The sequence below is a fragment of the Microtus oregoni genome, unplaced genomic scaffold, assembly GCF_018167655.1.
Source record: "Microtus oregoni isolate MIOR12 unplaced genomic scaffold, Mior012 000036F_ref0000092, whole genome shotgun sequence".
NCBI lineage: Eukaryota > Metazoa > Chordata > Mammalia > Rodentia > Cricetidae > Microtus > Microtus oregoni.
The window spans coordinates 9,671,389-9,815,567 of record NW_024543095.1 but is presented as its reverse complement, the minus strand read 5'-3'; the positions used below and the strand labels follow the sequence as shown (position 1 = coordinate 9,815,567).

General features: G+C 40.6%; 2 protein-coding genes and 1 pseudogene across 4 annotated transcripts; 1 reads left to right on the top strand and 2 right to left on the bottom strand.

The window, feature by feature from the left end:
- Positions 1-24,959: 24,959 nt before the first annotated feature.
- Qpct (glutaminyl-peptide cyclotransferase) lies at positions 24,960-54,793 on the bottom strand. Its single transcript, XM_041631232.1, has 7 exons — positions 54,599-54,793; positions 42,431-42,577; positions 37,251-37,529; positions 31,788-31,964; positions 29,866-29,965; positions 28,359-28,475; positions 24,960-25,670 (listed from the first exon to the last, which is right to left on the bottom strand). Exons 1-7 carry the CDS (start codon positions 54,716-54,718, stop codon positions 25,525-25,527), a joined length of 1,086 nt encoding a protein of 361 aa, XP_041487166.1. The 5' UTR covers positions 54,719-54,793; the 3' UTR covers positions 24,960-25,524.
- Positions 54,794-57,962: 3,169 nt separating this feature from the next.
- On the bottom strand, positions 57,963-58,884 carry LOC121432828 (annotated as a pseudogene).
- A 17,980-nt stretch (positions 58,885-76,864) lies between these two features.
- Prkd3 (protein kinase D3) lies at positions 76,865-143,439 on the top strand. 3 transcript variants are annotated; one of them, XR_005972258.1, is made up of 20 exons: positions 76,865-76,969; positions 84,205-85,118; positions 108,299-108,437; positions 109,936-110,067; positions 111,892-112,049; positions 116,019-116,211; positions 116,779-116,856; positions 119,206-119,389; positions 120,322-120,445; positions 123,846-123,923; positions 125,117-125,393; positions 128,441-128,493; positions 130,343-130,415; positions 132,526-132,632; positions 135,186-135,347; positions 135,905-136,003; positions 137,708-137,975; positions 139,994-140,079; positions 140,857-141,173; positions 142,466-143,439. XR_005972258.1 is itself a non-coding variant. In XM_041631132.1 (19 exons), exons 2-19 carry the CDS (start codon positions 84,831-84,833, stop codon positions 141,028-141,030), a joined length of 2,670 nt encoding a protein of 889 aa, XP_041487066.1. In that variant the 5' UTR covers positions 76,865-76,969; positions 84,205-84,830; the 3' UTR covers positions 141,031-143,439. The 3 variants fall into 3 exon arrangements, 2 of the variants coding, with proteins under 2 accessions (XP_041487066.1, XP_041487065.1); XM_041631132.1 differs by having other exon boundaries at positions 128,444-128,493; positions 140,857-143,439; XM_041631131.1 differs by having other exon boundaries at positions 140,857-143,439.
- Positions 143,440-144,179: the final 740 nt, after the last annotated feature.

Below are 144,179 nucleotides of genomic sequence, written 5' to 3'. Positions count from 1 at the left end.
CAGGAATGTTCCCTAAGCTTTAATGGGGCTGATATAGGTATCCCATTTGGGCTGAATATTCACTCAGTCTCTTCTCTGTAATTTAACCAGTTTTGCATCTATGCGTTGGTCTCTGCCCACTGCAAAGAGAAACCTCTCTAACGGAGATTGAGAACATACTAGTTCTGTAAGTGGTGTAGGAGGTTCTTCTGTCTATGTGTTGCTTTCATTGGTTGAATAAAGAAACTGCCTTGGCCTTTTGATAGGGCAGCACTTAGGTAGGCAAAGTAGACAGAACAGAATGCTGGGAAGAAGAGTCAGAGAGAGCCGCCATGGAGATGCCAGGTCAGACATGCTGAATCTTTCCCAGTAAGCCACGACCTCATGATGACATACAGATTATTAGAAATGGGTTGAATCAAGATGTAAGAGTTAGCCAATAAGAGGCTAAAACTAATGGGTCAGGCAGTGTTAAAATGAATAGAGTTTCTGTGTGATTATTTCGGGTGTAAGCTAGAGGGGTGACTGGGACAACAAGCAGCTTGCTCGTTCCTGTTACATTTAAGTATAAATGTAAAATATTAAGATGGCAATTTAACAACATAGCTGTTTAGGAAAATGAGAATACTAGGTTCTACTCTGGGACCTATGAGCCAAGGACTCATGCCCAGGATTTCAATACCAGAAATGAAATTCTTTCTCAAGAAGAAGCCCCAAATCCAATCAGAAAGTGGTTAGTTACCCCTTGTGGTATTTTGAATGAGAAAGGTCCCTCATACTAGTAGGCATTTGAACAATTGGTTCCCAGTTAGCAGTGCTGTCTGGTGATGTTTAGATGGTGCAGCCTGGGGGGAGGAGGGCTGCAGATGTCACATGGTTTGAAAGCTAAAATTCTCCCACTACCTGCAGTTGGCTCTCTCTGCTTCACATTCCATGCTCCGGATGTGAGCTCTCAGCTTCCTGCTCCAGCCACCATGATTGGCTGCCTGCTGCCTGCTGTCCTTTCTCTGTCATTGTGACCTCTAACCCTCTGGAACAGTAAGATAAAATAAAGTCTTTCTTATGTTCATTGCTTGGCCATGTTTTATCACAGAAACAGAAAAGAAACCAGTATACTCCATAACAGACATGCCCCTGTTGTGCTGCTAGGTTGTGGGATAATCTTTTTGTACACTGTGAAGATATGTTGCTCTCATTTGGTTTAATAAAGAGCTAAAAGGCCAATAGCTAGGCAGGAGAAGGTATTGGCAGGAGAGCCAGACAGCAAGAACTCTGGGAAGAAAGGCAGAGTCACCAGCCAGATGGAGAGGGAACAATACATATAAGAGGACAGGCAAATGCCACAAATCATGTGACAACATGTAGAAAGATAAAAATGGGTTAAGTTTTAAGAACTAGTTAGTAACAAGCCTAAGCTATTGGCTGAATTTTATAATTAAGAGGTTTCCATGTGGTTATTTGGAAGCTGGCTGGCAAGATAGAGAATAATCTGCCTACACTGATGGACATATCTTACCTGGCAGGTGAGTTCTAGGAAAGCACAGTCAAACTCTGGGTGGAACCATTGTTGTATTTTGTTCCCAGCACCCTACATAGAACCTTTCAGCACTATGAAAGCTAGTCAGAGGGAGAAAGTTTCCCAATCAGGTGGAGGTTGATTTCTCTGTCTCCTGCAGACAGACTATAGTGTCTTCAGAAACAAGATCATGTAGCTATAGTGAGTAACCAAGTAAGCTCCCTATATCATTTTTATGTAAAGAAAACATTAACAAATTCCCAAAATTCCATATATATTCTACATGTTGACATCCAGTTATGCCAGCACCATTTGGTGAAGATGTTTCCTTTTTCTTTTCTTTTCTTTTTTTTTTTCATTGTATGGTTTTAGCTTCTTTGTCAAAACTCAGGTGTTCATAGGTATATGGATCAGTATCAGGGTCTTCCTTTCAATTCTATTGATCCACATGTCTTTAACAAGCATTTCTTAAAAGAATGTTCTAATGAGACTGCTGGATTAGATGCAAAAATCATGAATGGCCTATAGAATGACAAAACTATAACTTTCTTGATTTCCTTTGCTGCTGGATAAATATATATAAATTAGCATATAATAATGATATCTGTGCTTTTGACCAAGAGAAAACAGAAAGTAACATGCAGATGTATTTCTCTAGATTAGTGATTCTCAACCTTCCTAATGCTGAGACCTTTTAATACAGTCCCTCATGTTGTAGTGACCTTCAACCATAAACTTATTTTTGTTGTTACTTCATAGCTGTAATTTCACTGCTATTATGAATCATAATGTAAATATCTTTGTTTTCTGATGATCCTAGGTGAGTACTATGAAAGGGTCATTTGACCCAAAGGAATCGTGACTCTGAGGTTGAGAGCCACTGCTCTAGATAACCAGGTATTCCCTGACCAGTTAGATAATGCTGTGCTTTAATATAAAGAGAATATGCTTTCTTTGCTTGCCTTATTGTTAAGTTTCAGATAATTTTCCTTGACATGTGTTAGCTTTGTTGGTTTATACGGAATTTCTTTTCGGCAAGAGAACTCACAGTAGCGGGAATAAAATTATAGCCTTTGGTAAAGAAGAAAGGCCTTCAGTTTCACTGTGGGGCTGGAAACCCTGTAGTTTAAACATTTTTAAATAAACTATGGAGAATCTCCACTGTGAAATAAGCCACTAGGCTTCCATGGTTCTTGGTTAGTAGACGGTTACACCCAAGCCCCCGTTACATCATCCTCATCCCACTGACCCACACACTCTACATCTGGAGCCAGCCAAGCCTTAATTAAAGACTTGCCAAGATTTTCATCCTTTCTTATCATATTCTCTTCTATCTCCTTTGTCAGCTTGCCTGACCAGACCAAATTATCTCCCCGGGTACCAGCTATTGGTTGTGTTAAGCACACTGCAGAAAGTTGCCTAAGGATTGAGAGATATACCCTGAACACATTTTTCTCATACTGTGTCATGTTTATGGTATTCAAGGCTTTCAGGAGCATGCATCATACCAAAGAAAAAAAGCCTTTACTATATGAGGTGCTAGAAAATAGCAGAAGACATTTTTAAGGTTGTGACAAAAATTGTGCAGTGTCCCCAACACTTGAGGAACATTGCAGAAGAGTGGACAGAAAAAAATGGAAGAGCCAAAGGAGAGGAGCATGCGCAGTGAGACACTGTCTTCTAAACACAACACGGCCACTGGACTCATGAACTCACAGCAGCGATGGCTACCTGCACAGGAGCTGATAAAGACTGGATCTGCTAACATCCCAGCAAGGCTGGTGAAGGGGCTCCCAAGACCCTATCACTAGCTGAAGAATTATTGGCAAGTGATGGGTTGCTGAGGGAGAAGTCCTTTTTCATACATTAGTGTGGCCACTGGCAGGTTACCTATGCTCTGATGGCCCCACACCCAGGTGCACTTTTGGGTAATAAGAACTCCTTAAAAGAAAAAGGCATTCATGGTGTAATGGTACACACCTTTAATTCCAGAGGTAAGTGGATCCTTGTGAGTTTGGGGTCAGCATGGTCTACATAGCAAATTCCAGAATAGCCAGAACTACGTAGTAAAACCCTATCTCAGAAAGAAAGAAAGAAAGAAAGAAAGAAAGAAAGAAAGAAAGAAAGGAAGGAAAAAGAGAGAGAAGGACATGAAGATGTGAGGGAAATGTGTTGTGGGGGTCTAGGTAAGGTGGGAAGAAAGAATGATAGGCGTGAATATTATTGCTATATGGCGTATTCATGCTTGAAATTGTTAAAGAAACACAAAGTCGTCCTTTTTACAATGATGAGAGCTAAGGGATGCACCTGAGGAGAAATGACAGGCATTGCAAAGAACTGGTCTGCTATTGCAGAAAAGACAGTGGCATCGCAGGTAAGGTTGTGGTAAGAATCCCTAAGACTATAACTTAGAATAGATTATTTATTTCCTTAATGGGGTTGGAAACACATTAGGCAAGAAGCTCCTTTGAGAACTGAGAACTGCACATAAATGTGGTTAAAAGGTTACGCATTTGTAATGCAGTTAGTGGGTGCATTCATTTATGAAAGTAGCGGTTTCTAAAGCCTCTGACCTCGCCAACCACAGTACTAGGCATGATCCTGCCTATTAAGCAGATCTTAACTCTAATTAGATACCTATTAGTTACCCCTAGATATAAGAGCCGCTATTTCATCATTGGGGACACCTTGATATCTTGTCACTGTTATGGTTTTATGCTTTTCAGTTAGGTAGAATAATGGATTGCTTTTCTTAGGTATCTTCTTCCAGTACTATGAGAGCTAGCCCTCAGGGAGAAGGCTTCTGAGTCTGATATAGCCAGATTCCTCCAGGTTCTGTTTCCTACGTGTACACTGCCTTAAGCAATAGGATCTCAGTTCAAGTTCTAGAAGGCAAGCAAAGGCAATAGTAATAACCTGTATTATTTTGGAGGTGTCTTAGATCCTCTCAAGCAACAACTTATGGGAGGTTCTTTTTCCTGTTGTGGGGGGAGTGACAGGAAAGTATATTTTATATCTAGAAAGTGTTCGGGAACTATTAACAATTTGAGTTTGAAGTGTTCCTTACATAGTCTTATTTTGAGCAGTCGTTCCCCAGCTTGTGGCAATATTCTGAAGCCTGTGGAGCCTTTAGGAGATGTTGTCTAGGTGATAGAAGGAGCTCCCTTAAAAGGCTATGCCTCTGCACAAACTCCTTTTGCCAGAGACTGAGTATTGCCATGTCTTCCTCACTGTAATGGCTGAGATCCCTCTGAAACCATGAGTTCTGATCAATCTTTCCTCCGTTCTTGCTGGGTCCTAACGGCTCCCTTGGGGGACGGGGTGAGAAGCCATGGAGTCAACAGCACAGACACCAGACACAGAGAGTCAGGTAAAAGGTAAACAGCAGACTCGTTTATTCAGCAATGGGGAGAGCCTCAAGGGGAGGTGACTCAGTTGGTAAAGTGCTTCGTGTCCAAGCACAGAAGCCTGAGTTCGGTTCCCATCACCCACAGCAAAAAAGCTGGGCACAGTAGCACATGCCTATAATATAATCTCAATTCTGGGAAAGCAGAAACAGGAAGACCCTGGGAGCTTGTTGACCAGAGAGTCTATCCAAATCACAGGTTCCAGGTTCAGTGAGAGATCCTACCTCAGAAAAGACAGTGAAAATGATAAAGGAAGGCATACCCATCGGCCTCTGGGTGTATGTGCCTTTTACATGACACATACATGCACCCCCATACCACATGACAACACACCCACACACCACATGGTACATATGCCCACACACCACACAAAAACTATTCATTGTAACTGGGTAAAAAAAAAAAATTCAAAGATGGGGGGAAATATTTGTAACTCATACCAGCTTTAGAAAATATATTCCGAGTAAGTAAGGAACATTGAACCCTAAAAAGACATGTAGCCTAATTAAAACACGGGCAAATAGGGCATGGTGCTGCCCACCTTTAATCCCAGCACTTGGGAGGCAGAGGCAGGAGATCTCTGTGAGTCTGAGCATGAGTATACATAGAAAGTGCCAGGACAGTCAGGGCTACATAACAAGACCCTGTATCAAAAATGAAGAAGAAGAAGTAGGAAAGAAAAAGAAGGAGAAGAAGAGGAGGTGGGAAAGGAGGAAGAGGAACAAGAAGGGAAAAATGAAAGAAAAATAGGCAAATAGAATTGACAGTTCTACAGAGAAGACATGAACATATGAAGATGCCCAAGATCACAGGGACATACTATTCCTGATCAATTAGGACAGCTGTCCCTAAAATGATAGATAATAAAGGTTAGTAAAAGTGTGGAGAAGCTAAAACGAGATGTGCTTGAAAAACAGTTCGGTAATTTCTCGAAAACTCTCAACTATTAACCACATTATCCAGCAGTTTGGCTTCTAGGTATATTCAAGAAAACTGAAAGCATGTATTATGGAGAAACTCAGAACAAATGTTCAAGACAATATTATTCCTAATGGACAAAGAATAAAAATAATCTAATGCCCATCAACTGGGGAGTGGATAGACAAGGTATTATATTCATACAATGGGATATTGTTCAACAATAAAAAGCGGGAACCTCTGATACATACTATAAAATGAATAAACCTTACAACTATAAAAAAACAGATATTAAAGATTGTATGTTTACCATCTTGTATGTATTACATGAATATCTTTGGAAACAGAAAAATAGATCTGTTGTGTAAGGCATGACCATACGTGATGATTGACAGCAAACAGGCAAAAGAGAACTCTTTGGGGTGGTTGAAATACCCTAAAACAGGAATTGAGCTGCTTCTAGTGGCCTTTTTCCATCAGTCAGGCCCTACTGCCTACTTCACAGCCTTCAAAACATGAGCCTATAAGGTCATTTTAGAATCAAACCACAACATTCCACCCCAGAGCCCCAAACCTCATGACTACCTCCTAATGGAAAATACCCTCAGTCTAACTCTAAAGCTACTAACAGTGCCAACATTGTTCGAAAAGTCCAACTCTCATTTGAGATTCAAGGCAATCTCCTAGTCCCTGTAAGAGCTAGGAAACCTTATAAAATCAAAACGAAAGTCCCATGCTTCAAATCTACACCAGCATAGAGTAAGCTCCCCCATCCTAACAGCAGGAATGGAAGACTCGCAAGGAAAGGTCTGGTTACACAGATGAGAAATATAGGGCTATATATGTAAATAGATTTGTTTTGTTTTGTTTTTTTTTTAACTCTTTACTCTTTGGAGGCCTGCCACCCAAATAAATACATGAAAATTTATTCTTCCTTTCTTTCTTTCTTTTTTTTTTTTTTTTTTTTTTTTGGATTTTTCGAGACAGGGTTTCTTTGTAGCTTTTTGGTTCCTGTCCTGGAACTAGCTCTTGTAGACCAGGCTGGCCTCGAACTCCCAGAGATCTGCCTGCCTCGAACTCCCAAGTGCTGGGATTAAAGGCATGCGCCACCACTGCCCAGCAAACTTATTGTTTCTTATGAACACCCAGCCTTAGCTTGGCTTGTTTCAAGCCAGCTTTTCTTAACTTACATTATCCTGTATACTTTTTGCCTCTGGGCTTTTACCTTTCTCTATTCTATATGCCTTTCTTTACTTCTAAGGCTGTGGCTGACTGTATTGGCTTGTCACTCAGATCATACAGGTCAACTACCCTCTCTAGCCATGGCTTCCAGTTGATCCAGTTGGTCCCAGTGCAAATGAAATGGAAATTGTCTGCAATGAGTATTGTCCATACTAATCTCCCAGGAAGGTCTTATAAACACAGTTCTTGGGACCCATGCCCAGGTGGTTAGCAGTCTTTGAACAAAGCCTTGGTATTATATTTTTTAAAACAAAACTGGGGAAATTGTTCAAGTCAGACTTTCAAGGTCAATGTGCCTGGATCTGAGTTCTGCTTCAGCATCATAGTGTGTGCTTGTTAGCGGTCCCATTGCTGTGACAAGATGCCATGAAGAAACAACTGAAAAGAGAGAAGATGTGTTGGACTCGGGGTTTCAGAGGTGGAGATTCACCATGGCAGGGAGGGCATGCTTGGGAAAAGCTGAGCAGACACGCCGTGACAGGCCAGGAATGTCAGCTATAGCTTGGCTGTCTTTTTCTTTCTTCCTCTTTTATTCCCAGGCTATGGGATGATGTCACCCAAATTCAAGGTACACTATTCCTTCCTCATTAAGCCATCCTAGAAATGGCTTTACTGACACTCTCAGAGATGTGCCTCGGTTTCCCTGGTGACTAAATCTAGTCAGATTGACATGATGGCTGTCTCGCATGTTGTACCACCTTAATTTAGCCTCTCCGAGTCTCCGTTTTCTTATCTAGAAAGGGGGTGTCTGAAATAAATATTTTAGGATTAATATGAATTTTAAATTATAGGATGCTTCGAGAACTCACCTGGTAAACAAGAGCTTGTGCCTCCCTCCAGTCCCTGTGGAGGGTAGGGAGGGCAGGGAGAGAGAGAGATGCATGTTTCCTAAAGAATCTACAATGATGCAGTCTTGCCACCAGTGCTGACTGGCTGCCTTTCTCTCGGTAGTATCAGGTCAGCAGCAAACATGCTGCTGGGCCACATTAAATCAACAACACATAGGAAAGAAAAATACCCAGGCCCTCGGGTACTGCAAGTTGTGACCCTTGGGAGGGACATTAAACACGTGGACGTGAACTATTAACTCACTAGCGTATTCTATCCCAGGCCTTCAAAGACAATCCTGAGAGTAAAGGGGTAAGAAGCTGCGAGAAGAAATATGAAACAAAGATGCCACCTGCTGGCCACCTGAGGTGCCACGGAGAAAGCCTTCCCCCTCATAGCTCAGTGACCCTCACCCAGTAAAATGCCCCCCAAGTCAACTGTCACCCTCTTACATATGAAATTCTACTGTCAAGGAAAGAGAGGTCTGGACAAGGGTTTTTATGCAACATTTTTTTAATCAGGTATTGCTTATTTATAAAAGTATAATCTTAGAAATGCAGTGAGATAGAATAAATACATTTTGATATATTCATACAATGGACTATCATGGAGTCACAAAAGGTTGTTTTCAAATCACTTTATTAACATAAAATGTTTTTTTAAAACAAACAAAGCATATTATGATTTCTATGAATAATAAAAAATGATGTGTGTACATATTCCCAGAAAGAAGTCTAAGAAGGCCGGAAGCTCAGCAGTAGACTGCTTGCTTAGCATGGATAAGGCCTGGGTCCAACATCTAGCACTACAAAAAGAGAAGGAAAAGAAGGAAGGGAACAAGGAGGGGGAGGAAAGGAGGAAGGAAATAGTGATCATCTCTAATATTACTGTTTTCTTGTTTATGCACTTCTATGCTTCTTAACTTTGCTCTGGTAAGTATGCATTGCTTTAGAAAAACTTTAAAAAGCAATAAATATGAGCTTTCTGTGAAGCAAACTATTCCAATGACCTAAAAAAAAAAGAATAGTAGTTATAAAATGCTGACTAAGGATCAGGGGTTGTCTGTTGGAGATCAGGGTGGAACCATATCAGAGAGGCCAGAGAAAAGCAGAATCTGGTCCTCAGGGTGATGTTACCAGCATCGGCACCCATAGCTGCAGAACAGAACAAGAGAAGAGCAGCAACAGCAGAAGGATGAGGTGATATCATTCCTGGGAAGCAGGCAGCTGTGTCTATCGCCCGCCCGGTGATATCCTCAGATGCACAAAACCGACTCTCTACTTGCGTTACCTGTGTGGAGGGTTTTCTTCTGTACCTGGCTGTTATAGAAAAGCCTGCCCCACTGAGTAGATGCCTCGTCAGTGAATGGCTGAGTGACAACTTGTCTAGGCCCTGGTTCTTTCCGCACACCAGGAAATTGCTGACTCCTCTGAGCTTTCCTCTTCTCATTGTTAAACCGGACAAGAGCCTTGCAGCCGATCTGCTGCAGCTGCCAACTGTACATGAAATACTGTCCCTTGAAAGTAACCCCATCCAAAGTGCAAACCAAAACTACACTGAGATTCTATGGCACCCTTGTCTGAATGGTTATCATTAAAATAACAACTACAAAAACTGGGGGGCATGGCAGACAGGGAACTCTTGTACACTAGTAGTGGGATTGTTAAGTGGTGTGGCTGCTGTAGAAATCAGGAATTCCTCAATAATTCCTAATACAGAATTCTGTATGATCCCAGCTATGCTTTTCCTTGGGATATACCCAAAGAAATCTAAATTCGCATACTACAGAGACATTCATCAGTGTTTATTGCAATACTATTTACTACAGTAAATTCTTGTTCACCAATAGGTGAAGGGTGAAGAAAATGGGTGTCACACAAATACACCGTTTTATTCAGCCAGAAAGAATCAAACCATGTCATTTTCAGGAAAATGGATGGAACCAGAGATCATTATGTTAAGTGAAATTAGTCAGTTGCAGAATCGTGATAAATATCACATGTTCTCTCTCATATTCAATGTGTGTGTGTGTGTGTGTGTGTGAGAGAGAGAGAGAGAGAGAGACAGAGACAGAGACAGAGACAGAGACAGAGAGACAGAGAGAGAGAGAGTTGTAGTTGGACTTTTCTGTCCCACCAGCCAATCCCAAATAACTACACAGAGACTTGATATTAATTATAAATGTTTGACCAGTAGCTTAGATTTGTTTTGAGCTGCCTCTTGTAAGTTAAATTAACCAATTTCTATTAACCTCTGAGCTGCTCCAAGGCTCATCCACCTTACTCATCTATGAACCTCTCATGTTGCTTCTTCCACATCTGGCTCCCGACTCTTGTGGCTCTGCCCTTCTTCTTCCCAGCATTCTCTCTGCCCTGAAAACTCTGCCCAGCTATTGGGCAGTCAGCTTTTTATTAATAATGAGAGAAACACATTTTCACAGTGTGCAGAAGGATTATTCCACAGCAGAGAAAGAGGAAGAGCGATATGGAGGACTAGGAGAGGGAAGGGGAGGGGCAAACAAGAAAGGACAAAGGAATATAAGTGCCATGGACGAGAAAAGGGGGGGAACACAGTGGTGGATGAATATGAACAAAGGTCATGATATACTTACAAAATTCATACAGAAACCCATCACTTTGTCATCGCATGAAAAGGAACAAAAAGAAAAGAAAGGAACCTCAGGCAAGGTCATAGACACAAGTATCCTCCATCAAGGACCAGGTGGAGGATGCCTAGACAAGCTGTTCTTAAAGGTGTTGCTTTACTTAACTAATTAGAATCTTGAGAGTAAAATCCCCCCAATAGTCACGTAAGAAAAATAAAATACAGTCTGCTCAAATCTGAGCGTGGCTGGTTTTGGGGTTTTTTGGTTTTTAGTTTAGTTTTGTTTGGGTGTGTGTGTGTATGTGTGTGTGTTTGGTTTTTTGATGATGGTGGTTTTGGTTTCAGTTTTTGGTGTTTGAGACAGGCTTTCTCTGTGTAACAGCCCTAGCTGTCCTAGAACTCAATTTGTAGACCAGGCTGGTCTCAAACTCACAGAGATCCACCTGCCTCTGCTTCCTGAGTGCTGTGATTGGAGGCATGTACCACCATACCCAGCCCTTGAATGTGTTTTATATTTCAGGATTCAGATTTGAGTTCAACCCCAAGTCCAAAGGTAAAGCCCTTGAACAACACTCTGAGTGGCTACCCGACTCTTAAGTTCAAAGGATCCCAGAAAATCCTGAGATTGAGTCTATGCTGTTTGTGCCTGAGTCTACCAAGACCCAGAAAACACTGCAATTGACCCAGAAATCTAACAAGAAATGCCACAGACTTCACTTCCAAGGACAGTGAGATCCAAGCAAATGAGGTTCCTGGTTCCAGAGACTACCCTGCGTTTCTGTTCCTCTTAGCACCACTTCCCTTTCCCTGGTACCCAGAAACTTGAAGTCCACCCTGCTATATGGCCAGATTACATATTCTGAACCATACTTGGTGAACCTTTGAACTTCTGGGGAAAGTGAATGTCCACACAATCTTGTTTCCACCCCTGCAGGGAGCAGAGATGTGGGAGGCAGAGACACCTCATGTAGAATGAAACCAAGATCATGAGATAAATCTAAGTCAGAGGAAGTCCCCGCTTCATCGTCATAATGAGAACTTCTGACCCCCTTTTCTTTGTAGCCACCATACCCACAGGCACAGCTTTACCTGAAACACCAAGTTGGGTGTTCAGATAGAGAGGCCAGAATTTAAGCCAAAGGGTCTGAGACAAGAAGCAGAAAGATGAAGGCCACTTTGAGCGTTCCTGAGATTATGGTCTTGAAATCATCCACTGATATGCTCTTTATCAATATCTAAAGGCCACGTCTCTGCTGCTGGCTCGGCCCATTGGTAGGCGTGCCTGTGTCTATAGAACAAGCAAACACCAGAATGAATTCACCAACACATTTTTTTTTCCATTTGACTCATGCTAAATCCACCTCCCACCCAGCAAAACTAAAACATTTCTCCTGGAACTTTTTACTTTTCCTTCAACTTTTTTTATAAATGTCTGCATAGGAGAAAAAAATCAAGTATCTTTCATTACGAAATATGATTGTCCTCTTAATAACTAAAGCAAGGAAAAACAAAACACTCTAAGTAATACTTAGTTACATGGTCTATGTAAGAGGGTTTCTGACTGTCATTCAATTAAATTGCCTTTTTAATCAATGGCAACACAACAGACACCAGAAGGCCACTGAACTGGCTGTTATAGCCTACAGTGTCAGTTCTAGTCCCAAATGCCCATATGACTCTATTGTCCTCCTTTCATCTGGACCCCTTGTAAGAATGTCCCTGATCCAATTGCAAAACTCAATTATAAGTAAAGCAAAGACCTCAGCCTTAGTAGTGTTTTTTTTTTTTTTCGAGACAGGGTTTCTCTGTGGCTTTGGAGCCTGTCCTGGAACTAGCTCTGTAGACCAGGCTGGTCTCGAACTCACAGAGATCCGCCTGCCTCTGCCTCCCGAGTGCTCGGATTAAAGGCGTGTGCCACCATCGTCCGGCTGCCTTAGTCATGTTTACATTTTGAAGAAGGAAAGCAGATAATAAAAATGAAAAATAATTAAATAAACCATGCAGTATTTAGAGGGTGATTAAAGAAATGATACAATGCAACAACATCAAGATTTTAATTTTAAATAGAGGGCTCAAGGAAGATTTCACAGCAAGATTATATCTTAATAAAATCAGAAGAAAATAAATAAATAAATTAGTCAGTCAAGAGACTATCTTGCTGCGGAGGGGCCTTCTCAAGGCAGAAGAAGTAGCTGGTGCAGTGTTAGGGCATGAGGAATGGAATCATTGTTAGAGGATGGTCTGGCAAAGGTTTTCAAGGCACCCCTTTGATGGTCTGAATAAATACCTAAAACTGTGAGTTTGATGACACTATCATCGTGGAACATGGGTGTTCAGGGTATGGACGCTGATATTAGGTTTTGCTAAGAGATAACATTGAAGGTATGTTAAAGGACATGACCAGCTGAACTAGCTTGTAGCCAGTCAGGCGGTAGGTAGGTTTGGGCACAAATTGTCCCAGTTCACAGCATCCTCCTGTGTCACTCTGGATGGCATGAAGGGCAGAGTAACTGCTATTCGCCTCTCTGGTGTTGGAGACATTTCAGATGTGGGTGTAGACTCTAAGATCCTCTACTCAGCAAGAGAATCTATCCTCCTATCATGTGAGACACTAGGAATAATTTATCTTCCCTAGAGATAAGGAAGACGGTTTTGTTTTATTTATTTATTTTATTTTTTTTTTTGGGTTTTCTGTTTGTTTATTTTTCCTTCATTTGCCTATAGAGCCAGAGCTAGTCAGGCCTATATGGACAGAGCTGGTCAGGCCTATAGACAGAGACAGGAACAGCAGTCTTTGGCAGGTCTTATTTTCCCATGCATCCTTATGAGTGAGTACATATAATATTTGTCTTTCAGGGTCTGGGTTACCTCACTCAATCATCAATGATGATTTCTAGATCCATCTACTTGCTTGCAAATTTCAAGATGTCATTGATATTTTTTTCTGCTGTGTAGTACTCCATTGTATAAACGTACCACATTTTCCTTATCCATTCTTCAGTCGAGGGGCATTTAGGTTGTTTCCAGGTTCTGGCTATGACAAACAAATGCTGCTAAGAACATAGCTGAGCACATGTCCTAGTGGTACGATTGAGCATCCTTTGGGTATATACCCAAAAGTAATATTGCTGGGTCTTGAGGTCTGTGAAGAATTTTGCTGGACATTGCATTGAATCTGTAGATTGCATTGCTTTTGGTAAGATTGCTATTTTTTCTATGTTAATTCTACCTACTCAAGAGCATGGGAGATCTTTCCATTTTCTGATGTCTTCTTCAATTTCTTTCTTCAAAGTCTTAAAGTTTTTGTCATACAGGTCTTCCACTTGTTTGGTTACAGTTACTCTGAGATATTTTATGCTATTTGTGGCTATTGTGGAGGGTGATGTTTCTCTGATTTCTTTCTCAGCCCATTTATCATCTGTGTATACTTTTATAAAATATTAAAGATATATATATATATATCTTAGTTTTTTAAGTAGCTAAAGTTAAACAAAGTTAAAGATATACAAGATTAGACCTACATCTGTAAAGCAGGTTTTGCTAACGTGAATGGACCATTACAACTTTAGAAATTTACACATGGCATATTGCAGCCAACTAAGATGATCTACATATGGATTTTTCACTATTCACTTTTTTGTTGTATGTTTTAAGTTAACAAGTATTTAGAGGTAGACACCCATAATTATATGTAGGCGTTTTAACCTCTCTCTTGATTTAAACATTTTTAATACCATGAGACATAAAGTAACAAATAAACATTATTTTTTGTAAGAAATTTTTCTAAAGGGGGATGTTAGGCAATATTTGGAACCTTTACTCATATACATAACAACTTTTATTGTTATATAAACATCTCTTATAATTAAGGCCCAATAGCATACAGGGAGTGACGGGACACTCAAGTGAAGGTCCAATGACCTTGACGATCTCCTTGTTTGATGGAGTATTGCCATTTAACAAGTCCAGCTGCAATTTTCTTAATGTAGTACAATTGGAGTTTTGATGATGGCAATTGTGCTCAGAAGAAATTGTGCAACAACTCTTTAGGGAGGGAGGGTTGAATCCAAATTGCACACATAAAGTGACTCACAATTACAAACACCTGTGTACAATGTTCACACTGTAAAACCGCTAGGCCTTGTAAGTTTCCAGGTAAAACTTAAAGAAAATGTAAGACAGCTTTTTATATCATAATCATCTTTAAATTTATGCTCACATCATCTAACAGAACTTGATTGGGGGAATCCCTGTTAAAACTGTGATGTTGGCGTTCTTATTGAAAGATTTGGACAGAGAATCCTTTTTCTCCTTTCCACGTATTAGCATCCTGTTATCTGGTTTTATTATCGACGCCTTGATAGCAGGAGATAAATAATAGTCTCTGTGGGAAAAGTTTACCTTTGGCTGGTGTCCTTTCTCCTGGACTTTCCAGTGAATTAAAACAGACAAATTTTCAATGTTATCCACACCCAAAAAGACATCTGAATCTCTGTAAGACTGAAGCCAGTGTCCCACACATCAATAGCCATTTTGTGGGTATCAGCAGATGGGGACAGACAACCCAAAAACCCTAAGAGGAAACTGAAATTCGAAATAGAACCAAGAATCGGGGCTTGGTGGGCAGAAACAAAGGCAGACCAAAGGCATGAGGTAAAGAAGTCCCCAAAACAAAAAGACTAGCCTATCTTATCTCAGGGGAAGCAGTCTTGGGGACCTAGTAGAAGCAGTAGGCACCAAGCTTAAGGTATGTAAGTAATGACAAACAGTCCAGTGTAGCTAATGGAGAATGAGAACCAAGGAAGACTTAAAGTCAGAGCACCTGAAGGGATAGATCTCAGAGGGTCACGGAGGTCACTGTAAGGACACTGGCAATTACTATGAGTATATATGGGAGAGCTACTACTGTCCTGTGAACACATGGTACTGTCTCAAGACTTGAAGCCAGGGAGTCTGATCAGATTGTACCCCCATGCAACACACCAAAACACAGAAGGACAGAAGGCTTCAGCATGTTACTATGACAAAATATAAGGGTGTCATCGGTGTTGAGAAGCTGAACCACATGTCAAAGATGGCGCACTCCAGTCAGTGAAGAGACCTACAAACCACAGTCTAGAGCATCCACCAACTTGAGATGAGAAGCCTGCTGCCCCTAGACAGGGCCTGTACTACATCCTTCGGGAGTTTCTCTAGCAATACATAGGAATCAAGAACACAGAAATATCTCCAAAGTCTCATCTCTACAATTAGACTTGTAACCTGGAATTTTAACATTATCCAACTTTAATCTCTTGAATAGAAAGTGGTTTTTAATTGGGCGGGATAGTATGTGCCTGGAATCCTGGCATCGTAGACACTGAAACAGGGCTGTACGAGGGTACAGTGGAGTCCAGAGGGTGCTGCAAGCCTAGTCTGGGTTACACCGTGAGGTCCTGGGTCTTTGGTTTTTGAGTTGGGAATATTCTTTTCACATGTGTGGATGTTTTGCCTGTATGTATGGTATGGCTGTGTACCACATACATTTCTGGTGCCCACAGAGGCCAGAGGAGGTCATCAGCTTCCCTGGAACTGGAGTTCTAAAGGGTTGTGGCCCATCATGTGGGTACTAGGAGCTGAACTTAAGTCCCCAAGAAGAGCAACAAGTACTCTGACCTGCAGAGTTATCCCTCCAGCCTCAAGACCCTGCGTTTGAAAGATGTTTTGAATAGGATCTGTTATGCTTCCCTTTAACTCCAAAATAGAGCTTGCTGGAAAAGGGAAGGGGGGACGTGAAAGGAGATGATGAAGACAGAGAAAACCCACTTCCACTTCCATCCCACTCACAGGAAAGAAAATGGCCCAGAACAAGGAGGCAGACAGTGTAGTTCCCACCCCAGGAGTTTCCTGACTGCGAGCTAGCTGTGGGAGGGAGGCCTGAGGATGAGTCAGAAAGCCTCCACTTGAGGTTTAACAGATGCCTACACAAGTTTCTTAGACTGAGCTCTTTGCTACCAGAGGAAACAGCCTAAACCCAAAGACTTTGGGGATACACAGAAGCCACAGGAGGTCAAGTGCTCCTGTGATGAGCTGAGGGCTGGTATCTTGCTCCAAGTCTGAAGGTGCTTCAACCTCCCCTCCCACCTCCTCTCTCCTCCATGAACGTTTGACCTTTTTGCTCCTATCCAAGTGTGTCTATCATTCAGAAACTTCTCCAATGCTAAGTAGTACTCAGAGCTGCACTTTTCTTTACACGTCGTCATTGGTTTGTTGTCTCTTCATTTTAAAACAGGGTCTTATGTAGCCCAAACGAGCCACAAACTCAGTATGGAGTTAAGAACAACTTTGAACCCCCAGTTAATCCTTATCTCCACTTCCCAAGTTTGGAGCTTACAGGTATGTGCTACCATGCCCAATTCCACATTATTTCTTCACACCAATATTTTTCATATCTCTTCCTTGATATTTCTTTTTAAAAGTTAATTTCTTTCTTAATTTTTATTTTGTGTGCACTGGTGTTTTGCCTGCACGTAAGTCTGTGTGAGGGTGCCAGATCCTTTAGAGCTGGAATTACAGTCAGTTGTGAGCTATCATGTGGGCGCTGGGATATAACCTGGGTCCTCTGGAAGAGAAGCCAATGCTCTTAACCTCTGAGCCATCTCTTTAGCCCCCCTGGAATTTCTTAAACGGTCATCCTCCTGAACGAGTGAGGTGAGAAGTGGCAAGAGGAAAACCTAGGGAATCCTCCACCTACTGAACCTTGTGGCCACTACTGTATATCAGATACATTTCTGCTGTGAACTCCCAAACTCAACTGGAGACTGAAGGCCAGATCCGAAGCCTGGAACTTGGAGTCAAAAGGTCAGGCAGAGTCACCTGGCAACCCAACACTCCCTTCTGGGTAGCCTCGCCCTGTGACTGCATCTGTTTCCTGGCACCTCATTTTAACCACGCTGGTGGATTTGGCCTCAGTAATTGTCAGATCCTTCACATTTGGTTTGTCTAGCCAGAAGTCAAAATCTTGTTTCTTTTTATTCTAATAACTAATACCTCTCTGGAGCCCCAGAGTGACTCGGTTTGACATGAAATGGAGATGTAAGATACAGTGAAAAGGTACTGGCCTGGATGCAGTTCTCCAGGTCTGATGTATGGTCCCACATCAACATAGTATAGAAATTTACTTGAGTTTTCATGGCGCAATCATGGCACAGGACAAGCCTCCATTGAGGACAAGGGCTATAACTGGAGCCAGGTTGGGTAACTGCCCAAGGCAGCTAGTAAACAAAAATCACAGAGAACCAGACATCTTCTAATAGAACATCAAAGACCCAGACTAAGGATTGTGAATTTCTCAACAAGAACTCAAAACCAGGAAAAATAATTGCTATATTTTTAACAAGGTGACTTCTGATTATGGGCTGGGCCATTAAAAAAACCCAAGGGCAAAAAATTGGAAACTGGATGAATAAATAAATAGTTGTTCAATCACCAAATATTTATTAAACATCTGCTATATTCTAATATTTCTATAAGTCACAGGAAATAAAATAATGAATGTAAGAATGATATTGTCCAAAGCTGGAGAGAGGGCTCAGCCGTGAAAAATTAGGCTCACAACCAAAACTATAAAAAATGACCTTGTCTTCCTTGCTCCTATAATATGATGATTCTTAAGGAAGATTTCCCCAAAAGAGTGATGACAACTTGAAATAAATATAAGAAAGGAAATAAGCTAAATGTCAAGAGATGCACATAAATATGTACATATATGTATGTGTGTATATATATATATATATGATAAGGACATATGAAGGAAGACTTCTTTGAAAATACAAAGAAGCTGAGCTGGGAGTAAAGGATAATTGTGTGTACAGAAAAACAATATCCATAAACCTTTTTTCATCAGGTAAGAGCTGAGTAAGTTCAAGAACAGCCAAGAAGCATATGGAGCAATAACAGAGGATGGGAGAAAGTGACTTTTGAGTGAAACAATATGAGAAAAGCCCTATTAATTCTTAGTGCAGCTTAATGGCACCAAAAATATCAAGCAAAATAGGGATGAGGTTCTACGGCATTCGTGACTTTAAAATATTTCTCTGACTACTGCATGGAGTGCAGATGAAGGAGGGCAGATTGTCACAAGTTCAACTGGGAGGATGCTCTTGCTGCAGGTGACAGGTGAGGGAAAAGAAAACAAGATCAAGGGCAGATCAAAAGCAAGACATGCCAAGATGATTATTAGGCACTGATGAGACCAAAGATTAGTTTGTTTTGCTTGGGCCACTTACAAATGCTGGCTGAAGGTCCAGGATTGGGAAAGACATATTTCCTCACATGTAAAATTCATCCAACAAGTATTTAATAATTATCTATTATGTGCCAAGTGCTGAGCTGCTCACCAAGGCTTCAGAAGGCAATTGAATAAAGTCCCATCTCTTCATGTGAGCTCACATTCTAGGGGAGAAAGAAATATTATACTAACCAACAAAGAGACAACTTCCATCAGTGCTATTTTTAAAAGAACAAGAAATAAATCACTTGGCATGAGAAACCTCCATTTCAGTTGTAGATTAGGGTAGTCCAAATGACTCCCAAAACAATACAGCCGATTGCTGTTACCCTTAGTTGCCTCTCAGAGGCTAAAGATAAGGCCTTATTGATGGAGACACAATACACTTCAGGCATAGGACTCCCAAGATTCAAGCTGGATTTATCCTGATAGCCTCCCTATCTGCATTCTAGCTTTCATAGAGCAGAACATACAGTGTAGGCTGCCAAGGATTGATAGTCCTGTCCAGCTGCATAGCAGCACAATCCTGAATTACAACAATGACCAGCATAGCAAGTTATCCCAAAGAGTGCCATAGTGGCACCCATAGCTTGGTAGTAACCAACAGCTATCTAATTGGACTTATAACCCACTCAAAGGTAGGGAAATCCATCCAGATACTAGAAATTTTACTAACTACATGGGATTAGTGAAGTGGTGGATCTTAGAGGAGGATAAAAACTACCTCTTTAGTGGGCCAGCATCATTCCTAATTGCATTCTAAAATTTAACCTTAAACCCACAGATAAGTGTAACTCACTCCCCACCCAAGAAGTTACTCTTTACAGCAAACAGAGATCACTACAGAAAACCACAACTGATCATAATGCAAACATCAGTGGCCTGTAGGGACAGCTACGACACAACTGGATCGAAGGCTCTACGTCCTCACAGAATATGAGCTGGGATGGTAGAACGTTTATAAGAGCTAGAAGACCAGCAAATCTGTTGTGAGTTCTTGTCTCCCAGAAATGAAAAGGAAGATATATCCATGACACTTCAATATGACATAGGTCTCATGATGAAACCAATAAACTGGATATTTTTCCTAATGCCTTTATAACCAACCTGAAAGTAGCTGTGCCATATATTGGCAATTAAAGTCCTTAGAATCCAATCTTAGCATCAACAAAGAATAATTTGATTTCTATGTTCCTTTCTTTAGAAAATGAGGATAATAATATATCAATCATGGATAAGTCTATCAAAAAAGTATGACAATAAATTACTTGACATGATATATCTCTAACATAAATAAAATGGATCACTAACATTCTAAATAATATATATACTTACCCATCTTTGTTTTATATATTTGCCCCCATTAAAAAGAGAAATAAAATCTAAAGTTTTAAAGTGATTTTTAAAACTTTTAATTCTTGCAGGTTGGTAATAGTGGCGCACACCTTTAATCCCTGCACTCTCGGGAGGCAGAGGCAGGTGGATCTCTGTGAATCTGAGGCCAGCCTGGTCTACAGAGAGCATTCCAGGACAGGTTCCAAAGCTACAGAAAAACCCTGTTTTGGAGAATTGGGATAAAGGAAAGGTGGATAGGGGAGCACGGAACCACAATTCTTAGTTAAGGGAACCACTTTAGGGTGAGCAAGAGATTTGACCCTAGAGGGGCTCCCTAGTGCCCAACATGAGGTTCCCAGTTAGTTCCTTGGGTAGCTGAGGATTGGGAACCTGAAATGAGCCTATCCGAGAGCAATACTGACGAATATCTTGCATATCATCATAGAACCTTCATCTGGTGATGGATGGAGACAGAGACAGAGACCCACAATGGAGCACTGGACTGAGCTCCCAAGGTCCCAATGAGGAGCAGAAGGAGGGAGAACATGAGCAAAGAAGTCGGGACCACGAGGCGTGCACCCACCCACTGAGACAGTGGAGCTGATCTACTGGGAGCTCACCAAGGCCAGCTGGACTGTGACCGAAAAAGCATGGGATAAAACCGGACTCTCTGAACATGGCGAACAATGAGGGCTGATGAGACGCCAAGGACAATGGCACGGGGTTTTGATCCTACTTAATGTGCTGGCTTTGTGGAAGACTAGCCAGTTTGGATGTTCACCTTCCTAGATATGGACGGAGGGGGGAGGACCTAGGACTTACCACAGGGCAGGGAACCTGGACTGCTCTGTGGACTGGAGAGGGAGGGGGAGAGGAGTGGGGGGAGGGGTAGAAGGGTGGGAGGAGGGGGAGGGAAATGGGAGGCTGGGAGGAGGTGGAAACTTGTTTTTTGTTTATGTTTTTTTTCTTCTTTTCTTAATTAAAAAAAATTATTAAAACAAAAAAAAACCCTGTTTTGAAAAAACAAAACACAACAAAAAAAACTTTAATTCTTCTCTCAATAAAAGGAGAAAATGTGTTACATATCTAATGCATGCACCCATCATTTTTCAAGACTGCTGTAACTAAGTCTCCAGCAAAAGCAGTTAGCTTGGAGGAGAGGTGTAGAATTTATTTTAACCTGCAAGCCTCACGAGAACAGCAGTGATGGCTGGGAGTCGGCTCCTCTCATTCACATCTCTGCCTTGATGGCTCCAGCAACATAATTCACTACGTGTCAGTCTTGCTTAGCCAAATCTACAATTATTAAGTCCATGCACACCAATGACCTTTTGTACCCACAGTCCTAAGTAGGTGAGAGACAGAAACATTTCCAGGGTTATTTATATGTAATGTTATTTATACTTTAGTGGTTTTAAATTTACCTTGGTAGTGTTTGTGGTGTTGAGTATTTTGTTGTAAGCCACTTAGCTTTCTCTTCTGGGCAAGTGTGTGCTCTTAATATAAATTCTCAAATAGTCCAAACTCTCCACTGGCAAATTTGGATATGCTGGGAGATTGGGCCACGCTCCATGCATTGCCTTTGAAATATGAGCACAATACAATGACTTCACATTGCGTGAGCATGCCAGCCAAGTTGAGGCTGAGGGATCCAGTCACACGGACAGTCAGTCCTTTCATCCAACTTGCTTCAAGACTGTCATAAGTTATTGCTGTTGGGTGTATTTTCGGGACTCTGGAGCCAATTTTCGGGGGTAAGAGGATTTGAGGAGTACACGCCACCACCCCGCTACTCCTAGCTAACCAGTATCATTCCGCTCTATGACAGTGGTTTTAGACACAGCTTCCGCCCCATGCAGCAGAAGTCTTTACTTTTTGAGGACTGAAAAAGATAAACTGTAGGTGTCAGAGAAGCAGTACGAAGGGCGGAAGGAAGTCAAACCACTTCAAAACTCCTTCTAGAGTTTCAGGCTGCGTGTACAGTAGCCCTGAAACTGAGAGAAACCTCAATTTTCTTACATTCGTCTTTGAAAGTTAAAGTAGGCAGGAAGAATGCCTATGAAGACTATCCAGAGCTTTCGCGGTTAGAAAACTGAAGGAACGCCCCACGTTAGCTGGGTTAGTGAAGAGTCTACCTCGCCTCCTCTTTACTTCCACGATCTCCACTCCCTCATTCATCAAGTTTGCATCTTCCCAAGATCCTGGGATGTTATATTCATCAGAGCGGAGTCTTACAGAATGGGGTAATCTAGAGTCCTAGCCGTACTTCCTTGAAGGAAAATCTTCAGCAGGGCTGGTGGGATGAGGCCAATGTTCAGCTTTTCACATGATTTTTTTCTGGGACACCATAGTCAATGTGTTTCTTTGATGAACGAAAGAGGCTTCGCAAAACAGTGTTTGAGGAGCTGGAACTGGGGCTGCTAACACGGTCTGCCTTGTTCTTCTGGGAACTGGAAACACTTCTCCATTGTAAGGATCTGTCTTTTCTCCTGCAGCCACAGCCCTCAAGCTACAATAACAGGCTCATGATATTTTTTTTTAGATACCAAAGTTATGAATATCCTTTTATGAGCATTTTCCTTTGAACTCACTTCTTGAAGAAGAAAAATTTCTGGGTTGACCCTTGTAGGCAAAACATTCGAATTGTTCTCTTAGGGGCTGTAAAATACTTCAAAATGCACAACGAAAAATTCCCCAATGCAGGATAACATGAATGGTGCACTACCTCTGCAGCTATAATTCTCAAAAAGTAATGTTTCTGAGCGGCATGAATTACACAAAATGCATTTCAGAGATTACTATCAAAATTCATGCCCCAGAGTGTCTCCCCTTATAACACAGACCCTTATGATATAGAACAGTGCTCTGCTGGAAAGTGGGAAGCCTTCGCTGCATTACGCCGCATGTGTTTTCCCTTTCTCCCGTACCCTGCCCCCACACATCCTCCAAACTCCCCTAAAACTCATCCTACGGGTGCCGACTGGGCAGATTATAGTGATCTCCTATTAATTCCACTCTCCCTCCAAAGGAGCTTATCATTTCAGGGTTTATAATTCTGTCCGCAGCACTGTCAACTAGAGTTCAGATTCCTGACTGGAACTATTTTTATGCTGCCTAATATCACTTAAACCATGCGTCATCAATACGGTAACTTATTTTCTAGGGTTAAAAGGAATGTATCTTCCACAAACTCCCTTACTGTTTCCTGTGTGTGTGTTTGTATGTGTGTGTGTGTGTGTGTGTGTGTGTATACATATACATTTTCTGTATATATACATATGTTTGTGGGTGTGGGTGTGTGCGTGTGTGTATTTATATATAAATTAATATATATTATATATAATATATATAAATTAATCTGGAAAACTCAGATCCCTTTAATCCCACTTTGTGGCTTAGATTCTTGAGCCCTGGAACCACTTGTGTTGATTTGTGTTGTGCGCAAGCTGGTGCAAAAATAACCTTCAGTATGGCAGAGAAATAAATCTGCATAGAAGTGACGTGCTTTTGATCCCTAACACTGTGAAGTGAATCTTAGCAACGAAGGTTCAAGAATGTGACCCAGACTGAGGGAATGACCTGGGAAATGTTCAATATGCAACTGTCACTTTGCTTAACATTAACAATAGCATGGAAAGTTCTGGACCACAGAGTACTTGTGAGCTTTAAGGCCAGATTCTAAAATTCTGGATTCAGCTTCCACTTTTATCATATGTTAGTTGCATGATTTTAAAGGATGAGCTTAACTCTTCTGTACACCGCAGAGTAACAGTGGTAATGCCACCTGCCTCCTGAGGTCTGAGGACAGCACTAGCAGAAAATATACAAGAGTACAAGGCAATAGTAGAGTAACAGTGGTAATGCCACCTGCCTCCTGAGGTCTGAGGACGGTACTTGCAAAAAATATACAAGCCTACAAGGCAATAGTAGTGACTGATACTCAGTCACTATTTGTTCCTGATGGAGAGGTAGCTCAGCTGATGGAGTACTTGCCTAGCGTACACAAAGCCCTGATGTTCCTTCCCCAGAACCTTGGAAACTGCATGCAATAATAGCACATGTCTATAATCTCTGATGAAAAGAGAATAACCAGAGGTTCAAAGTCATTTCACCTACGCAATGAGTTCAAGGCTAAAATGGCATAAATGAGACTATGTCTCAAAAAGAAAGAAAGAAAGAAAGAAAGAAAGAAAGAAAGGAAAAAGGAAGAAGGAAAGGAAGGAAGGAAGGAAAGAAAGAAAAAGAAAAAGGGAGGAAGGAAGGAAGAAAGAAAAAGAGAGAGGAGAGAAAGAAAGAAAGAAAGAAAGAAAGAAGAGAGAGAAAGAGGAAGGAAAGAAAGAAAAAGAAAAAGGAAAGAAGGAAGGAAGGAAGGAAGGAAGGAAGGAAGGAAGGAAAGCGAAGTGGGGCTGGTGAGACAACTCAGTGGTTAAGGACACTTGTTCTTGCAGAGGACCAAGGTTTGGTTCCCAGCATCCACATAGTACCTCTGTGACAGTTCCTGAGGGTATGACATCTTCTTTTGGTCTCCCAGGGCATCAGGCACGTATGTGGTACACATGTACATGCAGGTAAAACAGTCATATGGATAAAAAATAAATAAACTTTAAAGTTTTAAAGTTAGATCACAAAAATATCTTGAGGAAACACTTGGTGGTCTTTTCTGTCTTTATCTAACCCAAGATCCAAACGGAGGAAGCCCTTCAAATTAGAGATGTGGTTTGATTATATAAGAAATATGTGCAATAAAAACTGAGACCAATTAAAGAGGCCATAGTGATTCTGTTAATGCAATTGGATTTATCTTTTTATCCTTTCCCAACTGTTTTGTTACCCACTATATATCATTTTTACAAAAAAAATAAGCTATAAAATACTAGAAAACTGGAATATTCATTTAAAAACTCACTTTCTCATTTATGGATGTGGAAAACAAACCCACTGTATAACATTTAATTCAGACTTTAATTTCCAAGAAATATACTCCACAAAGCTTTCTTGAAGAAATGTAAGAGCTGTCAAAATACATATCTGTATTGTATTACATAACACATTATATAAGACACTATAACATAGCATATAAAACTACAGTTATATATTGTACACCATCGTCATATTTAAGAAGTGTTTAGAAGTACGATATTGATAAGTAATCTAGAGTCATTTTAAAGTTTTCATTTAAAGAGTTTCAAAAGTTATTTATTTTTGATTTCTTTACATGTTCCTTTCTTGTCTCTAGATGAAAATTAATGAGCAATCAAAGGCATCGTAGAATTCTATGGTTCACTGATCACATACTCATTCACCTACAGAATGGATCTGTAGGATGGAAGTTTTAGTACAACATTTGCCTGGAATCAGATTATTTAAATAACACCTGGACTTCTGAATCTGAAACAAAAGCAATTACCACAAACTAAATTCAAACACTACAAGTGAAGATATTCCAACACGAAGACCTGAATAATTTTGTTTAGATTGTCAATGGTTGACTCATTCAGATTTTCTTCATTGTCATCCATGGTGTGCCAGACTTCCGGGAAGGGAGAAGCTATCAAGTGAAGAACCGGAACACCTGGTACGAGAGAAGCAACTTGTAAGTTAGTACCAATTTCCAGGGGGTCATCTAGAAAGTAATACTTGTGAGCAAAGCAAGTGCCATATCTTATAAGACACTTGATAATTCATTGTCTTACATAGACATCTTTATGTCTTACTTCAAGATAGCTTTATGTCTTGAAGTAGGAGTACTTTGGGGCTTGCCAAACAAACATCAATTGATCCTGTAAGGGATGCTAAGGCACCTATTGTCTGCAAGCTCCTGCTCTAGGAGTGAAAAGGCAAGACCTGGCTGATGTGGAGTTTACATCCTAGTGGAGAAATAAGCAGGCACATGCAAGATACAGTCATAGGCAGTGTTAAAGCGTTTCAAAAGTAACTAAATGAGGGTTGGGGATAAGGATGGAGGGTGGGCAGGGGGACTGAATGAAGAGCTGTTTAAAGCCAGGGAAGGCCTCTCCCAGAAGCCAACATTTAAATCAAGGGACAAACCCAGGAGAAAGCAAGCCAGGCAAAGATCTAGGAATGAACACCGTGGGCAACAATCTTCCCTAGTGCAAAGGTCGTAAGGCTTGTCCTGCTTAGGGAACAGCAAGAATCACAGGAAGAAGTGGGAAGAGAAGTGGGAGATGGTTTTGAAACAGAATCAGAAAATGGAAGTCCTTTTAGGTCACGGTAAACTTTCCATCTTACTCGATAAGGCAGAAAACCACTGGAGCTTTAAAATGGTATTAGCATAATTTGATTTACATTTTAAAAAGATGATTCTATTTTATGTGCAAAAAAAAAATTGAGAGGCAATAGTAAAATTCAGAGACCAGTGGGGAGGCGACTTAAGGGTCACTGAGTTAATTTAGATTTTCACATCAAGACACAGAATATCTTGCTTATCAACCAGGCCACATCAAAGTTGTGCAAAGGACAAGAATATAACTTAACTTTATGAAAGCCAAGGAAGGATGTCAGTGGTTCTAGGATTTCCTAAATCTATTATGAGTAGAAAGAAATAAAGACCTCATCAAGAATTTAGAACATCTTTCACAAGAAAAAAAAAGAAGCCATGAATGATGATATAATGGCTGAATTAATCGGTTTATTATGCTTAATAACTCATCACTTATAGATTGTCTCAAATCAAGGGAAATGGGAATTATTGTGTAAGTTTGGAGCTGTATATAAGGTTCAGCTTAGATATTGTCTTGAAGACTTGAATACACATGCAAGATGTAGTAGTTGAATTCAGAGAAAGGGCAGAATTAAGGACAGCTCCAGTACTCTGACTTGGGCAGCTGAATAAATGTAGATTGTTTACCAAAAAGGGCAAGACTAGGAAAGGAACATTCCATGCCACTTATTCTTCCATGTCAATGAACAATAATGTGCTCTTTGATTTCATCTGATATCCAAAGAGAGAGGGTTGGTAAAGGGGAGGGGCTCTCTTTTTGTTTCGTTTTGTTTTGTCTGTGTTTACTGTCTTTAATATTTTTCATACAATGTATTTTGATCATATTCTTTCCCCTTCCCTGGTATCCCCACCTCCTTACCCTCCCAATTTCATGTTCTTTCCCTCTCTCTAAAAAAAAGAATCGCAACAAACAAACAAACAAACAAACAAAAAGGCTAAAAATACCAAAACAAAACAAGCAAACAAAAGCACTCACACACAAAAACATGGAGTCCATTTTTGTGTTGACCAATAGGGCCGGCCCTGGAGTGCAGTTAATATATTCACTGTTACTGTTGGGGGAAAAAAAAGATTTTCCCTTGCCCAGCAGGTATGAATTGCAAACAGCTTCTCGGTTATGGGTGGGACTGTGTATCTAATTATCTGGTAAGGGGGCATTAGCTTATTACAAGCTGCATCTGAATAGTATCCGATCAATAGAGGCCAGGTAAAGGTGTGTCTAGATGTCTCCGCATTATTTAATTTGGTTCAATTATCTAATGTCTATCTCGTAGCTATATAACCAAAAGACACATGTTGGGCAAAAATCTCTTATAGCATAATATACATATTTCCTTTTAAAGATAAGCTCTCATTCAAATTAATTTAATGACTATTTTACATCTTTATCATCTAAAGCTCAGCGAATATCAAAGATGAGGGGTGAGAAGGATGGAAGAAACAGGGAGAGGATGGGGAGAACGGTGGGAAATGCAAGCATGGCATAGTCACTGGCAGTCCTGAAATCACATCTGTGACCTGTACAAGATCTTCATAAGATCGGGCCCACAACATCATGTCATGGAGGATGGAAGGTCTCATGAGGTCTCACCCCCTCTGAGAACTTACACGTACTTATAATGGTTGCCGGAGGAGGGAAAGACATCTATATCAATGGTGTAGGCACTGGTAAGATGTCTGTGAATAACCTTTTGTCTGCTCTCTTGTTAGCAACCCTAATGAAACCCACTGGGTCATTAAAATACATGAAAGGGGAAGGAAGATTACTTGGGAAAAGGGAAGAGGGTAACAAAAGAGGGAGGGGACAAGAGAGGGCAAAGGGAAATGAATATGATCAAACTCCACTGAATACACATATGAAAATATCACAACGAGACGCACTATGTACAATTAACATGTCGTAATAAAAATAAAAAGGAATATGTAAATGACACTGTTTAAAAATTCCAAAATGCACATAAAAGATACAATAGGCACAGAAGGGAAAATGAACGTGGACAATAATACACACACAGTTACCTTTTCTTAAAAATGGAATATGGTCATCTTGAATAATATTTCCATAACCAAAATTCTGGAAATACTTTCTCTCCAAAGAATGATCCTTGAGCAAACCCAATTCATAGAGTTCTTGTTCTGCAGGCAACAATCAGACAGTAGGTGAACATCTAGTTTTATCTGATCAAGACTTAGAATGCATCCTCACTTAGGGAGCTAGACTTCTTATCACACAAGGAATTCTTCTGTAGACACATATCAGTGAACACAGCCACATCTGTGACAATAAGTGTCTAGACTTCACCTAAGTATATTATAGAGGAGATCAGAGACAAAGAGTCACACATGGCTCTGGCTTTGCTGGTGAGAACCTCTTTAAGGGTAAAATCTCAAACAGAACAAGGGAGAGATTGAGAAGGAGAAAATAAGAGTCAAAAATGTTGCACAAACTCAGGTGCAGATGTCAATTGGTCCAGACGGTGCATGGGGAATGCTTACAGAGGGATACTGGGTTTAAAAGTGGGATATCAGAACGGAGTAGGATGAAGAATATTGACTGGTCACTCTGAGGAAGAGAAATCTAACTGTGACCTCTGTCAGGGATTTCCAAAGTGTGGTTCCTGATCAGTGGCCTCAGCATCACCTGGGAATGACTTAGAGATGCAAATTAGCCGGTACAACATCAGGTTTAACGAATCCGAAATTCTGGGGCACAGCCCTGTAATCTAGGCCTCAGCAAGCACTGGGGGATTCTGGTCCACTCTAACGTGTGAGAACCACTGACCTACACAACCCATGGCTCTTGTCATCTTGTAACATACAGCTCGTGTTGTACATCACCCGTATGCCATCTGTTACAAGATGGTAAGAGACCATGAGATTAGGATGAAAGAACTCCCTAGCACAGCTCTTCATTTCTGTGATGTTAAATTACAAGGGGAAAACTGTACCCACTAGGAAGCAAGCATGTGTAGTGGGATTTTTAAGAACATTGAGAAAGCCCCAACTACCAACCAAAATAATATTCCTGTTTGTCAATATTTATATCTCCTTAACCATGGGGTACATTTTTTTCTTATACAATTAAAGACATAGTTAAAGAGAATCCCGTGAAGGAGAATAGCACAATTGATTTTAATCTCAATAAAGTAAATGTATTGTTATGTGCATTTTGGGAGCAGAAATAAGGGAACACGTGGAGTTCTTGAAAAGGGAAAGGAAGAAAACGGGAGACCAAAAAGAGATGGGAAATTAAGTTAAATTCAAGAGATTCTTCTGGCATAATTTCTAAGATTCTGTAAATGTAATGTTTTGATGTTCACATTTTGAAATAGAATTCCATGCAGGAAAATAAATCGGGCCTGTTGACAAATTAGGAATAATGAACTAATTGGTAGGGTAAGTCAGAAGTCAGCCAAGTGTTTTAAGCATTTAAAGAGTGCACTTAAATCACAAATTTTGAGTTTTAAAGAGTAGTGCTTGTCAATAGGAAGACACAATATTTTGCTCTTTCATAACTGGTGCTTACCAATCGCTTGGAGTCTACTAAACCATCTGGTAGTCTTGAGGAAAAAATTGTGAAATGTTGGATTTGCAGCTCCAATTAAATCTAGTAAGACCAACAGATCCTAAGGGAGAAAAATATTACTTAATCATTGTTGCTACAGAAACATGTTTCAGGTCCATTAATAGAGAAAAACAGTCAAAACTAAATACCTTTAACTACTTGAGAATCACACCAAGAGCTATATGAATGGACAATGGGTTTAATAATATTTTCTAACCACTGTAGAGAACTCTTTAGGTCTTGCTTATGTAACATGGAAAAATGGCGATGTATCATACACCAAATGAGCATAACCAAGGATAGATTAGGAAGGCAGATTTGATGTATATTTCACGAACTGAAAAAGAATACATTTGCTTTGCTTTCGGATGGGAGTTCAAGCACGTCTGATCTTCTATGTCATTATAATTAGGCGTTTAACTTTAATCTGTAATGATAGGGGTGCATGTGGACGGAAGCTATGACTCACGCAGCACGCAAGAAAAATTCCTCTAAAGGAAACTGTATACATCATGCTGCTGGATCGCCTTCTCCTTGTGTGGCAAGCCAGGAGCTCAGTTTAGCTAGTCTCTAAAGTCTCCCGGTTATAGCCTTCCATATTAAGCCAATGTTCCTTAGCTTATTTGACTCATAAAACCAGCAAGCTTGACGACTCCCCGAAGGCCACATCCTAGATTAAGTCTTCCCGATTTAGGTAATTGAAATAATGTTCAGTTAACTACCTAGAGTGAAACCTGCCACATGCTGAATAAATATTTTCAGACTTCACGATCCCTACGACAGCATATACACAACTTAGTGACACATACATATACACATATATAATTGATACACATATTCATTCATTTGGGGAAATGCTTGTTTGAAATGGGACATATTCATGAGACTAGGTAAGTTTCTGTCTGGGAAATAAATGGTCTTTTCCATCACTGTGGATTATATATCTGGACTGATAAATAACTACTAATTATCTAGGTCTCCCCTCCTTTTCCTGCCCCCTGCTGAGCCACTCAGGAACAAGTGAATGAGTGAGGTACTGACTACATGTCTTTGACCCATGGCAAGCTGCCAGTGTACCTGAGAAAGTCATGTTCACACGAGGCGTGTTAGCGAAATGCTTAGATGACACTGTTTGTTCATGTGATCCCTAGGGTGAAGGCCAGCACCATGAGAAAGACCGGGGATGTGTACAGCAGAGTGGAAGGGTCAGGGAGAATGTGGAGAACACTGGGAGGAAGGAAATCCCAAGCATAGCACAAAGTTCTAAGCTGGGGTTGGTGGGTACTTATAACAAAATGAAGATCAAGTATGGGAAAAGAGTCTCATGAAGAGGATTTGCTGGCAGGGCACAGAATGAGGATGAATTGAGGTTGGAGCTGGACCCACTGCTTAGTAATAGCAGCAGAATTTTTAGGCATCCTTCAAATGTCTCTACCCTCCCATCAAAAACGCCAAATCGGCCCACCCCATCAAGGTGACCATTCCTGCTGCAGTCACCTTACTGCTTTAAGCGCATGGGGAGTTTTTCACTCTGTCCTTCTTGCTCCATCCCCTGCAATGCTCATTCTCCTCTGCCTGAGAAAGGCTTTCTCTCTCCACACCACACAGTACTTGGGGTGGGGTTGTGCTCGCAAACAGAATCTAATGATTCTTCAATCTGATTTTCACATCATTTTAATTAAGCTCAGCCAAACACAGCTTCTAACACAGAATCATTCTTTTTAGCTCTGGGATTCCTCAAAAATCCAGTGCTTGCCAAGGAATGTTCTACAATAAACAGTGCTCTGAAGATTTCGTGGCACTTCTAAGTCTTTACTTGGTCTTAGAAGCCTTTTCTCTGGAGACACGGACAGAGTTATAGAGCCAAGGTAACTCAGACTAACCATGCCATGCAGTTGGTTGGTGCCTCTCGATCCAGGAGGGTGTGGGGTTGATGCCATCTTCTGGGCTAAGTGCCGAGACCCATACAGAGAATCTCGAGGAGACCAGTGAAGAAAAGCCTCTTCTCCATCAAAGAAAATTAGCTGGAGCGAGAGATCTGGCTTGGAACCAGAGACATCCTGGTAAAAAGTACAATTTGAAAAATAAAACAAAACCAATGGAAACTCTAACGCCAACCAATCCCAGACTCCCAAACTATATTTAAAAAGCACTTAGTGAGGACATATTGACCTGGGGTTTCTTCAGAGGTATCTATGAACACTGTATCTTCAGGGTGGGTTCATGGTGATCATCAGTGGGGGGGAAAAAGGAGCAAACATGCTACAGTCAATTAAAAACTCACATTCTTTCCTACTAACTGAGCAAAAAGATGTTCCATGAAACGAAGATGTCCAAGCAAGTGAAGATGTGCCAAAAGTTACTTCACACCACTTCCGTTCCAAACACCATCAGACCATGCAAATTCCACTCCTTCTAGAACTAAATGTCTTACATTTGGTCTTACTCCATAGCGAACAGTTAGACTGTGGGGCTGCTGTATGCACATGGCGGCATGCCACAGAACTCCTCTTCAGGTACATGGGTGGCTCCAGCTGCAGCCTCTCCAGGGCTGCACCTCTTGGGAGTGTCCTACATCCTGTGACCAGGAACTGGGAACTCTCTACAGGGCCACCACCTCCACAGCTCCCCAGAGGTTGGCTGAGGCTGCTGTAAAACCTGCACCACAGCTCCACAGCTCACTCCTCCTAATCCCTGTTCACTCCTCTCCCAGCGGCCAATGTTGATCCAAGGCCACTCCCTACTCGCTGACCTGAATGCTCATCAGATGAGGATCCACCTCGGAATGTGCTTCCTGGGTACCCAACCTAGAACAACTGGGTACCTTCTTCTCACCTTACCAAAGTCTAGAATGCGTTACTGGATTTTAGTTCAAGAGTCTGTTGGTGTAGGGACACAAACAGAATAATTATAGTGTTTTTCTTCAGAGCCTATACATTTGGTGAGTTAGGAGAGATAAACACATAAGCGTGATATGTAATATGCCAAGAGCTCGAGCATAAAACATTCATCCGCTAAAGATGGGGAGGAAGGAGAGATGAAGTCCTTGGGGCATCAAGCAAGGCTTTGTGAGATAGTATTTGAGCAAATTAAAAAGATTTACATATTTTTATTGTCTGGCCATGACTCTCCTGTGCAGATCAGTCCTTTGGGTATTCAAATTCCCAAGTTCATTCTCACCAGAATCTCTAAATCTAATTAATCTCACCTCTTCACAGCTACACTCCTAGAAGGACCCTATTTAGTCCCATGTTTGGTCAAATTCTTGGTAATCATTCCAGTCCTTCCCTTATACATACTTCAATATTTCTCTCTCCATAGCCACATTTTCATGGAATAATAATAATAACATGGAGTACCATTCTCTACCTATTCTGTGCTTATTCTCAAGAGGCCGAACCTGGCCTGGACAAAATAAACAACCATGCCATTTGCTAGCTTGGAATCTGTGAGCAGAAGCCAGGCAGTGGTGGCACATTCCTTTCATCCCAGCACTTGGGAGACAGAGGCAGGTGGAGCTCCGTGAGTTCGAAGCTAGTCTGGTTTACAAAGCGAGTTCCAAGACAGCTAGGACTGTTATACAGTGGAACCTTGTCTCAAAGGAAAAAAACCATCATCAGAAATTTCGATGCAGCCTCTTGTGTTAACTGTAAGTTGTGTGTATTTTCTGGGTCCATCCACTCTCAACCCCAGTGTTTCACACTCTCCCTAGCCTACAGTCCTTACAACACCCATCCTCACTGTCAAGTGCTGGCCTTGATTTCTTCTTGCCAGTCCCATTAGACTCCAATCTCTCCACATAAGCAGTAAATTCCAACTGCTAGAGGGCACTGCTTTAGCAAACACTACTTTTCCTACATCAAGTTTTCTGTCTTTGCTGGATATTGCTACGGGCATACTACCTCCACTAACTGTTGACCTGTTCCCCTATTCATAGAAAAACTTGCCAGAAGAGTTCCGTGTTTACACTGTCAGAATCCTATTGTTGAGTTCCACTTACTTTTTTTTAATCTCGTAATGCTGGGGATTGAACCAAGGCCCCCACGCATGCAAGGCAAGTGTTTTACCAACTGAATCACACTCCCCAGGCTTTCCATATGTTCTGTTCTTCTTACATCTGTCCCTTCAGGCTTCCTATCCTCCAGCTACTAAAGCTGAACTTGTCAAGAACACCTACGACCTGTACAACCCAAAGGTCAACTCTCAGTCTTCACCATTCTTGACCACATCCAGCATAACTACTGCTCCACCCTGGGTATAATTCTTCCATTTGCCTCCCAGGACACCACTTTACTCATCCCTCAATCAGGAGATGAAATTTAGTGCCTAAGCAGAGAGACTGGCATCTAATGAGACTGCCAAGAGGAAATCAGGGCCACTACTTGGGGGTGAGCCTGGGCGCAGTAAGGAACTACAGGTTAGGGAACGGAAGAGTGGGAAATACCAGGGTTGAGGGCGAGTGGACCCAGACAACACAAACTTTATTTTGTACAGACGCACACTTCTCAGAACCTTTCTCTCTCCTTGGTACAGCCTAAACTGGCTGCTCGCTTGCCCAGCCGCTCATCTCTCTCACCTTTCACACCACCCTGGCACCCACCTCTTCTTCTCCAGTACCTAGAACCCCAGGACTTCATCTTCTCTGGCTTCCCAGATTTTTTTTCTCCCTTACTTTTGCTGGAGCAAATTTTGATAACATGTTTAAAATGAAACAATGCGTAAGAGCAAATATTTTAAACACCAAAAAAAAAGTCTTTGTATTGTGATTTCATGTGGCAAATGATTTTTTAAAAAAAAAATTTAAGGCATAACGCCACTGTTTCCTAGCTTCCAAGATTCCTACTGAGAAGTCCAGCATCATTTTCATTCTTGCTACTATTATATGACCTGGGATGACCCCACAAAAGAACTCAATATTATTTTACTTTGGTTCTTTTTCTTCTTTCTAGAAAAGATAGTTCATCTACTTCAGAATTCTATGTTCTTAGTGACTTTTTTGAATAATATTTTTAATTTCAAATTTCCTAGAGCGCTTTGCTATGATGTGATTATTCTGTTATTAAATACTCTTGTTTTGTTTCATGAATATAAACTCTCTTGTTTCTAAGGATTTTCAAGTAGTGTCAAGCTATCTTCTGCCCCTTGCACTATTCTGTTTCCTCCGACTTCATGTTTCAATTTGCATAATTAGCTTTTCTTGCTTTCTTCCACAGTGGAAACTGTTCGCCAATATCTGGCCACACCTGCTGTTCATTTGTATTGAAGAACACGGTACTAAAACGTTCACTGAAGACACAAATTGGTTGGTTTTACCGCGGTCACTTCAGAGCAAGCTTGTGTCTATTCAATGTTCTCATTTAAGATCGCCAAATATTCCCCCTTGGCATCCCTTTCTGTGGCCTCTGCATTCTCTGGAGAAGGAGCCTCCAGTCCTCTGTCTGCTGCTGGCTTTCTGATTCTAGAAATGGAAGACAGGCTGAAGACCTCGCTGCTCAGCATGCTGGTCACCTGATCTCCTTGACTTCCCTGGGGATGGCACACACATACCCACCTCACATCCCTACCATCTCATTGCTGGAGACAAGTCAATAAAGGCATCAACAGTCAAGGGACAAGGATGTGTCCCTGACAACAATGGGAGGCCACAGCAAAGGCGCAAGGTACAAGATGTCAATATGTGATTGCTGTCCTATTACAGGAGGTCGGTGGGAAGGGCTGCAGAGAGCTGGGACAATAATACCATCTGCCATCCGGACCACTTCCCACCACCACTTGCCCAATTCATGATAGCAAAAGAATGTACATCCCACAAATTCAGTCAGAATCAGCTGTAAACAGAGCTGATAGTTTGCATTCGAAATTAGCCCATTCTAACGATTGCTCCCATCACCCCTTACCTGTAATAGAGACAGTAGTTCAGAGTCAGCATACAGCGCCTAAAATAATTTCCTGAGGATCCCCATTCAACAATTCAGACATTTCTACTTCTTTTCTTTTTGCTATTACTGGTACTACTATTATAATGATCATTGCCTTTGTGGGGCAGCGTCTCTCTATGTAGCCCTAGCTCACCTGTAACTTGCTTTGTAGTCCAGAATGGCCTCCAAGTGATGCCAGCCCTCTTCCCTCAGCCTCACAAGAGCTGGAATTACAGGAATATACCACAACGCCCACCTTGGCCCTCCCTATTTCTCATACTAACTGCAGGTGTGTGTTATGTGGAAAGAAGGCGAAGTGGGTCAGCTAAGCAGAACTGTGTGCCAAGCAGAACTATGCCTTCAAGTTGCATCTTGTTCACTCCGTGTCTTTTTGTTAGAATCGTAAGCATGAAAACTTAAAATGGCATGTCTGGTTATGGATTCCCTCATCCCCTGCTGTGATGGTTGCAGTTCAAAGCAGGGCAGGGCAGTACAAAGGCATCATAGAAGGCTCAGAAAACAAAATAAAATGTGAAACAAGTATTGAAAGGGTATAAACAATCCTTGCTTTCTTCAAGTTCTGAATATCCAGCAAAAACAGAACCAAATATCTCTATTACTTCCATTACAAGATAAACCTTTTATTTCTATACTCTCATTGTATCAAAGGCTGGACCCGTCATAAAGCCCAGGGTAGCATTGGCTGCTCGTGAACAAAGCTTTTGTATTCACTTCGTCATGTTTACTGTTATGAGCAGTATCAGAGTAAAACGTCTCGTTTAGCACTTTCCCCCAATACACCCTTTAGGAACACAGAGAAATAATTCTGAAATAAAATCTGAGAGTCCCAGAAGCGTTCTGAGCTTCAGGCATAACAAAAGCTCTGCTATGCTATGAAGAGCTAAACCCTGATCCGCAGGTACAGCGAAAACACATTTCTGCCTTGGGCTTTGCATCTCGGTATGTCTGAATTACTCACAGGCTGGAGATCTCCCACCGCCCTCCCCCAACTCCAGAGCCACCCTCTCCCAGCAGAAGGTTGTGATGTTTTACGGCTGTGTAAACAAAGAAGAATAAGCATAGTCCTCTATGAAACATAACCCGCATACTTAAGCCTGCTCCATCCTTCCTTCTACGTCATTATTTGCAAAGAAACAGTTGTGTTCAATTGCATTTGAGCTGTCAGCTAATGGACACACTGTCATCTGTCTGTGAATTACTGCCCATGGTAATATGGGCAGTATTACCATGCATGCGATCTTCCAAATACCACTCCTTCGATCTCTTATTTTTTTTTAACAAATTATTTTAAAATGTACCCCAAAGCTTTGATTTCCAAATGACTTTTCCTCCAAAGATTCTAAAATTCACAGAGTCGCTGCTAATTTTTTTTTTCATCCTAGGAGTCAACAGAAAGAAAGCAGTTACCTTCAAGGAATGGAGTTTCTTGTCTAAGGCACGAGCAAGTTCCAACATCATTGCGCACGGCACAGCGGAATCAGTGGCTCCCACAAACACTCTGTTGTTCCATCGAGGGAAATATTTGGAGTCATAGTGGCAGGCAAGGACCAAGTGTCGTTTAGCTTCCGGGTTAAGAGTGCTGATGATATTCGAGAAGGACCGTTGCCCATAGGGTGTCTCGCTCAAGAAGGTGTCGACTTCCACGACCCACTCAGCCTGAAGTCTCTGAATTCGCTTTATGATGTGCTGACGGAAACAGTAGTTTTCATTTGTTAGCTATGTCTCTAAAATGGTAGGTGATGCCTCCTTTGGTTACTGTCAGAAACAGAGTCTTACTCTATAGTCCTACAGGCTGGAATGAAGCTAAGTACCCTGGGCTAGCATGGAGTTCGTGCTTCTTCCTCATCATTCCAAACTGGGATTATGGACATAAGTGCTCTGCATGCTTACTGGCAGAAATAACATTACTACTGGTTGTTATTTGAGTTCATAGCAATTGAAAGGAAGAAGCCAATCTCCCTCACTCCTGACCTTTCGTCTACTTATCCATCCCACTCAGTTGTCAATACTTACCAACACTAGCAATCTGCTGTAGATCTTTTTACAACCCTCTCCTGGATTACACAAACTTCATCAGCATACAGGTACACATACATATTTAAAAGAGGGAACGGGTGTTCTTTTGTAGGAAAAGTGGCCCGCTTTACATAATATTCTACCCTTGCTTTATCCCCTTAGCAATCTATCATGGTCGAGGGACAAATCCAGGTCAGCACTCCTAGAGACTACTTTGAACATTTGTAAGAATCAGCGTAGTCTGAGAAGTTAAGCATATCAAATCTCTAAGCCTCCGCCCTAAGCTCTCAAAACATCACAAATGGCAGCTCTGTGTGCATGTGTGTGCACATGTGCCAAATACATAGAATTTGTGCTCCGAGTCCTACAGATGTTCATGTGGAGTGAACACTAGTGGAAGATACAAGCACCCACCTGATGAGGGTTGTACAGAAAGTTTCCACAGCAACAGATGGATGGGGATACGGTCAGGCTCTGCCTAACGTAAGAATCAATAAGTAACTCTGACCCAAGTCTTTCTTCTGTATCCAAGCTATGTCCAGACCTGATTCTCTCTGCACTGTCTCCCGCCCACTCTGGGCCTTCTGAGCAGCACAGTAACTGAGGCAGGAAGCAGGAAGTGGAGAAAGGAACAGCATGCCAGGGACTGGAAGTGTCTTCCTTAAGAATCTAGTCTTATGGTGTGAGACGTGAGGGAGGAACTCATCACTATTGCATTTTGCTTTTTCCCATCCTTATTTTTCCTTGGCCTCATTTCTCTCTTTATATTTCTTTACTCCCCCTCTAGTATTGTGTTTGTCTTTGCAAGATACCTTATTAAAAACATTTCTCAACCTCAGTCACAAATCAGACATTATAATAACTGACAATTTGTCCCACAGCTAACATCTAGGAAGGAGGGACATTGAGCTGATGAACAAACAGTTCACAATCGCTGGAAACAAATGGAGGGATTTTCTTTTCCTTTCAAAGAAACACAGGATTTTCTTTATTTTTTATTTATTTACTAAAGATTTCTGCCTCCTCCCCGCCACCGCCTCCCATTTCCCTCCCCCTCCCCCGATCAAGTCCCCCTCCCTCATCAGCTCGAAGAGCAATCAGGGTTCCCTGACATGTGGGAAGCCCAAGGACCACCCACCTCCATCCAGGCCTAGTAAGGTGAGCATCCAAACTGCCTAGGTTCCCCCAAAGCCAGTACGTGCAGTAGGATCAAAAACCCATTGCCATTGTTCTTGAGTTCTCAGTAGTCCTCATTGTCCCCTATGTTCAGCAAGTCCGGTTTTATCCCATGCTTTTTCAGACCCAGGCCAGCTGGCCTTAGTGAGTTCCCGATAGAACATCCCCATTGTCTCAATGGAAACACAGGAATTTCTATTCCAGCCAAGTCTTGTGTGGCCTACAGCCTGCTGATGTAACACGACACACAGGCAGAAAGGGCTTTGGACAAACTAAAACAGGAAGCTTCCAAGGAGAGAGGAACTTACACAGAGGGCTGGAGGCTCTGAGACTCACCATCAATCTTGAAGAAGCCAAATAAACAGAGGGATCCCTTTAGTCTGTGCAGCTGCTAAGTTAGTCTTTACCTTAAACAGTGTTTTGCATTCCTCCCCTTCCTTTCTGCTACGACTCTACTTGCTGTCCTTTCCCAAGTCATCAAAAGGAGCATTTAAAGCCTTTCACTTCGCATTTACTTTACTATTCCCCACAACTCCTATGCTATGCTCTGCTGGCAGAGATCTGTTCCGCGAGCAGCTGGTTGTAACAGTAAATGTGGGCTAGTGTAGCGAGAATGTGTGAAAGTCACATGACCTAGAACATCAGTTATTGGACTAGAGAGAGAAATCACTGTGCATCTAAGATGAGTTTTTCCAAAGATGAAAACGAGTTATCCCTAGACTTTGTACAACTCCAGAACATCTGGTGTCCAGATGACAAACCGTTCCCTAAAATGACTTCTTGCTACCAATAGTAGCCTGAGAAGTGAACTGGGATTTTAAAGTATCTGTCAAAGGTTATCTGTTAGCACTGTTTAGAAGCCTCACCCAGAACCTCACTTCTCATCTCAGTAAAAACCTCAGTAAGATCCCTGGAGGAACCTTTCTGTATGTAACATACATATTTTTAGTTCTCTTAGTAACTAAGGTGAAATTAGGATACTGATACTCATGATGTTTTTCAACTTTCAGATTTATTTAGTCTCTATGTCTCCGCCAGAAGGCTGAAGGGAGTTCCCCCAACCACTGCTTTTATCACAATATTCCTAAGGTTTAAGCATCATTGTCTCCCTGACTCAAAGGGATCAAAGACTTGCCCTCCAGGAATGATGAAGAGAGAGGGCTAGTAGACTATTATCCAGCATTCTGATTCTGTTGAGCCTGCTCTCTAGTGGTGTGGGCCGTCCTTCTGAATATGTGTTGTTTTTATTGGTTAATAAATAAAGAAGCTGCTTTCAGCCAATGGCTTAACAGAACACAGCCAGGCTGGAAAAGCTATATAGAGAGAGTAGGCAGAGTCAGTGAGAAGTCATGTAGCTCCACTGGAGACAGATACACGCCGCCAGCTGGAACCTTGCTGGTAGGCCATGAGCCTCATGGTAAAATATAAAATAATGAAAATGGATTAAATTAAGATGTAAGAGCTAGCCAATAAGAAGCTAGAGTTAATAGGCCAAGCAGTGATTTAATTAATATAGTTTCTGTGTGGTTATTTCGGGGTTGAACAGCCAGGAATAAACAAGTGGCCTCATACAAACTCCAGTGACTGAATGTATATCTTTTAAATCATAACAATACCTGTGTATGCTGTTTATGCTGTATGTTCCATAAATGACAAAGCTTCAACAATGTTCACTATTTTATGGCCTTCCAGAGTCCATAAACAAGGAACTTGGGCTTCAAGTATGCATATATGTACCTGAGCATAGACAGACTTCTGAACCAGCAGAGTGAGAAGATGCAGAAGGTGAAATCAAGAGAGTATCATAACCGTGGATTATTTTCTGATGAGGAGCTGGGGACTTTGGCAAACAAGAATTCGGAGCATTTAAGAAAATTCTTGTGGGGCAGAAGTTCATTTACCATTGATCTGATTTTCCCCAAACCTCCAGTGATAGAAAATCAAGCAGATCTGAGTTCAAATTGCTAGTACACACTTAACTGTAAATAATACATCCTGGGAGAGTAAGGCAGGAGGATTGTCTCAAGTTTAAGTCCATCCTGGGCTATATGGTAAGTTCTAGGCCAGCCTGGATTGAAGACAGATACTGTGTATCAAAAAATATATATGAATAAAAAGAAAGGAAAGGAGGAAGTGAGGAAGGGAAGAATGAAATCTTAGTATCATCATCATCCTGCCACTGCCCGGCATCATCCATGGCTCTAATACTCACTTGATTCAACTTTTACATTTTCTTACTCCATTGGTTCAGAAGGCCATCTATTCTCAGATACACATATATTCCTTAAGGCTGAAAGTTCGTTAGGGTCTCAGTAGAGAAGCTATTAAAAAAAAAAAACAGGAGACTAAAAAGCCAACAAACATGGTTGCCAAGGTTACAATTGGGGGACAGAAGCTACACCGTAGATAAAGAAGAGCTATGATTTAGGTAAAAGAAACATGCAGGCACAGCGGTCGTTGCCAAGGTTTTTGTCTAAGAAGTTGAGCAAGTAGAATATTCAGTAAGGGGCTTTGAGAGGCCAGTTTCGTTCCTTCCCAAGCTCTCCCCCTGAATGGGATTAGTTCAAAAAAGCAGACATGGAGAGGTAGAATATCACGTTGCTCAGGCACATTGACACAGCACAGAGAAGTTCAAGGTTTAGCCCCGTTTACGGCTTATTCTACCCTTTACGGCAGTGTCATCTGAACCGCAGCAATAAAATCAGTGAACCTAGAAACTAGTTTAGTGGGTCACCATGAGCATTTCCTTCAATTCACAAAATAGAATTTACAATATCCAAGTAAATTACAGATAATGAGTAGTTTTCCAAAAACTTAGGTTACAGCTAAATATATTGTTATACATCCTCGTCTGTGAAATACACAATAGGTTTCTACTGTGGGTCAAAACAAATGTTTGAGAAGCTCATCCCTAGACAGAAGCTGATCGCTGTGCATAGCCACACACACACACACACACACACACACACACACACACACACACACTTCCCACAAGAGGAAAGAAAGCTAGCAGCTCAGTGACCCCCTCTTGCCTCGAAACTGCTAAGCAAGCACTATAAAAATCTGTTAAACTTTGGACTCTAGGGTGGACAAAAGTTGGTTAGCAAGCTAGGAATGTGTTATTGAAGTGACCAAGAGTGGAGGAGTTAGTATCCTGTATTGTTGCTGCTATAGCCAAGACAGTGATTTCACACAGACACTGATTTTCAGTGCATGGGTATTGCTCTACCCAGAACAGACATTTACACTCCGATGTTCGACTTCCTTGACTACCTCTGCTAGTGAGTAATGAGATGTTGTATCCAGATATTACACAACTGAGAACTTTAGCCATCTTATCCCCCATGGTAAAGCAAAACATTTAAAGCCTTTAGGTGAGTGAGCTATGTTCTTACCTGACGGGCAGAATAGCTTCCGGGTGATCCTGGATAGCGTTCTATCAGCAATGGTCTCAAGTCATTTTGCCACATTTCAGAAATACTGGTGCCTTCTGCAACTTGGCGAAGAGATGAATAATTCAAATGTACTGGCTGATGGTGGTTCTGCAATTAAATAAAATGATTTAGTTCTAATTGCATATGATAAGACAACATGGTACATCTGTGATTTGTAGCCCTAAAATCACAAAATCAAAGGAATAAGGGTTATGTCACATAAAATAAAGGACTCAACTTAAAATTAGCTCCTTGATTCTTCCAGATTTGACAAGTTGTTTTAAAAACAAAATTGACAGTATGCTTTTATTATGAGAATTTTTCACACACTTAAAACCTGTGCAACTTAAATGGTTTTTCTGGATAATTGCATTATAAAACTAAGGTGTAAAAATAACAGTTATGGGCTGGTGAGATGACTCAGCGGATAAGCACTTGCCAACAGGCATGAAGACCTGATTCTGTCTCCGGGACTCACATGGTGGAAGAAGAGAATCGACGCCAGCAAGGTGTCCTCTGATCTACACATACACACCATGGTACACACACACACACATGCACACACACACACATGCACATATATACACACATGCACACATGCTCGCGCACACATAGGCACACACGCGCACATGTACACACACACCATGGTTGACATGTACATACACACATGATGGTATACATGTACATATACACACATCATGGTTTACATGTACACGTACACATCACGTTATACACATACACACACCATGGTACACACACACATGCACACACATGCATATACACACACATGTACGTACACATGCACACTCACACATATGCACATATACGCACACACCATGGTTGACATGTACATACACACATGATGGTATACATGTACATATACACACATCATGGTTTGCATGTACATGATGTTATACACATACATGCACGCACACACCATGGTATACATGTGCATATACACACACATCAAGGTTTTACATGTACACATCATGTTATACACACACACACCCCATTGTTTACATATACACATTCCATGGTATACATGCACATACACACATCATGGGACACATACATACACACATCGTGATATACATGTACATACACGCATACACATAAATAATTGTAATTTAAAAATTTTAGTAACAACTATATGTAGTACCAACACTTAGGAGTCAGAAACATGAAGATCACAAGTTCAAGACCAGCCTAGCCTGTACAGAGGAACCCTATGTTAAAACACCAACATGACAAAAACAAAAAAGAACTATTATGAGACTATTACCTGAAGAAAGTTTAATACTTAAAAAGCTGTTGACAGCAAAGAAATGAACTTTGCTAGTATGGCTCTTTTATGAAAGGCAGTGCATTGTGGGTATTTCAAAACTGCCTGTCAGAGAAGTTGGAGGCCATCTATACAAACTTTATGGCATCAGCCAATTCTCCTAATGTATCACTCCCCAGAAAACACTAGTCAAAAGGTTTGTTCTAGAGCTACACTACCCACTACAGGAAGCCACTAGCCACGCATGACTAAAGACTTGAAATGTAGCTTGTGAACTGAGATGTGCTTTACATGCAATAGACATACCAGGTTTGGGGCTTTGGGGTTTTTCTTGGTGGTGGCGTGATGTAGGAAGTCCTTCTGTATATGTGTTACTTTTATTGATTAATGAATAAAGAAACTCTCCTGGCCTGTTATAGGGCAAAAGAGTAGAACTAGGCAGGGAAAACTAAACTGAATGCTGGGAGAAGGAAGGTGGAGGTGGAGAAGCCATGTAGCCCCATCAGAGACAGACGTCGGAACTTTACCCGGTAAGCCACAGACTTGTGGTAAACATAGATTAATGGAGGTGGGTTAATTTAAGATGTGAGTTAGCCAGAAATATGCTTAAGTTATTGGCCAAACAGCATTGTGAATACTATGGTTTCTGTATGATTATTTCAGGGCTAAGCAGCCAGGAACAAACAAGCAGGTTCCTACTACAACACTGGTGGTGATTTGTTTTGTTGTTGTTGGTGGTGGTAGTGGTTTTCTTGTTTTCTTTTGTTTTGCTTTTGTTTTGATAGAGTGTCTCACTATGTATCCTTGGCTGATCAGGAACTTATTATATAGACCAGGCTGGCCTCCAATCCTTGGATTAAAGGTGTGCACTACCACACCTAACAAACATACCAGTTTTGAAGACATTTTGATTTTTAAAAAAGTTATCTCATTCATATTTTTTAGTTATGTACTGAAACAACTTTAACATACTGTAAATGAAATAACAGTTAAAATTAATTTCACCTTTTACCTTTTAACATAGTTGCTAGAACATTTTAAATTATATTCCTGGGGATTAAAGAGATAGTGGTTAAGGGCACTGGCTGCTCTTCCACAGAACCTGGTTTTAATTCCCAGCGCCTATATGGTGACTCACTAATACCCATATAAAACTTTACTCCTAAAGAAATTCAATGCCCTCTTCCTGTGTCTGTAGGCATAAGGCATGCACGTGGTACCCAGACATACATGTGTCTGTAGGCATATGGCACATATATGATACACAGACATACATGCAGACAAAATGCACATAAACATTGTGCTCACTAATTCTGTGTCCACTTGACACAGGCTATAGTTACCTGAGAGATGGGAACCTCAAGTGAGAAAATACCTATAGGTAAATTTCATAGTGATTGATGGGTGGGCAGCCCATGGTAGGTGGCGCCATCCCTGACCTGGTGGTCCTGAGTTCTATAAGAAAACAGGCTGAGCAAGCCATAGAAAGCAAGCCAGTAAGCAGCTCCCTCCAAGTTCCTGCATCAGCTCCTGCCTCCAAGTTCCTGCCCTGTGTGAGTTCCTCTCCTGACCTTCCTCAGTGATGGACTGTTTGTTACCTGGAAGTGTAAGCTGAAGTTAGCCTGTTCCTCCCCAAGTTACTTTGGTCATGGCGTTTCATCAGAGCAGTGGTCACCCTAACTATAAAATAAAATAAAAAAGACTAGTCTTAAAAAAAAAAAAACAATAGTGGGGTGGGGGGACTGGGAGGAGAGAAGGGAGGGGAAAGGCCAGGATTAAAATAAATAAATAAATTTATAAAATATAAAACTATATGCCTGCAGTCTATTAGTTCATTTTAAATTTATGTGTGTGTGTGTGTGCGCGCACACGCACGTGCACATGTATAGTGTATATATGGAGTTCAGAAGACGACCTCAGATGTTGATTCCCACCTTCACCTTGTTTAAGACAGGGTCTCTTTGCTGTTTTGTTTACTACATAGACCAGGCTTGCTGGCCAAAAGCTTCATGGCTTTCCTGTCCCAGTCTCTCATCTCCCCATAGGAATATTAGGATAACAGGCCCTCACGCTACCCAGCTAGCTTTTACAGGGGTTTTGGGGATTCCAACTCATGACCTCATGCTTGCACAGTGAGCACCACTGGGCCTTCTTCCTAGTCCTCAATATCTATTTCTATCAACCTGGACTCAGGGGATAGATGAAATTCCTCTCAACCTGAGTTTATAACTGGATAACTGGATAAATAGGAGCTCCTTTAAATCATCAGCTAAATTACCTTAATATTCTAATAAGGTTTATAATACCATTAAGGTTTATAATACTCCTTATTGCACTTATATATTAAAATGAAACTTAAAAGCTAAATAAACCTGATGTTGAAATATATATCCTGAATATGACTTACACACGCTGTATTTTCTTATGACATCAAAGCTGATGAATCCTTCACTCATTACAAGTTTATCAGGTGCACAGAGGAAAATGGCACTCCTCCTCAAAGGGAAGTGAATGGTTGATCGAATTACTTCTTCCCTAACGAGAATGATGAGGGTGACATAAGGACATTGAGTCCTCTGGAATTCCACACAGAAATTGAGAGTGTTCTGGCCATCTCTCGGTGCCTTCCAGGATTAGTGTTAGCTGGATATGTCCAAATAATCACGCAGGTAAGTCACTTCATATGGACCACCCGTGCAGCTAGTGAGACCCTGTGGAATTAGAGACCTTGGCTGTCTCATTGCTTATATCCCTCTGCACTTGTAGATGGTCTGATATTACTCTCCAGTGTTTATCATGCAGAGAGCAAGGCTGTTTGAGCAGATATAATCTTTTAACTCAGCACCCACCACTAACTGTAACTCTGGCTGGGGTACTTAACCTTAATGAGGCTCCATTTCTTAGTCTGCAAAATGGAGTTAATACCTACATCCAAAGGGAATTGGAACTAGATGAGTGTATACATATATACACATACATACATATATACACACACATATCCTAGTAAATAGTCAATGTGCTTGTTTTCTCTGTCATATAGTAAAGAAGTATAGGATGTTAGAATGGGATAAGACACTTGGAGCTAATCTAGTCCAACCTCCTTGACATCTACCAGTGGACACTTAGGTTTGGAGAAGCCAACTGGAGGCAGAGCTGCAGGTAAATCCACAGAAAGCATCCTGGTGGGTGGGTTCCCAACCCAGTGCTCATTCTTCTACCTCATCTCTGCTCTTCCACCTTACTCTTGAATGTTGACACTGTCCCTGGATATATTAAGGTTTTTGGTTTTTTAATTGGGAATAATACGTTTTAAAGTATATTTCTGGAGGGCAGGGAGATAATTCAGTGGGTAAAGGCACCTGCTGCCACGACTCAGGAACCTGAGTTCATGCTCCTGAACCACATGGTGGAAGAAGAAAACCATCTCTTGCGTGTGGTCCTCTGACCTCCACACATATGTGTGAACACAATCACACACAGAGACACACACGTTTAAAAGTATATTTCTTTCATATATCACTCGCAGGGATAAAAGATTCAACTAGAGACTTTACATACATCTAAACTCATATGATGGCATAAAAGTAGAAACAAAACTGGGGAACAAAGGGAAGTAACAGATGGGTACAGAAGGAAAGGTTGCAGAGTGTGGGAGGGAGAATATGTTCAAAATGCCCTTAAGTAGCCCTACACACCAGACAAGTATATTTCCTAAACAAATTTGTTATTGAAGCCTTTAAACTCCTTAGTACCTCCAGGATCTAAGCCCTCATGTTAAACAGCTCTTAAAGAAGAAAGCTGAAGCTAAGAGACAAAACAACTGAAATGTGAAGTGGGAACCAAAGAAACGGGGGAGAAGGGGAAATCCCCATGGTTGTTCCTTAACCATCCAAGAAAACATGGCTGCGTCTCGGTCTGCCGTGCAAGCCCCATGGTGTGCTGTTGGCTCCCATTCATTGCTTTGACTATCTAGCACTCGGTACCTAGCATCCAGTACCAAGCATCTAGTACTTAGCATCTAGTCCCAAGCATCCAGGTACTTTGAGGTTCTATATTTAGGATCTTGGCATCCCAGCAATGCAATCTGCCCTTCACACTGTTTCCCTTCCTCTTCACCTTCAAAACTCTTGTCTTCTTCAGGCTTCAGCCTGAAGGCCACTTCTCAGGTGGTGTGCTCAATGTCTTTACTTCATATAAGTTACAAGCTCTAGGAGGACTAGAACTGTCTCCACCTAGAATTAAAAGGGCATGGTTCATATTGAGGGCGCAGTAGTTACTGGGTAATTTCAAGTAATGAACAGATAAACGAAGCGTTTTTCTAAAACTGTCTTGGCTATGAATGTGTGTTTCCATAGTAGAAAAGTAAAAATCACATCTCTGTCTTTATAAATGCTAATCCAGCTGATTGCATAAGCAGGTAGAAAAGCCAGAAGACACATGTGGCTGCCTGTTGCAAGGGGACAGGAGATGTCCTGCTTCCGGGTGATTACCTGTTTTGACCGGACAAGACATGTCCTGATTCCAAGTCTACCTGTTGCAAGGGGACAAGACATAGCCTAGTTCCATGTTTGGGAGCTTTATTTTAGTTTCTGCTTAATGTTCCCAACAACTCAGATCTCATTGGCCCGGGGCAGTCACAGTGACAAATAAGAACTCCATGTCAAACTCTGTTTCCTGGAGCAGCGAGAAGTCTTAGTGGCTAAAGGGGTCTGCTGCCAAGTCTGATGAGCCGAGTCCAACTCCCAGATTCTATACTGTAGGAGAGACCTGATTCCAGCCATGTCCTTTGACATTTCCTCCACATCACATAAATAAATGACTAGACATTCTTATTCACACCCCTATTTCTATTCATTATCTATCGCTCCACCCTTTTGCACTCATTACAGATGGTTGTGAGCCACCATATGGGTGCTGGGAATTGAACTCTGGACCAGTGCTCTTAACTGCTGAGCATCCACCCTAGAGCCAACCAAATCACTGTGGCCAGAGTTCTTCAACTCATGTCCACAGTGAAAAGAAATCAAAGTTATGTTTAATTACATACTTCATAGACGCTCAAAAAAAATCTCAAAAGACGTAAGAAAAGCAAGAATAAAATAAATATCCCTCCAGCATCTCTATATTGGTTCCTTCTCACATTGGTGTGGCACAGTACCAAACAAAACAATTTAAGAAATGAAGGGTTCCATTTCCTCAGTTTGAAGGCCTTTGATGCATAGAAAGCATGGTGCCAGGAGCACATGAAACAGCAGGTCACAGTATAGCCACAGTCAGGAAGGAGAGGGAGGTAAACATTGTTACTTTGTTTGTTTGTTTGTTTGAGACAGGGTTTCTCTGTGTAGCCCTAGCTGTCTGTCCTGGAACTTGCTGTGTTGGCCTTGAACTCACAAAGATCCCCCCTGCCTCTGCCTCCTGAGTGCTGGGTACATTGCTTGTTTTTATCTTTTTGTCCAGTCTAGGACTCTAGTGTGTGGAATGGTACTACCCACACTTAGGAAATGTCTTCCCACCTCAGTTAGCCCAATCTAGGAAGTCCCTGACAGACAGGCACGGAGATTTGTCTTCCAGGTGCTCCTACATCCTGTCAAATTGAGGATCCGTGTTTAAGCATCACACCCTTGAACTGCAAAAGATGCTGTATATGAAAGCAGAATGACCATTCTTAGTAGCCGATAGTGAGTTCAGCAGACAGACCCACGGATGCTCCTGAATCAATTACTCTCTTGCTCTTCAACCTCCTGAGCTAAACCACAAAAAATGGTTGATTTTATAAGTGTTTTCAATATAGAGACTCTTCCCCCTTCTTTCTGGGAGCAGAAACATCTGCAAAATCACAGAAATAACAAACTTCCTCACTCTTGGAGAACACTGAAAGCAAAACAACCACAGTCAGTTACGTAGGTCCCTTGATTCACCAAAAGCTCCCGCAGGAAAGCTTACGGCTCGCACGTGCTAAACAGCATCCTTTCAACTAACATTCTCAACCTTCGGGGCTTGAACGACCTTTTTTTTCACAGGGGTTGCCTAAGACCATCAGAAAGCACAGATACTTACAATATGATTCATAATAGTAGCAAAAATACAGTTATGAGGTTAAAATAACAAAAATAATTTCTATGGTTGGGGGTCACCACGACATGAGGAACTGTATTAAAAGGTCGCAACCTTGGGAAGGTTGAGGACCACTGAACTAAAGGAATCTTAGTCTGAAAATTCACTAGCTACAAAAACTTATTTCGTTACATAATTTGGACAGGCGGCCTAGCTTGTGAGGTGGTGCACGCCTTTAATCCCAGCACTCGGGAGGCAGAGGCAAGCGGATCTCTGTGAGTTTGAGACCAGCCTGGTCTACAGAGCTAGTTCCAGGACAGGCTCCAAAGCCACAGAGAAACCCTGTCTCGAAAAAAAAAAAAAAAAAAAAAAAACAAAAAACAAAAAACCTTGTTTCAAAACAAGAATGAGTAAGAAGACAAAAATGAGAAGAATGGGTAGGCTCAGAGGACAGGGGCTGCACCCAACACAATATTGAAGCTGGGTGTGGAGGTGCACACCTGTGACCCCAGCACTCGAGTGCCAAGGGCAGGAGAATCAGTACAAGCTTGAAGCCAGCCTGGTCAACACAGTGAGGTCCAGCCCTATGACAGAGCTTCACAGTGATACTCTGTCCACAAACAAACAAAACAAAACAAAACAAAACCGCATTAAACCCAATGGCAAATGTAAACCCCAAGCTTATTCATGGTTTATTTCAACTGAAAGGTACTTTGACAATTTCTATTGGTGCCAACATTCTCAGAGGAACAAGGCTCTGTTACAGCCCTGGCCTTGTCTTTTCATCCAGGCAGAAAGGACAATGAAGTCTGCTCTAGGTGACAAGAATCTTTCAGCTAAAACAAACCTGTGAACCAGAGATCCTGAAACATCTCCCATCTAATCACATGGTCCCAGGCCAGAGAGTTTCATTACATAATTTGGACAGGCGGCCTAGCTTGTGAGGGAGTGGAAGTTCCAAAACACTGAATGTAAGGGGGATCTTTACAGAAAAACAGCCAGTTCAAGCTTCTATCTTTTGTGAGCCTTCCAGACTAAACGTTTGCTACCTGTAAGTTCCACTCGGCCAGCACTTGGGAAACGTGTGGGAGCAACAGGCAGTAGAAACACAGGGGAAAGGAGCTGGAAACTGCTTTTTTTGTCCAGTGGGAACAGGCTTGCTTCTTAAAATCAGAACAGCAAGGAAACACAGCAACTGAGGGGCCAATCTCAGCTGCTCATTTAGTAGTTATGTCTAAGAAAGGCAACCGAATGTGTAAAACGGACGCCGTGACTCTTACCCACCAGACAGATTCCCAAACCAGACAGATTCCCAGATGAGAGTTGGCTTTCTCGTCTACTAACACCCAGGTCCTCGCTGGCCTCTCGGTCCCTGCCTTGAAGTCTCCTGCTTCCAGACAAGTCACAGGGGTGGAAAAGTGGATGGGTAAGAACTGAGAGGATGGGGAAGGGGGAACCCTAAGGACTTGAAGAATGAGATGCGGTCCAAAAGCACACACAATGCTGCAGAGAACAGCTAACAGTTTCTGACGGCCTACTTACGTTCTCATCTCCGCTTTATTGATAGAGATTTGCGAGCAACCTCAACGCTCAAGGTGAAGAATGACCAACTGATGATGGTTTCGCAATCTACGCTTTCAGCAAATTTGATCAGCTTCAGTAAGATTCAGGACTCGCTATCAATCATATTAAACTGTATGGATAATACAATATGAAGCAAAAATACTTACGTATATTTATTTTTAAAATGTATTGAGCTTTAAGGTAAGACAGCCACTGTTCTGTTGTGCATGCTCATTCTGTCCTTATAATAACCTGAAATATAACCATTGTCACTCATCCCTATAAATATACATCTGTGTGCGTGTCTGTGTGCGTGTGCGCGTGCACACACATAGAGGGGCAATAAAACACCCGAAAGATTAAAAGGAACTGTCTAAAGAATGAAAATGTTTGTTTCCTTTTTAGAATACTTTTTTGTGTATTTTTGGAGATTTTTAGAATGAGTACATGTTACATTCACAACCGGAACACTTCAAGTGAAGCTGCACCCATTAATTAGTTCGTTGAACTCAACATTCCTCTTAAAACACAGGAAGCTTTTCAATAGCCAGCAGCTCTCATCTAAAGGAGAATTAATTTGATGAGATTATCCTTCAAACAATTAAACCAAAAGAATGGATCTGTAGTAAAGAACCAGGGCTGGCGTGGGGGAGGGTGGAATATGGGAACAGTCCTTCTAGATATACACCAACCTTCAGCCTCACAGTGACTTTAAAACTGGAGGAGGGAGGTCAAGGAACCAGAGTCTAGGGGTGGGGGAAGAAACAATGCCCCAAACACGCTTCCTGATTCAGAATGCCAATGAGGGTCTTCTTGGCCCAGAGAGATAAAAATAGGGTTCAGGTTAGGATTAAGAAAGTTCTTTCTCTGTCCTCCAAACTACACATCAGCACACACACACACACACACACACACACACACACACTGTTCCTTGGTCAGCCAATATTTGTCTACCTTTAAAAAGAAAGAGTGAAAAAAATAGAAAGAATGAGAAGAAACAGATAGAAGAGAGCTTAAGCCAAATTCTAGCTCCTTAATTCACTAGTTCACTAATCCTGTTTCCTGGTCTCTAAATGGAGATAAACTCACTCTTCCACAGGGTACTGTGAAATTCAAGTGAGGTGGTTTTATATATCTGACTAAGGTACCTACATGTCAATACCCTTCAATATACATACATTGGCGGACCCAGCTGGGAGTGTAATCATCTGTAATGTTTCTAGGCTTCAAACCATTAAATCATGCTTCTAAACACAGCCATAAAGCAGGGTTGATCTGCTTTTGCCCATTAGATGCCACTAAAAGAGACACACCTTTATTTCCAAACAAAGGCAATGGATTTCAAAACCGATGCTTTCGCTATCACACTTCTCCTGTGGGCAGGCCTGTGCATCAAGAGCACACCTACCGCATCTGATTAAACCAGCCAGGCATCGTAAAAGGCAGGAAGGCGTGTGTATCTCAGTGTGGACTGATTCACCTCCCGGGCTACGAAGTAGAGCTGGCTGCCCAGCAGACTTTTATGAAAAGAAGCAGGAGGGGCTATTCACTGAGAAATGTCATGGCTGACTGTCACTTTTGTGCCCTTTGAGAGCATTTGCTTTCCCAGGGAAACAGTCCTGAGAGGCTTCTTAAAATAAAGGAAAACAGTTGCGGGGTTGGTGAAGATCTTCAAGAACAATTGCAGTGGGTTTTTGATCCTACTGCACGTACTGGCTTTGTGGGAGCCTAGGCAGTTTGGATGCTCACCTTAGGAGACCTGGATAGAGGTGGGCAGTCCTTGGGCTTCCCATAGGTCAGGGAACCCTGATGGCTCTTCGAGCAGATGAGGGAGGGGGACTTGATCGGGGGCATGGGAGGGAAATGGGAAGCAGTTGCGGGGACGAGGCAGAAATCCTTAATAAATAAATAAATTTAAATAAAAAAAATAAAGGAAACAAAAATTCACATTGCAGAAGACATTTCTCCAGAGCTAAATTCTCCTTAGTTTGAAACATTTTAAGAATCACAGAATCTTCTCCCACCTAGAAACACCCCTGCCTACTACAGGTGCCCACAGACAGGCCCTGGGTGTGACTCGGCTCCTTCCAACCATATATCTCACCCATTTCGAGTTCTCTTAAAGACACCTTGGCCTGATGCCATATTCTAGTTTGAATATCCCCTCCCAGTGCTTGAACCTCCCAGGTGCTCCGAAACAGTGGAGAAGAGGATTTGCTCATCCGTTTGTGAGTGCCTTGGAGGCCTTTTGGGAAGGAAACTGTTTTCCTCATCCTGTAGTGACAGGAGTCAGCTTTTCTCACAGTGCTAGGCTCCCTCCGGAGGTGAACGGGGGTCTTTTGGGAGCCCTGAAGTGAAGCTCGCTGAAACTGAGCTCACCTCAAGTGGGCCGTTCATACACATGTGCATGAGGCTACCCGCGAATGAGCATTTCAGACGGTCTGAAACACTGAAAGCTTTCTGTCATTGAGGAATGTCGTCCAAAGTTCAGATCCCAGACGGCTGCTGTCCTTAGTTCCTTTAGAGGCATACCATTTTATTCCCAAACCATCAACACTGGCACAGCCCTTAGCAATTTGGTGATTTCAAAACTGTTGAGCAAGAAAAGGAAGCAATTGTGAATCTATTTCTTCATGCAAAGCGACTTGGCAAATCATTTTTATTCTGAATTCCTTAAAAATGAGATTTCCACAACTCAATTCATGCATCTGAAAACACCCAGCGCCTCTTTTAAATTTAAATATCTTAACAATACCTTGGCGCTGAGTCCACAAGGAAACTCAGTCCCCACACAGAGCATCCTTGAATGTGCTAGTTGGGGATTCGCGGGCACACCCCTAGAGTAGTCTAGGCACTCAGGAGCTCCCGGAGCGCGGGGATCGCTGTTCTCCAGGGTCGTGAGTGGGAGGTGGTGCCCCGATGCCCCTGTTCTTGCACAGCCAGCGAGACACACTTCCTGTGCCTATCAACACCCCCATTAGAACGATGCCAAAGGGAGGCGGGTGACATCACCCAGCCCCCAGGCGTCTCCAGCGCAGCCCCGAGCCTAGTCCTGGCGCCGAGGCTTGGGAAAGAGAACGCTGTCTCTCAGGTGCTGGGGTGGGGGCTGGACGCCTGGGCAGGGGGACAGCATCCCTGACCTGCCTCTGGCTAGTCCAGGAGGAAGTGGCCCAGTCCCGGGTCTTGGCACCAAGAGCCATTCAAGTACAGCACGCCGCAGCGGCCCTCACCTTCTCCTGCGTCCAGGCAGCGGTGCCAGGACTCCCACTCCCGGCTGTCAGGGACAGGACTGCCGCCAGCAGCAGCAGGTGGAGAGTGCCCACGACGCGCCAGCCGTCGCTGCCTGCCATCTCTGCAAGAGTGTGTGGGCGCGGATTCCCCTGGCTGCCCGCGGTCACGAGCCCGGGAGCGCGCCTCGGTTGCCTTCCCCCTTCTCCACCCTTGAGTTGACTGTGCCCGCCTCCCCATCGCCTCCGGTGGCCTCCCGCTGAGCCGAGCCAGCAGAAGCCAGCAGCCCTCCTACCCCTCAGCCCCCCTCCCACCCCCCCGCCAGGCGCCAGCAAGCCAGGGGACTGGGATGCCCTGGGTGACAGGAGCTTCCGAATCCAAGAAACAAAGAAAGCCACTTCCTTATCTTGGAGAGGATGAAAGAAAGGAAGGAAGGAAGAGAGTGGAAAAACCCTTTCTGTGATTCCCATCGCCATAAGAGGGAGTAATAAAAAGGAAACGGGTTTAACAGACATGGGGGCTGTAAGTGAGTTTGGGCACCTCTTTATGACTGAAACCCGGACCGAGTCAGTATTTGAGCAATGCTCTGCACCAGGCAACGGTCCAGTTCCTTCTAGGCGCTCGTATCTGATCTGCTCACCCCATTTGACACCGTGGAAACTGAGACCTCCCTGGAGAAAGCCTGGAGTGGAAGCCCCTAGGAAAAGTGTTTCCTCTCGAAGCTACTGTTTCCATCTTGTGTGTCTTTTCTCGCAAAGATTAACGGTCCTTTAAAAGGCAGACCACCTTATCCCCAAATTGACAAATAAGGTTGAAGTAATTACTGAAATAAAAGAGATTTAAGATATAGTAACTCTGAAGGTAATTATTTCTAACGACTGTCTCCAAAAGAAAAGGCATAAGTCAAATTTTAGGTGGTCCTCTACTTCCACAGATTCTACATAGGGCTTTCAACTAACCACAAATCCAAACAATAGGGGTTGGAAGGTTGGGTTTTTTGTTTGTTTTTGTAACTTGTTTTCCCAGACAAGGTTTCTCTGTGTAACAGCTCTGACTGTTCTGGAACTCACTTCGTTGACCAGGCTGGCTTCAAGCTTGCAGAGATCCGCCTGCCTCTTCCTCCTGGGTGCAGGGATTAAAGGCACGTGCCAGCCCTGGTGGCCCAGCAAATCATAGGAGTTTGTATCTATGCTGTATGTGAACGGCATCCCCCAGATTCCTCAAAGAACACAATACTTATTTGCATGGCATTAACTGTTACAAGCAAGTTATGGATGATTTAAAGTCTATGAAGGGATTCCGTTTTATATGCAAATATTACGCTATTAGGTTACAAGGGATTGCACATTTGTGGATTACGCTATATAGAGAGTAATAAAGAAACAATCTCCTGTGGGTACTGGGGAGGGTTTTTTCTGCTTCATAAGCCACTATTATCCAAATAATCCTGTCTTAAAAATAAAAACAAACAAAAAACCTGACTGACTATGGTTTCAGTGTAGAGCACATGTGTTCAGTATCCAACACAGCATCAGGGGTCAACCAGAGCTGGCAGGGTAGCTTAGTGGAAGAATACTTTGTACCCAGGCTTCAATTCTCAGCACTGCAGAAAAGAAAAGTAGGGGTGGAGCGGGGTGTATTTTGTCTGTAAGCTAAGTGGGGTGGGGAGGAGTGGAGTGTGTTTTGTCTGTGAGTTTCTGGCCTGAAGTGTGAGGGTGGTTTCTTCTTCCACAGTGAGGAGAAGAGTTTCTCCTGTCTCAAGATGGCTTCGAACTACACAGAGCTCCTAGGAAAACCAGAACAAAGACATGAGAAAGTATTTCCTAGGGATCAAAGTTGATGGTAATTAAATCTGTCAGAAGAACACACATACACACACAGAGATGCATACACATGCACACTGGCACGCACATGCACACACACAATCTTTCTTGGCTGCAGGGTGTTTTTAAGAAGAGAGAACACACTGTCCTGCTGCTGTCTGGAGCTGAAAGGGATAACAGGATGGAGGTGTCTCTTTGCTAGTCTACAAAATTGCTATAACTATATTCCAGTTAGGGTTTGAGTGGCAGTTTAAATATGCAGGTCTAATTAATGGCAGGTAGTTTCCTTGGGACATCCAGGGACAGTTCTCATACTTAAACCACTTTCAAAGCTTCTTTTGGTTCAGTATTGAGAGCAAACCACTATCAACAGTTCCGTGTATACTTCCTCTCCATGACTAGCCAACCTCGGGTTTCCTGAATGGTTACGGAATGAAGAACCTATCTTGTTTGCCTTATTGACTTTTTATATTTTCACAATATGAATCCTTTGAGACGGAGAAGGTACAAACGCCAAGCCTATATGAAAGAGAATGTGACCCACAATAGCATGCTAAGTAAAAGCCATTCAAAATAAAACTGTGCAATTACTTAAGCTAAAACGTTAATACATCACTTGGCAATGGTTCCTTCTCCCTAGAGTTCTCTGATTTGGGTTATATTTTTCAGTAAAGTGTTCTTGCAGTTTGGCATCCACAGGAAGCAGACTCTGAAGCAGTTTAGAAAGTGGAATGTGTTTAGGGAGTGTCCTTGGGACAAACCTTCCTGGGAGGAACAGGAGAGGGCAAAGGGAGAAGCTGACGACAAGAAAGTAGGACGCTGGCACCATTAGGGAGCCACAGAGCAGATATAGCAGCCATGGTTGCCCTGCGATAGGCCAAATGTTTGGGGCTTTATCGCCCCACCTCAGTGGAGGGAATTCTGCAAGAGGCTCTGCTGCCAAGAAAGCTGCAGCCACAGCACTCCCAACAGCTGGAACAGTCCTTCCAGAAGGGAGATCTAAGCAGTGCATGTCTACACAGCCAAAGGTACTCAAGTGCATTGGGAACAAATGTTGGAATTTGTACACACTTTAGATATTTCATGTGGTGACTGACTTTGATCAATTGTGAGTTTTCACTCATTGAAAAACTTTCCTTAGAACCTCCCACCAATCTACAAATCCCTATCTTCCTCAGGTGAAGTTTATTGATGGTATTCAGGAGAGTAGGGCTCCCTAAGCACCCCCCTTTTCTCCTGGAGATCTGGGATGGAAACAGTGAGGGGAAATGTTCATTGGGACTGGGACTCCTCAGCAACTGAGGGCCTCTCTCTTCTTCTCTGTTCTTTTTTTTTTTTAAGATTTATTTATTATGTATGTCTGAATGAATACCTAAACACCAGAAGAGGGCACCAGATCTCATTATAGATGGTTGTGGACCACCATGTGGTTGCTGGGACTTCAACTCAGGACCTCTGGAAGAGCAGCCAGTGCTCTTAAGCTCTGAGCCATCTCCAGCTCCCTTCTTCTCTGATCTTGTTGGATTGGGTGGTTCAGGGCTTCTTACTCCTGGGAAATCATGCGGGCCATGAGGTCCACCAACCTGTTGCTGTAGCCATATTCATTGTCATATCAGGGCTTTACCAGCCCCAGCCACAAAGGTGGAAGAGTGGGTACCACTATTAAAGTCATAGCGGATAAAGGAGACAACCTGGCCCTCAGTGTTGCCCAGGATGCCCTTGAAAGGTGGGCCCTCTGATGCCTGCTTCACCACCTTGATGTCTTCATCTTTGGCAGCTTTCTCCAAACAGCATGTCATGTCCACAATGGACACATTAGGGAAAGGAACATGGAATGCCATGCCAGTGAGTTTCCTGTTCGGATTTGGATGGCACTGCCCACAGCTTGGCAGTCAGTGGATGCAGGAATGATCTTCTAGGCAACTCCAGAGCCATCATGCCACAGTTTCCCAGAGGAGTCATCCAAACTCTTCTGGATGGTCTCATGGACTATGGTCATGAGTCCCTTCATGATGCCAAAATTGTCATGGGTGACCTTGGTTGGTGGATGGGGTGCTAAGTTGTTGGCGGGGCAGAAGGCAATGCTGATAATCTTGAATGAATTGGTATTCTTCTTGTGGTTCACATCCATCACAAACATGGGGCCATCAGCAGAAGGGGCATAGATGATGACCCTTTTGGCTCTACCCTTCAAGTGGATCCTGCCCTTCTCTAAGGTAATAGAGACAACACCAATACCCTTATCTGATATTGATAGAATCTCACTCCTGGCAAAAGAAGATGGTCTTCCTGTTGATGACAAGTTTCCTGTTCTCAGCCTTGTCTGTGCTGTGCATCTTGCGGTAGGTGCAATCTTACAAGAACATATAGAATATGTAGTTGAGGCCAATGGAGGGGTTACTGATGGCAACAGCATCCACTTTGCAAGAGCTGAAGGCAGTCCTGGTGACCAGGCACCCGATATGGCCCAATCATTCACTCCTACATTTACAATCATGAGTCTGGGAGGAGTCTGACATTGCACAAGAAGATTGGGATGGAGGGTAGGGAAGCAGAGAGCCTCTCTTGATTCTCACTCATTCTACCATTTATCCTTCATTCTAGAACCTTCTGGAAGTTCTTGATATTTGCTTTTTTTTGTTCTCTTTGTTGAAACCTTCCTGTTTCCAAACTCTTCCCAAGGAAAATAGCTAGTAAGCTTTACATTTTAAGCATTGAAGATGATGTACATAATGAAACCTTGTCCTTAAAAAAAGAAATAAAAATATGCAAATATTTAAATATATATAAATAAAAATAAAAAGAGGTCATATTTTTTAACTATGGAGCACAGAGTAAAAAACATAAGAGGGAGAAAAAAAATAAACGAAAAATAGCTGGTGCCACTTCAGGATTCACCAATAGAGCCTAAGAGATGGCTCCGTGGTTAACAGGGGTTGCTCTACAAGCATGAGGACCAGAGATTGAATCCCAGCAACCTCATAGCAACCAGGTACCCACAAGCACTTTAATCTACCTCTGAGCGAGTGGAGTCAGGAGGATTATTGGAGTTTGTTCAGAGAGAGAGAATTACTCAGGTGAGAAGTAGAGCGTCATAGAGGAAGACAGCCCTCACCCTCTTCAAGCTTCCACACACACACACACACACACAAACACACACACACACATACACACACACACACACACACTCAAATAAATAAGCAAAAAAAAATTTCAATTTCGTTCCCTTCACTGCTCCATGTGGCCAGTCTAATTTTAACCATAAAGAGAAATGATGGATTTCAATGAATTTTCTCTTTTGTACTTCTGCTTTATCTTCCATTCCGTTAGTTTCTGTTCTGATCTTTATTGTTCCCTATGGGTTTGACTTTGGTATTCTTCCCTTTCTATTTCTGTTGTGGACAGCCTCAACTAAGTCAGTAACTTAGAACATTCACTTTTCTCACAGGAAGTCTTTAATTACTATAATTCCCCCTTAAATGCTGCTTGATGACATTCCATGAGTGTGACTACAGTGACCTTTTCTTTCCATCCAATTCAAACACTTCACAGTTTGCTTTGATTTATTCCTCTACACAATGCATGTACGTGTCTATGCCCCATGTGTGCGGGTGTCCACGAAAGCCAGGAGAGGAGGTCAAGTGTCCTGAAGCTAGAGTTACAGGTGAGCAGCCCTACGTTGGTGCTGGCAACCAAACGCTGGTCCTCTGGGAAAGCAGAAAGCCCTCTTAAAACCACTGAGGCATCTTTCCAAACTCCTACCCTTGCATTCTTTAAGTTATATTATTCAAATTTCAAACAGTTGAAGATTTTTCTTACTGGTTTTTATTGATCTTATATTTAATTCCATCATAGTCAGAGACTGTATAGATTGGTGGAGTTTTTTATTTTTATTTTTTTTTAGTTTTGAGGGATGTTTCATGTCTAAGAATTAAAGCTGTCTTTGTAAATGTTCCTTATGTGGGTAAAAAGAATGGTGTATTCTAGTATTCCTGGAAGAGCTCTATTGGTGCAATCGAGGTCATGGAGGCTGATAAAAGTGCTGCCCAAATCTGTACAATGGCTGGCCCTTTGTCTACTTATTCCACTGATTACTCAAAAAATAGTGTTGGGATTTCTAATTTCGATTGTAAATGTATCTGTTTTTTTTCCTTTCAGCTTTATAATTTTTATACTATTTATTTCTAAGTTTGTCTAGTAAGTATATAATGCTTATATGCAAGTATAATACCCTTTTAAAAGTTATCCCTTTATCAGGGCTGGAGAGATGGCTCAGAGGTTAAGAGCACTGCTCTTCCAAAGGACCCAGATTCAACTTCCAGCACCCACATGGCCTGTCTGTAACTCTCTGCATCTCCAGTTTCAGGGGATCTAACACCCTCACACAGACATACATTCAGGAAAAACACAAATGTACCTAAAATAAAAATAAATTATTAAAAAAATATCTCTTTTCATTATGAAATGACTATAATTGGTAATATTTTGCTCTGAAGTCTATTTTCCTCAAATACTAATATAATCACTCAAAGGTTTTTTTTTTGATGAATGTTAATATGGTGTATTTTCCCATCTTTATACTTCCTTCTGCAAACAAATTTTTGTAGAAGCACAAATTCTTTTTAAAAACATTTTATTACATAGGCTGGAGAAATGGTTCCGAAATTAAGAGCACTGGTTGCTCTTCTAGAGGACACAGGTTTGATTCCCAGCCTCCACAAGGCTGCTAACAACCATCAGTAATGCCAGTCCTAGGAGATCTGATGCCTTCTCCTGGCTTCTGTGAATAAAATGTAAATTTTATTACATTTATTTTATTGGGAGGCATATCATGTTGCTTGTGTGAGGTCAAAGGATATCTGCTGGGATCAGTTCTTTCCTTCCACTACAGACTAAAGTCAACATATTTGCAACTAGCACCCATATCTACTGGGTTTTTGTTTTGTTGTTGTTTTTTGTTTTATTTTGTTTTGTTTTGTTTTTGCTTTTTTGAGACAGGGTTTCTCCGTGTAGTCCTGGCTGTCCTAAAACTCACTCTGTAGACCAGGCTGGTCTTGAACAGAAAAAATACCTGTCTGCTGTCTGCTGCCTCCTCCTCCTGGGGCAGTGATGAAAGGTGTGCACCACCACCTGGCCCACTGAGCCATCTAATCCAACCTGTTTTTACATTAAAAATGACCTGACTATAGACAGCATACAGGTAAGCCTTACTCTTTTATACAATTGAACTATAGATATCTTTTTAAAGAGGTGTTTATATTTAGTGTGGTTATTGATACAACCATATCTACATATACTACTTTACTACTTATGTTTTATGTGTTCTATCTGGTTTTTGTTCATTTTTATCACTTTTATAGTTGCCATGATTTACTGACTTTTAAAGAATACCTTGTTTTAATTCTTTGTGTTTTCACTTACCTAGCTACAACTCAGGGTTTTTTGGTTTGTGTTTTAGGGTTGTTGGGATGTTTGGGTTGAAGTTTGTATATGTGTGTTTGTCTTGAGATTTATAGTACACATTTTTACTGTATCAAAATCTTAAAGACTCATTTATAGGATTATGTGTGGACCACAACAGACTTCTATTGTTCCTTCCTTGGGTCTTTGTATTATTTTAGTCATGTTAGGGAACCCATAGGGGATTGTCTTTTCACTAAGCAATGGCTTTTAAAGAGAGTGTTAAAATGAGTAAGTCCCAGTCTCTTAGAAACATATGAACAATTTCAGGTTTTCTTTTTTTTTTTGTATAGAAATATAGGGTCATCTGGTACAGTTTTCTTCACACCTGAAATATATCTTTACTATTTTGTGTGTTTTAGGTATGGTATAGATTGGTTCTCTCTGTCTCCATATGCTGCAAAGGTCTTTTTTATCATCATTTATTTTTAGTTATTTTCTCTGAGTATAAGATCTATGTTAAATCTTTAGTGATTTAAATATGTCATCTTGATGGTTTTACTTCTGAGAAGTCTGCTATCATCCTTATCTTTTTGCTTCTGTATATAATGTTTTTTAAAAACATCATTCTGCTTTTCTGGTTTTCTTTTTTTATAATGTTGATGCTGCTGCTACTGGTGGTGGTGATTCTTTTTACTTTATTTATATTATTGTTGTGACAGGGTCTTGCTACATAGATCTGATTGTCCTGGAACCCTGGAATTCTCTGTAAACCAGGTTAGCCTTGAATTCCTGGAAACTGTATCGGCCTCCTGAGTTCTGGAATTAAAGGGCAGATACGCACCACCATTCCCAGCTTATAATACTCTCTTTTTTAAACAGATACTTTTAAATTATGCATGTGTATGTTTGTGTGTCTGCTTGCGTGTGTGTACAGGAGCACACACAGGTGCCCAAGGAAGTCAGAAGAGGGCGTTAGAGGTACCCTGGCACCTTGTGTGGGTGCTGGGAACCCAACACCAGAGCCCTGGATGAGCAAGCAATAAACACTCTTAACCACTGAGACATCTCTCCAGCCCCACGATCTTCTTCTTAATCACGAGCTTTATATTTAATTGTGTAATTCATTAGTAGAATTTTCTTTATGCTCTTGTGCTTTGGATATACTGGGTTTCTTTGGTCAAGGCGTTTTAAGTTTTCATAAAGCTTGGAAGTTTTTAGCTATAGCCTCTTTAAATATATCTGGTCTCTCACTGTTCCTGTACATATTACACACTTTGGGATCTCTGGCTGCACATGTAGTTCATCTGTTTAAAGTTTTCCAATGGGTTGTTGGGTGCTATTTGCTATTTGTTGCTGTTGTTATTGGTTTTTCTCTCTTTCACTTTTATTTAATTTTTCTTCAAGTTCATCACTCTTTTCTTTTGCGGTATTTAATTGTCTCTTAGTCTTATTAATGGTCTTTCTTTCATCTCAGACATTCCTTTATATGATTGGTTTAGAGCCTCTTTATACCATTATGTCTTTCCTCAGATGTCCACATATTTTCTTCTGCCTTCATGGCTAGATAGAATCTAGTTATAAGAACTGTTTATCCTCATCTGATCATTAGCATCTTTTCCTATCGGTAGTTTTCTCTCCTTATTATGATTTGAATATGCCTATTCCTTTGCATATCTAGTAATTTTAATGGCTAATAGACATAGTAAATTTTAATTTTTTAATGCTGGGAATTGATTTTGTACTTCTTTGAGTAGTCTTCGTCCTTGTCGTGAAACACGGTTGATTAGGATGAAACATTTCGGTCCCTTGGAGAACTGTTTTTAACTTTTGCTAGCCAATAGGAGTGCAGGCAGCAACCTAGGGCCAATTTGATCCACTACTAGGGCAACGCTCTCTTCAACATTCTAACTCGATCTTTGTTTCCCCACTGAGGTTTTCTCACTGCGCGGCAGGACCGTTTCTGACTCCATCCTCAGGAGTTGTTCCTCCCGCTCCACTTCGTAATTCTTCCTCCTGCTTTGAGCGGTGTCTTGGTATGTACTGTTAGTCAGCATTCAGCTGAACCCTTGCAGGAAAAAAAATCCTCCTTGCTGGCTTCCATGAGGCTCTCTCTTCTCCCAAACTTCCTCCTGCAGCTCTAATCGCGTTCCCATGTGCTTTCTATTTGGCTCTGTTTAGAACCTCTAACTGCACTGTCTCCTGGACCGGGAAAGCACCAGGCTCATCCCACTTCATTCGGTTTTCCCAAGCACTTCCCTATGCTTGTCTTCTGGTATGTAAGCGTCATTTCTGGGCAGAACTTTTCCAAGTGAGATGCTAAATGCAGTCATATCCTGGCTGGAAGCATCGGTGTGCTCCCTTCTTAGAAGCTGCCTGACAAACAGGGAAGTACAGTACAGCGTTTCTGGTACACACTGAAGGGCAATTGTTATCTCAGGAGAAAGCAGTCTTGCCAGCGTTTGAGGCGCATTGTGAACTATTTGGTTTTTTATGAAATACCACTTTCTAATTGAAAGCACATGACTGATAAATTAGGAGTAGTCACATTTGAACGCTTGGTAGGCACTTATATTAAAATTAATAACCGGCACCCCTACCCTTAAGGACAATGGCTGACAGTCTTTGTTGCCAATGATAACATTGGATTTTTCAAGGAAAAAATGTAATTTTCTTTTGTTTCTACCACCATAACCTTAATAATTTTCTTTTGACTAGTGATTTTTCCCTGATGAAATCAGTGATTTTTAAAAGTGCAATTATAATATAATTATAATATAAAATGTTCAACATTTGGAATGTTTGTATATAATTCAGAGAATCAATATTTAACAGATTCCCAATCAACATGTTATAAGATCACAAAGAAAAGATACACTCAAAGTAAATGTGGCCAGGAGGTTTCACCTCTAACAGAGTAAGGAAGTTTACCCATTTGGTTTGAGATTCTAAACGGCAACTGACTCTTGGACCATGTTTGTGAAATTTCAGTTGAATAATGAAGGTTTTCAATAGTTATTTGAAAATTATATTAAAATTCTCCCCTCTTCTTTCTATACATCTATGTGGAGCCAACTTTTCTTTACACACTTCAAGCAATAACAGGTTGAATGTAAATACCAGAATTGAGTTGTTGCCTAAGAAGCTGGACATTAAAGAATTTTTTTAAAAACCAGATTCAACAATGCAGTGCTCTTACAAAAATCTTTTTCTTTTAGAAAATACAGAGGTTTTTTAATATAAATATGTGCTATGTAATGAGTAATGCCTTCATTATTTTTTAAGAAATTCGTAATTAAATATGTATAAGGTACTTGTACTTTTTGATACAACTATTAATAGGCATCATACACATAAACAGAAGCTACTTGTGGTCCTCCGTAATTGTTATTAATGTTAGGGCTCTTGAGACAAAAATAGTTAAGAACCATTGTTCTCAAAGCTACTTTACTTTGGAGAGAATATATATTAGGCCAACAGTTCTAACTGTACATCCACATTAGAGTTGTTTCTAGTGTGTGGTCTTGGCATGGGCTTGTCTAAAAGTTCCCCTGGTGATTCTAACCTGCAGCCAAGACTAAGAAGCGCTGGCATTGAGCCACGTGCTTTGAGAAACACATTAGCAAAAACCCTATCACATTAATATTAACACTAGAAATCATAGTGCATAGTAATTCTTTAGTAAGGCCCCGAGGGTTAAACTAAAAAGATTGGGAATGGGCCGTTCATAGACAAATTATGAAATTAACGATTTAGATTTGAAATTCCTGGGACACTTAGCCTCTCCATTCCCCTACCTTTTGGGGACCCTGCTCAAATCTCAAGCATGCCTCCCTTTGTTCCTTTAATAGGCAAGGAGAATCAAAGGAGCCCACATCATATCTCTGCCCAAATCTGTCAACCATGGTTTTCAGTAATGAAAGGGAAATTCAAATATTTCCTCCTGAAGTCCAGTCAGTCTTGTGCCGTTCCTCAGAAATTTAAGGAATCCAGGTTTCAAGTCAATCTTTCCAACGCCACTCACAAGATCAGAGGTCAGGTCAAGATGGAAACTGAAGTCAGGACAACAGGCTCTTCCCTGCTTTTCTGGTGTCCTCTCTTCCCAAACCCTTAGAACAACATCCAGTTTTCTCTCAAAGAAGGGGAGAGTCAGACTCCAGAATCTGCCATTCCTTTGTTTCTGGTTTGAGACGGTCTCACCCTGCAGTCCTAACTAACTGACCTGGAACTTGTAATACAGGCTAGTCTGGCCTCAAACACAGACATCCACCAGTCTCTGCTTTGGAACTGTTTGTGAATTTTCTAAGGAATTATATTCTTTTTATCTGTGCTGTAATACCATGAAATTGTGAAGTTTTTTTTTTCTGATCAGGCTACAAAGAATATAATCAGTCTTCATTGAAAAAATATTCCCTTTCTCTCAATCTTATACTGTTGGAATAATGTTAACTGTGACTATTAATTTTCCCTTTCTAACTTTTCAAAGAAGAGCAATCTTTCCATGAGGAATTTTCAAGGAATATGTAGGAAAATAGAAAAAGCTTATTCCATATGGATACATTGGGAAGAGGTCTAATGACTCCCCTTACCCCACCATCCCCCTACAGACACAGTTCCGTCAAGGGCCACCAAGTGAGTTTAACAGAAGGCCAAGGATGTGTGCATCTATGCAGTCCTAGTCGATGTGTGTTCTTGCTCACCAGGACCCATCCTTGTCTGGGCTTAGCTCTCATCATATAATATGACCTGACAAGTTGTTGGAACTATGTGGAATCTCTTTCCAGGAGACAAGATACCCTCTAGCTGGTGCCTTTACCTTCTCCCATCATAAGATTCCCAGGGAAATTTCCATTTCTTTGGGATCCATTGTTTCAATAATCTGATACCTTGAGAGACTCTCTTCAGAATATCTTCATTTCTGCCAGGGCAGCTGTGATTTCCCACTTTCTGTTTTAGCACCTTTGTGTTGATGTGAAAGATGTCTATGTCTGGAACAAACCTAATAGAATGCAAGGAGGGACCAACGTAACGCCTTTAGTAGTGCCAGATATCCGTTCATAAGAACCGTTTTTCAACGGTTCTTGGCTTTTTGTTACTTTTGGAAAAACAAAAACATACAATTCTGTCTCGCTGGTTTGATATGGGATCTCACTATGATGCCTAGATTGGCCTCAAACTTAAAATCCCCCTGTTTCAGTTTCCTAGTTGCATAGATTTCAGGCAAGCACTTCCATGGTAAGCATGACTTTTTGCTCTGAGAACTTCTCCTATGTCTCTGAACAATATCCTCTGGTGTACTCTGCGGATCGGCCATCTGCTGGTTTGTTCTTCACTGTCCTATGAGTCCAGGAAAAGATTTGTCCTGGTTGGTTTGATTTTATCCCACATTGTAGGGGGTGTGGGGAGTAAGTGACAGATGTCAAGAAGTTAGTGCCAATATACCATTTAGTCTCAATTTAAGTAACTTTATAGAAGCAGCTCTTAGGTCAAACAAACTTGAACTACATTCAGTTTGTCCTGTGGGTAATGTCCTAGCATCTCAGAAATGGTGTTTAGGCTCCTTTCTCAGACGCTGCACTTTGAGGGACAGACCTTCTTGAGAAATCCAAAACAAAGTCCAAACTCATCTCTCCGCTTCTCAAGTAGAGATAAGAGCAGCTGAGTTGAAATAGAAAGAAAGACAGAAAAATGTCGTTGGAACCAAATGACTTCCATCTTTTCTTCTCCACCCATAGTCTACTCACTGTGAGGGGTAGAAGCTCCCACACCCCACAAATGTGTCTTTGCTCCTTCATGGTCATCATTTTGTTATTGTGCTCTCTAATTTTGTGTCAACTTGACACAAGTTGAAGTTATCTGAGAGGAGGGAACCACAGTTGAGAAATTGACCCGTAAATCAGGCTGTAAGCAAACCTGTAGGGCCTTTTCTTCATGAGTGATTAATGTGGCCCTATTGGGATGGAGGTCCTAGGCTCCATAAGAAAGAAGGCTGAGCCACTACATCAGCTCCTGCCTCCAGGTTCCTGCCCTGTTTGAGTTTCTGCCTAATTTCTTTCAGTGTTGAACTGTATGAAAACGTGAGCGAAATAGACCCTTTCCTCCACAAGCTGTTTTTGATTATAATGTTTCCTCACAGCCATAGTAACCCTAAGCAAGTCAGAAATTGGTCCCAGGAGTGGGGTGTTGCTATGAAAGCCTGAACATGTTATTTTGGAAAGAATTGTGAAAGGAAGGACATCTGAACTTTGGGCTAAAAAAGCCATTAAGTGTTGAGGGGGTAAAGGGCTGTTCTGTAGGAGCTGGAAAATAATAATGTTGAGAAGAATGTGTATGATGGAGGCTTCATTGTGAAGTTTCAGGAGGAAGTTTGAGAGTTAAAGACTCTGTCAGGGCCTTTGGTATTTTAAATTAAGAATCTGTAGCTGGTTCTGGTCAGCTGGGGCTGAAGAATTGGCTGTGACTAAGAAGAGACCAGGAGCACTGATGTGAAACCTTTGCTTTATTAGGACAACTGATGTTGGTTAGGTAGGGTTGGGAAATTAGCAGTGAGTAAGAAGAGACCAGCACCATTGAGGGGAAATCTTCTGGGAAGTAATTCTTCTAAGGCAGCACACAGAAGCTGGGTTCCAGAGGTGGTCAAGGTACTACCTTTACTGGCAGCCAAACTTGAGCTTGTGTAAGAACCCCCCAGGTGGCACTAGTTTTGACGGACAAAGAGGTCATGAGAACAGATGAACGAGCAGGAGAGGCCATTGGTGAAGGTACAACCTCAGTAGCAGTTGGAACTCCATCACTGAAGGTGCCATAGAAAGAAGATGAGGCTTGGCACCATGAAGAGAATCCAGAAGAGGCTTCTGGTGAAAGCACTGCCCAGTTGCTGCAGAAAACCTCAGGATTTTTGAGATGCCAGTACCATGGGACTACAGCCAAGGATAGCAGAAGCCATGAACAGGCCTGAACCCAAGAGACAAGTCATCTGTGCTGTGGTAAGCCCTCTGGAGGAGTAGAGAAGATTGTAAGTGAAACCCAGACATTGAACACAGAGTTATTTATACTGCTGGAGTTAGTTTTGCTTTGTTCAGGTTATAATTGTGACCTGGTTTTTCTCTCTTGGACTAAGACAGTATTTATTTTGATTTTACAGGGATCCACAGTTGAGAGACTTTGAACTTTTAAAAAGATTTTGAAGATTTAAAGAAACTTTGGATTTTTAAGGAGATTCTTTGAATTTTTAAAGAGACTGGACTTTTAAAGTGTTTGAAATTTTAATATGTTTTATATTGTGGTATTTATTAATGTGAGATCTTGGGGATTAAAAAAAGAGAAAGATTATTGTTAAATAGTGCTGTGTTGGTGTTTTGAGCTGAAGAGTGGTGAGTTCTTGAAGTTGGGGGGGTCACATTGGGTAGCAAGTGAGGACTGACCTCTCATCTTCAATAAACAATTAAAAGAGCCAAAGGAGAAGAGGAAGAAAGAAAGGAGGAGGAGGCTTTACTCAAGGTGGCCACACTGGGATGAGGGACAGAAAGATCAAGAGACACTCCCTCCCCCACTTTCATGGGTACCCATATGTCCTTCTTCAAGGAATATGTATTTTTAAAAGTTGTATTTAAGATGCAAGTTAAGTCTCGAAGTTGCTAATGAAAGATGAGGAAATACTCTGAAATCATTTTCCAGAGGGCCCCAGAAGAGAAGGCTAAGAAAGTCAACAGATGCTAGGAGTGTTGTTAGTTGAGCAACGAGGGATTAGCATGGAACCCTCAGTTCCACCCAGAACAACACAAATAAATATAAATGACACAAACCACAGAAATAGTAACAGACTTTAGAAATACCCTCGTTATTCCATATATAGCTATTACGACCAATACTAACCAGGAAGTGGCAACATAATACCTTAACTCAAATTCTGCCTTTAAGCCACATAGGTTCACATGTATACTATGTGTTTAATTATGTCTAGACTTGGTTCAAATTTAGACTAACTTCATGCCATTTTGTTTTATTTATATATCTCTAAACATTAGTAAAGTATTTTGAGTGTTTTTGCAATTCTAAAACAGCATGGGTTGTGCCCATAAAATTTGTTGAAGTCTATAGTTTAGTTATTCTACAATATTCATTTTATAAATTAGATGAACTAATCCATTTTCAGTTTTAATGTTTGAAAAAGCATTTCAACAAGCTGATCATCAACCAGAGTATACCTAAATTTCTGCCCCCACTGAAAAAGAAGCTTAAATTCCAGCAAACAATTTTAGCAAGACTAATCCCCTTCTGTTACTGCCAAGGCTTGATCTTTCAGGTTGTCACTTAGTAAGTTAGACACCTATTGCTGAGAACATTGCAGTTTCAACTCAGAGATCTGGACAAAGCAAAATAATTTGAGGAGCCGGGGGGTTGGGGGGGGGACAGAGACAACCGCATCTCTGTGAGTCCCAGACCAGCCTGGTTCCATAGTGAGTGCTAGGACAGTCAGAGATACATAGTAATATCCTGTCTCAAAAAAAAAAAAAAAAAAAAACCAAAAAACTAATGTGTTTGACTGATTGTTTTTTACAATCTATGTGTTTATTTTGTCATAAAAAAAATCTGTATTACAAATTAGGAGGAAACAAAGCAGTAATTTTTTTTGTTTTTGTTTTGTTTCTCTAGACAGGCTTTTTCAGTGTAGCTTTGGAACCTGTTCTGTAACTTACGCTGTAGACTAGGGTGGCCTCAAACTCACAGAGATCGGCCTGCCTCTGCCTCCAGAGTACTGGGAATAAAGAAGTGTGAAACCAATGCTTGCCACAAAGTAGCAATTTTATAAAGAAAAGTGGAAGGAAATTTCATGAGTAAAAAGGAGCAGCCATACCAGGACTGGACATCTTCATTCTATGTTGAGACAAAATGGTCTCCTTTCAATATTGCTTTTAGAATAGAGAAAAATAACATCAATCAAAGCGTCTTGGGGAGAACTTCTCAAGTAAGAAGTCTTGCTTCACAAGAATGAGGCCCTAAGTTCAATCCCCAACACCCACACAAACAGTCAGGCATGGCTTCGAGAACCCCAGTGCAATGGAGGGTGGAGAAAGGAGGACCTGGCTTTCAGTTAACGCCATGCACATTGAGAGAGCCTGTGTCAAGGAAACAAGGCAGAGAATGATGTAACAGGACACCTGACCTCTTCTAGCCTCTACATGCAGGCATGTAAATATAACACACACACACACACACACACACACACACGTGATATTAAGAAAAGAAAATAAGGCAATGTCACAGACAGAAAATGGATGCCATTCTGAGCACGCTGTATATAGGATGCAGTAAAAGCTATTATTCAAGATTTTTACAGGCTGAAGATATGAAGGAAACACAGAATAGTAGATAAGTAACATGATTACTCACATTTCTGTGGGTTATTACAGGTGTTTATCAAATAGAACAGTTAGTATGAAGTATTATTAATGTATAGTGGATGCGTATCTTTACCATGAAAGTAGAGTTGTATGACCCTTGGAGACAAGAAAACATTCTAAGAAGTATAGAAGTTTGTGATTTCATCACTGTACAAACATTAGATTTCACAAATGTAGTTAGTACTACGAAGTACACATGTAAGTTTTTATTTTATGATTTATTGTTATTTTATGTGCATTGGTGCTCTGCCTGCATGTGTATCTATGCGAGAGGGTTGGATCCCCTGGAACTAGACATACATAAAGACAGTTTGAGTTGCCATGTGGGTGCTGGGAATTGAACCCAGGTCGTCTGGAAGAGCAGCCAGTGCTCTTAACCACTGAGCCATCTCTACAGTTCCCCCACATGTAAGTTTATACACATGATGTGTTTAGTGTGGCATATAGCTCCTAGGGCCAGCCATGTTAAACAAAACAAACAGAACACTCAATCAAACACAATAGAGATAAAGAGATACTGTATCTATGAGATGCATGAGGTTGCCACCAACAAAACAATAGCATTTACAGTAAGATCTTAAAAAATACAAGTAGAAGCATTACTCTCTAAAATAACAAACAATATAGAGGGTGCTAGAAATACAGCTCAGGGGTTTGCACTTAGCATTCACGAGTTTTTGGGTTCAATCCTCATCACCAACGGACTGCTAAACAAGTAAACAGATAAATGGTATGGTGGATACACACGCAGTAACACAGAGCTTACTGTTATTATTTAGCACACTAGTCGGTATTATGTTCTCTATATAATTATATATGGTTTATTTTTATGCAATTGTCATTATTTAGTATACTAGTCAGTATTATGATCTCTCTATAATTATATATGGTTTACTTTTATGCAACTGGCAACACAGGTTTGCTTACATCAGCATGGTTACAAATACATGAGATGAATTTCTCTCCCAATTTCTATTCCCTTATTTTGATTTCTACTTATATTTTTTATGCTCTTCTCTGTGTTAAAGATTTGTCCATATCCCAGCCAATGGACTTCCACAGGAGCTAATTTCCCTCTCGATCAAATGCTTTTCATAAATGTTGGAGATGCACAAGTGGCTCTTGAAAATGTTCAGTGAATCAATAAATCAAAGAGTATAAACTCTCAAGGGGAACAAAACCAAATAAGCTAAATTAAGATCAACTTGTCTTCAGCTAAGTCAGCCACCAACATTAAAGGAACCAGGGCAGTTTACCATCGAGTTATGTAGTCAGAAGCATGTTTGGAGACCCTTGGGAGTTTTTAAATTTGAGGAGTCATAGTCAGGGTATAAGTTATAGCAAAATATTCAAGTCACTGCAGTGTAACTATAATTTAAAAAAAAAAACCAATGGAGTTACTTAGTTATCTACTCAGTGGTTTTATGGTACACCCAAACACTGTCATCTAGTAGCACAGAAAACAACAGTTCTGGTCACTTGAGGATAGCAGTAGGAATTTCCTTTGATGAAGCAGAAAGGAAGTCCTTCTACAGGCAGATTCCTGTGCCGTTTTAGCTGTTTGTTGTCTTTTTAATTGACACCCACAGAATCAAGTTCAGCAACTTGTTTCTCTGAGGAGACATAGACATAGATATTGAAAGATAGATAACCTTTATCATATATATACGCATATATATCTTCTCTTTAACATGAACAATACTGGAATCATAAGCAATACTTATTGCGCATTTTCTGAGAGCTGGCCAATAAAATATGCTTTCTGTGCATTAATATGATTAATCCTCGTGACAACTTATAGGGTAGAGACAACAATCACGGTGGACAGCCACGTGGTTGTGGGATACATACCAAGGCAAACTAATCACATGTGCACTGCTTTCTTCAGCCAGGTTCTCACAAGAATCCTATGATGTATTAAATTATTACCCCCTCATTTGGGGGAAAGATGAATTCTTCATGAGATGAAAGAGCACCAAGTTCCCAAATGGTAGAGCTTAGACTGCCATGCAAAGTCTCGCCCCAGCTCCTTTTTTCTAATTAGCAAATTCCAAGTTGTTTCCATGTGGTGAAAGAGCCCAGGTGTCTTTGTTTTTGTCAACCCAGATGTGGTGATGTCTGTAAGACCTTTCTTCTTTTCTGTTGACTTTTGGGCTATAGTGAGTTGACACTATTTCAAAACCAGAGTCTTAAATTAAACCTCAGTACTCTACAGCCTGAGGGAACTTGATGTTAAATCCATTTTTAAGGAATTCATAAGTATTTACACATTATCTTCTCTTTCTTGAGGAAAACCACAAAGACAAAGAGAAATCACTGGGGTGGACAAATTTTTTTTCCAATTATCTAAGTATTGATCAGTAAGAAAACAATAGAGAACCTAGGTGAAACGTATGTGATTATCTCTCTCCAGTTATTAAATTTCTTAGTCTTCCTCTGTCAAATGATCATCTTTTTTACTAAATGCTCTTCTAAATATATACATTATATTATCAATGTTATATAAAAATTAAGTGAAAACACATATAAAGCTAATAAATAATGGAAATAAAGAGGCTATGTAGGATAAACAAAAATGTTTTCTATACAAAGAATGACTGTATCTGAGTCAGGGCTGTATTAATTTGGACCTGGTTAGAGGACAGTAGGGAACTGTTGAGGAGTTTATCATGTGATATTTTAGGACTATTCGTTAACCAAATCATGACAATGAAAAAAGTTTGACAATTCAATACAAAATTACTAAGCCCTTGGAACTGGTTCAGGTCAAATACCAAAAGAGGCAGGTGGATTTCTGAGTTTGGGGCCTGGTCTACATAGTGAGTTCCAGGACAGCCAGAGCTATGTAGAAAGACCCCGTCTCAAAAACAAACAAAAAATTTACAAGACCTTGTGCTAGGTAATGAATGAATAAAAATAAGAGATGTTTTCCCACAAGTTCAGGAGAGGACAGGGCAGAGAGAACCCAGGAGGAGCTGTCCACAGTAAAGACACAAAGAAGTGTGGTAAGTGACCCAAGAGTTGTCTATTAAGAGTGATCAGAATACAGGATAATTACAGCTTGCAAAACCAGAGATGATGACAGATGGAACCATCATGAATGTGTTACCAAGAATGTAACAGTTCGAGCTAGTCTAGGAGAGACCAATTAAAAGTCTATTAGAGTAACCTAGACTGAAATTGTGGCTACGGTAACTGACAGAATCAGGCAGGACGCTGTGAGATTGTAACTAGCGTGTCCCCGCTGATGAAGAGTCCACAGCACCCTTCCCCCATAATCATTTTACTAACTCTCCGGTGACACTTGAGTGGTGTACAAATTTCTCAGTTGTGTTCTAAGGTCATGGAAAAAAGACACAAACACAAAGTGAGTTTTCAGTAACCCACAGTCCATAAATTAAACCCAAGTCAAGTGGTTTTTGTTTTTGTTTTAATGATAACTCCCTCTAGTGGGTCCTCAGCAAATCGTGTTTTTCTGCATTTAAGATTTTAAAGCAGGGAGCACTGCTCGCTCAAGTCACAGCCATGCTGACCCTCTGAACTAGTATTAGATGAGAGGTGTAAATGATTGTGTCATTAAGGACATGAGGAGGCACTTTAGATTTACAGATCTAGCCAAAGAAGGGGAAGATTACAAGCTCCTTGTTTCATTTTTAAAAACAAACCAACAAAAACAATTACTGAGACGTCTTTAACATTCAGAGTCTATGTTCTCTTAGGGCCATGAACATTGCTCTTGAAAATCATCCTTCCCCATCTCTTAGAACAGGAAGAGAATGTGTGAAAAAACTGGTTTGTGTCCAACAAAGATAAACTTTCAGGTACAAAGTCAGTCTTAGCCTCAAACGACCTGTTGAAAGACTTAACTAGAGAAAGCAATTAAGAAGCAAAACGGCGAGACTGCAGCTCAATGAAATATTTCTATGTAAAGTACATGTTTTCATATAAACACTTCGGTCTCCACAGAGCAGCAGTTTAATTCTTGGAGAAAGTTACTCCAGCAGAAAGTAACTGTTTCTTTAAGGACCACAACAGAACGTGGAAGTCAAGAGTGAGATGAAACTGGGTGCACACTGCTCCCATGAGATTCTGGGAATCTTGCTGGGAGAAGATTTTCCCCGGCTAGACTAAAGCATCTGTTGGGAAGTAGAAAGAGAAAAGGGCACAGATGGGCAAGGGAACGCTTAAAAAGAAGGTACCCTTGAATGAATCTGCTTTTCATCTTAAAGTAAGAGAACGGCAGAACATCTTTAAACAGTTACATGTGCGTACACACACACACACACACACACACACACACACACAAAGCATTTTGATCGCATTACATCCCATCACCTCCTCATCTGAACCCTTTCTTCTTCTGAACTGGGGCCTTTCATGTCTCTTTGCGCCCCACTGAGATTAAATAGAGTCGCTTGCATGAGTTTGAGTGAAGCTTTAAGTTCAAAGATGTAATCAGGCTGATTTAGGTGCTGGTGGATGTTGGCAGCTTCCAGTTCCAGAGCGACGTCAGAAGCGTGCTCCTACCCCTTGTCCCCCAGGAGAAAAGCATTATACACGTTTTTATTTTAAACATCTCGCTGCCTAAGAGGGATGGGCTAAAGCACAGTCAGTACTTTAGCTCATTGCTGACCTTCCTTATGGGTGTCAGCAGTGGGTTCAGTCTCCACTTCTATCCCAGGGGAGGAAAACGTCTCAGTTAACTTCAACTCCAGGACTGTCCATGAATATTGCTGATTGTGTAGCACAATTGGCGGTCCTCTTGGGTTTACTCTCCCTCTGTTCTCAAAAGGGGCCCAGCCCCGGCTTTTTGCATCCAGACACGCTAACTTTACCCCCTCCAACTGTATCAATATATTTTACTTTGAAGGGATAAAACGTCAACGTGGGCAAACTATGTAGCTTTTGTGACAATGATTGTCAACTGCACAGATGTTTCTCTCGCATCAAGTATTTATAATTTAACGCACAGGGTCTTCTCCCCTCTGATCTTTATGTGGCTGCCACCCGGGTCCCCCACTTGCCCTACGTTCATTTTCACGCAGGTGGAAGTCTAGGTTCTGTGACTGTCGACTGAACTTTTGGTAGCTAGGGCCACATGCAGTGTAAAGATGAACAAGAGGAAACACAAGGCACTTGAGTCCAAGCAGCGTCTCCAGTTTTACTGTGCCGCAGGTGAAGGCGAAGGGCTCTGGCTGTGTCGCTCAGTGACAACGGCCACCGGGAACGCAAGAGGAAGAACTTTGGAGGACAGTGAGACAGCACGGAGGATGGACATGGTCCTCCACTCTGGACACCGCATTCAGGTGGTCCCCTCTCGCCCCCGATCGCCATCGCCTGCCTAGCGGATAGCAAAGTGAGGGTTCGAGTCCAGCGCGTCACTCGAGACTCTCACGGCCCGCTGCTCCGAGCTCGACGTCCCGCAGGGAACTTCACAGGGACTCAGAGGTTCGAGGCGTCCTCCTCCGTTCCTCCTTCCCCGGGGGAGACAGACCCTCCACGGCGCACAGCGGGGAACTACAGCTCCCGGCAGGCCCCGCGCGGGCCGCGCGCCCCCGCCCGCGCGCCCCGGCCCCCCGCCCTCCGGCCTGGAGACGGGACGGGGAGGGAGGGCGGGAGGAAGGGGCGCGCGGGCGGCGGGCGGGACCGTGCGAGGTCCGTGAAGCCTCGCTGAGCTCCCGCTCCGGGACGGGGACGCGGACGCTGGCGCGCGCCGACTCTCTCCAAAGCGACCGAACCCGCTTCTGTAAGTAGTCGCCTGAGGGAGCGCGGAACAGACACCGAAAAAAGTTCGCGCCGCCGCCGCTTTGTTCTCCCGACCCGTCGGGCTGAGGTGGCGCGGCCCCTCCCCCACCGCACGCGGCTGCGGCCGTGGCGACGGTGGCGGGACTCGGACCCGCGCCGGGCTGGGCGGCGGCCGCGGCTGGGCGGGAAGTCGGGGCGGCGCTCGGCGGCCGGGCGGCCGGGCGGCCGGGGGCGCCGGCGGCGGCCAAGTTCCGCGGTCCTTGCTGAGGCCAAGTTGAATCAGTCGGCTGCGGTGACCCACCGCGCCCTGCCCCTCGGGGAGTGGGGAGACCCGCCGTTCCCGAGCCCCGCAAACTAGTTCGCTCCCCGGCACCGTGCGGGGAGCCTTCCCGTGTCTTTGCTGCACTTTTTCCGTGGTCCTGGGGATTGGAAGGGGCGAGTATCCGGGGTTTGGAGGATGGTGACCCCGGTTTCCTGACTTGCGAGTTGCAGCCTCGCTCTAAGGCGTTCTCGTTCCCCTGGGGAGCTTTGCCCTAAGGTGAAACACCCCCGAATGTGAAGAAAAAGAAAAAAGAAAAAAAAAAAAAGCACAAACGACACGACTCGATTGCGTGTCGGAGGTTTTATTTCACATCATCGAAAATCAGAAGTATAGGCCGTGATGTCTGTAAGCACGAATATAAATCAGGCGACAGGCGACCTGCAGACTTTTCCGCACACAGATTGATGGCATGGACGTAACTGTCCCTTCAACCACGCCCGTCCCCACAGGAAATAAGACTATCGCTGTCATCTTTGATTAAAGAGGATAAGTTACAATTCGAAGTTCTACTTTGTAGGACAGGGCCTTTAAAACCTGTAGGCACAAATGAAACAAAAGCTTTAAAATGTCCTCATCTGTATCCTGTAGTTACACTAAAAAAATACCTTTACGTTATACCTAGTGTTAGAGTTTTAACAATTTTGTTCAACCCACGCTTTAACTTTTTATGCCAAGAGGGCAGACAAACCTACAGATTTGCTTCAAGAAGGCGGCCATGAAGTTCCCAGACTCGGATCTAAGTAAGATTTGCTCTATATAGGAACACTGTCTCCCTCCCAGTTACACTGGAGAGAGATGAAACAGCACTTCAGCCATAAAGTTGCTGGAAGTTTTTTTTAACAGTTTTATTTTAAAACGTCTCACAGGAAAAATCACTATAGGTTTTTCTTCATAGGATAGTATTAGAAATGGCATGGGCCTGAGAACATGAGTTTGGAGTCCTTTTTATAAACCAGGGCAGTTCACGTTTCAGAAGTGCTAAAATGAGGATTTTTTTCTTAAATGTATTTGACAGTTTCATACATTCTGATCACACTTACCCTGTCTCCATACCCCTCCCACCCCCTCGCTCCCGCCCCCAAACCCCTCCCACCCCTTCTCTCTCGCCCCCATATCCCATCCACCCCCGCCCCGTCCCCATACCCCTCCCACCCCCTCGTTCCCGCCCCCATACCCTTCCCATCCCCTCGCCCCCGCCCCCATACCTCTACCACTCCCTCCCAACCCCTCACCTCCGCCCCCCCATACCCTTCCCGCCCTCTCCTATCCCAGTACCCCTCCCACCCTCTCGCTCCCACCCCATGCCCCTCCCACCCCCTCGTCCCTGCCCCAATACCCCTCCCACCCTCTCCCCTGCCCCCATACCTCTACCACCCCCTCCCAACCCCTCACCTCCGCCCCCATACCCCTCCCACATCCCCCGCCCCCATACCCCTCCCACCTCATCCCCCGCCCCCATACCCCTCCCAGCCCCTTAAAATGATGAGCCTTTAATCCTGCACATTTTATAAGCTTTCTGTTTTATCGGATGACCTGTTTAAAATAGACATTACTTTGTGTTTGTACGTTGTTTCTCATCTAAACACTGCTACACACACCTTACAATACGTGAAAATTTAAAAGTTGGATGAGTTGAAAACACCCCTTACAGTAAAAAGGGGGCGGTGAGATAGTTACTGAAGTACATTTTTCACAGAAGGGATCTTGTCTCATGTTTTCAACAAAGTTCTAAAGTTAGAAAAGATATTAACCATAGTGGAGTTAGCAAAAGAAACTTGTTCAGAACTTGGTATATGATAACTAATACTTATATGTAACTTGATTAGGCACATAATTGGAGTTAATAATCACATCTCTTCTTTGAATCTCTCCAGTTATGTAATTCAAACTGAACTTGCCTCTTTGGAGCAGTCATTTTGAAAGGAAACATTGAGATGTTTTAGTATTAATGTCAATGTAGATAAGAAATTTTCTCTACTTGTGTGGTTGCGTTATAGTGGCCAAATGTGAGACGTGCTCCTTGACAACTAGCCAATCAGATTTCTTGGGCAGTACTGCTGCAAAAGATGAAGATATATCAAGCTTATCATAACTTCGTATTGCATGGCCAGACTGGTGTTCTCCAATCTGGATATACTTCTCAGTGCCGTGCAGAGAACCTGCCTCATGTGCTGTTTTGGTGTTCTGCCTGGGAGTGGAAGGCCTGAGTTTCAAATGCTACTGCCCCCAGATGAGCAGACTTGGGGTAGGAGCACTCTAGTGGAGCGCTGAGCTCTTAGACAGTGTTAGTTAGTCAGAGGGAAACAGGTTTCCAGAATATGCAGTCAGATGTAGAGACTGCCCCAGAATGGGATCAGTTTTTTAATCTACAAAAATACTTGAGTTTTTGCATAATATATAAGCATTAAGCAAAGTCAGACATTTGTTGAGGTAAACATGAATATTGACTTCAGTGTTCTGGTCAGTTATGTCACTGAAAATGCTCACGTGCTTTTAACACACTAAAAACAATACATATATGGGAGAAAACCTTGCACTTTATGAGCGTTCCTTGCACACAAAGCTAAATTAAACCTGGGCCACTCTTTACTGGCGGGAGTCAGATAAATACGCTATTACAAAGGAAAAGCGTTTCTTCCTCTTTGCTTTAACATTTGCTGGATGCAAAAAGAATGCTGGCTCTCTTAAATCGTGAGAGCTTCCCTTTGAAGTATTTGATTTGTCTTGTTTTCTGGAATCCTCTTGTTTCCTTGTTTCTTTAGAGAGACCTTCCCTGGGACCCCCGCTGAAATGAAGTCTCCCTGGCATAGATTCTGTTGTATCTCATAGTTTATAATTACCTAGCTACTTATACAAATGTGTGTTTAATGCCTGTGAGTTCCAGAGAGAGCAGTGGCCGTGTCTCTTTCTGCTGCTGCTGTGTGACTTGAGCCTCTCTCATAGCTGTCTGACAAATACCAGGTGTTCTGTAAGTATACAGTGAGTGAAACTCCTGCTTTTCCAGCCTCTAATTAGAGACTTGGTTAAGGTTGGAACATACTGTCTTGTGATGAATTGACTGAGGGGGAAGGAAGGTTGATCAGCTTGTGACATTCCCATGAGGTATCACTCAGCCAAGTCGCCTAACCTCTGAGGTCTTTCTTTTCCCTTTCCTAAAAGATCAGGCACACTGAGCTCAAAATCCCTTTAATAGCCTATCTTTTGATTCCATTCACTGATGGCAGAATTTGTAAGTTCATTTGAATGAGGTATGTGACCGCTCTCTAAAAGAATGTTTGAAGAATGCCAACTAAACTGTTATAAATTCTTCACAACTAGACAATGCTCTTCTGGTTTAGAGGCTCTCATAGCCATTAGAAACAACATCTAATTAATACAGTCTACAAATTAACATGATGTTCTCTTTGTTAACTTTCAAACCCTATTTTCTATTTGAAACAAATACAAAAAAATTAAATAGCATGACCAAAGTTCATGTAAATTAGAATTGTTAGATTTCTTACATATCAACTCAAGATTCCGTAAACAAAACAAGAAGAGGGAAAACAGATGGGATGTGTGGGTGGAAGCTGTTAAGACAGGTTCTTATATTTGTATCCACGCCAAAACTTTACCAAAAAAAAATCACTTTTATACAAAATTATATATAGTTTATTAGGAATTCATGTCAGTCTCATAAATTAGTCAAGTGTGTTATTAGACTGTTACTGTTAAGTAGTTAATATCAAGTGGTCTAATAAAATGTAAATTAATAGGATGATAACTTATCTAATTGCTATAAAACTTCTCAATGGTTCTAGGACTTAAACCAAGCCAGGTGCTGTCAGTAGTTCACGTGCAGGTGCCAGTGCCTATGGCCCCATGCCAGCAAATGGTGCTGTCGTTTTCCTTGTACTTCTCTGCAGTCATTCTGAATAAAACCAGTTCTCCCTTAACACTTCCTCAAATATTTGAGAACCACTCTTTATCACATGACATTGTCTTCACCATTACCTGAATTATGCAATTTTTTTCTTCCCAAACCTAAAAACCTGTTAACTCTAAACATGGATTACAGAATAAACATAATAGTAAAGACAAGCTAACAGGTGTGCAGATTAGTGCTGATGACTCCCAGTGCCCAGAGGACTTAGGTTTGCAGTAGTTCTTTTGGTCAGCCAAAAATTAATTCTATTAACAGCTTATCTGAAGCCTTGGAAACATAGCCCACTCTCGTGAATGGCTTCTAAACCAGCATTTCTCCATCCTTACAGTGCACATTTAACTTTGAATTTATTTCTGATTAATTTTACTTGAATTTTATTCTATTTGCTCAGTTTTGTTCGACCTTAAGGATTATATAAGCAGATGTCTTTGTCTTTACCATCTCAAATCTAATGAAAACATAGGACTAGGAGTGATTTGGGGGCATTTCCCCAAAGACTTGGTTGACATAGAGCAAATTTCCCTAATGACACCCAACTCAAACTCACACAGCGTATTTATGAAGACAGTGGGGAGAACGTTTTAAATACTACTTTCGTGAGAGTGTAGTCGTCCTGAGCAAGTATTTAGCTTCTGAACTTGTGCTTTCTCAATTTTAAAATGGGTGGTTGTGAGGATTAAGGAGGTAATAGAGGTGTCTAGACCAGTGTCTGTCAGATGGTAAGAGCTCAGTGAAGATTAATGCTTACTTCTTCCACTTGAGGATCTAATGTCATCTGTATTAGTGTGATAGGCTGATATGTAATCATAACAATATTATCTGGTTATTCATAAATCACTTGAATAACAATCTCAGATCTGGCTAGAGGTTTTATCTTTTTTTTTTAAAAAAAAATGATTTTTTTATTTTATGTGCCTTGGTGTTTTTGCCTGCATATTTGTCTGTATGAGGGTGTCAAATCACTTGGAGTTGGATTACAGACAGCTGTGAGCTGCCACATAGGTGCTGGGAATTGAACCCAGGTCCACTGGAAGAGCAACCAGTGCTCTTAACTGCTGACCCATCTCTCCAGCCCCTGGCTAAGGATTTTTGGTTTCTTTGATAATTTCTGACTTGTGCTTACCTGCTTTTCTGTGCTCAGCACTTGAAGCAGCTCTCCCCGCCCCAGTCCATGGCCTCTTCTCTCACCCTGAGCTCCTTCTGCATGACATTCATGGTTAAACTGGCTCACTGCTTTTGCTATGTGGGATGAGCTGCATCTTGGTCCAGAGATTTGCACTCACATAAAGTTTTAGAATCTCAACACTCAAGAAGTGGAGATAGAAAGATTCTAAGTTTGAGACCATCCTGGGCTGCATGGTGAGGCCAGCCTGGGCTATATAGTGGGATTCAAAAGAAAAGGCACTGTTAAAAAATAATAATAAAGTCATTTAATTCACTCCTATTCACAAAGTTCAAGTTTCAGTTCTCTGCTTTATGCTTGAAAAGTGGTGGGAGAAGATAAGCAAGATACAAGTTGAGCAATTCTTTCTTGTAATCTCTCACCCGTAGCAACATCCTCTCTGAGCAGTGATTCTCAGTTCCTTGTTATCTTTAAGAAGCTGTCCTTATTATGGAGACAGTGCTTGGGTTCTAATCCCTACTCTGCTTGTTCATAGACATGTGATACTGAGCAGATTGCATTATCACCTTGTGCTTTGGTCCTTCTCATCAGCAAAATTGCTGTTTCCCTGGTAATTTCAAAAAGTATCATGAGACACATTAGTTAAACATTACCATCAAATTCTATAAAATATGAGATTGAATTCCAGGCATTTGCCTAAATGTCAATATCAGTGCTCGTTATCTTTAAATTATTTTTAGAATCATTTAATTCTGAATTTTCTCATTTGTATTCCGTATCTGTATGGCTTTGTTCTTCTGTCATTCACTTTAATTTAGCTCCATATATTGGTCTCCATAGAGTCACTACACACACTTTGGATACTTCGGCTTTTCATCATTGGAATTGTTTATGGCTACAAAGAATTTAGACGGACTCACCTCTTGTGAGCCATTTTTTCAGCTGTAAATGGTCATGCCTTTTTCTTTATTTTATTTTATTTTTTTAAATTTTCTAAGCTGTGTTTTCTTTAAAACCATGATGCATAGTTTACTGTGTGGGGGGTTCTTTTTCCTAATGATAGAAATCCCATGATAAGTCCACTTTCTCTTGTGTTTCATAGTTTATCAACCGTCACTGTTCTTTATTGTCTCCGGTGTATCCCATTTTGCCCTTTTATTTCCGTAGACTTCTGGAAGGTATTTGTCAGCAAAGCAGCTCAGGGGTCATATTTTGACAGAATTTAACTTTTTGGAGAGGTGCGAGAACTGCCTGGAATCTAGGGCCTTGTGCCTGCTAATGTATTCTTATTAGACTCTTAATATATAAAAACATGAGAGACTACGTAAGCTTTATTGTATTGGGAAATTATTTTGAATCTTTTATGCTAGAATTATGAGCATTTTATGTTTGTGCTGTTTGGCTTACTTTTCCTGGTGTGTCCCATCTGGTTTTCTCAGTTTCTTATCGTGATTGAATTGTATAGTTGTGGACTACCAGTGTTTGATCTTCACAAATTTAAAATACAGTAAATTATAGCTCAATGCATAGTATCTTGGTCTCAACTCTTCTGGGAGGGGGAACAGAAGGAGTTTAAGACCGCTCTGGACAACATAGTGAGTGAAATCCTATCTCCACCCCCACCCAGGGCTCAGGCGTTAGTAGTGGTGAGGGATGGGAATATTATTTTAAGTGGAAATCCCTGAAACTATACCTGTAGTAAAAATGACTGTAGTAACAAAAGTACAAATGAGCACCCATTAGGATGTGTTCATGAATTGTGAATATACCACCAGAGATTAACACTAAAAAATAGAGGAATTCTTACATTTTAAACTGATGGCAAATGAATATAAAGCATTAAAACCTTTTTAAAATTTCCTCTAGGTTGACAGTATTTCAGAAGGCACCAGCTTTTCTCCGTGGACCCATTCATCAAAAGAAATATGCTTGTACTATTTTTAAAAGCTTTTTACTTTATCAAAGGGAAGTTCGCTCCCCAAGATGGAAATGAGTACATATGAGAGCGTGGTTTAAGGTGTGGCCATTTGAGGTGTCCCGCCAATCACTGAAGGAAGAGATTATCTGAAACACAGCTTTCAATCAGGAAGATTTTATCTTGATGCAAAGCGGCTGTATGCAGTTTATTTCCTGAAATGAAAAGGAAAAGACAAGAACAGATTTAAAATAACTGAAGATATTTCATGAATAATCAGGATCGGCTCTATTCTTATGATGATAACAGTGATGTGAAGTGAGTTACAGATCTGGGTGTGGTCCTAAAGACAAAACTCTTGATGGGACGGATGGTGAGAGCCATAGGACCTTTTGTGTGTTCCACCCACAGTGACAGAATCTGGCGGCGGCGGCATGAGGGGCTCAGCCCAGGAACTCAGGCAGCTTCCATCTAAATCCAGAAGCACAGTCATTTCTTTACTACTATTATTTTGAAAACTTCTCCAAAACCATTTAAAAAGCGTCGACAACTATTTTTATAGCTTAAAGAAAGGCAGATGTCTGCAAACAATTCCCCTCCATCAGCCCAGAAGTCTGTGTTACCTGCAACTGTTTCTGCTGTGCTTCCAACTTCTTCTCCGTGTTCAAGTCCCAAGACAGGACTCTCGGCTCGCCTCTCCAATGGCAGCTTCAGTGCCCCGTCACTCACAAACTCCAGAGGCTCAGTGCACACTGTGTCATTTCTACTTCAGATCGGCCTCACACGAGAGAGCGTCACCATCGAAGCCCAGGAACTGTCTCTGTCTGCTGTCAAAGACCTCGTGTGCTCCATTGTTTATCAGAAGGTACTGTGCAAGCTATTTATATCAATAGTTTGTTCTAATTAATATTGCCTCACTCACATCCCTATAATTTATGCGTGAAACAATGAACACATTTGGACTCATTGGTAATTTGTGTTCTGATTATGAACATTTTGGGCAATGCGCTAATAGACTGTGAGTCAAAGATCTGAAAAGTCTGTTAATGGGAACCTACATCCCAATCTAAAAATAGCACTTACCCCAGAATAGTGTCATTTTATAGTCAAGGGGTTATATGACATTTCATTCGATTGCAGGGAAAAAGGTTAGGGGGTAGAGGGCACTAGACATTGAGGTACTTACTAGAAAGCTGGGACACAGAACTGAATCCAGTGTCCACCTGCATCTCAGGCTTTCCAGGCATCCTGTGTTTCACCCTCTTTTATACCCTTTTGCCTTTTCTTTGGATGCTAATAATTCTCATAGAGGAAATTCAGAATCTACCTAGACTACCATTTAATACAAAAAGGCATACTTTCTCTTCCTCTTGAACAGGTAAATCAATTTTGAATATATTTGATAGATTATTCAAGATGATTGTTTATCATATTAGTCCCCCTCGCCCTATCCTGTGCCATTTTTTAATGGAGCTTGCCTTAGTGGATTAGGGTTTTCTACTTATAAATTATTTATATGGGTTATCTTAGTTGATTTTGTTTTGTTTTTAATGGACAAGCACTTCAAACAAACTTATAGAGTCTCTATGTGTAAAAGATTTTTCTCAAGCATGAGAACCTAATTTTAGATTCCCATACCCACTTTAAAAGCTAGGCTTAGCAGTGTGCACCTATAATCCCAGCACTAGAGAGGTGGAGACAGACCAGCCATGACAGTGAAATCAGTGAGCTCCAGGTTCAATGAGAGACCCTGTCTCAATCTGTAAGGTGAAGAGCAAATGAAGAAGACATGCAAAGCCAACCCCTGGCCTGCGTAAACACACAGGCATACACATGCACCAAGTGTGTGCACAGAGACGTACAGTCTCTCAGTGAGATTGATAACTTTGGATTTCAGCTCGTCATCTTTTATTTGACTTTGTATGTTTTATATGGTTTGTCACTAGCTTCTAATTTACAAGTAGTTGGCAATCCAAAAATGTTATAGTTAGTGATAATGACCTATGGGCTTGTGTTTTAACAGTGACTTCCTGGTGTAAATATGGCCTAAAGTAAGAGCGACTGTAGACCTGCAGAGTTGTCAATTTGTTCCCTTGGGTATTTACTTACTGTGAAGTTTTTAGCTTTGAAGGTGGGGAATTCCTGTTGCCCAGGCTGGTCTCTGGACTCTTGGGTTCTCCTGCCTCTGTCCTCCTTAGCTGAGACAACAGATTTAGACCACCTTGCCCAGACCTGCTTTTTAATAGCTTAACTTATATTTCCCTTTTGTTATATACTACATAAATTTTTCACAAATACTTTTTCAGCTACTTTGTAACTTTTTAAAGTTAAAGGTAATGTGTAAACTTTTGAGAGCATAAGAATTCATAACCACTGTTTTGGTGAAATTTGTTATTCCTTTTTCAGCATTTTAGAATTTTCACCATTTGTTATTTAATTGATAAAAATATGTGTGTGCATATATCTTTATCATATACAGGATATTAAAATATGGATACATTGTATAATGGTTAAGGGAGCTAGTTAACTTATTTCTGGTCACTTACACACTTGGATGAACTCATTTACTCCGCATTTATACAAAGGCATACTGATTTTATTTAGAAGTGTTGTGGAATCAGCTCTATTACTTATCTACAGGAAAACTTTGGGCAAGTGATTTTACTTGTTTGAATAAGTTTGAATTAGATCAGTCAAATCCCTGAGTTGGGGTGGTTTCCAGTCTCTGATTATAGCTGTGAGGTCTGGGTCTTCTCTGCAGAAGATGAGAAATGAGAACTGAGTCTTGAGTTTAGATTCTGGGATTTCCTTCATGGATCCCTGTCTCATGTTAGATTCTAAAAGGCTGTGTCCATCTTGTCTTAGAGGACCTGCTCTCTAGCCACCCATCAGGTTCCCTGGGTCTGTAGAGTGTCGGGTTCTGAAATAATCAGTTGGGTGACACTTGAGTGATTATTTTGAACCTCTAAAGAAACGTGTATTTCCTTATAGTTGTATAGCTTTGTGTTCTTGTGGGACTCCAAACAATGGAATCGGGGTTGTCTTTGACTCTCTTCCCTGCGCTTGGGACCCTTTTCCTCCTGCTGGGTTGCCATGTCCAGCAGTGATATGAAGGTTTGTGTGGGGGGAGTTGATCTGAGGGAGACGGGGAGATGGGAGAGGAACTGAGAGAAGTGGAGGGAGGGGAAGCTGCAATCAGTTTGTAATATATAATAGAAGAATAAAGGTTTTTAAAAAAGGAAAGATGATATTTAATACTCATAATTTGGGTACCAGATTATCTTTCAAGTTAGTAGAGGTGGCAATCCCTCTGTAAATAAATGCTTTAGATTTTTTAAATAATGCGACACTTACATTAATAGTATTTATAGCTGTCATTGTTGGTTTGTCAGATTCTATTCTAGTGTCTTTATACTCTTGTTAGTTTTTCACAACTTCACTGTGTATGGTGTCACCACAGTTATCAAAAAGGAAATGGAAGCACAGAACCCTTAATAAATTACTTCCCTGGGATACTAAGAATTCAGAGCTTGCATTTTTAGCTGTTGTGCTCTAGACAGCCGCTTTGATTTTTTTTTTCCATTATCAATCATTGCTCATTTGTGAAATGCCTTCCAGTTAAAGAGACTGTATAGCCAGTAACCATAGACTCCAATTCCCTTGAAGCTAACTGCCTTTGTGTGCACAGATGCCTGTATAACAAACTGGAATATATGGTTCCATTTATTCTCCATACTAGCTGACATTTGAAACTCTAGAAAGGTGACTGGCACTGGGTCTTTTCACCTAAAACTATTTGGGTGGTTTGATCTGATGGGCATCCTTGCTCTTCTAGTTTCTGCTCTTGATAAACATACTTATGTAGAACTGTCTGAAAATAGACCACTAGTTAAATTTTAGGAATTAGTTGGACCAGACATTGTCCCTGTCCTTGAAGCATGTAGTATCGTGAGGGAGACACATAGACTAGTCCGACACATGAGAAGTAGCATGGGATGCTGAAGGAAAAAGTGTCTTTGTAGGCTGATGAACAATGCAGAAAGCTGAAGCCGGACAGAAAATAGTATTAAGTTTGGAAATCAAGTAACAAAGAGTGATGAGTTGAAAAAGGTATTCCAGACAGAAGGATTGGGATAAGGAAGAATAGAGGACAGGAAGATGGTAAGTGTTAGCTAGGTAGATGCCTTAGCAGTTGTGAGAGTTTATTATTCTTCCAAAGAACCCAAGTTTGGTACCCAGCACCCACATCAGGTAGGGCACAACCACCTTTAACTCCAGCTCTGGGGAATCTGATGCCCCTGGCTTCCATGGGCACACACACACACATGGCGTACACCATACAGACACATGATTAAAAATAAAAGAAATACAAGTGAAAACATTTAGTAAGTGCCTCCTTGGTGCCAAGAGGTTTATATGCATTTAATCCACACATTAGTCTGTGGTACATCAGAAGCTTTAATGTACATGAGGTTCATCTGGGAATTCTACTAAGGAGTGTTATTTTGATCGGTATGTTTGTGTGGCTGTGCATTTCTGTTGTGGTGATATTGGTGGTCCTTTGCTGTAAGCCCTGTCTTATTTTCTCTCTTGCTGTGCTAAGACACCAGAACCAAAACAGCTTATAAAATAAAGGCACTTAATTTGTGGCTCATGATTCTAGAGGGTTAGATTCTATGACAATAATGGTAAGGGCCATAGGAACAGGCAAGCAGGCATGGCAATGGGGCATCCAACTGAGATTTCACATCAGGATCCACAACCACCAAGCATAGAGGGCTAGTTGGGAATGGCATGGGTTTTTGAAACCTCAAAGCCCATCCCAAGTGGCACATTTTTTTCAACATGGCCAGACTCCTAAATCCCTCCCGAACAGTTCCACTAATGTGGGACCAAGTATTCAGATATGAGTCTGTGGGAGCCGTTCTTGTTCACGGCACCACAGACCCGTAGGTGTATGGAGTTAGAATGATGTAGGTGATCTTTGTACGTTAAAGGAGGAAATTGAAACTTCAGTAGAAAACAATTTGCTGAAAGTCAGAGATCAAACTTAGGTCTGTCTCAACTCCAAGCCTGCTGTCTTTCCTCAACCACAAAAACATTCACACTTGATCCTTCCAAGAGTAGAGATTTTGCTCAGGTGTTTGTGTAGCCAGGTGAGATGATCATATCTGTCGTGGAGAGTTCAAAAGATGCTAATAAAATGACTTAGCAGGTAGAGGTTTTTGCTGCAGAGCCTATGACCTGAGTTTCCTCCCCTGGAACCTACTCCCAGAAGTTACCCTCTGACTTGCAAGTACACACATGCACATGCACAAATAAAATAAATATTAAAAACTTTGAAGTTATTTTAAGATTTTAGATGAGTTAGAGATGAAGTTGGGGGTCACAGGAAATTCACACTGAATGAAACTTGATATCCTGTTAAACATAAGGCAAGTGCAGAGTGACAGCTAGCATGAGTAATTGAAACAGTGAAGGTTGATGCTCAGATGGAAGATCCAGAAAGAAAAGTCAATGTGTGTGTGTGTGTGTGTGTGTGTGTGTGTGTGTGCGCGCGCGCGCGCGCGCGTGCGCCGGCAATTTAATTTCCCCACACTCTAATAAGGGAAGGTTCCCATGTTCTAGGGATTTCTAGGAGGACTGAAGAAGTAGTCTTGTATTTCAGGGTTTTGCAGGGATGTACATTGGAACCTGACTGTGGAGGGTAGTTGTTTCTTTCAGGAAAACTTCACACCTCTTAGTTCTCTTGTTAGCAAAACTAAACAAGGTTAGAAAACCATGAAAAGGTCTCTTAGTTTGGAGGACCTGAGAAGAATTATCTTAATGGTGAAGTAAACCCATAAGGTCACCACCCTATTTAAAATCAGGAAAGAGCTTTCCAAATTATTTCTTTTGAAAAAATATATTTAATATAGTAGTTATAAACTTTAGATACCATCTAAAGTTCTGCATTTTTACTTTTCAGTGTTACCAATATACTAGGAATAATTAACCTTGGAATAAAAGATTAAAATTTCATCTCAGAAGATGTAATTTGTAAATTTGTGAGGCTTTACACAATAGTGAGATTATTTGAAGTACAAAATGTGAGATTATTTGAAGTGCCAAAGCTATCAAAAAAGAAAAGGATTTCTTTGGTGGGAAGTTGTATTGATAACAGCATACAATAATATAGGCTGCTGTCATATATGTACATGCATGCATATGTGCATGTGTTACACATTAAACGACAAGTGAATATTTTTAAAGGACAATGATTTTAATATTACCTTCTGGCAACTTTAGACAGAAATGTGGAATGCAGCATATATATTTTTCTCTCTTGAGCTATTTTACAGGATGCTGTTTTTTAAAGATTTGTTTGTTTATTCTCTGTGTATGCTTGATTGTATGGGTGTGCACCATGTCCATGCAGTGTGCTTGGAAGCCAGAAGAGAACAAGATCCCCAGAACTGGAATTATCTGTGGATTTGAGCCGCCCTTGGGAGCTAGGAACTGAACCTAGATTCTGTTGGAAGAGCAACAAGTGCTCTTAACCACAGAGCCATCTTCTTAGCCCCTAAATATCTTTTTAAAGACAGATTTGAGGTACTATAACCTGTAATAAACTCCATCACTTCTAAGTTCATGAGTTTGCTAAGTTTCAACAGTTGCATACAATTATATAACTCCTCCCATTCCAGATATAAATCATTTTTGTCACCCTAGATATTTTTTTTGCACTTCTGCAGTGTCTTCCCCCACTTCCGGCCCCAGACAACAGCTACTCTGCATTCTTTCACTGTAGCTTAACTTTCCTGGGTGTTCAGAAAGATAAGTGAGATAATCTCCTATGTAGTGTTTTGGTTTTGTTTTCTCTCACATAGAAGTGTTTTTTAAATTCATATCATTGTATTTCTGTAGTTCTTTACATTGCTGAGTTAGTCTGTTGTATTAGATATCCTTTAATTTCTTTTTTGTTAATGTACAATAGAATTGTTTGCAATTTTGGTGGTTATGAACAAAGTTGTCAGCCTCCCCATACAATCTCAATTACAACATCTAAATGTATGTTGCATTTTGTGTGTACTTAGAAGTATAATGGCCTGGTGATTTAATAGGCCTGTATTTGCAATATCTTATGAGCTGGTTTTCAAGGGGAGCTGTGCACTTTCCTTACCAACAAGCCCATAGCCTTGCTCACACTTGGTTGGTATCAGCAACCTTTCTAATTCATCCAATCCGGCTGCTATATAGTCATACCTCCTTCTGATTTTAACTTGTATATTTTTGTGGATATAGTTGCCATTTATGTTTGTACATACTGTGTGTTGATTAGGTTTTGTTTTGTTTGTTTTGTTTTGTTTTGTTTTGTTTTTGTCAGCTTAACCAAACTAGAGTTACCTGGGAAAAGGGGACCTCAGTTGAGAAATTGTCTTCTTCAGGTTGGGCCACGGGCACATCTGTAAGGCATTTTCTTGATTAATAATTGATATGGGAGGGCCTAGACTGCTTTGGTTAGAAGTCTCCGTCTGTTCCAGTTGGTAGAGACTTTTTCTCCTAAATGTGTTTGCTATGTGTTTTTCTATTAATCTCTTAATGTGACACATTTTCTTAGTTGAATTCTTGAATGTTAAATAGCCTTGCATTCCTGGAGCAAACCTATCTAGTCAACATGCATTATCTTTTTCAGTTTATCTAATTCGATTTATTAATATTTGTTTAACTTTTTCTGCCTTTGTAATAGATAGTAGCCTATAGTTTTGCTTCTTTCCATACCTTTAATTTGAGTGTCAGAAGAATGTGGCTTTGAGAAGGGGTGCTGGAATTGAACCAGGGGTTTGGGTTGCCTTATCTCTTCTTTTTTCTCTCCTCCTCCTCTTCTCCCCCCCCCCCTTCTCTCTTTTTCTCTCTCTATTTATTTTGTGTATCTGGTACTCTGTCTGCATGTTCACTTGCAGGCCAGAAGAAGACATTAGAGAAGAGGGCACCAGATCCCACTGTGCATGGTTGTGAGCCACCATATGGGTGCTGGGAATTGAACACAGGACCTCCGGAAGAGCTGCCAGTGCTCTTAACCGCTGAGCCATCTCTCTAGTTTTTGGGATGCTAATACATGTATGCTTTACTGTTGAAGTACTGTCCTGTCCCTCAGACTAGTGTTAGCTTCCCAAGCTGAAAAGTGTTTCCTCTTCTTCTATTTGCTAAATAAATTTAATACTATTTGTGTTAATAGGCTCGACCAGTGAGCCCATTCTCGGCCACAGATTTTCTCTGTGCTGTTTTAAATCAGTTTTTATATTGAGTAGACATGAACTATTCAGATAATTAATTCCTTTGGTGAAGTTTGGTGGCCTGGTTCGTTTTTGTCAACTTGTCACAGACATGGAAAGAAGTGCCTCAGTTAAGAAAACGCCTCCATCAAATTGTCCCAAAGACTGTGGAACATTTTCTTAATTAATGATTGATGTGGGAGGGCCCAGTCCACTGTGGGCAGTGCTACCCCTGGGTAGGATTCTGGGTTGTATAAGAAAACTAAGCAAGTTTTGAGGAGCAAGTCAGTAAGCAGCATTCCTCCATGGTCTCAGCTTCGGTTCCTTCCTCCTTGTTGCTTGTTTAACCTCCCTTTGTGATGGACTGACTGTAAGCTCTAAAGAGAATAAAGCCTGTCTTCCCAAGTTGCTTTTGGATCTGTTGTTGATCACAGCAATAGAAAACAACTGATATATTTAGTTATAAAGTGAACATGTATTTCTGGTGTTGATCGTTGCTGGTTCATCTTTATTTTTTATTTTCCCTTGATTTGTGTGACTCATAATATACCAACTTAGCTTTCAGTGAACTAACCTTTTGTTTAATTGATTTTCTGTATTGTGGCCTGCAAGATCAATGCATAGTAGGTGGAGACAGACAGAGATCCCAGGAATTTACTGAATTAGCTGTATCTAATTAGCTGAAATAGCGTGTTCCATGTTCATATAAAGACTGTGTTTCCTAAAATACGGTGAAGTGATTGAGAAAGAAGTCTTGATGCCAACCTCTGACCTCTGCACATATCTACTTGGGCAAGCACGTGTATGCACACACACACACACATACACACACATAAACACACACGAAAGAGAGAGTGAGCACATTTTTTAAATTTCTTTAACTTGATGTTTGTTTTATAGTGTATAATTCTCCATATACTTCTCTGTGAATATTCCATATTAGTTACTCTTCTATTGCTGTGATGAAATGCCATGATGAACGTAACTTACACAAGGATGGGTTTATTTGGGTCTTGCAGTTCCAGAGGGATAGGAGGCCATCACCATGTGGCAAGGAGCATGGCCCTGGAGCAGCAGCTGAGAGCTCGCATCCAGGTCCACAAGAAGGAAGGAGGAGGGAGTGCAATGGGCGTGGCAGGAAGCTTTTAAAGCCTCAAAGCTCACCCCTAGGACACACCTTTTTCAGCAAGGCCATACTTCCAAATCCTTCCCCAGCACATCCAATTGGAACTGAGTGTGCAAACAAAAGAGCCTCTGGGTGGGTAGGAAGATGGGGAAAACATGATCGAGTTATATGGTATGTAAAAATTACTTGTGTTCATACATTTCCAATTTTTATTCTTTTAAGATTTATGTATGTGCATCTATATCTGTGTGAGTGTATGCCACAGTGTGTGGGTACCGTCAGAGATCAGATGAAGGCAGTGAATCTACTGGAGCTGGAGTTACAGGTAGTTGAGGGCTGCCTGACATAGGTGCTGGCAACAAACTCAGGTTTTCTGGAGAAGCAGCAAGTACTCACTATACCTGAGCTTTCAATCTAACCCAGCAATTCTCAACCTGTGATTCGTGACCCCTTTGGGAGTCAAATGATCCTTTCACAGGGATCACCTATCAGATAGCCTGCAAATCAAATATTTACATTATAATTCATAACAATAGCACAGTAAATAGCAATGAAATAATTTTATGGTGGGGGAGGTCACCACATGAGGAACTGTATTTGTACTAAAGGATCACAGTATTAGGAAGGTTGAGAACCACTGATCTAATCCACATCTTACTATTTTTTTATTTTAAATTTTTTATTTATTTTACATAACAACAGTTTCCCCTACCTCCTCCTCTCTTGTTCCCTCCCCCCACCTCTTTTCTGCCCCCATCTACTTTTAAGAAAGGATAAGGCCTCCCTAGGGGAGTCAACAAAGCCTGGAATATGAAGTTGAGACAGAACCAAGCTCCTCTACCCTCTGCATCAAGACTGAGCAAGGCATCCCACCATGGGGAGTGGGTTCCAAAAAGCCAGCTCATGCAGCCAGATCCTGGTCCCACTGCTAGGGACCCTACAAACAGACCATGCAACACAACTGTCACCCACATGCAAAGAAAGGTCTTAGGTTGGTCCCATGCAGGTACCCCAGCTGTCGGTCTAGAATCAGTAAGTTCCCACAAGCTTGGGTCAGCTGTCTCTGTGCTAACCAATATTTTAAATTTGTTAAGACTTTGGTATATTTACCCAATTTTCAATATATTGTTCTTTATTCATGATAATTATTTCTTGTTCTGAATTTTGGGTATTATAACTTTTTATTAGTGTTTACACTGTGATATCTTTTCACATCATATGTGTATCTATTTGTACATACATACATGTATACCTCTCTATGTCTTCATTAATAATTTTTTTTAGTAGGCTTCATAGATGATTGTATGTTTCATGTTTTCATTCTGTCAACTACTCCTTAAGCGTTAAGATCACTCATATTCAGACATTGGTGGTGCACACCTTTAGTCCCAGCACTTGGGTGAATCTCTGTGAGTTCAAGGCCAGCCTGGTCTACAGAACAAGTTCCAGGACAGCCTGGACTATACAGAGAAACCTTGTCTCAAAAAATTCAAAACAAAACAAAGAACACTCATGTTTAATACAATTTTCAATATAGATTCATTAAATTTACAAACTTTCCCTACTTGTGAAGGTTTTATATAGGACTTCTCATATTCATGAAAAAACTAAAGCAGTGCATATACAGTAGAAATTATACTTTGAATTTTGAGCTTTTCCTGGCTAATGATACAGTACAGTACTATAGAGATCCTCACGGTGCTAGGTGGCAGCAGCTGCTAGCTAGCATAAGGATTATGCTGGTAAGCAGCTGACTCTCTAGAGTGTGCTCAGTTGTAAACTGCAGTGGGCTAGGTGAATTACATGCATCCACAACTTAACATTCTTAGCCTGTTAGACATTACTAGGATATACAGCATCAGTCAAGAGGCATCGATATGACAAAATTTGCTATTTTTTTTTTATATGAATCCCTTCTGTTCTTGGGGCCTTTTTGTTTTTTGACTTAATTATTTCCTAGATTTCCATTTTCTCTCCTCCCTTGGTTGTTTTTTGTTTGTTTGTTTCTGCTTTTTTCTCTAAAAGTACTCTTCAGCAGTTGCCCTAATGCCAGCACAGGTCAGCCATCTACATCCTTTGACCAAATCTGGCTGTCTTAGTTTCATTTCCTGTTGTGATAAAATGCCCTGACTTGGAAGGGCTTATTGGCTCACAATTCCAGGTGGCAGTCCATCAGTGGGGGAAGCCAAGGCAGCAGGAACTGGAAGCGGCTCGTCCCATTACACCCACAGTCAGGGGCAGAAAGGGTGACTTGAGCTGCATGCAGTGCCCAGCTCATTTCTACACTCCTCTGCAGTCCAGGATGCCCTGCCCAGGGAATGGTTCCACAGACTGCAGTCTGGGCTCGCCTCCATTATTTGAACCAAGATAACCTCCCACAGATAAGCCCTTAGGTCAGTTAATCTAGATAGTCCCTCTCTGAGACTCCTTTCCAGGTGAATCTAGATTTAATGAAGTCCACAGTTAAAATCTAACCTTCACACTGGCCCACCACCTGCTTTCATAGTTGTATTGAAGCCCAGCATGTTGGTTCATTTATATACAGTCTGTACAGCAGAGGTTAGTATGCAAGATACCATGTGGCCCTCAGCCTAAAATATCATCTGACATTTTACAGACGTTTGAAAATTTTTATCTTAGTTGATAGACTATAGACATTTTTAAATTGGTGTAGACTATCTTGTGTATAATGCAGTGTGTACCTCAGAACCCTGTATTTCTGTTTTTCTCATCTGCTATTATTGTCAGATATTGTGTTTCTACATACTTTCAGTTCTCATTATTCATAGTAGTCAGGCTGCACAGAGTCACCACAAGCCCTGAAGTGTGTGCCTAGTAGACACACAGGCTAGGTTTCTATGAGCTTTTCTTCACAGTATGTTTGTCAGCCAAGAAATGCATTGTTTTGTGTATGTTTCTGTCTAAGCTTGCTTTGCTCAACATGCATTGCTGATTCCACAGCATCCTTCTCATAGCCAATAGCACTGGAGTGCATGACTGACTAATGCATGTTTAACTCAGCCAACGTTCAGAACCTTTAGTCTAATGCAAGTCAATAAATACACTTAAACGGGTAAACGAAAATACGAAGATGCCTTTAACTAGTTGAATTATATGTTCTGTGGGATTGCTACCTCGTTTTCTATACATCAGAAATAGAATATTTTTATAGTCTTGTAATTCAAAACTTCAGGAACATCTATTTCTAAATGCAGGTTAATAAGATTTTTGAATCTAGACAGACATTAGTGATGGCTTTCTTTGGCAGTCTGTGAAGAGCTAAGTAGATGACGCTATTTGCACTCACCTAAATTTCCATTATACCACTACTGCTTCAGTTGGATGAATATGTGCGGTACACCTACTCTTTTAGTCACGGTGCTAAATCCTGTGGAGACTCCCAAAATGAAAGTCGATTTCCCGCCCCTAAGCATGTTACATAAAAGTTGAGTAAATGTCAGATTAGCATAGTAGGAGGTAGCACATGCTAAGACCTGAATGAAGATATACAAAGGGCGGAATGACTCAAACTAATGACTGTCTTTTTAGAGAATTATGAAAGCCTGTCTTAAACTTTATTTTTTTGTTTCCACCATCATCAACTGTAGTACTTTACGTGGAGAAATCGATGTCAGATGCTGGTCTAGTGCCTTGCTGTTGTTCTCTGGTAGCTTGTAGCATGGATAAAGTAAGATATCATTACCATTGAGATCTTTTTCATGGTCAAATAAATAAGTTTCGGTGACTGTAATTCCTAGTCGTACTATAAATTTTATGTAAGCTAGACTGAGTTACTCAAGAAGTTCACGGTGACCTTTCCCCCACCCCTTACTCACCAGCAGTTAGCTAGACAAACATCTGTAGTTGCTAGCAGTGAACGGTGACAGAAATATGTGATTGCTGCTACAAGGCATTATTACTTACAAAACGTGGTGATGATTCCCAAGGCATGACTGTGATCATAATTGCTTTCCTGAGCTTCAGACACATTGTTGGCTCATTTGTTAGGGCTTTGTGTTCATTGTTCCACTGCTTGGATTATCCTTCCCCTACTGTGTTTTCTTCTTTGAGTACTGGCAGGCTAGGTAACCTGTATTTTAATATTCATTGTGCTGTTCGTCATTACTTTTATTTTAAATGTACGTGCTATAAGTCTTACTTAAAGCTCCATGAGGTCAGGCATCATGTAGCCACAATAAAGAAACATCCAGATATTTCTTAGTTGAATAAAGAAAGAAACTCCTAAGAAACAGCATGAGGTCCTACTTAAAAGTGTTAGTTTTTGGTCAAATTGAGGTTCATTTCTACCACTTACGAATTGTGTGACCTTAGTTTCTTATGTGAAAAGTAAGATTGAAAATACTACTCATGTATGTATTGTGTACATGTATGTGTATAAATGTACCTTACGTGTGTTTATAAAATTCTTTGCCCACTACTTAACACACAGTAGTCACACAGTAAATGCTACCTTATCAGTATTACATATTAATCTGATCTTGATGATCTCCAAACTCTAAAACAGATATAACTGCTTTGAGATCCTTTCTGTTCAATATGTAAAATTGGTCAGTGCCAATCTATAAATAACTTAAAAGCTACTACCAATTAGATTTGCATTGATTTTGTTTTGTGCTTTATTTAATATACATGTCAGAATCTTGTTATATAGTGTAGAAGATCATTGTTTGAGTTGAGTATGCTCACAGTCCTATATTCTCTGTACTCTGAAAGCTGAGGCAGGGAGATCTTGAATTTGAGGCTAACCTGTGCATACATAATGAGGCACTCTGAAAAAGTAAGAAGAAGCGGAAGGAAGGGGGTAAAAAGGAAGACAACTGATTTCTTCCTTGATGCGTACATCGGCCAGCTTTCTGTGAGGACTTCCAGTGCTGCCTTTACTGGTGCAGAAAGTGACGGAGTTTGCTGATGGCGCCGCTGAGTATATTTGAGCTCTTCCTGAGCCACACGTGTAAGCTTGTGATTTATTAGAAATAGTCCCAGAATGTCTCTTTTAATGCTGACTATGTGACTTTAGAATCATACAATTTTGAGTTCAGCGGAATTAACTAACCAGTTAATTCTGTGACTGAACAGTAGTGAAGTAAATGCTTTTTTAAAAATTTCTATGTACTTAGGACTGAATGAAATCGAAGTATTTCAGCATTGAATTTACATTCTCAATGATTGAGCCACCGGGCAGAACCTGTAGTACCAAACGGATAGGGAAACTTACACGAGATATATAAGGCCATCTGCTATCAGAAGAGGGAAGTACATAACAAATAATAAATAATGAATTTCCTTAATTCATTAAGGAAAAAGGGTTTGGATGGGGCTGGAGAGATGGATAACTACTAAGAACAGTGTCTGCTCTTCCAGAGGACCCAGCACCCATGTGGCAGCTCACAGCCGTGTATAAATCCTGTATCGGGGATCTGATACTCTCTTCTGATCTCCAGTGACACCAAACACACATAAGATAAAATAATAAAAAATAGTAATAAAGAAAATGGAGATAGAGAAGTGACACATCAGTTAAGAGTGCTTGCTGACATACACATGGCATACACAGACATGCATGCACACATAGATACATGCTCACACATGCGTGCACACATACACATGTGGACACAAAATCAGAATAAACCTAAAAAAATTAGAAGAAAAGAATGACTAATAGGACTTAGTGATAATTATCTCAGGGAGTATAATAAAATCTTAAACTCTAAAAGAAAAATTTTTAAGTCTCTTAAGGGTGACATGAATGTTTTGTTCTGACAAAGAAGGACTGATAGTGTATAAATTTTTACTTCTCAAATTCCTATGTTAAATTAAAGATCTTATTGGGATTTTTTTTTGACCTGACAGTGTTAGCCAAAAATTTATCTCATGTTATTCTAAAGTTGTCAAGAGCATTAATTTTTAAAATCTGAGAGAAAAAAAAACAGGCAGTGGTGGCACACACCTTTAATCTCAGCACTGGAGAGGCAGAGGCATGAATATCTCTGTGAGTTTGAGACCAGCCAGGTCTACAGAGTGAGTTCCAGGACAGCCAGCCTGCACAGAGAAACCCGGTCTCAAAAGACCACCAAAAAAAAAAAAAAAAAAACCTAGAAAGAGAGTTGCAATAATTGTAGTTAGGTACTACTTAACCAGAAGTTTAAAAAGCCTGTAATTTATTTTAGGCATATGCTAAAGGAGGTCATTTTTCCATAAACTGAATTTTTGAAAACCAATTTTAGGTGTTGAGGGGGCTTTATGCTGTCCCCTCCTGATAAGTTCCACAGGGAGTAAGTTAAATACTCAAACTAGGGTCAAAGGCAGATCAATGTAAACTGGAACTGACTGATTTGTCAGCAGTAGGGTAACTCACTTTTAGGTCAGTAAACCGTAATGTCAGCTATAAAAATAATAAGACAAAAATAAGGGTGGTAAGATCAGCAGTAGGGTAACTCACTTTTAGGTCAGTAAACCGTAATGTCAGCTATAAAAATAATAAGACAAAAATAAGGGTGGTAAGATCAGCACACACACCCCCCCCCCCGAAAATGCTCCCATATCTCTAAGAAAAACACTGTCCATAGTAGACATTGGGTCAGATGATACTACATCTATTTCACAAAATGATTCAATAAATTGGTAAACAAGCACATGGGAAAATGTTTAAAATAGTTTTTAAATGAATACAGACTAGACAGCATGTGTTCAACTGGAGTAAAGAGAGAATTGGTGTCTCTGGTGTACTGAAGAATCTGGTCAAATCTCACAGAAATGGCAGTGATTCAAAGCTTGGAGAAGGCATAAACACTGGCAAAGGCTGCATCAGCATACACAAAGGGGGTTTTCTCCAAGAAAATAGCTACTTAACTAACAGATCATTTTTATTTGAGCTTTGTTTAAAACTTAGATATGACTAAAAGTGGTCACTCTTTGAATTTCTTCCAATTCCATGACTCATCCTGAGGGTGGAGTGAGGTGGAGTTTCTTTTGTTGTTGTTGTTAGCATAAGCCAAAACTTAGCTTCCTTTTTTTTTTTTTTTTTGGAAAAAAAAAAGACTTTGAAAGTCTTCCAACATAATACATTGAGGTCAGTGCTAGCTTCTTCATGTCTTTCCTCAAAGATGCCTTACTCTCAGGAAACATTTAATGCAGGGCACATTTTACTTGCTTTTATACTAAAATCAAGGTAATACAAATAGTGAACATGTTCCTTATTCCACTAGGTTAGGCTGTTGTGCTATTTGGGGGACACGGAACCTCGTTACCTTAATGTCTAATGTGTAAGGCCAAGTTCAGCTTGTGTCCTTACCTCCAGGGAGCTCTGGGCCTCAGTGGACATTGTAATGTCTGTATATGTTCTTGCCTGTCATAACTGTGCTGCTGGCATCATCTGTTGGGTAGAGAGCAGAGATGCTGCCAAAATACCCACAGCAATCTTCTGACCCGAAGTGTTAGTAAAACTGAGGTTAAAAGTCCTTAAGTTAAATTGATAGAGAAGTAGAACTTTTGTGTTTGAGAAAACCTGAACCTTCTGCTAATGATATTCTGGGATCTTAATAAATCAAAGAATATGAATATCTTGATTAAAATTTTATAAATGGAGTTGTAGTTTTAGGTCTTTCAAATGAGATTTCCTGTTAGGCTTAATTTTCTTTGTTTCAAAAGTAATACAGTTTTTGGAGTATACAATTAGACAATGAATATAAGATCTTAACCTATATAAGGGGTGCTGGGAATTGATCCCAGAGCCTTTTGCATGCTAAACATGTACATTACCACTGAACTTGCTCCTGGATCCCTCTTTATTCATAGTTTATAAAGCAATATGAACACAAATACAGTTTCTACCTTCTAGACTTGAAGGAAGGCGTTTTTGCCAGTAGGCCACAGAGAAGTAGTGGAGCTGGCAGTCAGACCTTAGAAAGCAGTTTAGCAACAGATGGAACTGGAGTTGAGCCAGGTGAAATGTGCCCATCAGGTCACAGTTGGGAGGCCATTTATAAGTGTTGGATTACAAGAAAATCAGTACTGGCAGAATATGGCGAACGCCTGGTTCATGGTTACAGCAATTATTCATCTATGGAAACCAGACGTTGAAATTATGTTGTCAATGTTTTTAATGCAAGGTTTTTCTTTGTAAGCTAGGAAATGATATTATCTCATACCGTTGGAATCAAAGAGACAGACCAGGAATGTAGGTTTTCATTTTATCACTTTGTTTTGTATTGATAGATCGTTTTCAAGTCGCTTCGTTTTTAATCCTGTTTCCTCCCGAGAGCCTGGGATTAGAGTATCTACCTTCATAAAGAGTTATGCTGATTAAATGTAAAGCTCTGCAATCCTGGGGTACTAGTGCTCAGAAAATATTCATACCTGTGGCTTAAAAACCTCCAATTTTAGAAAGAGCCTTGGTTCTGTAGGTGTCTTATAACTTTAGTGAATATCACTAGCATATGTATAGTATATATAGGTATGTATAAAGGTATGTATAGTATCATTATAGTATGTATAGCAGCATGTAAACAAAACATTGTTTTGATTTTAGTTTTGCTATATGGCCATCTATAGAAAATAAAATCAAGTGTTTAAACGGGAGAATACATGCACAGTGTCTGGTGTATAATTACCCAGTGAATGCTAGCTCCCTGTTTTCTTGCTTTCATATTGATAAGGGGCTTAAAAGATACCCCTCTAAAGCTATTGTTTCTGTTAATTTGTTGAATGAAAAAACTAGATGTCATTGGAATGGGAAAGGAAGTTGCAGAAAGCAATTTATTTTGACTTATAATGGTCTTTAGTAAAATCGAAATACTGACTAACACTGTCTGCTTTTAGCTGATTTAAAACACTTTGCTTTAGTTTTGACCACGTTAATACCAGATCTGAAGACCGAGTATCAGTGTATTCTAGGGGTGATTGGTGTGTTAGAATGAATGAATCCATTGTCTGTGCAGACATGAATTGAGTGTAATTTTCAGGTTCTGCCGTAGTAATGAAAGCCCCAGATGTCTCTTTTGTTTTCTAGAAGTGAGCTGTCATTGTGTGCTGTTCTCTCTCCCACTCTTTCTACTACAGCTGTATTACAGCCTCCTGGTGACATTCTAATCCTTCCCCTACATTTTTTATCTAGGTTAAACAGTGTCAGGCAGCCATTACTAAATACTTAAGCTCAAACTGGAGATTTAAAAAAAATTTTTTTAACTTGCTGCACATTCAGGTTGCAATCATAGGTAAAGGAGAGAAGGTCCGAGAAGTTTAAATCAAGGACACTATAAGAACAAATCACAAAACAAGAGGAGGGCATGAGTAAATTTAAAAAGGAAAAAAAAAATTCTGTGGTTTATGTTAGAAGTGTAGGTGAGGTGTTAAATTGAGCAACACTTCTGGCATGTGATAATCCAGAGAATTCTGAATTGGAAATCAGTGATGAAAGGTAAGAATGAATTCAGGTTCCTGTTGACTCATTTTCTGATTGACTTGTCCGGATGAGCGAGTTTTGGCTTTATGTAGAAGTTGTCATTGAACTCTTTAGTTAAACACTTTCCAGAGATTGATACTAAATTAATATAAGTCTTATTTCTGAAGACTTTATTACTGCTAACAGTCAACAGAGTTTTTAATCAGTGCCAGAAATTCTGGGTTCTTGAGGAGTCTGGAGGAAGCCTGAGGAGAGGACATTCTTAGCATGTCTTTACTTTTAGGGGCACTTTTAAGATTTACTGTGCAGGGATACCTGAAATCAAGATTAAAGATCAATTTGGTATTCCGTGGGGTGTGTGGGGGGGGGTGTGGGTGTGGTCCTCAAGCCTCTGAAATTAGTGTGTACTTCACTCACCATATGAAAGCAGAAACATATGGTGTTACAACTCCAAGCAGCTCTCATTTTCTAGACTAGAACCCATACTACCTTAGAAAAATAAAAAAAGCCTAGTGGTAGGTAAATAATTCACTCCGATAATATTGAATTCCAAAGTTGTTTGTTAACACGCAGAAGTGTTGTTTGGCCAAGTAAAATAAAAGTTTGGCAAGCTTCCTGCCTTACCTAACATCTTACTGACTGGTGTTTAGTGACATGAGACTTTTATGGGACAGGGCTGCAATGTTTAGCCACAGTTGTTCAGAACTGGGGAAAGACTTCATTTTGCACAATGCAGAGGAATCATTGACACAAATGTAGAAAGTAAATCGAGAAATTAAGGTGAGGGTATTTTGCTTTTAAACTAGTTCTTAAGCTGTTCTTCATTTTTCCCTCTAATCAGGGCTGAGGTAGGGTAGGGAAAGAACCATGGGCTTGTCTGTTTTCAGAAGGGTACTCACTCCTTTCCACATTCCCCAGGCTCTAGAATTTTGACTCCTTTCATTCTAGACCAGTAGGGCTTCTCAGGTTGAGCTTTTAATCAGCATTTGGGGCCAGATCGTATGATAGAGGTCGTCCTGTGAATTCTGCAGAACCTTACCTAGTAAATGTTCACAGACCCAAATTCTGAAAAGTAGATATGTATAAAGACACCACCATGTATGTACCTTCTGGGGCAAATTAGTCTCAGTTGAGAGCCCTAGAGAAATACGATGTAGCTAGTGCTCATTACCGAGAGCTACTAAATGTGTTCTCAACTATGCTGCCCTTCTAGCCGTGTTCCTTGTCCCAAGTGTCCTTGTCTGTGAGAATGGGAATGTGTAGACGGTATCTACTCCATTTTATTAGTTATGTCTTGTGTGTTAGAGATAAACATATACCAATAGTGCAGCAGTCCTCCCTCTCTCCCTCCCCTGTAAATGTGAACAGCAGAGTCACAGGTATACATTCACAAATATATATTGATTTGCATTATTTTTCCACAGTAGTTTTTCCTTTTAAAATTACACAACTGGGTGCAAAAGTGATTTTTTCCTTTATTCCATATTCTATTGAAGCATAGCTTAGAAAAACAGCAATTGTCTTTGAAAAGCCTCAGTTTTTTGTGCATGTCAATGACAGGTTATTCTGATAGACTTTAAAATATAAAGTGCTTTTGTTTATATCTTTTAATGTTTTGTTCATGTCCCCTTTTTTTTCTCATGTGGTTCAGGGCAACCTCCAAATCCCTGTTTATCCAAGAGTGGCCTTGAACATCAAATCCTCTGCCTCTGTCTCTACAGAGCTGGTACTGCATGTGTGCAACTCAATGCTTGGCTTGTTCGTGACTCTACACACAGCCCCTATGTACCAAAATCAGTCTGAAGAACAGTTGAACTTGGAGTTTTGAAGATCATTGAATTACTAAAAATAGGCAAGATGTAAATAACAAATTTTTATAATATACTTTAAGCATATGAAAAATAATTAACCTTGTATAATGGGCAAATACAAATCAGGGCAAGGGAGATGGCTCCATGGATAAAGCTCTCTCCCTGTAAGCATGAGGACCAAAGTTCAGATCTCCAGAATCCACATGAGAGCAGGACACGTTGGCTACGTGGAAAGGCAGAGTCGGGGAATCCTGGGGCAAGCTGGCCAGACTTGCTGGGATCTGTGAGTTCTGGGTTCAGGGAAAGAGCTAGCCTCATTAAATAAAGTGAAGGATGCGCATGCGCATATGACATGTATGCTAATGCACACTGCAAACACATAAGAAAGGGGGTAGGGAGTACAAGTTGAAATACACGGAAGTACCACTTTTCATGTAAGAGCAACAAATTTGATCGTACACTTACAAAATATTGCACATGGCAAAAACAAACTTACTCCATTTCAAGTGTGTCATGTTCATATGTGTGTATTTGCATGCCTTCTACATGTATGGGCCCACGTGTGTGCAAATGTGGTACACATGTGTATATGTGCATATAAAGGCCTCAGGTTGATGTTGGAAGCCATCCTCAGTTGCTCTTCTACTTTTATTCATCGAGGCAGGGTCTCTCAGTCAAACCCAGAGCTCACTAATGTGAAGAGTCTTGCTAGCTGACTAGCTGTGGGGACTTCACATCTCTCTCACCCTCCAAGACTGCAGCAGGAGGGCCCTCACACCTGCCTCACATTTACATAGGTTCTGGGATCTGAATTCCAGTGCTCGCATGTGCTTCTGGGGCAAGCACTGAGTCATTTCCCCTGTCCCACAAACTTAATGTTTTGCCTGTAGACCTATAAGCTGATACAGCCTTCATGAAGACTAGTTAGGCAGTGTCTGAAAGTTTCGTTTATATGTACACTTTGACCCAGGAAATATTCTGGGAAATTCTTTACATATACTTCGGAAGTAGTAACGGTAAGGAATATGTGATTACGCACCGGCTATTGCTTATTATAACAAAACTTTGGAAACAGTAAGGGCTAATGTTCAAAGTTAATGTTGCATTAACTTTTTTAATTTTCGTGGTAAGTGCAAAGTATACTCTATTTTACAGGTAGAGAAACTCATTAAGATTATATAATTAATAAGATTTGAAATCAGGGCCTAGCATGATAGCTTAATAAAGTGCTTGCTTTGTGCACTCAAGTTTGACCCCCAGGATATAAAAATCTGGGCACAGTCAGGCTTGAGAGAGTGTAATGAGGATGCCACTTTACCTGTGCGGTCTCCTCCTCAGAACCCAAACCTCAATCTAATAATGAGATAAACATCAGATAGTTTCACTAGTGAGGCATACTATAAAACACATTACCAGTAATCTACATAATCAAAATATCCAGAAACTGCAAAATATGAGAAATTGTTACATCCAAAAAAGACATAATTATATCTGGTAGCTAAAGTCACATAGATTCATGGATGAGACTATGGAAAGAGAAAGGACATTAGGTAAAGGCTAAGGAAATCTAAACAAAATATGATAACATTTGGTTTAAATGTATCATACTACTATAAAGTGTTAATAATGGGGAAAGTGAGTAAATGGGAATGCTGTATAATTTTTGTATGACTTTTTCTCTACTTCTAAAACTTTAAAAAAGACTAGTAAATCTAATGAATAATATTTGTAAAGTAAATTTAAAATTCAGGCATCCATTAGAAAAGAAAGCCTGGACAGGATTTTTATAATGTTTTAAATGTTTTATTAATTCTTTAAGACATTCGTGCAATTTATTTTGATTATATTCACCTCCATCCCTCCCCCTAACTCCTGTCCATTTGTGTTACTCATATAGTCCTGGATGTGGAGCACGGGCAGTCTTACTTGGAGCCACACCCTTAAAGACAAACTCTCCATTGCCTGCCCATAGCTTCTCAGTTAGGGGTCACAGACTCTGTCCTTCCCACCGTGTGCAGGAACACAGACTGGCTTGTTCTTGTGCAGGTCTTCTGTAGACAGCCACAGTTGCTGAGAGCTCGTGGTTGCAGCAGTCCTGCATATCCACTCCAGCTACCCTTGCCTCTGGCTCTTGCAGTCCCTCTGGCCCCTCTTCTGTTCTGTTTCCTGTGCCTTGTGGGGTATTGAGAGGAAATGAATTTCTTTAAAATGTTAAAATTTAAACATTTTCTTGAGTCATATTCTCGTTTGTGAAGACCTGATTTTTGAATTTTTAAAACTCATGAATAGCAAATATCTGTATACTAATTTCCTTACAGGTTGTTTCTGTTTATCTTGTATGTTGTTTAGACGTCTTAAAACTATGTGTTTATGGTTTATTTCCTGTTCCTCTGTAGATGTTTATCTTTTATATAGTCATGCCTCTAAACCTCGGATGTTTTTAAAGATTGGCCACAGTGATTCTCTGAATTTCAGTGACAATGTTTAAAATTTTCTTGATTTATTTTTCAGTCTATGTTTTCTTTTATTTTGGTTCTGACATTTGCTTTAAGATAATTCCTAGCTTAAACACATTTATGTAATATTATAATAAATAGGACTTTCTGCAAGCCAGTATTTAGACCTTTACTTCTAGTCACTCAGTCATTTGTCATATTTATAGGTGTTAATCTAGAAAATGACTTTTTATGGCCACCCTAATGTCTTTCAGCCTCTAGACCTACAAAGGTTTATTTTAAATAATTATTCGTAATATTTTCTGCACTCTTTCTTTTACCTGTGTTTGGGTATTTGTTTGTACATTCATATACCTGTGCAGCGCTGAGGCTTGGCCTGGGTAGTGCACATTCTGAATAAACACTGGGCCACTCCCTATCCTCAGTTCATGCTACCGTTATCCATTAGGTCACGTGTCTGTTGCAGTATTGTTTTGTATCCTCTCTAGGTCATAAATTTGTTTGAATGTTGCTTTCCTTCTTTGACTGGTGTTTTTGGGTTTTAATTGTTTCAGTCACTCCCAATAGAGACAAGGCACAAGCCTTTGGCACATGGACATTTTACATGTCACATCCAAAGACTAGCAGTAGCTGATGGTGTATTGAGCAGTACCACTTGAACGGATGGAGACAACTTCCTGCCTTTCAGGCTAAGAATAGAGTGAGTGAAGGATTGTGTTCTCTTACAGCAATTCAGAAGTCTGAATTTTGTAAGAGACCTGTATTTTAAGGTAATGATTACTTGTTTGCAAATTTACTTTTTTTTGTTTTTGAGCTTTAAAATTAACCAGGATATTTGAGTACAAGGTTCACCTTTTGGATATTAGAAGAGTTGTTAGTAGCCAACATTAAGCTAGAACACTTTAAAATTCTTTTATAGCATACTTAACAACAGTAGAAAGCTATGGGATGTTGATACAGGGCTGTTTCCCTACAGTTTCCAGAGTGTGGATTCTTTGGCATGTATGATAAAATTCTTCTCTTTCGCCACGACATGAACTCGGAAAACATTTTGCAGCTGATTACCTCGGCAGATGAAATACATGAAGGAGATCTTGTAGAAGTTGTCCTGTCAGGTGAGCAAATGGCTCCTTTTCCCCACAAGGAGTATTTACCATACTAGTTCTGTGCTCTGCTGCTCTTAGCTGTGGTGCTGTGTAATTGCTTACTTCTTTAATGTGTAGTAATGGTTTCTGCATGGCTTTCACTTTCAGGAAGGTTATATCACTATGAGAAAATAGGGGGAAAAGTGGAATTACTTAAGTGTTTTGAAGCTAAGGGAATTAATAGTTAAACTGAAAAGAAATTCTCTTTCTGTAGGTTGAAAAAAAAACAAGATTAAAGTTGTTTTTCCCCCCATTTCTGTTAAAAGCATAGACAAAGAGAAATGAGGGTCCAAAGAGAGAATGCGGATAAGAGGGGAAATATTTAAGACCTGGAAGAGAAAGTGACGGTGCTGGTTACTTGCAAGACTTTAGACTGTTTCCTCCCTTCCTCTTCCCAGTGGACATTTTCCACTTCCGTTCCTGCCTTGCCCTTCTCGCCATCCCTTGTTCCCTAGCTCTCATCATCTCCAATCTCACCTAAAAGCCGTGGACAGATAGCCAGGGATAGTGCGAGAGAAGGAAGAATGCCACAGCAAGGGCACACTTTGGATTGGCAAGAAGGGAGATTGGTAGAGGAAACAAGTGGCCAGGCACCCTCCCACCCTCACCTTTCAGGCTCTTCCTGAGATCTCTCTACCGTTCCTTTTCCTTATTGGTCCTAACACTTCTCATCTGTGTTTCTGATTCTTCCATCTGCCTCGTCCACCCCAGCACTGATCTTCCACCACGACCCCCTGTCTTCCTCCTCACTCACACGGGGATTTCTGTGCTGTTCTCCTTTAAGGTCGTGATCACATTCATTCCCTCTTGGCTTTGGACCTTTCGTCAAACCACAGGGACGTCACTAGTGACTTTCAAGTTGAAGTGAAAGAAATGTGTCTGTATCTACTGCTCCATTGCTCATGGAGGAGAAAGGAGTCCTGGCAGTCTGTTTGAACTCAGTGTCTCTTCTTACAGAAACATTTGACAATGAGGTTAAGTTCCATAGCACTTTGATTTTTATCATTTACTTCAGTGTTTTCTTTCTCAGTCTGTCCTAAGCTATGAGACAATGCTTTCGGTATACCTAGCCAAAGACTTCCAACCTGGTTTATTTGGAGCTTAACTCATATAAAGCTCTTGGACTTCTAAAACTACTGCTTAAAATCCAGTATTGGGCCACGGCTCAGCAGATAACTCACATGGTAGGAGGAGAGAACTCATGCCTACAAGTTGTCCCCTGACATTCACATGTGCCACGGCACATTCTCCTCCCCCAACATACATACACACAGATAATAAATGTAAAATATTTTAGATCACAGTTTTAAATGCTAAAAGTAATCTATTTTGTAATCACATAAAACTTTTAGAGAACATACCCTGTTTTGATATAAATGGATATAGCGACCATTCCTAATGTCTTTGCAATTAAAAAATATGGTTTAATACTTTGTTTTTGTTTTTATTTTTTTTTTTTTCAAAAAAGCCTTGGCCACAGTAGAAGACTTCCAGATTCGCCCTCATACTCTCTATGTACATTCTTATAAAGCACCTACTTTTTGTGATTATTGTGGTGAAATGCTCTGGGGATTGGTACGTCAAGGATTAAAATGTGAAGGTAAGTGCTTTTAGATCGGTGTATTAATTTGAAAGAGGATTTTACATTTGCATTTTTGAATTACCAATGGAACACTAAGCTCATAGTTGGTGTCTAGGTAGTAAGGATTTAGAATTGCGAAGTTGAGGACTGGCTTTTCCTTTGCCTCCACCTACTGGTTCCTTTGCATAGGCAACTTAGTAGACCTCTAAGCGATGGTTTCTCTGTGAAATGTAGTCTACTCTACCATTTTCATAAATAATTAAAGAAGGTAATGTAAACAATGATTTAATAACTGTTTGCCACTTACTATTACAGGTTTTTATTCCATTTTTAGTTTTTTGTGTGCAGTGGTAAAATGTCAGATTGCTGTGAGTTAGAATTGCTAGGAGTAGGTACATAAGTCTGAATAAGAAGCAGTCTTCTCCTGTGGAGGGTCAGTTAGCTTTTTTTTTTTTTTTTTTTTTTGTTTTTCGAGACAGGGTTTCTCTGTGGTTTTGGAGCCTGTCCTGGAACTAGCTCTTGTAGACCAGGCTGGTCTCGAACTCACAGAGATCCGCCTGCCTCTGCCTCCCGAGTGCTGGGATTAAAGGCGTGCGCCACCACCGCCCGGCTTCAGTTAGCTTTTTTGTAAGGTAATGGCAGGCACAGACTATATTTAGGTTTTGCAGGCTATGTGGTCTCCATTGTAATTTACCTCTGCTGCTGTAATGTAAAACTAACCAAAGAAGCAGAGAGATGGCTCATCACCTGAGAGTACCTGCTGCTCTTTCAGAGGACCTGGGTTCAATTCCCAGCACCTACATGGTGCTTCACAACCATCTGTAACTCCAGTTCCATAGGATCTGATGCCCAAGGGCACCAGGCATGTACATGGCAAATAGACACACATGAAGACAAAACATTCATACACAGAAAACTTTTTTAAAGAATTCTTTAAAAACTTAGCAGTTAACTATAGATATTATGTAAATAAACAGCAGACTGTGTTCCTATAAAATATATTTTTAGAATAGGGGAGATGTCTTAGTTGGTAATGTACTTGCCACACAAGCATGAGGACTTGAGTTCAGTCCACAGACTGAAACAAAAAAAAAAAAAAACAAATACTGGGTGACTGGGTGTGGTGATATGTGTTTGGGAAGTTTGGAGAAAAGAGAATCTCTAGGGTTTTCTTACAGCTCCCAGTCCCAATGAGAGACTCTGCCCCCAAAACATGATGAATGTCTCCTAAGGAATGATAGCTGAGATTGATCTCTGGTCTCCATGCTCATACACACATAGCTGTGCACAGATGACACATATACCCTTTGTGTTATATAATTATATATTATAATATAGAATACCATTATTCTATATTATTATTTACTATTATTTTATATTCATGAACACTGATGCTTGGGTTCCATATAATTTTCTCATCATTGGAGGTTTGTTCCACGCATGCCTTAGTTTGCTGCTGGATAGTGCTTGAAGCCAGAAACTCATAAACTTTTGCCAAGTGTCATAAAACATGCTTTTCTGAACTCTACCTCCAGAGTTTCTGATTCTATAGATTTGGGGATGAGTCTAGTAATTTATGTTTCAAATAAATTTCCAAGTGTTTGTCTTAGCTAACATAAGTCAAGATTCGCTGTTCTAATTAATTTAACTTTTCTAAATAAACCTGTCTCCATATGTACTATTCTTAAATTTGTTATCTTCCACATCATCTCTCATCTGAGTTCTTAATTAAGGTTGGTATTGTTGCCAAAAAAAAGAAAGAAAGAAATGCTGGGTTCTATGTATCAGATTTCAAATAGTAATCTTATAAAATTTTATATTTTACTCTTAAAATATATTTAGGCTGTGGATTAAATTATCATAAGCGATGTGCCTTCAAGATTCCAAATAACTGTAGTGGAGTAAGAAAGAGACGCCTGTCAAATGTATCTCTGCCGGGACCTGGCCTGTCAGTTCCGAGACCCCTGCAGCCTGAATGTGTGCCCCTTCTCAGTGAAGAGGTATGTATTCTTAGGTCATAAAAGGACTTTTAGTAGTTATTCTTAGGAATTTTATAAGACATGTGACATCCTAAAACAGGTGATAGCAGAGTATAGTGATGTGGCTACTCTTAAGGCACTTTGAATGTAATAATGATGACAAGGCCTACCTACAGCAATAGGTTGTGCCCCCCGGGATTACATATCATTTAGTCCACCGTGTGAGCCTCCTTTTCATTACCCTGGCACCTAGTCACATACTTCACTTAATCTTACATGCAACCATCAGGTCAGGTTTCCTAATATACAACTCTGATTATGTTTCTCTCCACTAGGTACCTATGTTAGGGCTCTCCAGAGGAGCAGACTTATAGAGTGAGTGTGTGTGTGCACATGCGTGCGTGCGTGTGTGCGTGCGTGCATGTGTGTATATTTAAGTGACAGGATTTATGGACTGGGAAGCAGGAGAAACTAATAACTACTTAGAAAGTGGAGCCTCAGAGTATGTGGGACTCTGATTTGAAGTCCACTGGAGAGCTGCTGGTAGAAGTCTGCCTTCAGAGGCTGGTGCATGCGGCGTCTGACACACACAGCGATGGCAGGAGAAATCAACTCTGCTGACTGGCACAGTATGTGAAATGTGCATTGCTTTTTGCTGCATCTGGACCCACACCCCATCAGTGATGCCACGCACATTGACAGCATGTCTTTCCCACTCAGTATTTCCAGTCAGTTTACTGACCCACATGGCAGTGATCTAAAGTAGCATTTACCTAGACCTATAATGTAGCTTACTCTCTGAATGCCACCACACTTTTGAAACCTCCCTGTTTGTGTTTGTGTACTAGATTATAGAAAATGAATAAGTTTCTAAAACTGAATAAAAGATAAATAAAAGCCAGGCTATAAAGCCTCACTGAGTAAGGAGATAAGTTTGGAAACAGACATACTGGGAGCAAACCTTTAAGCGTAACTCTGAGATTGCTATTGTCTGCACATACAAGGCTATTGCGCTCATCGTAGAAGACAGTGTAAAGAGGTTTATGAGCGCAGAGAAGTTCCGTGCCCTTATGTGCCTCACTTTTCTTAGCACAGTACTTGGTACGTGGTAGATGCAAGTGAACAAACAAGTGTGCTGCTCCTCAGACTGTGAGCTGTACCACCAGAGCTAGTATCTGTGTGGCTCTGGAGCCACGGGCTGCTTAAATGACTTTCCAAAGTCATGGGACACGTTAATAGGAAATACTCAAATTAAGTTCAGATTTTATTAGTTATTTTTTCCCCTGATGTATTGTTCCTTTTGAGGATAAATAGAGTAGTTTAATGAAAATTTGTGTGCTTGGCAGTACTTGAAATGGCTTACATCTGTAAATCATAATCTTGCCATTGGTCGTTTTTATAACCTCCATCTTCATACGTTAGTCCTGTCAGGACTTTTGTGTACTAGCACAGTGCAAGACTTTAGGCTCTTGTCTGTTTAACACAATCTTTACAAACTGAGATAGCAAAGTAAAGATCTATGTAGCTCTCTTGTAAAAACTCTCATTTTTATATATTGCTTAGCCACAGGAGGCGATTTTTGAGGTAGAGAAAGAAAGGTTATCCCAGTACTCAAGCAAGGATCATGAGTTCTAGTCCAGTCAGACCCTGCTACAACAACAAACACCTGGTTAATAAATAAATAAAGTAGAAAATGAATACTATAATATAGAGACTAAGAATCAGAAGCTATGTATAGACATATATAAGGCCCTGGGGGAAAACTGATACTAGAAAATTAGTATATCTTATACACTGAACCACACAGGGAACCTGTCTGGTACAGAGAAGTATATTGCTTTAAGAGGCACACAAATGATGCTCTGATGGCAGCTATCCAGTTTGTTAGGAGCCTAGGAGAGAACAGAAGACAGAGGAAAGGGAAAAGTACAGTCATCCTATAGTATTCCTAGGGTGGGCTCTGGGACCTTCAGCAAATTGTGAAATCCATTAGTGTTCAACTCCTTTATAGTCATAGACACAATATTTGCGTATAACCTGCATCCAAGCTCTCTTGCTAAATATACTGACATCCTCCTCCCTTCAATTGCTCATTAAGTCGAACAAACTTTCCCCTGCCATCCTCACCGACAGAAGCAATCACTGTGACTGATGGGATCATATTGTGGGTCAGCACATACTGAGGAGAGAAGAAAAACATTTATTTCTGGGGTGTGATGCGGAAGACCTAACCACCGACATTAATCTCTGAGTCTAGTTTCCTACTTAGATGGGGAGAGAATTTAAGTAACCCTTATACTGACAGGTGACTGCTCCAGATGCACTGTCTGGTGCATGTTCTCTGTACTATGTCCCTAATGCCCTGATATCAGCAGGGCCTGAACAAAGGCATTAACTAGCCATTGGCATATGAAACCTCCTCTTTACAGGAATGCCCTGTGTATCTGATAACTAGTAGTTAAATCAGTCCTACCGTGTCTTGTATGCTTTGAATTGAGACAAACCGAAAACAGTAGATGCAGGAGCAGGAACTGCACAGTTGACTTAACACACCTGTGCTTTATACGCTGCTGGTTGAGGGAGCATCAGGACAGGCTCAGACGCCTGTCTTTAGTCTTCAGTCATCTGGGGAGGTAAAGACGGGATCGTGTTTAGATCGTTTTGTATTCCAAATGTATAACAGCAGCTAGCATGTAAGTGGATGTGTATTCAGTGAATGGAATGAGCTGCACTTGGCTGGCCTATAATTTAGTTTGATTATTCCCTTTGTTTAGAGAGCTGTAGCTACAAAAACCCACTTATCTCCTAAGCTACATAAACATTTTTAATTGCTCTTTAATTTTTTAGCTTCACTTAGAAGAAGAAAACAAAACTGGAAAATATTTGCAATATCAAGGAGCTGCTTAAAATCTAACTACTGTCACTAATGCTGTCCAGTTTATTTTTCTGTTTGTCAGCCATAATTTAGTTCAAATCCCTACAAGCATATTCTAGAATTGTTGGGAAATTTTGAAGTTATATTTTGTTTCGGGCTATTTTCAGTAATACAATATGGGCAGGGACTGTGATTCCTCAGTTCTTTGCTTTTCCTGGGATTAACTACTTAGTCAGCTCTGGATGGGTAGTAAAATCTGTTAGAAATTCCTTGTCAGGTGTTGGGTTTTATTGTGAAATGCTAATTGTGCATGTGTGTGCGTGCTTAGTGTGTGTGTGTGTTTGCATGTGCGCTCACATGCACAGAAGGGTTGGGGGACGGAAACAATAAAAAGCTATTTGGTTGGCTGAGGGACCTGATTTATTGGTGCTAGAATGAGCTCCATTGTAGGAAGGTATGGAATGTGTCACTGGCAGTAATGCCTACCTCAACCGCAAAGTCAAAGTCCCTAGGAGAGCAAACTGTAGGCCAACTCACGGCAATGGGAAATTGTTCAAGTCCATTGGACCTTCCCTGGGAGTGGGAGGGCAAGACATCGTTGGTGTTTTGGACTCATGATTGGACCCTGTGTTCTCCCCTTGCTCACCATTTTATCCCTTCTTCTCAACACCAAGGATCTCTCTCTTCTTCAAGTATGTCTGACAGTGTAGAGAAATAATCCAGATGATGGAACTATCATTGAACTGCCCCCCATTAAGTCAAATGGATAGTTCCCTAGGTGGTCTGGAGCCAGCGCTGCCACTGTCTTAACTCTATATTTCTTTTCAAAGGTGCCAAAAACTGAAATCTGCTGGTAGTTTCTTTGCTCTTAAAAATGATCCAAATAAAATAATTTTTCTACACTTTGTTCTTGTGTTAGGAATTGCTCAGATTCTTCAAGAGTATGTACTTTCTTCATGCAAATGCTGGTAAATTAAGTCCAGAGGAAACTGCTGAGGGCCAATTTTTTAAATGTTGACTTTAGTATTCCCAATAAATAAATCGTGCTTAAGCTTTGCTGCCAACACTTTTGTTTTTAATCTTAACTTAAACTGACAGATTTACGTATGTTTTAGTCACATGCTCACCAAGAACCAAGCAAGAGAATCCCGTCCTGGAGTGGTCGTCCAATCTGGATGGAAAAGATGGTGATGTGCAGAGTCAAAGTTCCACACACATTTGCCGTCCACTCCTACGGCCGGCCGACCATATGTCAGTACTGCAAGCGGCTGCTGAAAGGCCTTTTCCGCCAGGGCATGCAGTGCAAAGGTAGGATGCTTACGTTTCCGCTACGATTCATGTATGTTTTTTATAATAGATACGAGTTTAAAATATCTAAGTTTCAGAAACATTTACTATAAAAATTGTTCTTACCGTTAGCTTAAAAGAAGAAAGGGAGAATTATATGTATACACACACACACACGAGAGCCAAATTACTTTGCTCTCTAGTGTTTTATGCTGTTAAAAAAGGGACCATCAAAGTAACTATATGGGAAATAAAGGCATTTATTCTCATTTAAATTAAGTATAAGACCACATGGCTGGTAAGTAGAAAATCTGTGTATGCCATGGATTCCTCATGAGGAGAAGTAGGGCTGGAGCTGCTAGCGTGTTTACATCCTACCGTTGGCCTTAGCTTCATTACACAGACAAAGAAACTGATCCCTAACTGGGTTAAAAAAAAAAGAAAAACTATTAAATGCCTTCAGAAGTTGAGACCAGACTATGTTCCAAGACTTGAGTTCTTAGAGGGAGGAAGACTCGTGATTTAAAGGAAGTGTGACTATATCTGATCTTACCTGTTTAACTGACAAGCTGAATATTTTTATTTTAGATTGCAAATTCAACTGCCATAAACGCTGTGCATCAAAAGTACCAAGAGACTGCCTTGGCGAGGTTACTTTCAATGGAGGTAAAATTATATATCTTTGTTAACTTCTATAAAACCTAGAAAAGGTCATGACTCCGTATGTTGTCTGGGTAAGGTTGTTTATATACTTCGTTTTACTGGCTTTGTTCAAGGTTTTCTTTTTTTTTTTTAAGTGTTCATTAAAGTTTTGCCTGCAGGTATGTACATGTAAGGGAGTCAGATCCCATATAGTGGGGTTACAGACAGTTATGAGCTGCCCATGTAAGTGCTGGGAATTGAACCCAGGTCCTTTGGAAGAACAATCAACGCTCTTAGCCTCTGAGCCATCTCTCCGGTGCCCTGTTCAAGGTTTTCTTCTGACTTAATAACTGAGCAGAAAACGGAGATCACTGATGCTGTCATTAGTAGTAAATGCCTTTCCATCTTTCCTTTAGCCCCTTACTACTCTGCGGCCTCCAATATCCAGTGGTGCTGCACAGTGACTTCCAGATGCACTTTTAAAATCTTGCTGTTGCCTGTATTCTGAAATTACTGACTTTTAAATGTAAGAACAACCCTCTGAGGTAATCCTAACAAATGTCTAAAACACAAAGACATTAACTAATTTGCCCAATAATTAGGGCTAAGAAATGGCAAAGCTAGAATTTGAACCTGTTTCTGGCTTTTTGGTCTTTCTTTCAAGTAATCTATGACCGTCTTCCTCCCAGAGAGTGCTAGCGAAGCCATTACCCACTTTTGGACGGGAGGGAGGGACAGGGCTTTAGGCTTTAGGCTTCTGACATCATTTTCCTTTAACAGTTTATATGGGAGATAACAGTAAATGTAAGGAAACCTCTAGAAATAGGCTAAGGATTGAAAATCCAACTCCTTGAGAATCTAATTAACATTTTCTGCATATTTTCCTTGGCTCTCAATTGTCTTGGGTCTGGTATTAAATATCATAGATGGGATAGTTTGTAAACAACAGAAACTAATTTCCCATAGTTCTGAAGGCTGAGAAATCCAGGACGCCAGCAGATTCTGAGTTTGGCGAGAGTCTTACCTCCTGGTTCATGGAAGACACCACTTAGCTCCATGGTAACGTGCTGGAATGTGCAAAGAGGGTCTTTGAGCACCAATGCACATCATAGGAGCCTTCGCAACTGATCACCTCCCGAAGGCTTTGAATACCATTACCTTAGAAGGGAGATTTAGTGCACAGGTTTTGGGTAAAACCTGTCATTTACACCATAGCTAATTGACATCATTAGTAGAGTATCACTGGTTTTTCCCATGCCTAAAGTCTTGTCTAGCTTTATAGTGTACTCATTTTTTTTGTGCTTTTCTACCTTTTAATAAGTGGATTTTAAATAATGTTTATTCATTTTAATTTGCATTTCTTCGCTTACTTATGAGTTTGAACATCTTTCAAGTATTTGTTTTATTTGTGTTCCCCAGCCCCCACTGCATTGCCTGTTCAAATGCTTTATTTTTTTCTAATTTGACATATTAATAATTCTTTCATTTATATGTGGCATAATGATTTGATAAGATTTGTTTTTAGCAGCTTTGCTGAGATCTAGTTTGTTTGTTTTATGTTTACCCATTTGATATATTCACAAAGTTAGGCAGCCATTACTCTGTCTAATGTTAGGAATTTTCATTTCCCTCCACAATTATGTAGTTCATAGTCCCGTCCCATTCATCTCCTTTCCAATGGCCTCTGGCAGCCAGTAGATAATTTTCTACTTTTATGTTAGTCTATTTTAGAAATTGTGTATAAATACAGTTTATTTACATAAATACATAAATAAATATGTAGGCTAATGAGTGTCTCCTTTTAGTTAGCATAATGTTTTCAGCGTTCATACACACTGTAACTATGTCAGTATTTCATTCTTCTTATGGACAAATGATACCACTCTCAGAGAAATAACCAAAGTTTATTTTTGCAGTTACCAGTCAGTGGGTGTCTGAGGTGTACCTCCGTGGGTTGTTAGGGATACTGTCACTGTGCACTTTAGTAATACTTCTGTGGGCATGTTTTCATTTAACTTGGGCAGGGACTCTGTTTAACATTCTGAAGACCTGCCAGCCTTCCAAAGTCACTGTGCTGGCTTACAGCCCATCAGCATTTAAATAAATGTTTTATCTTTTATTAGTGAATTATAGAATTTCAGTAAGTATTCTGAATACAACTCCCTTATCTGATGTTTTCTGCATATACTTTCTCAGTAAAGCTCTTGCCTAGAATTTGCAAGGCCTTGGATTTGATCCCCAACACACAAAAAAAGTAAGAAACAAGCAGACTCCCTCATCTTGAATCTTCAAGGATATTTTTCTCAAGTTTTAAAACTTTTTTCCTAGTTAATTTTAAGACTGATCTGATTAAATGCATTGATACTCTCCTAGAGCCTTCCAGTCTGGGAACTGATGCAGATATACCCATGGATATTGACAGTAACGATGTGAACAGCGACGGCAGCAGGGGCTTGGATGACTCAGAGGAGCCATCCCCACCAGAAGACAAAATGTTCTTCCTGGACCCGACTGACATTGATGTGGAGCGAGATGAGGAGACTGTTAAGACAATCAGGTAATACACTAAGCTGCTGCCAAGGGCAAAGGCAGGTCAGCCTCTCCATTAAGGAAAGGTGGCATTTCTTTAAGTGGAATTTTAAATGTAATTTAAAATCTAATTAAATAGGCTAATTCTTTTTTGTGTGCACCACAATATTTCTAAAATAAGTTCTATCACTTCTGCTATCTACTCAAAATAGAAAGTACAAGAATTTTTACGTTCTTGAAAAGAAGAGGACTTTATTGAATAGTTTGGATAAAATATCCAGCTATGGAGCAGTGTTAAATCATGAATGGAGCAACCCGGGTTCCTCACACATACAGGTTACCAGGTGGTGAAATGAGCAGCGAGAATGCTTTCCTGAGATGTTTGCATACACATACACAAAATTGCACGTTTTCTCCAGATACAATTTTACTTGATCTGATTTTACTTACTACAATGTTTAATTTTCTTAATATCTATAAATAATTTCTCTTAATAATATTTTTCTTTAATATGATCAACTGATTACTAATTTTGAAATTTGAACCCAGTGAAGTTGAGTAAACATGTTTTGCTTTATGAATTTATTCTTCTGCCTAGGGCAAGAAAATTCCTCAACAGCAAACCCAAATGAATTCCCCAGGCTCCAGGTCACCTGACTGGAAGATCCTTCTGCTGCATCCATCGTCTCCCCTCCCTTCCCTCCCCTCTCATGTGTGTCCACGGCTTTCCAGAAAAGATCTTGACAAACTCTTAGTTACAGTATTATAGGAACTTGATACGCTAACTGTGCATCAGTGTAACAGGACTAGTTCATTTTCTTTTTAAGTCGTTGTCTTATAATATTTTGAAAAACATTAGCTCAGTTATCTTTGAAAATTTTGATGAGGCTATATATAATATGTATGATACTTTATAAATAGATACTGAAAATATTGATCATAAATTTAAATATTTTTTAGTCCATCCACCAGCAATAATATTCCATTGATGAGGGTTGTACAGTCCATCAAGCACACAAAGAGGAAGAGCAGCACAATGGTGAAGGAAGGGTGGATGGTCCATTATACCAGCAGGGATAACCTGGTCAGTAATTACATACAATTGAATGTGCTAGTAAAACTTGATAGTGATTTTTACTTTATGCACTTTTAAAATTAAGAATGAAATATATATTAAGACATTATATACAATATAGAAATGTGTAACTTATGAGTAATGATTCTAGCTAAAGATGGAAAAAATTGGAATTGCATTTGAATAGTCATCTATAGTACAGTAGGAAACAACTGTTTTATGTGTATAAGCAGTGTAAATGTGCATGTTCTCTTTGGATCAGTGTAAGCAAAAGGGAAGAATTGTAAAGTTTAGTTGAGCAGCAGAGGAAGACAGCAGAGTGGAGTCGTTAAAAATGCTGGCTTCAGAGCCGGGTGGTGGTGGCGCACGCCTTTAATCCCAGCACTCTGAAGGCAGAGGCAGGTGGATCTCTGTGAGTTCAAGACCAGCCTGGTCTACAAGAGCTAGTTCCAGGACAGGCTCCAAAACCACAGAGAAACCCTGTCTCGAAAAAACAAAAAAAAAAAAAAAAAAAAAAAATGCTGGCTTCAGAGCTAGGCCCTCGTAAGTCTGTCACTAAAACTGTAAACATGGTACAGTTACTTCTTTTTATGCCTCCATTTCTCTGTCTATAAAGTCTGTGTAGTAGTAGTACTTTCTTGCACATCCAAATGAGCCAGTATATATAAGAAGAGCTTAGGACAATGTTTGGCATTTAGTAAGCAGTCAGTTTAGAACAGTAGCCATTAAAATTTGCTGAGTATTTGCTAGTAAGTCTTTTAAGAACAATACAAAGTTAGATTGCTGCAGTGTTCAGACCTCCTCAGGGAAGTCTCTTTGTGTAGAGGGTGACAGTTAAGACAGGAACTTGCCACTGGTCACATCACAGAAAGTAAGTTTCTATGGCATGTTCAGTCACATCAGACCTGCTCTTCTCCCCAAGACTCCAGGGACCATTGCAAAAGAGGGGCAGAAAGATAGTAAGAACCAGAGTTGGGGAGGACCCAAGTGAACAGTGTCTTCTGGACGTGTCGAAACTGCTGTGTTCATGACCTACAGCAACTGTGGCTACCTGTACAAGATCAAGCCGGTCACCGTTCCAGCTCACAAGCTCCTGTTCTAGCCAAGGGCTTTGGGGGAGGGAGACTTGATCGTCTTTAAGGTTATGGCTCCTAGTAGGTCAGCCATGCATCTTCAATGGCCCCATACCCAGGAATTTATGGGTGGCACCAGTTGAACTATAGGTGATACAAAATTGGGGAGGTGGGTGTGAGGACTGGACATAGTTAGGGGGAATAATGAGGGTAAAAATGATCAAAATTCATTATATGCATCTATAAAATGCTCAAAAAATAAAAATATTTAAAACATACAAAGTGTTTAATATATTTAGGTGGTTTCAGTAAGGTTTTCATATGGTGCCATCAGTACAGATTATGACTGAGTATTTTTCTGTTTGTTTATAATCCGTGTCCTTTCAGCGGGAGTTTAAAAAATATAAACACACATTTGAGAGTTTACTAGTGTGTCTAATGATGGGTAATTCAGTAAATAGTATTGGGATAACCAAATAGCTGTTTGGGGTGGAAATGACTATAACATAAATCACACTTTACATGTAACAAAACTAAATAGATTAAAGACTTAAATGGTCTCAAGTTAAACCACTAGAAGAAACATGGAAGAGTTATTTTATAAAGACCGTATTGGAGAGGGGAGATCAATTAACCAATCTCATGAAAGAAATTTTCTATGGCAACCTGAAAACAAGACAAATGACAAATTGAAAAGGGCATTTCAACTTACACTTTAAATAAGAACTAATCAAGAATTGTGAATAAAGCCAACAAATTGACAATAAAAAATACTACAACCCAATAAAAAAGCAAATTAATAAGAAAGGAGAAATCACAGAAAGGGAAATAAAATTACTATTATACATAAAGTGTGGTTTTCTTTGTAATAAAAGAAATATTAACTTCAATTTGCACTGACATAACAATTTTCTTTTTTTCTTTTTTCTTTTGGTACATCAGAAATCAAAATTTTCATAATACAGTGCAGTTAGAAAGTCAATGAATCTCAGCCTGTGGATCATGACCCTTTTGCGGGTCAAACAACCCTTTCACAGGGGTCTCCTAGAACCATTGGAAAACACAGATATTTACGTTGCAGTTCATAGCAGAAACAAAGTTATAGTTATGGAGTAGCAATGAAAATAATTTTATGATTGGGGGTCACCACATGAGGAACCGTATTAAAGGGTTGCACCATTAGGAAGGTTAAGAACCACTGGTCTGAGTAGTCGCCTTTGTGTTAGGGATACAACTAAATCAGGTCAAGTCATATGTAAAATAAAACACTATCAAAACAGTTTTTATATCTTTAATTTTTTTCTGTATTTTTAAGGATTTCATATATGTATACAGTCAGTGAAATATATCTACTCCATTTTACCCATGTCCCCCAACACATCACCCTTTCAACTTCATGTCTTTCTGTGTGTATAATAAACACGAAGTCAAGTTAATGAATACTACCAATAAATGCCTGGATATATGGCCACCCACTGGAGTATGCAAACCCTACCAGCGTCCATACCCTCAAAAGAAGTGAATTAGTCCCCCTCTCCCAGCAACTGTCCACTATTAACGACTCCTCATTAAGGGGAGAAACCTAAGGATCATCCACTCTACCTATACCAGGATTTTGTCTGGCTTGATCTGGTTTAGTCTTGTGCAGAGTAACCACAGTTGCTATGAGTATGATTGCAAAGCCGTGCCATTCCCTGAAGGTGGCATTTCACAGGGCTCCTCCCAACTTCTGGCTCTTTCTGCCTGCTGCGTGATGTCTGAGCCCTGGTAGTGATTGGCTAAATATCAATGTCCTGTTTAGAACTGAGCACTGAGTCTTTTTGTTCTCAGCACATTGACCAGTTGAGAAACCTTTGACCTGGCTTAAGTGCAGCCCAGGTCTGTCAGCTGGAGCTAGGGGAACTGGAGAAGTGTGGGTCTGGGGGCTCTGCATTCTGGAAGCCCTTACCTGTAGGCACCAGGGTAAACAGGATGGTTGGAGCCTGAGAACCACTTGGCTGTTGGTGCTCAGGAAGCAGCTCTGTGTGTATCTTTTGAGAAATTTAGCATCTAAGTCAATTACATAAATCTATGCATGTAAATAATCCATAGACATTTGTGTGACTGTCTACAAAAGGATCCCTCAAAACAACATAGCTTGCTTGGGGAAGAGTAGGGTAGGATGGGAGTCACTGTGGGAGTGATAATTTTCACTAGGTTTCTTCTCTATATTTTGGAATTTCAAGCCCCACTGTTTAAGCCTACTCAAAATAGAGGAATGGATGCTCAAGGGAAAGTGCAAGTATTTTGGAAGGAGTAGTTTTTGAACCACATTTTCTAACTTCTGTTTTTAATAGAGGAAGAGGCATTATTGGAGACTTGACAGCAAATGTCTAACATTGTTTCAAAATGAATCTGGATCAAAATATTATAAGGTAAGGGTTTTGCATTTTATAATAGTATTTTTTGGTTTTTCAGTCAAGTTTTGTATGGTTAACTTCATTTTTATGTAAGTATCCTTATGACTGCCTAATATAGTTTCCAGTGGTCATTTTAGGTCCTTGTTGGAGCAGCTGCTCTTCAACTCCATTTCACATACACACAGACTAAAACAGCTGAATTGCCTATGGTTTTTGGCCTAATAATTGGATTGAACTAATTGATGGTTTAGGCCAACGTATAGACTGGAAGGAATGCATAAGCAACCTCACTGCCTGGGATTCTTTTTCTTGCTCAGCTTAAGGGTATTGCTTGCAGAAGAGCAGTCACAGAGACACAGCTATTGAGTGGCACTGACTCATTGAAGGTGACGAGTGTTGGATATGGAGGAAAACTACCTCCTCCATATGCTTTTCTGCCTGTGTCTTAATGGTCTTCTCCACCCCAAGTCTCTCCCTTATTTCACTGTCTATGAATATGTGTGTGTTTGTGTGTGAACATGCATGTACACCCGTGCATACACATTGCATCTGCAGGTACATGCAAGAACAGAGATGGATGTCAGATGTCTTCCTCTATTTCTGTCTACCTTTTCTTGAAGTATAAGATCTTTTTTTATGTGTATGGGTGTTTTATCTCTATGTATATGCACTGTGTGCATGCCAAGGGCCTATAGTCGCCAGAAGAGGGTATTGGGTCCTCTGTAACTAGAATTACAGGTAGCTGTGAACTACCATGTGGGTGGGAACTACACCCAAGTCCTCTGCAAGAGTAGAAAGTGCTCTTAACTACTGAGCCATCTCTCTAGCCCCTCTACCTTATTTTTTAAGATGGGGTCTTTCACTAAGTCTGGAGCTCACTGTTTTGGAAAGACCAGCCAGCCAATGAGCTCCCGGAGATCCATCTGTCCCTGCCTGCCACCCTCCAGCTCTGGGAATCTTACAGGTCCTCATGCTTGCCCGTCTAGCACATTACACATCTCCTGTGCCCTGAGTCTCTAATACTCTATGTGCTGCCTCTAGCATTGCTGGACACTTAAGACAGACATACCATAATGTAATCCATATACCATATACTGTGTTGGTCTTAGTGGCATTCATAAACATGCTTATCTTTGATTCTTTAGTGTATTTAAGGAATAAAACCAAGTATGTATTCATAGTTTTTCAGTGACTAACTTTTATTTCAGGAAATTCCACTTTCAGAAATTCTCCGCATATCTTCTCCTCAAGATTTCACCAGCATTTCACACGGCAGTAACCCACACTGTTTTGAAATCATCACTGATACTGTGGTGTACTTTGTTGGGGAGAACAGTGGGAGCAGCTCTCACAACCCTGCTCTCGCTGCCACTGGAGTGGGACTCGATGTAGCACAAAGCTGGGAAAAAGCAATTCGCCAGGCCCTCATGCCTGTAACTCCTCAAGCGAGTGTGTGCACTTCTCCAGGTCAAGGGAAAGACCACAGTAAGTGGAAACACCTTGGTGGCTTCTCCTTGTCTTGAGCATTTGTGATATACTTGAGTGGCTGTGCTCTTTTTTCTTTTTCTATTTTGCATTTTTAATGTTTAAGTTTTGTCTCTAATAGGAAATACCATTTTAGATAATGATTTCATAAAGTTACACTGGATGTCATTCATATGTACATATGCGTGAATACATATGTGAGTGACGACTCAGTGTCTAGCCACAACTGCCTACAGAATTTATCTCCTTACATTTAAGCTCTGCATCTACCAGCCTGCTCTCTGTCCGATCTGAGATAGGTTTGTTTTTTTTTTTTGCCTCTATAATAGTAGCTACTTTGTAGAATTGTTAATGTTAAGTGGAACCAGATAAAGAACAGTGCTATAGTACTTAGCATCAATGAAGTCTCATGAGATTAAATGTTGGTACTTTATTTCCTGCTGGCATATAAATCTGTAATAAAGTACTGTGTTTACATTATACACATAAAACCTGTTAAGTCACAATGATGTTACTTTTAAGTTAATCAGGACAGAAATTAAAATGATACTGAGGTGGCCATGGTGGTACATGACTTTAATTCCAGCAATGGAGAGGCAGAGACATGTGGATCTATGAGTAGAGGCCAGCCTGGCCTGTATAGCGAGTGCCAGCCAGGGCCATAGTAAGATTCTGTCTCAGAGAGAGTGAGAGAGGGTATCACACCAACACAAGTTATAAAATTAAACCCAAGTTAAATAAAGGTTGAATGAATATTTAATAGTAAATAAATTATCATATAGTATCACTTTTACCTTGTTGTAATAATGTCTATAGAGAATTATAGAGAAACATAACTCATTCATTATATTGAAATAAGTGTCAATTACTTTCCAAATAAAGTGTATCTCAGTTTACCTATATTATTTTATGCAACTGCTTTGTGCATTATGTTAGGCCTTGAACTAAAATCCCGAAGAAAAATAAAAGCTATTTAAGGAAATATGATATATACGGGTGTTGGGACGTAGCAAAATACAGTACAGGAACCAAATAAGGAATGCTTCACTGTGGAAACTGAGATCTGGATAGGAAAAGTAGAGATTTCATAATAGAAATGATGGTTTGGAATTTGGGCTGCAGTCAAGACTCGGATAGGCAGAGGTAAATGAGGAGGGAGAGGAGGTAGTCTTGCCTTCACTTGGGAGACGGGGGTAATCAGAAGGATGAAGATTGTAGTCATGTGCATCTTTGCTGTTCAGTGTGACCTGAGACAGGATAGGGAAGTGGATGGTAAATACTTAACAGTATTTAAGTTCTGGGAAGATTTAGACAAAATAACATTTAACCAAAACTAAGATCCATCCCCCTAGAAATGATAGAGGCATATATGCACACACATTTTATTTTTAATATCCAAAATCTCTGAGGCAAAACCATAGGAGAATGTAGACTCATTGCTGTTGCTTACTTTGCTGTGTGATCTTGGACTCTGTCATCTAAAGTGGGAAGAAAAATAGATGTACACAGTGACTTGGCGTAGTGCCTGGCACTTAAACTAGTATTACTCCTGCTTTGTTCCTTTGGCTGTCTATACAATAGCCACTCTGGAACCTACAGAAATTAAAACTGGGTGAATCCAGATAGCAAGACCATGGAGAAAAAATGAAACTGGCCACTGAAGGGCAGTGGCAGACACGTTAATTCTGTTCGTGCCTTTTCTTGATTGTTGTTTAAAGATCTGAATTACTTTCAGGATGTGGTGGTATGCTCCTTTAATTCCAGAACTCCAGAAGGTAGAGGCAGGTGTATGTCTTTGAGTACGAGGCCAACATGGTCTTTGTAGAGAGTTTCAGGCAAGTCTGGATTACATAATGGTATACTTCATTACCACTGTATAAATTTATCTAATTTAAGCTTTTTATTGAAAATTAAGAGAGCTTTTTAAAAAAAATGTGCACAACTGTTTTACCTTTATGTATGTCTATGAACTACATATGTGGATGATTGCCCTCAGAGGCCAGAAGAGGATATCAGATCCGCTAAGACTGGAGCTACAGATTGTTGTGAGCCACCCTGTGGGTGCTGGGACTCAAACCCAGGTCCTCTTTAAGAACAGACAGTGTTCTTAATCACTGAACCATCTCCAGATGCATGCTTTTTTATATTTTATAAAGCACGATTAATAAAAGCTCAGGGTCAGAAATTGGGGTTCAACCTAAAGATCCAAAAAGCGAAACAGCCAGCCACTGTCTTGACCTCAGTCTGAAATGGTGATCCTACTTCCTAGAATCTCGAAAGAAGACTGTGTGACTGAGAGCTATTTCCTCCCATTTTATAATCCTCTCTAGGGCTGGGATTAAAGGTGTGCACCACTATCATTAAAGGCACGCACCGCCCAGTTTCTATGGCAACTAGTGTGGCTACTGGGATTAAAGGTGTATGTCATTGTGGCTACTGAGATTGAAGGTGCGTGTTACCATAATCTGGTCTGTAAGGCTGACCAGCGGGACTGTTTTACTCTCAGATATTCAGGCAGTCTTTATTTATTAAAATACAATTAAAATCCACTACAGTTTTAAAACAGTATAAGCAGAATAGAGATATAAATATTATAGTCCTCATTCCCCAGCCTACAGCACTCACTCCCTAAAAGTAACATTTTTATTTTTAATTCAGACCCTGCTACCCTACAGCTTGTTTTCTCTTCATTTGATTCTGACAGTGCTGGTAACTGAATCCAGGGCCTTACACTTCTCACATAATAGACAAATGCTCTATCACTGTTCCATGCCAACGCTGCCCATAATAGGACATCATGGCTTGTTTTCTGACTCAGTAGTTATGGTTCTATGTTGTTTACTAAATATTTAGAGTATTATTTTATATAGATGTGTCATTTTATTTACTCAGTTCTTGTGGGTAGATTAGTATTGATATAACATTTTATTGAATATATTATCTGTATTGATGTATTTTTAAGTTTAATATGCTATTGATTTTCATGCTAGTAAATCATATTAAGTCACATTTTGTGCTTTTTCTCATTTCATTCTTATATTTTACAGAAGATCTGGCCACCAGTATCTCCGTATCTAACTCCCAGGTTCAGGAGAATGTGGTAAGCAATAATTAGATCCAATATGTGCAGGCCAGATATTTAAAATAAAGAAATTAATGTGAAAGTCTTACCAGGATTAAGTCTATGTCCCCAAGTACTGAGCAGTTGCTAAGATACAAAGCTAAACTTCGTAGTCATGCTGTCCTGAGCTAGCAGTTCTGCTTTAGGTTAGAAATTAAGGTAGATTCTTTTTAATCATGAAAATGGGAATTTCTTTACTTAGAAGGTAGCATGAGAACTACGCAGTGATGCGCTTTGTCTGATCACAGAGAAGGCTTCCTGAGGAGAAGTGTAGCCTGAGCTCTCCTCAGAGGATGGACTGGGTTTGCCCAGTTTTGAGGGAGTGAGCTGGGAGACATTCATGCATGCATAGATACAGGATGAGCAAATGGGAGGACCCTCAGTGAGTGTATTAAGTTTGCTGTGTGTAAGCACACTAACTTTTGTAGCAGTATGACAGCCTCTTTCTGTAAAGGACAAATATTAAACAGTTAACATGGTAGAGTCTACCCAACTTTGGCCACTTTAGCAAATACCTACACAGGAATGCATGTGACTATTTTACTAAATGTGTGGCACTAAAATATGAATCTCCTGTACTATTCACATATCACAAATTATTAACTTTGATTTGTCCAGTTATTTTAAAAACTTAACCATGGATTAAGCCACAGGGGAAGAGCCAGGAGCCATACTTTTCTATCTCTTGGATCAGATTGAAAGAAACAAACAGAAATACTATAAAGTCGTTTTGTGTTGTTCTCGGATAAGAACCTCTCTCACCTGGAGTTTCAAGCTATTATAGTTTTCTAACAGAAGCGTGGGGCTTTCTGAGATGGAGTCGAGAACTGAATTTCTAATCAGGAAGAGATAATAAGCATCAGGAGATATAACCCCTGTGTCGCCCTGGTAATGTCTAAAATAAATTCCACCTTGAGCAGAGAAAGGGGAACCCTAAGAACGTGAGAGGACACGTCTGGATAACCCCTCGGGAGCCTAGAGAGATGTGCATCCAAGGCTAAGGAGGAAAGATTCAGCTTTGGCCTCATTTGCTTTGAATGCCCCTTGGCTCATTGCATTGGTTTAGAACCAAAATTTCGTTACTTAAATTAAAAGTTGAATTGAGGTTGATAAGCTTATACAAATGATTCTTACAACCTTTAAAGTCTTTATCACAACTTAACATATATGCATATACACATTCACTAGTGTTTGCTTCAAGGCTGAAGCTTCGAATATGTTAAATGGGCTTATATTCACCTTTTACCAGTCATGCCCATAATGCAGTTCTGGCACTAGACACTCCAAGTTAGTATTTGAATGTTCTGAGAGCAGCAAACAGTAACCAAAAAAGAGGAGGGAGGAGCATTGAGTGAGTGGATTTGTGTTAGAATTTCACGCACATCTCAATCCCAGTGTAAATTTAGGTGTTGATTTTGGATATGGGTCTAGGTACACTTGTGTATGTCGAGGCCAAGGCAAACTCAGGCATCGTTCCTCCTTTCGAACAGCTTTCACCGTGTGCGTGTGCATGTGCGTGTGCGTGTGCGTGTGCGTGTGCGTGTGTGTGTGTGTGTGTGTTCTCGCACTAGCTTGAGGCTCACTGATTAGGCAAACTGGTTCCAGGGCAAACTTAGTCATCATTCCTGTTGAGTGTGTGTGTGCGCGCGCACGCATGCGTACATATGTTCACTCACTAGCTTGGGGCTCACTGACTAGTTAGGCAAACTGGGTGACCAGCTACCTCCAGGGATCAGCATAGAAAACTTTTTGCTCTAACATAAAAATTAAAATGTGTTTAATTATGTGATTCAGAGACATTTATGGTATTTGCTTACTTCCTTGATAGGACATCAGCAGTGTTTACCAGATCTTTGCAGATGAGGTGCTTGGTTCTGGCCAGTTTGGCATTGTTTATGGAGGTAAGCAAGTACAGCCTTTTATATGTGTAGTTTCTAAACTGTAAATATTAAGACGGCTGTCATTCTTGTAGCTCACAGATTCGTTAAGTTCCCTTTTCCTCAAAGGTTGGTTTGCACCCTCTCAACCAAGTCCTTTCTGGTAAAACAGTATCACTTCATTTCAGTTGGAAAATTCTAAAAGTAACAGAATCAGGAAATTATTTTTGTAGTAAATCTCCCTCATGTAAAGATGTGTTCGTGTTGGGCTGTGTGGACTGTTCACTCAAGTATGCTCCCCACTAGTTTCTAGTGTGAAGCAGTATTCATTTTCTGTTGACATGAATTTTCTATCAGGTCTGACTAGCTGAACTCTTTTTTTTTTTTTTAAGATTTATTTATTTATTATGTATACAGTATCTGTCTACATGTATGCCTGCAGGCCAGAAGAGGGCACCAGATCTCATTACAGATGGTTGAGAGCCACCATGTGGTCGCTGGGAATTGAACTCAGGACCTCTGGAAGAGCAGCCAGTGCTCTTAACCACTGAGCCATCTCTCCAGCCCTCTTTTTTTTTTTTTTAATGTGTATCCCAGGCTGGCCTCGAGCTCATGATCCTCCTGCCTCTGCCTCCTTCAGCAAATCCTGCTGGCATGCGCCACCACAGCTGGTGAGTATCTGGACTCATTATGCTCTGCGGTAAAGGATGCTGATGAAACTATTTAGCCTCCGTGTGTCTCAGTATCTCATCATCTTCTTGATGAAACTAGGGAACTGAATTCCACTGCTCATAGACTTCCTGGAACTAAAACTAATGTGTACATGAAAGTCCTTTAGAAGCAAAAATCCAAGATAGAATGTCAAATCTTTGTCATCCCTTACTTCCTCCTTCGGTTGGACCCTTCTTTCACACTCTCGGAGTGAGCCTTTCAGAAAATCAACATCTGATACTAGCATTAGTACATCCCGAAGCCCACTCTCTATGTGGTCACATTCTCTTCTTGCTTGTGTAGCCTCCATTCTAACCGAAGTTCCTTTTTACTTCTTCCAGTCACACTTGCAGACCTCTGTACTGCCCCTCTGCCCTTCCCCATCCTGTGTTCCTCTGGTGGACATTCCTTTGTTTTCAGGCTCAGTGAAGGGCTTCCTCTCATGTGCTTTCTCCCCATCCCACCTTCATGGAATAAGTGCAGTGTGCTCCCATGGTGCTCCTGCCACATCCTTATGCTGTAGTGCATGTAACACTTTGGGTTTCTCTCATCTTCCTACTGAACTTTGAAGGTAGCTTTAGAGATTCTGGGCTTTCCTTCTATTCCCATTATCTGCCATTATGTTTTACACAGAAAACGTGTGGGTTTTACACATAGACACAACACTGTGGTTTGTAACTTCACATTTGTCCCTTTTAGACTAGTGATATCTCTGTAAGACCTCACTGAAGGAAGAGAAAATGGTCTGAAGTACTGCTGGCATCTTTCCAAACATGCCCTCTTAAATCAGTCACATTTTGGGGCCTGTGTCCTTGAAACAGTTGTAATTTTCAAGTTAATAGATTAGTAGAAAACCAATCACTTGTGTGTTAACTGGAGCTAATAAATAAATATACCTACTGTTTTTCACCTCTTAAACTGTAGCATTTAAACAGTGACCTTACTTAATAAATACAAGGCAACTAATTCATTTTAATGAATGAATGAGATACTGTTGCATACTTATTTTATGTCTAAAATATAAAGATCTGGAGTTTGAGACTATAACGTAATCACTCTGCTGAACCTAACTAAAAATAAAGTTAAATAAAGTTAGTGAACCTAAATAAAATAAAATAAAATACATACAGTCTCTGAAGACTTAGGGCATTTAAAAACTTATTTATTTAACATAGTCTGTTACTTCTCAGCAAGAAAGTTCACGAAGATGTTGGACGTTTCAGGTCATGAAATTGCCTTTATTACAGGGCAGTACTATAGAGGAAAGCATCTCATTTCTTAAGACTATAGAAAAGAAAATGAGCAACAGAAAATGCAAGAGTAAATACATTAAATTTCAGTCTGAACAACGTCCCAGTAAAGCTTTCCTGTTCTGATATAGCTGCCATAGCTGCCCGTTTGATTCTTTTCTGTTCTTGAACAGGAAAACACAGAAAGACTGGAAGGGATGTGGCTATTAAAGTAATTGATAAGATGAGATTCCCCACAAAGCAAGAAAGTCAACTCCGGAATGAAGTCGCTATTTTACAGGTAAAAACAAAACAAAAAAATTAAAATGGCTTACATAAACTTGAGTTTTGATTTCTGAGTGAATATTTTTGATGATGCTGATAAGGATAGGTTTGGAGGCTGGTTTTGATGTTTTGACTACTGAACAGTGCAGGTCCTTTTTTTAAAAGATTGCAATAATGTTTAAAAGTTTAAAGGAGACTTGTTAGTATTTTATTCTGTAATACTAGTTTGATTAGATTTTTTTTTCCTGAGTGAAATCTCTAAAGATAGGAAGTATCCAGTCATAATTCATTCAGGGATACTAATACTTCTGCTGTATTTTTATGTCATTATTTTATTTATCAGATTCTCAGAAATAATGTGAATATACTAATTACTATAAAAATAAACACTGGTTTTAAAAGTGTGCCTTTTAACAGTAATGTGTTACTCTATTAATTCAAAGTTACTTGCATTATATTATTTCATTAAAAGTTGTGGCGTTTATTTTGGTTTATTTGGGATTTTTGTTGTCTTGGTTTTTCGACGTCAAGGCTTGCTTTGTAGCCCAAGATAGTCTCACACTCATGGTGACCCTCCAGCTTTATATCTCATGAGTGCTGGAATACAGATATGCACCAACATACTCAACTTGTTAAAATATATTTTGAAGTTTTGCTAGCAAGAATGTAAATCACATAAAATAAAGTACTTGTATTTTTCTTTTGACCTATTATCTCTAGCTCCTTTGGGAGTTATGTAGCTTGATGGTTTATCTTCTGAATGTAATCATACTCAAATGCCCGTTAGCTCATTGCATATCTTTCCATGTTGTTGAAGAAATACCCCTGTAGTAGTTAATGCTCTCCACCCTCCATCTGCTTGTGTGTGGAATTAAGATAGTCTGCTGCACTTAGGCTCCTTTGAAGGAGAGAAGTGTTTAAGCAAATGATTAATGATTCATTTCTGGCATTATCATCACTGGTAAGGAACAGTGGAATGATAATCAGAGTTTCTGGTCAGCAGGTACCTAAGCTCGTCTCAAACCATGCTTCCAACAAGCTAACTTCAGGTAGATTATTAGTAGCATTTACATAGGCTATGTATGAGTGTGTTGTTGATGTCATTTTATATTTAATTTTGAAATGTTGCTGTCCAACTAGTATGTAGAACAATAAAATGAGGGTTTATATCTAAGGATTTATTTCTCTTTGACTTTGATCACAAACAGAGCCCTTGACTGAGTATTGAATTTAGGGATTTTCAGTTATTGCACACAGTGAATTCTGGTTGTTTATATCAATGGTATATGGTGACTTTAGAGTGTCTCCAGATACACTCCCTTCTTATAAACTTATTTATTTGGGAGAGGGGGTGTGTGTGTTCAAGATTGTGGCTTTAGGTCTCCTGGCAGTGTGTAAACACGTAACAAAATCTATATGTATATATATTTTAAAGATGAAGTTTAATACTCTTTGAATGTGAGAAAAAGAGTAATGTGAACTTATACCACAAATTCTTTGTAAAACAAAATTTTCAAATCACATTTTATTTACTGAAATTGGTTCTATAAGATTTAGTCAGTGAGCATTCCACATAAACTTTCACATGGATTGAATGAAACCGTGTTATAATTTATACTCTAGCCACCTTTCATATGTACGCTGTGACACAGATACACACACACTAAAATACATATTTATGAAAAGGATGACTACGGAAGGCAGAAGAAATAATAAAGATTAAAAATGGAATTAATAAAGGAAATAATACAGTAAATCCAGGTGTCAGTTCTGTGTCTAGGAGGTAGGAGTGCGTGTAAAAGTAAAGCAGCCAGCCTCGGCTATTTCTTTAAAATACAAAGACATCTTGTTGGAAAGAGACATAACAGAAGACACTGCAAACAGTCCCTCCCTTCACTGAACCACTTCTCAGTACACAACTGGGGAAAATACCTATTATTTTATATGCTTTTAGTTTACTGTCTAAGTTTTTTATTCATTATTATTACATATATACATGCAAATTTATAAATACAGTCTGCTGGTTTGATTTGTATATGTGTATACATATGTATGTATATGTTTGTGCGTTTAGGACCCACTGCTTGGGATTGGATCTTTCAGGGACTCTTCCTTGTAGCAGACTGATTGTCCCTTTCATGGCAGTCATGATTTGACTGTAGTTCTTCGTTTATGGGTAGGGCTTCTGAGATTACTCCCATCCATGTTGGCATGTCATCTGGTAGTGTCATTTTACAGGTCTTGTTAAGGCAACCATATCATTGAAGTTTCATGGATGCAGCTTCCCTGTCCTATATAGAAGAAACTATCTTGCATCAGGCTTCCTGGTCTTGGGTTTAGGTGTGTCATTTGGTGTTGGGTACCCGTGGTCTCTGAATTTGGATCAACTGTGCCTTTCTGTAATGATCTCTATCTAATGCAAAAAGAATCTTTTTTGAGGAGGGGTGAGTAAACTGTTTCTTTCTGAGCTGTGTATTCATATAATCATAGCAGTATTTCAGTTGGTTTCATGGTAAGATTAGTTCTTTACTAAAAATGGTCATTCAAACACCCTGCCACTTCTCTTCAGAATCTACACCACCCTGGGATTGTAAATCTGGAGTGTATGTTTGAAACCCCAGAACGAGTATTCGTAGTGATGGAAAAACTTCATGGAGATATGTTGGAAATGATTCTGTCCAGTGAAAAAAGTCGACTTCCAGAGCGAGTCACTAAATTCATGGTCACACAGGTATTTTAACTCTACCTTGAAACCAGCAAAACTAAGAATTAATGGCACCATGTTTGCCATTGAGAAATTAAGGACTAGTAGCCTTAATAAAAGTGAAACAATAATACTTTTAACTACATCTTGATTAAATAAGTTTGAAATTATCATATAATTCAAGAACTCATCTTAGAGTTTAGCTCATTTTCTAGGCGTTAAGAGAAAGCCCTTTGCAAGGGCAGAATCACCCTTAAATTTTGTGTGTGTGTTTTGCCTGTGTGTGTGTGTGTGTGTGTGTGTGTGTGTGTGTGTGTGTGTGTGCATCATGTGTGTGTGATGCCTAGAGGTCAAGAGGACATCAGATCGTATGGAGTTGGAGTTACAAACGGTTGTGAACTGCCATGTGGGTTCTGGGACCTGAACCTGGGTCCTTTGCAAGAACAACTTGTGCTCCTAACATTGATGTGTTTCTCCAGGTCTTGGGTTAGCATATAAAGTAACGGGGTTCATTATGGCACTTTCATACCTGCTTGCCGTTGTTCTCTCTCAGTTGCTCCTCTCAAAACCTGTTTTCCTAACAGATACTTGTTGCCTTGAGGAATCTACATTTTAAGAATATTGTGCACTGTGATTTAAAGCCTGAAAACGTGCTGCTTGCATCAGCAGAACCATTTCCTCAGGTGAGACATTCTCCAGAACCCGATTAAGAACTATTTGCGCACGCCTTTAATCCCAGCACTCGGGAGGCAGAGGCAGGCGGATTTCTGGGAGTTCGAGGCCAGCCTGGTCTACAAGAGCTAGTTCCAGGACAGGAACCAAAAGCTACGGAGAAACCCTGTCTCAAAAATCAAAAAAAAGAACTATTTTGAGTTAGTGACATTTACAAAGTACCCTCCTAATACAAAACAGAGCACTCAGGACATGCCTTTGTCGTCTGTAATGCCAGCTTGAATCAGTAGCTGAATCATTTAAATTCAGACTTTATTATTGTATTGCTGTAGTCCATTAAACATTTTTAGATATAAATAGGTCTCAAGAAATAAACTTTTAGGGGATTCTAATTGTGCATAAATGGCTCACAACCACACATTAATGTCTGTGCTCTCCAAATTTCTGAGTAGAGGGGTCCCAGGTTCAGTTATGATGCAGTTAATGTTATTCACAAGGGCGTATACTAGAAATGGCAAGCAGCATTTGAATATGCCTCCCCCTCTGCTCTCCAGTATCTGTTTGTGCTGTGGTTTTGTAGACATTGTCATCTGTAAGCCTCGTTTTACTTACTTACTGATGCGTAGCTTCCTGGGCAACAGATATTCTCAGATAGTGGTTCTCAACCTTCTTAATGCTGCAACCCTTTAATACAGTTCCTCATGTTGTAGGGATCCCCAATCATAAAATTATTTTTGTTGCTACTTCATAACTGATATTTTGCTACTGTTATGAATTGTAATGTAAATATCTGATACATAGATTGTAACAGGAGAGAGGGCCTGCTTTTGCTCTCGGCTGCCCGGCTAGCCTACACCCAAAATAACCACACAGAAATTGTATTAATTAAAATACTGCCTGGCCCATTAGTTCTAGCCTCTTATTGGCTAACTCTCACATCTTGACTTAATCCATTTTTGATAATCGTATGTCACCACGAGGTCGTGGCTTACTGGGAAGGATTCAGCATGTCTGACCTGGCGTCTCCATGGCTGCTCTCTCACTCTGCTTTCTTCCTCCCAGAATTCTGTTCTGTCTTCTCCACCTACCTAAGTTCTGCCCTATCAGGCCAAGCAGTTTCTTTATTGATTATCCAATGCAAGCCACACACAAACAGAAGGACCTGCTAGATAGTCTTAGGCAACCCTTGTGAAGTGGTTGTTTGACTCCTCCCAAGGGGTCTCAACCCACAGGTTAAGAACTGCTGTTCTAAGAGTCAGTAAATAAAGGATGCTTCAAAATACTTATTTTGTAGCTTATTTGTCATGCAGCAAAACATTTATTGAGCACTTTTATATGCTCAGACACTGAAAGACCATTGAGGATCCTAAACTGAAACACAGTTCCTATTATAGAGATAGAAAAGGGACTCCTTTAAAAGTAAAGGAAGACCAGCACCTCCACCCATCTCATCAAAACAACAGGACTGAACCCTTGCTCCCTGAATCTGGAAAATGGAATACAAATTGTTTTTAAATTAAGCAATTTTCTAGCTCTTCTTTCTACTGTAATATCAAGAGCTGTGGATGTATCTGCCTGCCTCTGTGGAAATATTTCAGTTCCCCTGTCTAGAACTGTTTTGTGTATAATTAGTACCTTTGGTTAAGTGCACTGAACATATCTAGGAGCAGGTATTGATATGCATATTGATAACCTTTTACACATTCAATTTCCAGGTGAAGTTGTGTGACTTTGGGTTTGCACGCATCATTGGTGAGAAGTCATTTCGGCGGTCAGTGGTGGGAACTCCAGCCTACCTAGCCCCTGAGGTTCTCAGAAGCAAAGGCTACAACCGGTCCCTAGACATGTGGTCAGTGGGAGTTATCATCTACGTGAGCCTCAGCGGCACATTTCCATTCAATGAAGATGAAGATATAAATGACCAAATCCAAAATGCTGCATTTATGTACCCACCAAATCCATGGCGAGAGATCTCCAGTGAAGGTAAAAGAGAAACAAGTTCCAGGTCCGCACCATTAGCCCTCATTCATTTCCCTAATCCATTACCAGTTTTTGACCAATCTACTTGTGTTTATTATTTTAATTATTACTACTTTGGTTTTTTTTTTTTTTTTTTTGGTTATTTGAGACGGGGTTTCTCTGTAGCTTTGGAGTGCATCCTAGAACTAGCTTGTAGACCAGGTTGGCCTTGAACTCAGAGATCCACCTGCCTCTGCCTTCCAAGGGATTAAAGACGTGCACCACCACCACCCAGCTTATAATTTACTTTTTTTTTTTTTTGAGATAGGGTCTTACTTTGTAGCTCTGGCTGGCCTAGAACTTCCCGTGTGGACCCAGATGGCCTTGAACTCAGAGATCTGTGCACCACTATGCAAAGCCAAACTCTCTACTCTTAAAGTTTGTCTCGGTTTTCTCATAGTTTTCAGGCACAGCTGTCACCCAGGCTCCAATAGCCTCTTCCAGAAACTGCTGAACTATCCTATCTCTACCTGTGCTGTCCACTAGCTTCTTCCCTAATGTCTCAGTCACTGGGCACGCCCTCTGCAGGAAGGTCATTTCATCCACTCGGACTCCCCTTTAACCACACCGCAGTTGTCAACTCCTCTTGTGGCCCTTGCTAAGTGCCTTTTTAGCCTCACCTCCTACTTGTTATACAAAACTATTATGTACTCTCTACTAAACTCTTTCCTGCATCTTGCTCAGGTCTTTCCCCCTGCCAGCAGCCCCTCTTTCTCACTGCTGCAGTTCTTCAGAGACTTCCTAACTTGTGATTGGCCTGTGAGTCCTCCTGACCTACCCCTCCTCCAAGCTGTGTAAGATCTACTTAGACAACAGTATATGTTTTGGTGATTAGTTATCCCAGTCTTGAGAACAATGGTAAACTCCTCGATTAGACACTATTAGCACATACACTTTATACCTAGAACGCGCTTTTGTATCTGCAGTTCAGTTTTCAGTCCTCTGATCTCTTACCATCAGGAAGCTCCGTGCTGGAGTTTTCATGACTAGTGAGGGCTTTTCCATCTGTAATGTCTGCTTCTGGGTGTGGTAAGAATAAGCCAGGGCTGTTGGTGGACAGCAATCCCAGTACTGTGGAGGTTTCAGGGCCTTATCCAAGACCTTTTCTCAGGGAAGGTTCAGGGAGAAAGGCAGGAAAGGGGATAAAGTTTACTGATGCAGTGCACCATCCTTGGGAAACAGCTCCCTCGTAAGTAGTACAAGTAGTGCTGCGGAATGTCCCGAGCTGGGTTTAGCCAGCCATTGAATGAGGTCTTTTTTACCATTCCAAACACACTGGGCCAGATGACAGTTAATAAATACCCACTAAGCTGGAAGGAGTGTCAGGAACAACAGAAAAGACAACAGCCTGCGCTTCACTTTGTAAAAAAAGGAGCTCAAAGCTGTCTGGGAGCTCTAAAGGCAGGCGGTATGGCCCACAGCCCTCTGCTGTCATCCCTTAGTCATTTCCCACGTCCTGACTCACCATACTGGTCATGAGCCCAGGGGCAGGACAGACAAGGATGTGAGGAATTTAAAACATGGAAACAATGAAGGACTCAGGGAAAACCTTGGCCACTTGGAACTGGGCTTTCTTATCTGTGTTCCAGACGCATCATTATGCAGTCTTATCAATGTGTACTTTTATAGTTGCCTTGATTTTGTAGTGGTTCAGTTTCTCCATCTTGGGCGGGGAGCCTCATCGCGTCTGCCCTCACTCCCTTCCTCCCAGCATTCTGTTCTGTCTGCTCCACCCACCTAAGGGCTGGGCTATCAAATGGGCCAAGGCAGTTTCTTCATTAACCAGTGAAATTAACTCCTCCATCAGAAGTCGGCGTTCATTCTCACGTGGGTCAATTCTGCGTGTTAAATTCTGTATACTAGAGGAGTGAAAATTTCTTCATGCCATGTTTACATGGATCAAACTGCCCTCCTGCAGGCAAAATCACGGGTTTGAGAACAATTCCCCTAAACTCATATCTAATTTTTACCTTTTCATCTAGCAATTGATTTGATAAACAATTTGCTTCAAGTGAAGATGAGAAAACGTTTCAGTGTTGACAAATCTCTCAGTCATCCTTGGCTACAGGTAAAGAAAAAAAAGATTTTGTCTGCTTCTTAGCTTCCTGTGAGTTTGTCTTCACTAGCGAATCCACTCAGAGAGCAACAAGTTCAGCACATTTCTCAGGATAATCTTTAGGCGTCATCTGTGTCAGGCTCAGGCCTCTGGAAGTGGTGTGGCCTATCCTTCAAGTCAGTGTCGACAGGTAGTTAAACACCCACGAACTGAATCAGTGAGACTTTAATAAGGACTTAGTTGTTCATGCCTTCCTTTTTTTTAAGGTCAACAAAGCATACTATTCAGTATATTTTATTTTAAACGTCCACTAAAAGATTTGTGTTTGGCTTGATTCCTCCATGAGTTATTTTAGAGATTTGTCTCGACAAAAATCCACACTTGAGAGTAAGCAGAGAAGCTGCACAACTATTTTATAGGAAATAGGGAGTAGAAGTAACATTAAACAAATGCACTTCTGGGCTCATTGATTAGTAAGTCAACCTGATAATAGATTCAAACACTTGACCCTATTTTGAGTAATAAGATGTATGCCTCTGGCTGTATAAAGCGAATGTCTTTGTGATGATTACTATTAACTAGCTCAAAAGCCTAGGAGAATTTTCCAGAAACTAGTTCCTTTCCTTTATACAGACTTTAGAGTTTAAGATTTATCTTTAGCATTGCTAATGTAAAATACAGTTAGAATGTAGGGGTAGGAGTTGTCAGTGGTATCACTGAGGCTGTAAACAAGAGAGGGGACTGCGGTATTTGTCTATTTTATGGGTCATAATCATTTTCTTTTCCTAGGATTATCAGACTTGGCTTGACCTCAGAGAATTTGAAACTCGCATTGGAGAACGTTACATTACACATGAAAGTGATGACGCTCGCTGGGAAATACACGCATACACACACAACCTCGAATACCCAAAGCATTTCATTATGGCCCCCAATCCAGATGATATGGAAGAAGATCCTTAATTATTAGCAGGCTAACTTCAGTGAGGAAGGATTTCATTCATGAACAGATACTCTGCTACATAACTGTTGCTCTCTGCCATCCCAAGGAGGCACAGCGTGGGGAAATAAACGATTGGTGGCACCAGTCCTGTAGCTCGTGACGAGTAGGTACATGAAGGGAAACAGTAATAAAACCACATAATGACGTCAGAATGAAACTTGTTACAAATTCTTATAGCATAAGCAATAACTGGTTCTGTCATTTTCCTTAATCCTTCACATTAGCACAATGTGAATTAGCACGTAATTTATCTCTCCTTTGCTGTAACTACATCATTGTTTTAAAAAGCCTGTGACTGTCTAGTTACTGCTTATAAGGCTGATTACACAACAGGTTTGTAGTTCAGCAATTGCTGTGAGGCTAACAATATATGTAAGGACTTTTAGTATTTGTCTACTGCTGGAGGCATTGATTCTTCTGGGTTCCTACAAATGGAACACTGTACTGCTAACCTTTTGGGGGCTGTATCCTTATATCCTTAAATATGATCTGTATGGCATAAAAATTGTCACCTTTTCTCTGTTGTGATAGCCACTAGGATAAATGGACAATTGGTGTTACAAAATGAATAGATACAGCCGATCATCACTCGGCTCTGCCACTCAACCCCTGTGTTCCCAATTGACACCATCTTAATGCAAGCTGTGTGCCAACAGCCAGTGGGAACAGCTCTGCGATGAACTACATAATTAACCCTCACATGGGTTGAGTAGTTTACAGATAAAATTAATCCACACTAAAAGGAAAGCTAGTGCAGTGTCAGCAAATGTCACTAGACAGCAAGCAGTATCTTTTCCTTCTTCCCTAGCCTTTGATGGGATCTGTAATATCTATAATTTTTAAATCAGCATTTTATTTTGAGCAGTTTGGGGGAGTGGGTTGAAGTCAGACATGAAAGTTCAGTTTACCGGGGCGGGACCATATTACAAGTACGGCAGATGAAGGAAGAGTAAGAATTTCTTACACTTCAGCTCCAGCAGCCAGCTGTTTTCGTAGCAGTTATTAATACAGATTTGGTATTTCTAATCTGAGCAGTCAAACACCAGAAGGGTTTCAGCTTTCCAGATACTGAAAGATCTGCATACTTCACTGGTTGAGCATCCCTGACTAACAAATCTGAAATCCTCCAAAATCTAGAAACTTTGGAGTTCTGAGGCACTTTCTGATTTTCACATTAGTGATGCTCCAATCTGCTTTACCCAAAGAGAAGGAAATATGGTATGTTTCTTCATTCCCACTAGTCACCAAGAGTAGGGCTTTTGTTGTCCCTTTTCTGTGCTAAGAGCAGAGATTTGGAGTCAGAGGACCTGGGTGTGAGTGTGAGCTTCCTATGTTTTAGATTTGTTGCGCTGGGCAGGAGACAGTTTGTCTAAGCATTTAGTTTCTCATCTGTAGAATGGAGAGCATAGATTGCTGCCTTTGCCATCCACGGTGTGGCCATGAAGACGGGCATGTGTGAACATCTCTGACAGTCTGGAACAACCGTCAATGTAGTCAGCTACCACTGATCAGGTCTGAGGTAGCGAGAGAGAAACAGTCTTCTGTGTGAGCGGACCAAGACTGAAGTGTCTTCACAGATGAGAAAGCAGCTGCGGGGATCTACTGAATATTAAAAATCACCCTGAAGAAACAGAAACATTACAGGCTGCCTCTGTGTTGTTAAGTTTTGATGCTTTAAAGTATCCTCACAATTGCCACGTGACTACATGCATTTAAAGAAGTTGAGGCACAAGGTTAGCTGCTAAAGGTCATAGAGTTTGAATATGAATTTGAACCCAGGCCTATGTCCCACATCCCTCTTCCCCGGCCCAGCCACTGATGGTGTACTGTCCATGTGTGTGTCCAGGAGACCCTGCACATATCCCTCTTACTGTTCTCATGCCGCAGTCGTGAAGAGTATTAAGGAACGTCTGTGAATGAATTTTCCCTGTGAGAGGTGGTGACTTCCCTCCGTTTCTGCAAGGTCTGCTTGACCACCACGTACAGGAAGGAACAATTGTGCGTCACTCTGCTGTGAGGCGAGCTCACGGGAGTGGCTGTTCTGCTGTATGCTATCATCAGGCTCTACAAGCCGTGACGTGAATTGCACTCTGTTTTTGTTGAAGGCCTGTGTGTCTAAAGAGAAAGACTGCCAAGGCACTGTCAGGTGGTCTGGCGTTGAGTACCTACTCCACTGTTTAACCTGCATAACTTTTTCTCTTTGTCTTAAAGCCAAGTTGTGTTTGCATAAAAAGTAATTGTTTCTTAGAAACGTGATAATTTTCAAAGTAGTGTATAATGACACTGTTTCGTACATTTTATATTTTTTGTTACATCCCACTTTTTGTAAATATTCTCAAAACTTGATAATAAAATGTATTTCTGTATCACCATACTTTCCTATGTGAAAACTGCAGCCAGTCTCTAGTACAAGTTGCCCAAGAGAATTTTACTTGGTTGTAATATTTTCCCTGAGTCTGGGTAATAGAACAGTTTTGTATGTAGAGCCAATGCTAGATGAAAACTGATAGTATTTGCTTGCCTCCCCCCACAGAGAAAACCTGTCAAAAAGGCATTTTAATTGTATACTGCATTTGAGATAATTATCTAGAAGGTTCACTTATTGGAATACAACTAACTGTGAAGAACAATGATAATTAATTTTTTTTAGTAACTACCCCAGATAATCAACTATTGCAACTACTAGAAGACTTAGAAAAATTTAATGTCTAATAAAAAATAAATAAATTTCTAGAATTTTATGAGATAGAAGAAATAGAGATGAGATAGAAGGCACTACTAGACTCTTCCCTCTTAGTTATAAAAGCTAAAAACAATTATGTATTTGGAAGAAGTCAACTGTGGGTATTTCACCTTTTAAATGTTTTAGTCTAGGAATAGAATAAAATAAAATAGAGCAATTAGGAATGTAGGCCATTCCTAAAACTGTACAGCATCTAAAATCTTAGACAGCAGGGCTGGGAAGATGGCTCAGAAGGTAAAGTGTCTGCTGCACAAACAGAAGCGCCTCCAGTTGGATCCCCAGCACATGCATAAAGACAGACACCACAGCGTGCCTGCAACCCCAGGGAAGGGCAGAGACAAGTGATATTTGGCCAGATTAAAGAGC

Excerpts from the sequence above, each read along its gene's own strand:
- Qpct (XM_041631232.1), bottom strand. The coding sequence starts at position 54,718 with ATGGCAGGCAGCGACGGCTGGCGCGTCGTGGGCACTCTCCACCTGCTG. Across the intron at positions 31,965-37,250 it reads AGAAACTCCATTCCTTGAAG|GATGTCTCTGGTTCCAAGCC; the intron begins GTAACTGCTTTC and ends ACTTTTTACCAG. Across the intron at positions 25,671-28,358 it reads TATTCCATTTTTAAGAAAAG|GTGTTCCGGTTCTTCACTTG; the intron begins GTAACTGTGTGT and ends CTCTCGTACCAG.
- Prkd3 (XM_041631131.1), top strand. The coding sequence starts at position 84,831 with ATGTCTGCAAACAATTCCCCTCCATCAGCCCAGAAGTCTGTGTTACCT. Across the intron at positions 110,068-111,891 it reads TCAAGGATTAAAATGTGAAG|GCTGTGGATTAAATTATCAT; the intron begins GTAAGTGCTTTT and ends AAATATATTTAG. Across the intron at positions 116,212-116,778 it reads CCAGGGCATGCAGTGCAAAG|ATTGCAAATTCAACTGCCAT; the intron begins GTAGGATGCTTA and ends TTTTTATTTTAG.